The 144,179-nt window shown below is 41.4% G+C and overlaps 3 protein-coding genes across 7 annotated transcripts; 2 read left to right on the top strand and 1 right to left on the bottom strand.

Annotated features, from left to right (window-relative positions):
- Window positions 1-51,427: 51,427 nt before the first annotated feature.
- On the top strand, window positions 51,428-106,388 carry EGLN1 (egl-9 family hypoxia inducible factor 1). Of its 4 annotated transcripts, XM_027046938.2 has the most exons (5): window positions 51,450-52,890; window positions 98,133-98,252; window positions 101,378-101,514; window positions 104,169-104,236; window positions 105,812-106,388. In XM_027046938.2, the coding sequence occupies exons 1-5, from the start codon at window positions 51,961-51,963 to the stop codon at window positions 105,874-105,876; spliced, it is 1,320 nt and encodes a 439-aa protein (XP_026902739.1). In that variant the 5' UTR covers window positions 51,450-51,960; the 3' UTR covers window positions 105,877-106,388. The 4 variants fall into 4 exon arrangements, 3 of the variants coding, with proteins under 3 accessions (XP_026902741.1, XP_026902740.1, XP_026902739.1); XR_008292257.1 differs by lacking the exons at window positions 104,169-104,236; window positions 105,812-106,388 and adding an exon at window positions 98,511-99,133 and having other exon boundaries at window positions 51,428-52,890; window positions 101,378-101,516; XM_027046940.2 differs by lacking the exon at window positions 98,133-98,252 and having other exon boundaries at window positions 51,428-52,890.
- SPRTN (SprT-like N-terminal domain) lies at window positions 89,761-130,086 on the bottom strand. Of its 2 annotated transcripts, none has more exons than XM_027046935.2 (8): window positions 129,431-130,086; window positions 127,817-127,916; window positions 122,946-123,074; window positions 119,397-119,658; window positions 116,032-118,300; window positions 112,726-115,703; window positions 97,959-98,004; window positions 89,761-90,790 (listed from the first exon to the last, which is right to left on the bottom strand). In XM_027046935.2, the coding sequence occupies exons 1-5, from the start codon at window positions 129,649-129,651 to the stop codon at window positions 117,552-117,554; spliced, it is 1,461 nt and encodes a 486-aa protein (XP_026902736.1). In that variant the 5' UTR covers window positions 129,652-130,086; the 3' UTR covers window positions 89,761-90,790; window positions 97,959-98,004; window positions 112,726-115,703; window positions 116,032-117,551. The 2 variants fall into 2 exon arrangements, with proteins under 2 accessions (XP_026902736.1, XP_053063405.1); XM_053207430.1 differs by having other exon boundaries at window positions 112,726-112,818.
- Window positions 130,087-130,155: 69 nt separating this feature from the next.
- Window positions 130,156-134,964, top strand: EXOC8 (exocyst complex component 8). The gene has a single exon (XM_027046934.2). The coding sequence runs from the start codon at window positions 130,301-130,303 to the stop codon at window positions 132,482-132,484; it is 2,184 nt and encodes a 727-aa protein (XP_026902735.1). The 5' UTR covers window positions 130,156-130,300; the 3' UTR covers window positions 132,485-134,964.
- The last annotated feature ends 9,215 nt before the right edge of the window (window positions 134,965-144,179 follow it).

Here is a 144,179-nt window from a genome sequence, read left to right as displayed (position 1 = left end):
TCAGTGTAGCCTCTTATCAATGTTTAGCTTTGGAGAGTCTGTTCTGCCAGTCGTTGGGTAATTTTCTTGGTTATTTACACTTATGTGGATGTTAATCTAGGTGTCTCTGGGAGACGAGGTGAATTTACAATCCTCCTACTCTGCCATCTTCCCCAGCAGTCCTGTGTAGGACTAGTTTTAATGGAAAACCTGACATTGTAGTCATCCGCAAGCCAGTAAATTCTCATAGGGGGTTGCAGGTTTGGGGGAGAGATGTTGCTAATAGCTTTTCTTATCAAAACAATGTGGACAGTATTGACACTTTGATATCTCTTTCAGCTATCAAAGTGAATCCATCTCTTATATGATAAGGTAGCATGTGATTCACAGTCCTCATTACCACCTTCAGAAAGTTTTGAAACTAGGGGTATCTGGGTGGCTCAGTCAGTTAAGTGTCCAACTCTTGGTTTCAGCTCAGGTTATGATCTCAAGGTTTGTGAGTTCGAGCCCTGTGTCAGGCTCTGCACTGTGCAGAGCCTGCTTAAGATCCTCTCTCTCTCTCCTTCTCTCCCTCTCCTCTGATTGCTCTCTCTCTCTCTCTCAAAATAAATAAATAAACTTAGAAAAAAAATTTTTTTAAAAAGACAGTTTTGAAAATACATTCAGAATGTTAGATTTTTTTGCTACCTGACCACTTTTCTAAGTATGAAATCAACCTGCTTAGAAAACAAAGGAAAATAAGGTAAACTTTATTCTGAAGTTCTTTTCTCCTAAAATGTACTGAAAAGGTTGAATGATTTATTTTCCATAGAAACACCATAATATTTCCTGGTAGGAAAAGAATCACGGGGTGGTCAACAATATGTTCAGTTATTGTCAAATTTGTTCTGAGTAAAACATGGAAAAGAAACCAATATTCTTTTTTTTTTTTTGGTTGTTTGATTCATAATTCATAAGCCACATTGAAGTGAGATGGAATTAATCAATTATAAGAATATATGACTTCTCTATATCAAAATTTAAAAACTTCTGCATTATTTCTCAATAAAACTGGTTAGGGGGGAATGGAGAGTTCCACCTCATACAGGTTAAAAAAAACCAAAAAACTTCTGTGTATCAAATGACATAACCAACAGAGTGAAAAGGCAACCTGTGACATAGGAGGAAATATTTGCAAATCCTATAGCTAATAAGGGGTTAATATCAAAAATATATACAAACTTCTATAACTCACCAATAAAAAAACAACCAGCCAATTAAAAAGTAGGCAAAAGATTTGAATAGACATTTCTCCAAATAAGATATAAAAATGACCAATAAGTACATTAAAAGATGCTTAGTATCACTAATCATTGGGGATATGCAAATCAAAACCACAATGAGATATACTTCATAGACATTAGGATGGCTACTATCAAAAAAATGAGCCACCAACCTGGGTGGCTCAGTTGGTTAAGCGTCTGACTTTGGCTCAGGTCATGATGTCACAGTTCGTGGATTCGAGCTCCACATAGGGCTCTGTGCTGACAGCTCAGAGCCTGGAGCCTGCTTTGGATTCTGTGTCTCCCTCTCTCTCTGCCCCTCCCCCACTCATGCTCTGTCTCTCTCTCAAAAATAAATAAACATTAAAAAATTTGTATAAAAAAATGGAAAACAATAAGTATTGGCAAGGATGTGGGGAAATTTAAAACTTTGTGTACTGTTGGTAGAAATGTAAAATTGGGCAGCCACTGTAGAAAACAGTATGTCAGTTGTTCAAAAAAATAAAAAAGTAGAATATATGATCCAGCAATCCACTCCTGGGCATACACCCAAAAGAAATAAAAGCAAAGTCTCAAAGAAATATTTGTACGTTCATGTCCATGACACCCTTACTCACAAAAGGTGGAAGGAACCCCAATTCTGTTGACTGATGAATGGATTAAAAAATACATGTTTTGGGGCGCCTGGGTGGCTCAGTCGGTTGGGCATCCGACTTCGGCTCAGGTCACGATCTCGCGGTCCGTGAGTTCGAGCCCCGCGTCGGGCTCTGGGCTGACAGCTCAGAGCCTGGAGCCTGTTTCAGATTCTGTGTCTCCCTCTCTCTCTGACTCTCCTCCGTTCAGGCTCTGTCTCTCTCTGTTTCAAAAATAAATAAACGTTAAAAAAATTCAAAAATACATGTTGTACACATAAAATGGAAAATTATTCAGCCTTAAAAAAGAAAGTCAGACGTGCTGCAACAGAGATGAACCTTGAGGGCATCATGCGAAGTGAAATATGCCAGTCACAAAATGACAAATATTGTATGGCTCCACTTGTAAAAAGGTACCTAGAGTGAAGCTGGAAGTAGGGGAGAGGGAATGAGAGAGTTATTGGTTAATGGGCCAGAGTTCCAATTTGGCCAAATATAAAGAGTTCTGGAGATGGATGGTGGTAATGGTTGCACAACAATGGGAATGTACCTAATACCACTGAATTGTATACTTAAAAATGGTTAAGGTGGTAATGTTATTTTGCCACAATTTAAAAAATAAAGGAATATATGATATATATAGTATATAATATATAATGCATACCAGTTCATGAATGTTAACCGCAATGAACTCCGCATCCAATTAATCCAAACACTTTTGAAAATAAACCTATTTCTTCCTTCTGTGTATTGTGGCCTTGGGTTGAAACTCTCAGTTCTAGTAAATACACTGCACAAGAGAATTAATTAAATCCCAGACATCTTAGCAACTTTAGTCACAGTTGATCACTCTTCCGGAAAAACTCTCCACTCTCAATTTCCAAGCTATGACAGTATTTTGCTTTTCCTTCTACTTTAGTGACAATTATTTTTTATCTTTGCTGGTCTTCCTCCTCTACTTAATCTCTAACATTTCTGGTAAATTTAGACTCCACCATGGGCTTCTGTTCCTCTCTGTATGTACTCCCTCGCTAGATGATTACATCCCTTCCACGGCTTTGAGTTCCACTGAGAAGTCCTGAGAGGGAAATGGTATGGATGTGATGGGCAAATGGAAGGATATTTGTGATGTTACTGGGACAGCAAGCCAGCTCTGCTCCATAGCAAAGCTCTCAGGGGATTCTAGAGAATCCATAAACAACTGAAATTGTTTTCTCTGATACTCCGTAGGATGCTCTACAACAGAATGCTCAGACCAACTCTTTTCTAGCTGCCACATAATCATTTTACCAAAAAAAAAAAAAAAATGTGCAAACAAGTTTTACTGTATTCAGACTGTGTACATTAAAAAAAAATCATTTTCTTTTCCTTCCCTCTTATAAATCCCTCTTTTATCTTTGTTCCCTAACACCAACAGTCTAAAGACTGCGTCCCTCACATGAATTTTTTTGGAAGTCATCTATCTCCTGCTGTTTCTCAAAATTGTCTGCATTGAACCTGTCCTCTGAGCACCATACATGTATGAAGGTCCAAAGGAAGACCTGGCAACTTAGTGTCTTGGGATGCTTGAATTATCTCTAAGGAATCTGGATTCCTAAACATCCTCAAGCTTCTCCCTCTCCTAGTCATTCCCTCTCAATACATGGTGCAAGAGTCCACCCAGTTGCTCACACAGAAGCCAAGAGAGTATTCTTAAGTTTTCTTTTCACTCCCTTATTCCATCTCCCACAACAGCAAACATTTGCTGATGAAGGAATGAAATGAACTAATGAATGATTTATTGCAAAGGAACACACTTCATAGGTGGGTTTAATGGTGAAATATGATGTGAACTTTTTGATAATTTATTCATGTAAAAAATTTATTTAGGGGTGCCTGGGTGGCTCAGTCGGTTAAGTAGCCGACTCGATCTCTGCTCAGGTCTTGATCTTGGGGTTGTGAGTTCAAGCCCTGTGTTGGGCTCCATGCTGGGCATGAAGCATACTTTAAAAATATATATATATTAACAATCTACTGTGAACATAGAACTGTTAGGGGAGCCAACAGAAGAAATACGCATGGTCTACACTCTTAAAAACATGCTAGCTAAGTAAAATAAGCCAATGCACAAGGCATTCTTCAAAAATGAAAGAGCTTAAACTTCACCCAAGGCTGTGGAATGCAGAAGAAACACCTGAAAGATGAGCAAAGAAAGAGAAGATGAGAGAAGGAGATAGTGGTTGGTACAGGCACACAGAGAGAGAGTCACTTGACGGATGGCTTTACTGATTAGCTGAGGATTTTCCATCTGTCCCAGATACAACAGGGAGACATTGGCATTTATTGTGCATGCAAGTGAGTTGATATTTTAGAGTAAGTTCATTGACAATCTGATACAACTTCACTGAAAATATTCACAATGATGGTTTTAGTCTATTTTTAGATGGTCCTTACATTCTTTTCCAGCCCCAAATTCAATCATTCTGTGGCTCTCTTACATTGAAAATAATTTGTGGGCAGTGTTCATCCACACTCCCCAGCCTCCATGCCTGATGTTTTTGAAAGGTGCTCCAGAGATGGGTTTTTCCTTTTGGAATGATGGAGGTAGCAAGTATTTTTTGTGCTTAGGCTCCTAGGTGGAAACACGAAGCCAAGACAGGGTACGGGGGAGTGTGGCTCGGGTACCTTGAGAGTAGAGTAGACTTGTGGCAGGGCTGAGCAGTATTCTCAAGGGCATTGCTGAAATTAAACCTCCAAGAGGCAACTGGAGTGGAGAGGAACAATTAGGCTTGCTTCTGAACACACTCGGACATACCTGGGGACTCAGCCTCTAGAAGTAGGGACCTAATGAATCAGCATATGTGGATATTAATATCATTATCATTATCATCTCAGACAAATCCACAGGCTGATGAGAGGGTGATGTTTGAGCAAAGACCTAAAGGAGATGAAGGAGGAAGCCATGGGGATATCTAGGGAAGACCATTCTGGAAAGATCCTAAAGTAAAAATGTCCTGGGACCAAGGGGGTGGGGTGCAGTTTGGAGTTGGGAGGATATGCTTAGTGCATTCAAGGGCCAGCAAGAAGTCTGTGTGGCTCAGTGATACTAAGGAGAGTAAAGCATTAGGAAATGAGTCTAGACAAGGGAGTTGGGAGGTAAACCACAGTGAGCCTTAGAGACCACAATAAGTTGTTTAGATTTTTTTTTTGTAATGACAAGGAGTTCATGGAAAGCTTTCAAGTAAAGGAGCAGCAAGATCTAACAACATTTTAGAATGGATCTTTCTGGCTGCTCTAGGGAGAATACACATCAGGGGGTGAGGGCAGAAGCAGGAAGACCAATTAGGATGCTATTGCAATGGTCTCAGCAAGAGGTAAAGATGCTTTGCACTAATCTCTCAGCAGTGGAGAGAAGTGTTAGCTTTGAGATACAATTCCAAAGTAAAATTGACAGAATATACTTGCAGGTTGAGGGTATGGTGTGACGGCCAGGTTATTAGCCTAAGTAACTAGAAGAATGGAATAACCATTTATAGGATGGGAAAGAAGGGGAAAGGGGCAAGTCTGAGGGACGTGGAATGAAGAGTTTCACTTTGAACACATTCAAGAAGAAATGCCTACTAAATGGGTCTCTAAGTAGAGATGTAGAGTGGAGCATTGGCTACAGGAGACTGAAGTTCAAGGGAGAGACCAAGGCTAAAGATACATTTCTGGAAGACATCCATGTATGTAGATGGCATTTAAAGCCACGAGAGGAAAGAGGTCATCTAGGCAATGAGTGCAGGTACAGAAGAGATGTATGGGCTGGCTGCTTGCTGCTGGGCTAGCAGGCAACTTTGGTATAGCTACAAATTTCTCCTCCCACCAGAGCAGAAATATTCTTGGAAATATTGTGAGTTTTGTAAATATACCAAGACTTGTAAATCACTTAGCTGAATTTATTCCCAAACTTATTATGTCAGTTCCATAATTCTAACATTCAAGTGCACATTAGAAAAACTGATTAATACTCATTTAAAGTAAGACCCATTTCTTTGAAAGTTTTAGATATCTTCAACAATGACAAATGCCAAAAAAAATTAAGATTTTATTTTTTAAGTAATCTTTATGCCCAACATGGGGCTCGAACTCACAACCCCGAGATCAAGAGTTGCATGCTCTACAGGCTGAGTCAGCCAGGTGCCCCTAAAAATATTTTAATAAAAAAATTTAATTCTGTAGAACTAAGTATAAGTAGGATAACTATAAGAGATTTGGAAAAAATGAAAATCTGGATAAATTCTGTTCAAAATGCTTCACAGTGTTTGTCTCTTGCTGTAGTTTCAAGAACTAAAACTGGAAATAAAAAGTATGTAGTTTGTGCAAGAAAGGTGACAGGAACCGCCCATCAGTGGGTCTATATTCAAAGGAAGGGCCTTGACCTTACATCGCCTTAAATGGTTGTGTAACCACTGCTTTTCTGGGTGGAAAAGAAAGTTAATAGCAAACTGTTGGGAATTGTCACCCACATTTCCCACTTCCCCTTACCTATATGCCTCAGTTTGCAAGACAGTGAAGAATAAAATGCAGGACAATGTTATATTCCTTAAAAATTCAGCAATTTGGGGCACCTGGGTGGCTCAGTCTGAGTGTCCAACTTCGGCTCAGGTCATGATCCCGTGGTTCGTGAGTTCGAGCCTGGCGCTGGCTCTGTGCTGACAGCTCAGAGCCTGGAGCCTGCTTCAGATTCTGGGTCTCCTCCTCTCTCTGCCCCTCCCATGCTCATGCTCTGTCTCTCTCTGTCTCTCAATAATAAATAAACGTCAAGAAAAATTTTTTTTTTAAATTCAGCATTTTGTTACAGCAGAGGTGACTCAGGAATGCACCACTGGGGAAACAAAGCCAGATGTTCAGAACTTCCTCTCCCACTGCCTCTCCTCCAGGAAGCCAGGCTGCCTGGCAAAGTCCTATGCTTGGGCTAGAAATTTGTGAGCTCCAGGGAGGGTTAAAGGAGCATTCAGAAAAAGACAGATCGCAGCTGATGGGGGCAGCCACTGGTTCCATCATTTACAACTGGATTTCTTTCTTTTACTTTGGCTTGTCTTTGAGTACATTCTTTAGTGTAATCAGAGAAAATGGATATTTAAAATTTTAGTTAATCCTCGCATCAACATGTCTACAATGTTTAAAATTCAGAAAGTTAATGTTTAGTCATCCATCACATATAAACAGTGTCTCCTAACAACTTCACTGGAAATCCCCAGGATGTTAATTTATACTCATGATTCCATTATCACCTTCCAAGAGCTATTTCAGGAACCAGATTTGGCAAAGCCCCAAGATCACTACAAAATTTTTGCAAAATGTCCTCATGATTTTTTGGGTTATATAATTTTTAAATTGTGGCAAAATATGCATCACAAAATTCACCATTTTAACCATTTTTAAGTTTACAGTTCATTACTTTGCAACCAATCTCCAGAGTCTGTCATACCCATTAAACAACAACTCCCTCTTTTCCCCTCCCTCTAACCACTAGCAACCTCTAGTTTCCACTTTCTGTGTCTATGAGTTTGACTCCTCTAGGTGCCCCGTGTAAGTGAGATCATACAGTTTTTGTCCTTTTGTGACTGGTTTACTTCACTTAACGTGATGTTTTTAAGGTTCATCTATGTGTAGCATATAACAGAATTTCCTTCCTTTTTAAAAAAATGTTTATTTATTTAGCGAACGAGAGCAGGAGGGGCAGAGAGAGAGGGAGACACACACACACACACACACACACACACACACACACACAAAGGTGCACCCAGCATTAGTGGGGGAGGGGCAGAGAAAGATGGAGAGAATCCCAAGCAGGCTCTGCGTTGCCAGCACAGAGCCCAACTCAGGGCTCAAACCCATGACCTGTGAGATCATGACCTGAGCTGAAACCAAGAGTCAGACTGCTTAACCGACAGAGCTACCCAGCTGCCCCCAGAATTTCCTTCCTTTTTAAAGCTGAGTAATCCTCCTTGTATGTGTATAACACATTTTATGTATCCATTCATCTGTCTGTGGACACCTGTGTTGCCTCCACCTTTTGGCTATTATGAATAATGCTGCTATGAACACAGGTGCACAAATATCTCTTTGTGTGCCTGTTTTCAATTATCTTGGGTATATTATTATAATTTTCATACAATTTCTATGTGTATAATTTTTAACCTCACCTCATTATTATATTCTATATTATTTTGTGTAATGTGAATTACAGAGTTGTAAGGGACTTTATAGATCTAGCCCAACTCTCTCATTTTTCACGTGAAGAAACTAACATCCAGCAGGCTTTAGTACATAAGGTCCCACAGTTAGTTTGCAGCAGAACTGAGACTAGACCCCAAGCCTCTGAACCCCTAGTTCAGAGAGGTGGCTCTCATACAGGCCCCCCCTGTGGCCACCTGATGGGAACATCCGTCCCCTCTTTTGCTTGAATTTAAAAGTTGTTAAAGACAGTCTTATATTCTCCCACCTACTGTCTTACTAGTTATTTGAAAAACTGGGCAAAGTTGCACTGCCTGTACCTAAATTAATGCTGTTTATCTCTGGAAAAGAATTAACCAGCAACTAGCAATGCACATGCCTCCCCAAGGTTGGCTTTTAGAATCAAAAACAAGATGCCCAAAGCAGATATGCTACAAGAAATGTGTTGTGACCGGCTATTTGTGATGGCAAATGCTCAAGGAGGGAAAAGGAAATTCTAAATTCCCACTAGAGGCTGGCAGAGGTACGCTGGAGCTTGTAGGAGCTGACTGTCCACACCTCTCTCCAATTCCAAGTTCAGTGACATCGCTTTGGTAGCTTGAAGTCAGCCATGTTGGAAGTATTTATACCACAAAAACTGGGAAATGCTACGGATTGCACCCAGATTCTCACCAAGAGCTGGTTGTTAAGCATTTATCAGCACACTACTGTTGCCAGGGACTACGCTCAGAATTATGGGGGATGGGGGAGACAGTGTTACATAGTCAAGCTTATAATTGATGAACTTTAATAATTTAATCATATAAAGCAAATAATTTATTCTTATTATACTTGTTATAGTTGTTCCTCAGATGTAAAACAACAAAACTATCATCTGTCTCCAGGAATATTGTATTAAAGTAGTTTATTAAGCATGAGTCCAAGAAGGGGGGAACCTCATGTATATACTTGCCTGGAACATCACATCCAATTTGCATCAAGTATAAGACTTCAAAATGCAAGAAGCCAACAATGTAGCATATGGAGAGATGACATTTTATTCTGAGAAGAATGGAATGTACATACCTAGGGCACAGATTGATTACAGAGGCAAGGGATATGGGGGGACTTGACTTTACCATGCCACTCAGACACCTTCCTAAAACGCCCCAAAGAAATGATGAGGAATTTAAGAATGTGTAATGCTTTCTCAGAGGCTAATACGGTCATTACAATCCAGGTGCAGAGAGAGAGCTCGATGGAAGTTGTGGAAGCAGTCACAGGTGACCACAGTGGCCAGATTAAGGTAAGTCTGAAATGGAACATGGCAACAGATCTAGCATTTCTGGGAGTGAAACACCAAGAAAACCCAAATGGAGCCAATTAGAACTTACAAGTTCCTTGGGCCAAATTAGTGTCTAGACTGATCACCCTGATGACTATGGAGTCTGAATCAAGCATAATTTTCGTTACCAATGAAGTTGTTACCTACTCCCTTACTCATTCTTGCAGGGTGGATGGTTTAGAAAACCAAGGGTTATGACAATTCAAAGAAGTGATAAATGACAATCTTTCCACCAGATCTACCTCATTTGATGTCCACATATATAAGAACATGAACGTCCTTTCTCCTCATCTTCAATCTTCTTAAGTCTTGTTGACCATCTTCTATAATATCTCTTAAATATAGTGCCAAGAATATAGTTGCCCCTAACTGTTGGTTGTTTAATTAAAAAAATTAAGGGATCCCTTTCTTTCCATTGCCCCCAACACTAACCAAGATCAGGCAAAAATGAACATAATTTAGTAACAATGGTGTTTAGGCATGTAGTGAGTTAAAAAGACAGAGGTGGAGTTTCTCTCCTCAAAGAGCGTAGGGTCCATAAAAAGCTGTGAACCTACTATAGCAAAAGCTGTATCCTTGGTCTTCTTTTCTTTGGTCTCTTCCTACTTCAACCCATACTGCACGTGCTATTAGTTTCATCATCCTGAAATACCCCTTTGATCACATCACCCACCCAATTATCTCAGTGGTACTCCTGTATTGGTAACATAGAGTCCAAACTCCTCAGACCAGCCATAGAAGTCAGATTAGTCCAGGTCAATTCCACTTTGAAGCTCTCTGGTGTTGCCTATGACTGTGGTATATAAAATCCCACTCCATCCAAACTGATTTTATCGCTGCTTATTAAACATATCCTGTGCCTCTTCTACTCCTTTGAAATATACCTCTTCCCCTACAAATGCCCTCCCCATTCATTTTTCAGATCCAAATCCTTTCTGCATTTCAAAATCCTGTTCAAATTAAACCTTATCTGTAGGGTCTTGTGTTAACCTCATAGATGAGGCCCATTCATTCATTCGACAATACATATTCAGTCTTCACTGAGTACAAAGAGCTATACTCAGTGCTAGAGACACATTCCCCTCTCTGAACTTTCATTATCTTTTTTCATGTATCACCTTCTTTTAACAATAACTATCTGCTGCCTATAGCATCTATTTTATTGTTTTATTTTAAAATAGAAACTGAGTTCTTATTATTGGATCCTCTATAACACCTGGAAAGATGCCTTACATGTAATAAATTCTTAAGTAATTATTGACTTGATGTGAAATAGAAATTCTGGTCCTATTTAATCTTGCCCCTACCCAATGAATGTCTATAAACCCATTAAAAATTTAATGAACTGATTTAAACCTCCCTAATTAAAGAATATTATGATATATCTCTGTCTTGTTTTGTCATTTCAAGGAAGATTATTTATAGTGTCTATGGAAATAGCTGATATCTGTTCTTTTCTCAAAGTGAACAATACATTCTGGAGGGTGAAAATCCATCCTTGTTCTCACAATGGCCAGTTTGAAGTCCTTAAAGCTTAGGGTTTTAGCACCTACCACAACTTGTTCCAGTATTATATGTTGCCTCATGTCTGGTGAACCCTGTACTCTATAAGTTAGGTTAAAAATGAGTTTTCAGAGTTTACTTAGTTGCTTAGAAGACAACATACTGTGAAACTTTGAAAATATTACTAAATAAGTTAAAGACAGACAGGGAGGCAAACCATAAGAAACTCTCAAATACAGAGAACAATTTGAGAGTTACTGGAGGGGAGGTGGGTGGGGGGCTGGGCTAGATGGGGGATGGGCATTATGAAGGGCACTTGTTGGGATGAGCACTGGGTGTCACATGTAAGAGATGAATCACTGGCTTCTACTCCTGAAACCAATACTGCACTGCATGTTAACTAACTTGGATTTAAATAAATAATAAAAGCTAGGATTAAATTTGGGAAATAAAGAACACGTTTGGAGAAAATAATGTTATTTCGATGTATAGCTCAATACACAGGTACAGTATTTTAAATCCCATATTTAAATGGTTTATATATTTGTAATACAAAGAGTTGATTTTAGCAAGAAATGTAATACAAGTACAATTCTACAATAACCATTTGTTACGGTGTTCTTGAAAAAAAAAAAAGAAAATATTATTATATGTTTCCGGGGCGGGGGGGGGGGGTTCTGTAAATTTCATTCACACTGTAACTTGCATGAGCAGAAAAAATGTTTATTTTTCTTTATAACTAACTGATTTGGTCTTGACAAGTTAGCGTTGTTTGAGTAGTATGAAATAAAATTTAAATTTTATTTAAATGGTAATCGTTGCCTGATGCAGTACTTTGAAGAGGGCTTTTTCATAAATTTTCGTGTGTTTAAGATAAAAATCACCAGTCTCAGATTTCCTCTCTGCCCTTCCCTTGATTCTCTCGAAGAAAGGAAAAGGTGTGGCTTGCTGTGGCCTTGCGGCCAGGAGGGAAAAGCTTCCTTGGAAATGTGCTCTTTTCTCTGGCCTCTGCAGTGATAACAGCATCCTCCTGGTTACATTTGGTCTTCCCAGAACCCTGGGGCGAGGTCTGCAGTCGGTGTAATTTATAGTTGGGGCTTTTAGTTTTGTGATGCAAGTGGAGCTCTCTGTGTAATTGGGCCTCACTGATAATGAAGATCCTTCTGCATTTTTACTTTGTCTTCCTTTATGTTTTGGCCCAGGGAATCCAGCGCTCAGCTATGACTGTTTTTCACATATTAGGCTCCCATAACCCCCAGTGCAGCTACCTGCCGTAAGCTCTACTGGGGGCTTGTAGGGACTCCGAAATCCTTCTCAAATGATCCAGGAATGAAGGAGAGCTAAGGGAAGCTAAAGGGCTGCCCTTCATCTGCCTCACCAAACTCCTCCGCCAACGTTAATGTGATATGGCGTTGACCAGGTTTGTTGGCAAAAAGGGACAGAGATCAGGAGTCACCAGCACCCCCACTTCTGTCTCTCTCCTTTTCCCCACAAGGCTCCAAGACCAAAGGCAAGCTTTCCCCCACTTCCATTTTCCTCTTCCTAAAATTCTGTGGTGTCTTTCCCTCAGGACTGGATCTAGATATACTGGGGGGTGGGGGTGGGGCGCCTGGCTGTCTTATTATCTTATCTTATTATCTTATCAAGTGCATGCAACTCTTGATCTTGGGGTTGTGGGTGCAAACCCCACGTTGGGTGTAAAAAAAAAAAACAGATATGCTAAGGGGGAAATGAAGGAATTTGAAAAACTCTCTATTTTAACAAACCTCTTTTGTAACGTTATTGCCTTTGTGTGAAATCTCATCTTAAATGTCACAAGCTAAATAGTAACTCTTTACTTTCTTTTTACATTCCTCTGACACTGTCCTAACTGACAGTCCCTGATTTCCTGCAGATTGCCATCTTCAGCTAAGGAAAGGGGCATGAAGGCCAAAATATAAGAGAAGAAAATCTCAATAATGTATTACATGCTATTATCCCTATTAATGATTATATTAACTTTGAAGTTAAGCTAGTATAAATCTATAAACAATATTGTAAAATATAAAATTGTAAAATTAGATAGAGCTCTTAGTTAGGGGTGGGAGACTCGGACCGCAGAAAACATTCTACCTGCTAATCAGTGCATATTGCAGAGTCTCTGGGATAAATACCACTCTAGAGAGTTAAGAGATAAAACTATGAATTCTGGGGGCACCTGGGTGGTTCAGTCCGTTAAGCGTCCGACTTCAGCTTAGGTCATGATCTCACAGTTTGTGAGTTCGAGCCCCGCATCGGGCTCTGTGCTGACTGCTCAGAGCCTGGAGCCTGCTTCAGATTCTGTGTCTCTCTCCCTCTTTCTGCCCCTACCCTGCTCTCTCTCTCTCAGAAATAAATAAACATTAAAAAAAAACAACAACTATGAATTCTGACAGTCCCAATGGTATTATTCTAGATCAGTTCTTTTTAGTAGTCCAAATAAGGGCTATCAGTTATTTTTTAAAAACTAAAGACAAACAAAGGCAAGATAAGGAACTATAGAATTCAGTAAAATTAATTCTTAGTGCAATTAATTCTCACTTTCTTGCAAGTAGATTTTCACTGGGATGGTCTGAGTAAACCCAGAGGCACTTTTCCTTATTTCGACTTTCTCCCCATGCCATCCATGCTTGTTAGTTGGCCATGTCCTCCCAGGTCTAGGCTATAGTTTCCAATTTTGGACTATTGAGAGTTAGGGAAAGCCAAGACTGTGTTTTAATCCTACACAAAGAAAACATAGTTTGCATGGTGGAGGAAAAGGGTTGGGTGGATGTCTATGAACATTTCAAAATTAAATATCAACTATTAAATATTGGTTCACTAATTTGTCCATTCTTTATTCAAACATGTTTAAACATCTGTCTTACGGTCAGATCAGTGTTAGGTCCTAGGGAAACACTGGATGAATAAAATCCAACTCACAGTCTGGTGGGAAAGATTGATTTATAAACTGATACTTTTAGAAAGATTATTGTGATGATATGCATGATGGATGGGAAGTGACAGGGGCTAACGAGAGGAGTATTATCATAACCCAGATCAGAGTATTATGGACTTAAACGAGATCACTAGGACTAATAAAGAAGGAAAGAATTTAGGGGCACCTGGGTGACTCAGTTGGTTGAGCATCCAACTCTTGGTTTCGGCAAAGGTCGTGATCTCATGGTCCGTGAGATGGAGCCCCACATAGGGCTCTGTGCTGATGGTGTGGTGACTGCTTGGGATTCTCTCTCTCCCTCTCTCTCTACCCCTTGCCCACTTGTTCTCTCTCTCTTTCTCAAAATAGATGAACTTTAAAAAAAAAGAAGAAGAAGAAGGAAAGTATTTATTTGAGGGAACTTCCTGAAGTAAAACCAAAATTTGATTAAGATACAGACCAGCAGGGCAGCTGTCCAGGTCCCCCATCAATAAAGAGTTACTAACACACCATTTCAAAAATTAGAACTGTTATGTCACTTCCTCCAGATTTTTACAAACTATTCTGTACATAATTGACAAAATATAAACTAATAGTGCTCTTATCAAAGTAGATAGATTCTCAGAGAAAAAACTTTAAAAGATTCCTTGCCTCTGCCAGCGTAAGCCTACCACTATTTACCATCTCTGTAACAGCCACATGCCAAACTTACAGTATGACTATGGGGCAGGCTGCTATTTCTAACACCACTGACCTGATGATCACATGAACATGGCAGTCACGATAACAATCAGAAATTCTAGCTTAACATTAACAAAAGCAACAAGAGAACACATTCTTCTCAAGAGCACATGGAACATTTTCCAGGACAGGTCAATATGTTAGATTATAAAACAAGTCTTAGTAAATTTAAGAAGATTGAAATATCAAGCATTTTTTTCTGACTACAATGTTAAAAAACCAGAAATCAATCACAAGAAGAAAATTGGAAAATTACAAGTGTGTGGGGATGAAACAACATGCTACTGAAGAACCAATGAATCAAAGGTGAAATCAAAAAATACCTTAAGGGGTACCTGGCTGGCTCAGTCAATGGAGCGTGTGACTTTTTTTTTTAATGTTTATTTATTTTTGAGACAGAGAGAGACAGAGTGTGAGCAGGGGAGGGGCAGAGAGAGAAGAGGAGACACAGAATCTGAAACAGGCTCCAGGCTCTGAGCTGTCAGTACAGAGCCCGATGGGGGGGCTCGAGCCCACCAGCTGTGAGATCATGACCTGAGCTGAAGTCAGACACTTAACCAACTGAGCCACCCAGGTGCCCCTGGAGCATGCTACTCTTGATGTCAGGGTTGTAAGTTTGGGCCCCACATTGGGTGTGGAAATTACTTTTTAAAAAAAAATCTTAAGACAAATGAAATTGGAAACAACATACCAAAACTTATGGGATACAGATAAAGCAGTTCTAAAAGGGGAGTTCATAGCAATAAACACCTACATTAAGAAACAAGAAAGATTTCAAATAAACAACAATCTCAGCTGATACATCAAGAAACTACAAAAAAGAACAAACTAAGCCTAAAGTTAGTTGAAGGCAGCAAATAGCAAAGATTTGAATGGAAATAGATGAAATAGAGACTAAAAAAGAAAAAAGAAAATATCAGTGAAACTAAGAGCTGGTTTTCTGAAAAGATAACAAAACCAACAAGACTTTAGCTAGATTCACCAAGAAAAAAAGAGGACTCAAACAAATAAAACAGAAATGAACTGGGAGATGTTACAACTGATACCACAGAAATACAAAGAACTAAGAAACAACTAGAACAATTACATGCCAACAAATTGGACAACCTAGAAGAAATGGAAAAATTCCTAGAAAGATAAAACCTACCCAAACTGAAATCACAAAAAAAATAGAACATCTGAACAGAGAGAACAGTAAGGAGATTGATTCAGTAATTAAAAACCTCCCCACCAAAAAGTCCAGAACCACATGACCTCACTGGTGAATTCTACCAAAGATTTATTTATTTATTTTAGTTTATTTATTGATTTTGAGAGAGAGAGAGAGAGAGAGAGAGAAAGCATGAGCAGGGGAGGGGCAGAGAGAGAGGCAGAGGATCCCAAGCAGGCTCCACACTGTCAACACAGAGCCTGACCTGGGACTCAAACTCATGAACTGTGAGATTATGATCTGAGCTGAAACCAAGACTTGGATGCTTAACCAACTGAACCATCCAGGTGCCTCTTAATTTTTTTTTTTTTTTGAGAGAAAGAGAGATAGCACACATGAGGGGAGAGAGAGGCAAAGGGAGAGAGAGAGAGACTCTTAAGCAGGCTCCATGCTCAGCGCAGAGCCTGATGTGGGGCTCAATCCCACAACCCTAGATCATGACCTGAGCTGAAATCAAGAGTCGGACACTCAACTGACTGAGCCACCCAGGTGCCCCAAAGATTTATGACTAAAAACTCTCAACAAAGTGGGTGTACAAGGAATGTACCTCAACATAATAAAGGTCATATACAACAAGCCCACAGCTAACATCATGCTCAAGAGTGGAAAAAGCTGAAAGCATTTTTTTCTAAAATTAAGAACAAGACAAAGATGCCCACTCTTGCCACTTTTATTCAACATAGTATTGGAAGTCCCAGCCAGAGCAATTAGGCAAAACAAAGAAATAAAAGCATCAAAATCAGAAAGGAAGAAGTAAAACTATCTGTATTTGCAGATGACATGATTTTATATATAGAAAACCCTAAAGGCTACCCCCCCCCAACACACACAAATGGTTGGAAATAATAAATGAATTCAGTAAACTTGCAGGATACAATATCAATGTACAATGTACAAATATTGTATGTACAAGATCAATATACAATATACAAAAATCTGTTATTTCTATACTAATAATGAACTCTCTGAAAGACAAATTAAAGGGGGGTGCCTGCGTGGCTCAGTTGGTAAAGCATGCGACTCTTGATCTCAAAATTGTACATTCGAGTGAAGGTGTAGAGATTACCTTAAAAAATTTAAATTTTAAAATACAAATGAAGGGGTGCCTGGGTGGCTCAGTCAGTTAATCGTCCAAATATTGATTTTGGCTCAGGTCAAGATCTTTGGGTTGTAGGATCAAGCCCTGAATTGGATCCACACTGGGTGTGGATCTACTTGAGATTCTCTCTCTCTCCCTCTACCACTCATGCTTCTTCTTCCCCCTCCCCAAAATACCATTTACAATTACATCCAAAAGAATAAAATGCCTTGGATTAAATCTAAACAAGGAGGTGAAAGACCTATACACTGAGAACTACAAGACACTGATGAAAGAAATTGAAGAAGACACAAATAAATGGAAGGATGCTCATGGATTGGAAGGATTAATATTGTTAAAATGTCCATACTACCCAAAACAGTCTACAGATTCAATGCAATTGCTCAAAAACAAACAAACAAAAAAGCCAGTGGCATTTGTTTCACAGAAACAGAAAAAAATTCTAAATTTGTATGGGACCACAAAAGATCCTGAACAGCCAAAACATCTTGAGAAAAAAACAAAGTGGAGACATCATACTTCCTGGTTTCAAATTATATTACAAAGCCATAGTAATCAAAATAGTATGGTATTGGCATAAAAACAGTCACATGGATCAATGGAACAGTATCAGGAGTCCAGAAATAAACCCACACATATATGATCAATTGAATCACAAAAAAAGGAGACTTGAATATACAATGAGAAAAGGATATTCTCTTCAATAGATGGTGTTGGGGACCTGGACAGCCACAGGAGAAAGAATGAAACTGGACCAATATCTTACACCAAACACAAAAATCAACTGAAAATGGAGTAAAGACTTGAATGTGAGACCTGAAACTATAGAATTCCTAGAAGAAAACATAGGCAGTAAACTCATTGACATTAGTCTTAGCAACGATGTTTTGGATTTGACACCAAAAACAAAGTCAACAAAAGTAAAACATAACTGAGTGGGGCAACGTCAAAGTAAAAAGGTTCTGCATGGCAAAGGAACCCATCAACAAAATGAGAAGGCAATCTATGGAATGGAAGAAAATATTTGCAAATCATGTATCTGATTAGGAGTTAATATCTAAAATATGTAAGGAATTCACACAACTCAACAGCAGAAAATTGGTGGTGGTAAAAAGGTAGACCTGTCCAGTTATAAAATAAATAAATCATGGGAAGGTAATTATAGCATGGTGACTACAGTTAACAACACCATATGGCATATTTGAAAGTTGCTAAGAGAGTGGATCTTGGAAGTTCCCATTACAAGAAAAAAAGATTGTAAATATGTGTGGTAATAGACACCTATGACTTTCAGTTACAAATGCTGAGGGGAGGAGAAAAGAACTGAGAGAAACTGCTTAAGAAATATAGGTTTCTACAGAGTGGAAAGCAACTGTCATCCAAAGGCTGGTATCATTACAGAAGGACAGACAGAGATTTCCCAAGGTATAGAAAGCTGGAGAACAAAGTACTAGGGAACAAAGAACTCTTCAATAACCCCAAAAGTTGGCAACCAAGCTGTAAAGCAGAAAGAGATCACCCATGGTTTAAAGAACTAATAGCCAAGCTATAAAGTACAAAGAGATCTCTGGAAACTTGCCATTGCTCAGATCTTATGCCCTGCAGAATGGAAAGTCCTGATTCTACCATCAAAACATTTAGAAACAATGGTGAACTAAATCCAACTAAGGATGCAACAAAGCTCAGACCCAGGCTAACTACTGAACAAATTGACTCAACCGCCAAATCTAGTGGCCTGACACAAAAGGGGCATGCACTTTTCTAGAAGAAAATATTGTTTGCTTTGTTCTTTATGATTAAAAAAAATATTTTATTTTTAAAGTAACCTATACATCCAACATGGAGCTTGAATTCACAACCCCGAGATCAAGACACATGCTCTACTGACTGAGCCAGCCAGGTGCCCCTCTTTGTGATTTCTTTATACATATCACCCAGTGTGCAATCAGAAATTAAAGATGCATGAAGAAGCAAGAAAATGTGAACCATGGAAAGCAAAGAAAGAAGTCAATAGAAACAGATACAGAGATGGACCTGAAGTTGGAATGAACAGAAAAGAACTTTAAAATAACTTTGTTAAAATGCTTAAGGATCTAGGAGAAAAGGCAAACCTATGCATACAAAAGTAGAGAAATTTAGCAGAAACATACAAAGATAACCTTATGGAAAAGTGAGAAGTAGAAGGTATGGTATCAGAAAAGAAAATTTCATTAGATAGGATTAGCAGTAAACCAGACATAGCAGAAAAAAGGATCAATGAACTTGAACACAGGACAATAGAAAGTGGCCAAGCTGAGGAAAACACAGTGACAAAACCCCTCAAAACCCCTGCTCAATATATGTGGAACAATATCAAATGCTTTCATCTTTTTATTTATTTATTTATTTATTTATTTATTTAATAGGCTCCACACTGGGCATGGAGGAGCCAAGGTGGGGCTTAAACTCAACAGTGAGATCAAGACCTGAGCCGACATCAAGAGTTCGACACTTAAACGACTGAGCCACCCAGGTGCCCATCAAATGCTTTAACATATGGGTAATTGAGGCCTCAGAAGGACAGGAGAGAGAAAGCATGCAAAAGCAATATACAACGAGATAAGACTGAAAATATTCTAAAACTTGGTGAAAGGCATCAACTAACAAATCTAAGAGTTGAATAAACCCCACAGGAAAAAAAATCTAGGTACATCATAATCAAAGAGTTGAAAAACAAAGATAAAGAGCAAATATAAAAAGCAGAGAAAAAAATGGCACACTAAATATAGGAAACAATGGCTAACTTTTCATAGAAACAGTTGTGAATAGATGAAAATAGACAATAAAATACTAAAAGAAGAAACTTAATCTAGAATTCTATGTTCAGTGAAAATATCCTTCAAAAACCAGGGAGAAATAAAGGCATTTTCAAATAGACCACAATGGAGACAATTTATCTCCAGCAGACCTGTATTATGAGATTTTCCAGGATGAAGGAAAATGATGCCAGATGAAACTCATCTGGCAGGAAAGAATAGTGAACAGAAAAGGTAGATGTGGTTTAAAAAATTTTTGTTTTGGGGGGTGCCTGGGTGGCTCAGTCAGTTAAGCGTCCAACTTTGGCTCTGGTCATGATCTCACGGTTCGTGGGTTCAAGCCTCACGTTGGGTTCTCTGCTGACAGCTCAGAGCTTGGAGCCCGCTTCAGATTCTGCATCTCCCTCTCTCTCTGCTCCTCCCCCATTCATGCTCTGTCTCTCTCTGTCTCTCAAAAATAAATAAACATTAAAAAAAATTTTTTTTTAATTTTGTTTCAGCACGCCTAGGTGTCTCAGTTGGTTAAGCATCTGACCCTTGATTTGGGCTCAGATCATGATCGCATGGTTTCTGGGTTTAAGCCTTGCATCAGGTTTTGCATTGGCAGTGCAAAGTCTGCTTGGGATTCTCTTTCTGCCCCTCCCCCACTCTCTTTCTCAAAATAAACAAATTCAAAATTTGTTTCAATCTCTTAAATATATTTTAATTTTCCTTTTAAAAATTATTGATGTTTTAAAACAAATTAATTATAATTGTAGGGTTTATGATATATGTAGAAGGAAAACATAAGTTAATAAGAACACAGGTGGAAGTGGGTAAATGAAAGTGAACAATCATAAGGCTCTTATACTATAAATACAGTTAATATTATTTGAAGATGGACTGTGGTAACTGGAAAATACTTATTACAATCTCTAGAGCAACCTCTAAAAATTACACAAAATGAGATATAACACTAAAAAGTGAATAGGTAAGGTAAAATAAAATGCTAAAAAATAATACTAGTGAGGGGCGCCTGGGTGGCTCAGTCGGCTAAGCATCCGATTTCAGCTCAGGTCATGACCTCACGGTCTGTGAGTTCAAGCCCCGCATCAGGCTCTGTGCTGACAGCTCAGAGCCTGGAGCCTGTTTCAGATTCTGTGTCTCCCTCTCTCTCTGACCCTCCCCCTTCATGCTTTGTCTCTCTCTGTCTCAAAAATAAACATTAAAAAAAAATAATAATAATACTAGTGGGGCACCTGGGTGGCTCAGTTGGTTAAGTATCCCACTTCAACTCAGGTCATGATCTCACCAGTTTTGAGTTCGAGCCCGACATAAGGCTCTGTGTTGACAGCTTAGATCTTGCAGCCCGTTTCAGATTCTGTGTCTCCATCTCTCTCTGCCCCTCCCCAACTTGCGCTCTGTCTCTCTCTCTCTCTTAAAAATAAATAAACCTTAAAAAAATAAAATAAAATAAAAATAAAATACAAAATAATACTAGTTACACAAAAGAATACAATACAAGAAGAATGGAAAACCAAAGAACAAATGGGAAAATAAAACCCAAATAACAAGATAGGATACTTAAGCCCAACCATATCAATAATTAGATTAAATGTAAATGGAATAAATGCTTTATTCAAAGGCATTGATTAACCAATAGACAAAAAGCAAGACTTTATGTGTTTACAAGAAATATGTTTCAAGTATAAAGTCATAGAAATATTGAAAAGATATGCCATACAAAATATAAAAACTGGTGAAATCTAAATAAGATCTGTTGTTTAGTTAATAGTATTGTACCAATATCAATTTCTTGGTTTTCATAATTGTGCTTCTTTTTATGTAATATGTTACTACTGGGGAGAGCTAGGTGAAGGATACATGGGAATTCTCTGTACTATTTCTGCAAGTTCTATGTGAGTCATCCTTTCTTGAGTCAGTCAGTAGAACATGGGACTCTTGATCTCAGGGTCATGAGTTCAAGCCTCACATTGTGCATTGAACTTACTTTAAAAAGGAAAGGAAGGAAGGAAGGAAGGAAGGAAGGAAGGAAGGAAGGAAGGAAAAGAAAGAAAAAGAAAGAAAGAAAGAAAGAAAGAAAGAAAGAAAGAAAGAAAGAGAAAGAAAGAAAGAAAGAACGAACGAACTAGTGTTTTCAGCTGAGTGGGTTTTTTCCTGGTTTGGAGTTTTTGTTTTACACATTGCTTCCTGCTCATGGTAGTTCAGAGATCCAAAGGCCTTCTTTTATTTTGTAATGTCTCTGTCCCTCTTAAACGAAGCTGGTGATATTTCCATCAATGCAATTCTCTTAAAAACTTAGTGGACTTCTTAAGAATCTTATTGGAGTTTATTACATTCAACAAAAACCACACCCACAAATATCACAAAGATAAATTCTTTTTACCTTGGCTCCTTGTAAGATTGCTGTGGAACTACAACTTTAAGATTCTTAGAAGCCTTATTGTTTAGTACAGAGAATCCCCAAGGCATGTGTTTAAGATTTTAGAGAGACTTTTGTCTGTTTGAAAGGTCTTTGATGCACCACTTAAATCTTTCTGAGATGATGATGATGAAGATTATGATGATGATGATTTTTATTTTTTAAATTTTTTAAGTTTATTTATTTATTTTAAGAGAGAGAGAGCATGATGAGGGGAGGGGTGGAGAGAGAGAGAGAGAGAGGAGAGAGAGAGAGAGAGAGAGAGAGAGAGAGAGAGAGAGAGAGAATCCCAAGCAGGCTCCCCACTGTTAGTATGGAGTCCAATGCAGGGCTTGAACTTAGAGGTGAAATCATGATCCGAGCCAAAACCAAGAGTCAGATGCTTAACTGGCTGAGTCACCCAGGTGCTCCAATGATGATGATGATTTTTAAAGTAGGCCCTAAGAACCACATGATCCTTTCAATAGATACAGAAAAAGCATTTGAAAAAATACAGCATTATTTCTTGATTAAAACCCTCAAGAAAATAGGGATAGAAGGAACATACCTCAATATCATAAAGCCTATGTATGAAATACCCACAGCTAATATCATCTTCATTGGGGAAAAACTGAGACCTTTGCCCCCTAAGGCCAGGAACATGACAGGGATGTCCACTGTTCAACATACTCCTGGAAGTCCTAGCCTCAGCAGACAACAAAAAGTAATAAAAGGCATACAAATTGGCAAGGAAAAAGCCAAACTTTCACTCTTTGCAGACAACATCTCCACGAAGAAACTGCTAGAAATGATACATGGATTCAGCAAAGTCACAGGATATAAAATCAACATACAGAAATCAGTTTCATTTCTACATACCAATAATGAAGCATCAAAAAGAGAAATCAAGATATCAATCCCATTTACAATTGCACCAAAAAAAATCATAAGATACCTAGGAATAAACCTAACCAAGAGGTAAAAGATCTGTATGCTGAAAACTATAGAATATTTATGAAAGAAATTGGAGAAGACACAAAAAAATGGAAAAACATTCCATGCTCATGGGTTAGAAGAACAAATATTGTTAAAATGTCTATATTACCCAAAGCAATCTACACATTAAATGCAATCCCTATCAAAATAATACTAGCATTCTTCATAGAGCTAGAACAAACAGTTCTAAAATTTGTCTGGAACCAGAAAAGACCCCAAATAGCCAAAGTAATGTTGAAAATGAAAACCAAATCTGGAGGCATCACAATTCAGGACTTTAAGCTGTATTACAAAGTTGTAATCATCAAGACAGTATGGTACTGGCACAAAAACAGACATATAGATCAATGAAACAGAATAGAGAACCCAGAAATCGTCCCAAAAACGTATGACCAACTAATCTTCAACAAAGCAGGAAAGAATAGGCAATGGAAAAAGGACAGTCTCTTCAGCAAATGGTGCTGGGAAAACTTGGACAGCGACATGCAGAAGAATGAACCTGGACCACTTTCTTACGCGAAACACAAAAATAAATTCAAAATGGATGAAAGACCTAAATGTAAGGCAGGAAACCATCAAAATCCTAGAGGAGGAAACAAGAAACAACCTCTTTGACCTCGGCCACAGTAACTCCTTACTAGACATGTCTCCAGAGTCAATGGAAATAAAAGCAAAAATAAACTATTGGGACTTCATCAAGATAAAAAGCTTCTGTACAGCAAAGAAAACAATCAACAAAACTAAAAGTCACCCAATGTAATGGGAGAAGATATTTGTAAATGACATATTGGATACAGTGTTAATATCCAAAATCTATAAAGAATTTGTCAGACTCAACACCCAAAAAATAAATAATCCTGTGAAGAAATGGGCAGAACACATGAATAGACATTTTCCCAAAGAAGACATACAGATGGCCAGTAGACACATGAAAAGAAGCTCAACATCACTCATCATTAGGAAAATGCAAATCAAAACCACAATGAGATACCACTTCACGCCTGTCAGAATAGGTAAAATTATCAACTCAGGCAACAACAGATGTTGGCGAGGATGCAGAGAAAGAGGAACCTTTTGCACTGCTGGTGGGAATGCAAACTGGTGCAGCCACTCTGGAAAACAGTATGGAGGTTCCTCAAAAATTAAAAATAGAACTACCCTATGACCCAGCAATTGCACTAGTAGGTATTTATCCAAAGGACAAAAATGCTGATTCAAAGGGCACTTGCACTCACCCCAATGTTTATAGCAGCACTATCAACAACAGCCAAATTATGGAAAGAGCCTAAATGTCCATCAACAGATGAAGATGTGGTATATATACAATGGAATGTTACTTGGCGATCAAAAAGAATGAAATTTTGCCATTTGCAGCAATGTGGATGGAACCAGAGTGTATAATGCTAAGCAAAGTAAGTCAGCCAGAGAAAGACAAATATCATGATTTCACTCATATGTGGAATTTAAGAAACAAAACAAATGAACATAGGGGAAGGGAGGGAAAATAAAATAAGATAAAAACAGAGAGGGAGGCAAACCGGAAGAGACTCTTTTTTTTTTTAAATCTTTTTTACTTTAAAAAAAAAATTTGGGGGGCGCCTGGGTGGCGCAGTCGGTTAAGCATCCGACTTCAGCCAGGTCACGATCTCGCGGTCCGTGAGTTCGAGCCCCGCGTCGGGCTCTGGGCTGATGGCTCACAGCCTGGAGCCTGTTTCCGATTCTGTGTCTCCCTCTCTCTCTGCCCCTCCCCCGTTCATGCTCTGTCTCTCTCTGTCCCAAAAATAAATAAAAAACGTTGAAAAAAAAAATTAAAAAAAATCTGTTTTTTAACATTTATTTACTTTTGAGACAGAGAGAGAGAGAGAGCATGAAGAGGGGAGGGTCAGAGAAACAGGGAGACACAGAATCTGAAACAGGCTCCAGGCTGTCAGCACAGAGCCCGACGCGGGGCTCGAACTCACGGACTGTGAGATCATGACCTGAGCCGAAGTCGGGCGCTTAACCGACTGAGCCACCCAGGCGCCCCCGTAAGAGACTCTTAAATACAGAGAATGGGGGCATTGCTGGAGGGGAGGTGAGTGGGGAGATGGGCTAAATGGGTGATGGGCATTAAGGAGGGCACTTGTTGGGATGAGCACTGGGTGTTATATGAATGTGATGAATCACTGAAATCTACTCCTGAAACCAACACTACACTATATGTTAACTAACTTCAATTTAAATGAAAAAAAAAAAAAAAAAGAAATCACAAAGTTTCAACTGTTAGGATTGATTTCAAAGTATAATGGAATGCTCCGAAAAGAAATATTACATAGTACCTAAATGTTGATGCAAATTTACAATTATTGAGATAAAAAGTTTGTTTTAAGTTTTTGACTATCAAAGTAATTGGAAAAACAACATGTAAAGAATGTTTACTATTTGAAAATATAACAATATGAATATATTTACATAGGAAATTTCTGGAAGGCTCTAACCTGAGATATTAGGGTGGTTATTACATTTACATTTAATTTGTCTATTTTTGGTCTTAATTTTTGTTTATAATAAGTAGTAATTATTTAAGGTATTAATATGTTACAGAAAGAGAAAAGGGCTAACTATTCTGTCAGCAGCTATTAGCAGCTATAGATGTTATTGAATAAAAGGAAGAAATGGTTAAAAAAAAAGTAGGTGCCACACCCAATATGGGGTTCAAACTCATGACCCAGAGACCAAGAGTCACATGCTCTGCAACCAGGCACCCCAAATCTTTCTGAGACCTTTACAAAAAGTTTTATAGTCACACTCTTGGTTTCATGTCTATACCATGAAAACATGACAGTGCACTTGACTTGATCTCTGCCTTGAAACTCATTTCTTCAACATGTTTTTCACTTGGAGAGTCTGAAAATAAGAAACGTTGTAATGTTTTAACCCATAAAGTCCCGGATCCTTAATATTTTCTTACTGTGGTAAAGCATCATAAAATTCACTCTCCCCCAAATTTCTGAGTATACAGTACAATACTGTGAACCCCATGCACGTTGTTGTGCAACACATCCCAAGAACCCCCAGCTCATGTTGCGTGACTAAACCTCTGTACACTCATTAAAGAGCGACTCCCTACTTCCCTCTCCCCCCGGCTCCTGGCAACGACCATCCTATTTTCTGTTCCAATGAGTTTGACTACTTTAGCTCATATAAATGGAATCATGCAGTATCTGTCCTTTCATGACTGACCTTTTTCACTTAGTGTAATGTTCTCAAAGTTCCTCCATTTTGTAGCACATGACAAACAAAATTCCTCCATTTTGTAGCACATGACAAAATTTCCTTTCTTTTTAAGGCAATAATTTTCCGTTGTGTATAAATACCGTATTTTCTATATCCATTCGTCCATCAATGGGCATTTAGACTGCTTCCACCTTTTGGCTACCGTGAATCGTGCTACAGTGGACATGGGGGGTACAAATATCTCTTCAAGATCCTATTTTCAGTTCTTTAGGATATATACCCAGAAGTGGGGTTGCTAAATCATATGGTAGTTTTATTTTTAATTTTGCTCAATCCTTAATATTTCACAATTCTTTTTTTTTAATAGACTTTTTTTTTTTTTTAGAGAGAGAGAGAGAGCACAAGTTGGGGAGAGGGGCAGAGGGGGAGAGAGAGAGAGAAAGAGAGAGAGAGAGAGAGAGAGAGAGAATCTTAAGCAGACTCCACGCACAGAGCCCGATCCCACAACCCTGGGATCATAACCTGAGCCAAAATCAAGAGTCAGACACTCAACCAGCTGAGGCATCCAGGCACCCCTCACAATTCCTTCTTTTGCTTATCTCTGTCCATACCTTGTGATAAGCAGCTTAAAGAAACTAGGTAACGCTTTTGACATCTGACCAGAAATCTGCTTAGCTGGATCTATCAGTTCATTAGGTACTCCATCTAATTTCCACGTTACTACAGGTAGCAACACTGCTAAACTTTCCACCACTACATAACAAAAGTCTCTTTTCATCCAGCTTCCAACAATATTTTCTTCACTTTCCTTTAATCCTTCACCTGGAGGGCCATCAGGATTCAGCGACCGGTATCTTCGAGGCCCTACTATCTTCATCCCACTGCCTGCTCCCAAAGCCACTACATGTTTTGTTATAGCAGCACCCCATTTTCAGTTAGCAAAATCTGCCCCAGTTACATATCCTGCATAATGAACACCCCACTCTTTTTTTTTAATTTATTAATATTTTATTTTTTAATTTAAATCCAAGTTAGTTAACATATATTCTTAATGGCCTAAAAAAACAATTATTGTATTATCATTTCTAATGGTTGGGGACATGTTGAATGACCTCAGGGGTTCTTGCTTAAGATCTCTCGTATAGTCAGACAGGGGCTGATAGCATCTCAAAGACTTCCTCATTCACATTTCTGGTGGTTGATGTTGGCTGTCATCTGGCCAGCACCTGGGCTATTAGTTGGAACACTTACATGTGGCCTCTTTGTGTGGCTTGGGGTTCCTTACTTGTGGCACTGAAATTTAAGGGTACACTTCCTAAACAGAAAGAGCCAGATTGGAGTTGTTGGTCTTTTATGACTTAACTTTGGAGGCTTATTTCTGAGGTCATCACAAAGAATCACCACATTCAAGGATAAAAGACTTTCCACCAATTAATTGGGTGAGATGAAGTATCTGGAAGAGCATGTACATCTTTTATTGTTGTTGTTGTTGTTGGAAAAGACATAAATCTTCCTTAGGCCCCATTTTATGAGATGGTGACTTAGTTCTCAAGTTCTAAGCCATTACTAGCCACCTCTCTTCAATTACAAGTAGGCCATATGGTCACAGTTATCTCCAGGATCAGTAGAGGATAGGATTCTCTAACATTCCTGGAGGGTGGGCTAAAGGGGATATCGTGATCAGTCTTCCTAAATGAAGTTTATGAGGCAAAGTTTTTGTCAGAAAGATCAGAGCTTGGCAAACTATTACTTGAGGGCCAAATCCAGACCACCATATGTTTTTGTAAATAAAGTTTCATTGGAACACAGTCACACCCACTCACATTGTTGCCTACAATAGTAAAGTTGAGTACTTGCAATAGAGACCACAGGGCTCTCGGAGCCTATAGTATATTCTCTATGGCTCTTTACAGAAAAAGTTTGCTGACCTCTGAGGCAGATTACTCATTTGTCATCATAGGAGCAGGTGGTGGATGTCCTTTCCCTGCCTCAGGATCTCAGGATCATAAAGATTTTCCCAGTCTCTTTCAGTCTCATCCCTTTGATTAAGGTGCAGGTGGGGAGGGGCAGATGGGATTCCCTACCACTAAGAGGTGGGAGGACGGTGGACATCTTGGTCACCAACTTCATTGATGAAGCTAAACAGACCATGAATCAGAGGTAGATGTTTAAATAGATCTTTCTTAAGATCTCAGAGTAGGTGGAGTCCCATTCACAGTCTCCAAATCACTTCTTATACTCTGTTTAACTAAGAGTGGATGAGAGTCCGTGAAACAGGCTTTGATGAGGATGGTGTAGGCTGACACAGGAGTGAGTCAAAAGAATCGACTCAGAAGACTTCTCTATGAAGGGATTAGAGGATCAGGTCTTCCTGATCATTGCTTTTAGAAGCTCAGTGATTTTTTTGGTTTTCTTCCTATCTTAGGCCAATTACTTTTTTCTTCTCTCCAGAAAGGGCTCCTTCCATAGCACCAACAGGGAGTCAGTTGTCATGGGCTCTCTCTTAATGATAGCAAATTGCTATTCATGGACTCTTTGTTTTCTGAAATCACCCTCCATGTCTTGAATTCTTCTGCCTGTAAATTTTTGTCTCCTCTACATTGGCCGTTTCTATTTAGTCCTTATAGTCTTCCTGAGTCCGTTTCTTTTAAAGAATGTATATCTGCTCAGGGAGTTCCTTAAGAGATTCTATTTTCAGCTAGAGGGCTTTGTACTTATTTTCCAGTTGTGCTTTGGTTAACTGCAGAGATCAAAAGTCAAGTCACAACTCTTTGTTGTTGTTCTCCCTGCTCACACCCTATTACTCCTTTTTTTTTTTTCCTATTACTCCTTTTGGGTTATGATTTCAATTGTGATTTGAATCTATCATTTTCAACTAATATTCGTATAATTTCCGCACGCAGGACATACATCATCTTTTTTTTTCTGATCTTTTAGCACCGCATTCCAATGATTTACCAGTTGTCAATGAATTTCCATCTTTCATTTTCTCTTTCATTATATCATGTTTGCTGCCTCATTCAGGATGAAGACCTGGCTGTTTCAAGTGCACAATGCAATGATTAAAATGTTCGGTTTCATTTTGCTTGTGAACAAGAGTTCTTCTGTGTCTGAGACTTCTGAATTCATTAAGTTTGTCCTCTCAGTAAGTTCTGCATTTCAGGCTGCTACTTCCTCCTATGTGCTCCTTTTCAATCTTGCATTTTCTTCTTCCATAGGAAAGAGGACTTTAAACTTCACATTCCCTTTAATGTCTTCATTAGGGATATTTTTATATTTTTGAAAAGTTTGTGTGATTCCTTGTAACATCTATATGGATTTCTGTCTTTTCAATATTTTATCCCATTTCTTTACACAATATTCTTTCTTGGTTTGAAGATGACAAGCATATATTTCAACATGTTTTGGCCATCTTCTTCAAGCTCATGGATTATATCTTTAATCCCAGTCCCTCCATCATAGATATCTGTATTTTTGTTTATTGGTTTCTTTAAATATTTACTCATAATATTCCATCTTTTTAAAAAAATTTGTTTGCCCTCCAGAATTTTAATCAAACCCCAGATCTTGACTTTTCAATATTCTGAAGTTTCAAATTGTCTTCACCACATCCAGTATGAATTTCTTTAAAGAACTGAAGTTCTTGTCCAAGTTATTTCCCACATTATTGGGTAGACATTCCTCCTAGACCAAAGTTAACTTTGGCTTAATGGTATGTACATGACTTTAATTAGGAGAAATGTTGAGAAAGTATACTTCTTGAATTATCATATAGTCCATTTTTCAACATAGGATGTCTTTATTATAAGCAATGATTTCATGGGATTACTTTCTCTTTATGCTATAGAGGCAGATAATCAGGTTATATTTAAGTTCCTTCGAGTTGATTGATTTTCTCTCTCTGTGAATTTCTCCAAGTCCTCATGACATACTTCGCAGAATTCTATGTTAGGCTTCTTAGTAAGGCTGAAAATTTTTATTTCCATGGAGCTATTTTTTACTCTAGCAAAATTCCTATATACTTAATAAATCTATTCTCTCTCTCGCTCTCGCGCTCTCTCTCTCTGTCTCCTTCTCCTTCCCTTCCAGGCAGGGAAAAAAGTGAAGGGAATCCCAGGCAGAAGAAAGCATGTAACCAGACACGGGCATGAAGAAACTGCACTTATTTGTAGGAGAACTCCCATGAGGATAATAGGAGCGGTGACAGGAGCTGAGGTTGGAGAATCAGCGTGCAGCAAATGCGGGGAGTGTCCAATATGGTCCAGCTTTAAGGAGTCTGACTTATGTTGCGGAATGGACAGCATCTAAGTTTGTTTCCTTGTTTTTACACAGGAGCAGTATGTAATTTCCATGTTGAGAAAGATAATTCTGAACCAGTTGTTTCGGAAGGTGGATTGATGGTGTGGGAGATAGGTATTGGAAGGAGAGAGACAGTCAGGAGATAGTGACAATAATTTAGGGAGAACTGGGGAAGGTCAGTTGTGTTCCAGCCCAAGCAGCATCTTTGAAACGCTGAAGGGGAATGCTCCAGTGATCCACATGTGAGAGGCCCAACCTAGAGTGGCAATGAGTGGGTGGAAAAAGTCCCTGGAAAGAACTGGATGTAGACCCAATTCTTGGTAGCCTGACTAGGGCCTGACTGTTCTTCAAGACACTCTCCTGACAGAATTAGATCTTTCTGACTGTCCTGACCCCTGTTACCAGCTGTTGCTACTCTCGTACATTCTGGTTCATGAGCCATGGTTACATGCATGCTCCCCTTGTGGATTAACCAGAGCTGACTACAAATGTCTTCCCAATTTCTGTCTGTGCAGCCCCTACACTGTACCGGGTAAAGAAGTGGTGATGGAGACACAGGAAGACTGACTTGAGAGCCCTTTCATTAATATGATTGGTAGGGCTTACTTGACACTGAAACAGATGTAGAGATAAACCAGAAGAAGCCAATGGTGGCTCTAACATGTCCTTCTCAGACAACTGCATGATTAGCAAAGACTTGAAAGAGGAGACTGTTGGGGGGGGGGGGGGGGGATGAGCCTTTTTAAAAAAGATTTTATTTTTTAAAGATTTTTTAAAAGTAATCTCTATACCCAATGTGGGGCTCAAACTCACAACCCCAAGATCAAGAATGGCATGCTCTACCAACTGAGCCAGCCAGGCACCTCAAGATTTTAAGTAATCTCTATACCCAGCACAGGGCTTGAACCCACAACCCTGAGATTAAGAGCTGTTACACTCTGTGACTGAGCTAGCCAGGCACCCCAAAAATGAGCCTTCTTAACCTTTTGGAGTTTGACATGCCTGCTGGAAGTACTGATATTGTCTTCTCCACTGTCTCCTCTATCTGGAGCCAAATACCCAAATGTCATGTCAGACAGTATGTAAAAGCCTAGCCAGAAGCTTCCTGTCTAAAACACTGACAGAAGGTGCTGTGCCCTCTGTTTTTCTGTTATGGGCTCTTCAGCATTTCAACCTTTTAGCTTCATACTCTAGCTCTTGGTATCTCCTTTGGCCTTCTTTGGCCAACCAGTTTGTACCCCACCCCTAAGTTACAGACTGCCTTATCATCATCTGTCCCTAAAAATGCTGATAAATAATGCCTGCCCTGCTGGCTTCAAAGGAGTTGTAAGTAGACCTGAGTAGTTGAAGATTGCTTTAATTGTATGCTTTGCATCACAAATAACTTTTATTTTATTTTATTTTATTTTATTTTATTTTATTTTATTTTAGGGGGGGGTGGGTGAAAGGGGCAGAGGGACACAGAGAATCTTTTTTTTAGATGACTTTATGATTTTATTTATTATTTTGTAAATGTTTATTTTTGAGAGAGACAGAGCATGAGTCGGGGAGGGGCAGAGAGAGAGGGAGACACAGAATCAGAAGCAGGCTCTGAGCTGTCAGCACAGAACCTGATGCAGGGCTTGAACCCACAAACTGCCAGATCGTGACCTGGCATCGAAGTCTGATGCTTAACCGACTAAACTACCCAGGTGCCCCTAGATGACTTTATGATTTTATTATCCTTTTTTTCACATATGTAAAGCCATGTTAAATGGATAGCAGAAAAAAAGAAACCTATAGCAGACTATATGTATCATTATTTTCATTATAGTGTTTCTGAGAAATACTAAGAATAATTGAGAAAAGAATAAATGATAGTTGGAGTGTAAATAGGTTTTTGCTGTTTTAGAAATGTCCTTATTTATTTTAGAAAAAATCTGTTAACTGTTCAGTCAAGTTACAAACTAAGGGAATAATTTCTCTCTAACCTCTGTGGATATAATGCAACTCCATTATTCTAGTAATAAAAAAATAGAAGTCTGACATTATTGCAATTTCAAAAACAGATTGGGTTAATAATGAAATAACATAAAACGATACTTTTTTGAAAAATATTATATTGATTGATATTTTGCTACTTAATGTAACTGTTTATCAATTATTTCCACTGACAATCTGGAAGACTCTGATGTTTCAGAATGTCATTGTTGATGTGATAAGCTTCACTGGAAGTTTTTTAGAGTCATTCAGTTGTAACAAAAATATACATTTGGAGTACATAATCTTAGTTTGACACTTCTATGAATCTACTGACTCACTGTTCACTGAAACAATGTTTGATTTTCTGTACCAGTATTTAAATAAGAGGACTTCTAGGCTATGAACATTCAGCTCCTGTGTGTGCGTGTGTGTGTGTGTGTGTGTGTGTGCACGTGTGTGCATGCAATATTGGTTTTTCAATAAAGCCACGTCCTTCTCATTTTAAATTTCAACTCTTGATATTTATTTTTTATTGGATAAATGAAATTTTTTATTTTTATTTTTTCAGGAATAGAATTTAGTGATTCATCACTTACATATAACACCCAGTGCTCATCCCAGCAAGAGTCCTCCTTAATGCCCCTCACCCCTTTAGCCCATCCCTCCACCCAACATCCCACCAGCAACCCTTAGTTTTTCTCTGTATTTAAGAGACTCTTATGGTTCGTCTCCCTCTCTGTTTTTGTTATTTTTGCTTCCCTTCCCTTATGTTCATCTGTTTTGTATCTTAAATTCCACATATGGGTGAAATCATATGATATATGTCTTCCTCTGACTGACTTATTTCTAGTTCCATCCACTTTGTTGCAAATGGCAAGATTTCATTCTTTTTGATCACTGAGTAATACTCCATTGTATATATATACACACCACATCTTCTTTATCCATTCATCAGTCGATGGACATTTGGGCTTTTTCCATACTTTGGCTATTGTCAATAGTGCTGCCATAAACTTTGGGGTGCATGTGTCCCTTTGAATCAGTATTCCTGTATCTTTTGGATAAATGCCTAGTAGTGCAATTGCTGGGTCATAGGGTAGTTTTATTTTTGATTTTTGGAGGAACCTCCATACTGTTTTCCAGAGTGACTGCACCAGTTTGCATTCCTACCAGCAGTGCAAAAGGGTCCCTCTTGAGAGAAAGAGAATCTTAAGCAGGCTCCACACTCAGCTCGGAGCCCGACATGGGGCTTGATCTCATGACCCCGGAATCATGATCTGAGCCAAAATCAAGAGTCAGACATTCAACTGACTGAGCCACCCAGGTGCCCCCATTTATCACTTTAATACAGGCTATTAAATAAGTAACCTATATGTTTTATGTGGTGTGATAAGCTCAAAAACTACTAGAACTGGAAAGGAAAAAAAAAGAACTGGAAAGAAATTTTGAATTCTCAACTATTTGTATCAGACATATAGCAATGTATATTATTTAGCACCCACCACAGCAATATAGGATCCATTGCATGTGTGTGTGTGTGTGTGTGTGTGTGTGTGTGTGTGTATGTATGGTTATGGGAATCCCATTGTTATATATTTCATACATATGCATACACACATTATAATTAAAGATTATTATACATTGCTATACTGGGATATATACACATATGTCTCTATATATACATATATATAATGTGTGTCTATGTACATATAGACACACAGAGATGTATGTGTACAGATAGTTGTCTGCTTTGTACACTGCCATATGCACAATACATATAGGATATATACATGCACAGGCATGCAGTATAGCAATGTATAATGACCTCCAATGTAATTGAAACGCAAACGTCCTCACTTTGTCTTATAAACTGCAATAAGGCAATAACAAAAGATTAAGCGTTACACAGTGTGTAAGGCTCTTTAGCAAAGGGGCCATGATTAATTGTGAGGGAAATCTTAATCACCAGCCACAACCACAACCCCAGCTTCTTTGCGGTACACATGCAGCTACCCTCAGGAGCTGACTTGCACTTAAACGCTCTCCCCTGCCTCTACTGTCATCCTACAATTTCAAGGAAATTCAAAGGTCACTATTAGACATTCTTTTTATAAGGATTCCTTAGACTATTCCTATCAGAAAATACTTCCCCCCTATCTTAAAAAAAAAAAATCCCTTGCTCCATTCCACTACCCCTTTCAATTACGGTCCTATTCGTCCTTTCTAGAATAAAGGTCCTGTCCTCATTATCAGCAATTCTCTCCTTCTGTTCTCTCCCAAACCTACTACAATCAAGTGTGCACCCAATCCACTCTTAAACTGCTCATCTCGAGTCACCCATAGTCTCCACTTTTTCAGAGCCACTGGTCACTTCCCAGGGCTCATCTTACTCACCCTATTAGCAGCATTTGTCATAGTCAGTTACTTTCTCCTCTTTGAATCACTTACATTTCTTAGCTTTCAGGACACTGCTCTCTCCTGGTCCTCTTCCCATTTTTCTGCCTGCTCTTCCTTAGTCTTTTTTTTTTTCTTTTCTCATATTCCTCCTCATTTCTCTGTAATCTACAAATGTTAGTTCCTCTACCACAGCCCTTGGTCCTCTTCTCTTTCCTATCTATACCCATTCACTTGGTGACCTTTGTTGAGTCTCATGATTTTATATATCATCTATATGCAGGTGACTCCCAACTTTATATCTCCAGCCTGGGCCTCTCCCTCAAATTCTATACCTGTCTATCCAACTGTCTGGTTGAATCTCCATTTAGACCAGTAACATCCATTTCAAATTTTACAAGTCCAAAACTGAGTTCCTTCTTTCCTTTTTTTTAAAGTAATCCCTTCTCCCAATGAGGGGCTCAAACTCATGACCCTGAGATCAAGAGTCACATGCTCGACTGACTGAGTCAGCCAGGCACCCCTAAAACTCATTTCTTGATAGCTTCCCTTTCCAACAGCATCTCCATCACTTCTCTCCATCTCAGTGAATGGCTACTCTATTCTACTATTGCTTGGTAAAAAATAAAAAATAAAAATGATGATGTCATTTGACTTGGATTCATCTCCCTCCCTCTCCTACTCTGCAGCTGATCTGTTAGTAAATCCTGTCAGTCCTACCTTCAAAATAATGAGACCACTTCTCACCAATCCGACTGCTGCCACCATTGTCCAGGCCACCACAATCTCTTGTCTGGATGACTGCAAAAGCCTTGGAGATACCACAATGAAAGGAAGAGAGAAAGTTAAATTAAGGATCTTGAAAAATAGGTTGTACAAGCACTTTTGCCCTCCACACTACCACAAATTCATGAAAAAAAAACCCAAAACCCCAAAAACCTGTACTTTCATCTTGGCTGAACTCCATCTTCCAGGAATAGCAAAATATTAAACCAACTCTATACAAAGCAACTATAAAAGCACAAATACAAACAAAAAAAATACTTTTAGCTGATGAAAATTCTCCCCTCCCCCCAAAACCAACCACAAAGTAGTATACTGTTAACACAAAACTCTACACTGAATTATATAGTCTCAAACAAGCATGTAAAGACAATTTTTTTAAAAGCACTTAGAATCATAAATTCCAACACTAAGAAGAGGTAAAAACAAACAAATGAACCCAGAATGAAAGGCAACAAGAATTGATTAAACTCAGGAAAGTAATGGGAAAAAAAGGCATACGTGTCTAAAAAATGAAGGATAAACTACAACATGCCCAAGAAAGAAGGAATTCAAATAAAAATTTAAAAGAATCCATTGATGGAAGAATGGATTATCCACCATAAAAAAATCGAGAAAATTCTACCATTTGCAATACCATGGATGGACCTTGAAGGCATTATGCTAAATGAAATAAGTCAGATAGAGAAAGACAAATACTGTATAATCTTACTTACATGTGCAATCTAAAACACACACACACACACACACACACACACACACAACAACCAAACTCATAAAAAAGAGATCAAACTTGTGGCTGCCAGAGGTGGAGGGCAGAGGAAGGGGAACTAGGAAGGTGGTCAAAAGGTACAAACTTCCAGTTATAAAACAAATCAGTCCTGGGGCTGATGTACAGCAGGATGACTATAGCTAACTCTGCTTGTATGGTATAAAGGAAATTTGTTAAGAGTAAACCTAAGGGTTCTCATCACAAAGACAAAAACAGAAACATTGAAGAAAGTGACTAAAATAAGAGAATGAAACTGAGGTAAAGATATTTAAAAAGCGATCAAGAGTATGCTGTGGGGATGGAAAACAGACACACACACAAATCAACATACACATAATTGGAATTTCTGAAGGAGCAAAATGAAATAATAGAATAAAACTAGTGTTCAAAAATTTTTTAAAGTGTCCAGAAGTGAATTTAAATATATTCTAATGTTTGCTTGTTTGTTTGTTTGTTTTTAAGAAGGCTCCACGGGGCGCCTGGGTGGCGCAGTCGGTTAAGCGTCCGACTTCAACCAGGTCACGATCTCGCGGTCCGTGGGTTCGAGCCCCGCGTCAGGCTCTGGGCTGATGGCTCGGAGCCTGGAGCCTGTTTCCAGGCTCTGTGGATTTCCTGGCTTTCCTGGATTCTGTGTCTCCCTCTCTCTGACCCTCCCCTGTTCATGCTCTGTCTCTCCCTGTCTCAAAAATAAATAAAACGTTAAAAAATTTAAAAAAAAAATCATCTACTAAAGATATAGCAATAGAAATGTTTTCAAATGGAAGCAGAGAGGGGGGAAAAAGGCTAGGGGGAGAAAAGAACTTCACTTCAGGGATCTGTGGGACAATATTAAGTTATCTAATATATGTATATTTTGAATCTCCAAACAATGGGGGCAGAAAAATATTTAAAGAATAGCCAAATATTCTCTAATTTGATGATAACTATAAACCAATATATTCAAGAAGCTCAATGAGACTTAATCAGGCTTAAAATAAAACAACACCATCATGTTTTCATCAAATTGCCAAAAACTAGTGGAAAAAGAGAAACTTAAAAAACATTTAAAACAAAACACATTTGTAGTAGACCAAAGGCAAGAAACATCAAAGACTATTTTCAGAGACAGTGGAGTCAGAACACAGTGAAATGACACCTTTATTTTGCCAGAAGAAAAACTCTCAACCTACAATTCTATATCCAGCAAAAATAGTTTTCAAGGGGAGCCTGGGTGGCTCAGCCGATTAAGTGTCCAAATATGGATTTCTTTTTTTTTTTTTTTTAACATTTATTTTATTTTTTGAGACAGGGGGAGACAGCATGAATGGGGGAGGGTCAGAGAGAGAGGGAGACACAGAATCCGAAACAGGCTCCAGGCTCTGAGCTGTCAGCACAGAGCCCAACACGGGGCTCGAACTCACTAGCTGTGAGATCATGACCTGAGCTGAAGTCGGATGCTCAACTGACTGAGCCACCTAGGCGCCCCCAAATATGGATTTCAACTCAGGTCATGATCTCACAGTTGTAAGATAGAAACCCACATAGGGCTCTGTGTTGAGCATGGAGCCTGCTTGTGATTCTCTCTCCCCCTCCCTCTGCCCCTTCCCCCCCAAAATCCAATAAAATAAACATTAAAATATATTTTTCAAAATAAAGACTTCTCAGACAAACACTGAGAGAATTTCTCTCTCACACATTTTTTTTTTTTTGCCAGCCAGATTGTACTAAAGAAATATTTATGGAAGTTTATTGGGCTTAAGGAAAATTACACCAAGAAAACATCACTCTATCAAAGAAGAGCAAAGAGGAAGTGAGGCGGCAAAGGAAAAGGGAGAGGAATAGAAGAAAAGAGGAGGTAGAGGAGAAAGAGAAGGATGAGGAAGAGAAGCAGAATGAGCTTCGTAAGCAGAGAGAGCCTCCTGTTTTTGTAAATAAATGGAACATGTGAATATTTTTACATATTTCCTATAGACGGTTTGACACCACAACAGCAGAGCAGAGACCACTTTACTATCTGGCTCTCCAGAAAATGTTTGCTAAACCCTAGATTATATATCTCAATTAAAGGATAGAGATTATCAGACTGGATATAAAAGCAAAATCCAACTATATATTATCCCCAAGAGACACACTTAAAACACAGGGACATAAGTAAAAGGATGAAAATGATATCAATTTTAGGCAAACATCAATTTTGTTTGTTTTAGGCAAACATCAATAAGTTGGTTAAAGTGACTATTAATATCAAAGTAAACATTGGGATAGGTAAAATTAACATGAATAAAGAGAGGTATTTCCTAAAGAAAAAAGGATCAATGCACTAAGAAATAACAATTTCAATTGTGTATCTAATAACAGAGCATTGAAATACAAAAGCAAAAACTCTCAGAACAGACAGAACAAGAAAAACCCATAAGTATAGCTGGAGATTTCAACACTCCTTTCTCACCAACTGATAACATACAGAAAATAAGTAAGAATAGAGAAAACTTGAACCCTATTAACCAACTGACCCAACTGACTTCTACAGAACACTCAGCAACAGTAGAAGATACTTTCTTTTCAAGCACACAGGCACCATTCACCAGAGAAAGAAGGGGAGAAAGAATCCCAAGCAGGCTCCATGCTGACAACTGAAAGCCCGAGGTGGGGCTCAAACTCACAGACTGTGAGATCATGACCTGAGCCAAAGTTGGATACTTAACCGACTAAGCTACCCAGGCACACTGAGGAATTTATTATACCTTTAAATGTTCATATTGGAAAAGAAGAAACTTTAAACACGTTCCCAAGTTTCTACCTTAACAAAACCAGAAAAGGACAGTTAAATCTAGAGTGAATTGTAAAAGGAAATTATTCAGAGAACAGCAAAAATCAGTGAATAGAAAATAAACAGTAAAGAAAATCAATGAGAGGTGCCTGGGTGGCTCAGTACGTTCGTTAAACATCCGATTCTTGATTTCAGCTCAGGTCATGATCTCACAGTCATGAGATCCACCCCCGTGACAGGCTCCATGCTGGCTGTGGAGCCTGCTTGAGATTCTCTTCCTTCCTCTCTCTATGGCCCTCCCCCACTTGTGCATGCTCTCTCTTTCTCAAAAAATAAAAATAAATTTAACTTAATTTAAAAATCAATGAAACCAAAATTGTTTTTGTAAGATCAACAAATGCTTAAAAACATCAGCTAGATCAATCAGGAAAAAAAGAGAGAAAATAAAATACCAATATAAGGGGACTACCTAAAGATTTGAACACAGGAGGGTGGTTGAATACACTACAGTATATTCACATGTTGGAAACCCGTACAGTTATAGTAAAAATTAAGGAAGATCCCTGGGGAAGAAATGTGTAGTGGTTTCCAGAATATGTTAAGTACAATAAGTAAAATGCAAATCAGTACATAAAGTATGCTACCTTTTATAAGACAAAATTTAAAAAACATATGTAAATATGCTTACAGAGAAATTTATAAATTTATTATTATTATATTTATAGATTTTTTTATAAAAAGAAATACAGGAGAAATTACAACTGATACCACAAAAATACAAAGGATTATGAGAGACTACAACAAACAATTATATGCCAACAAACTGGGTAAATGAGAAAAAAAATGGATAAATTCCTAGAAACAGTCTACCAAGGATGAATCATAAGAAATAGAAAATCTAAACAGACAAACAGGGGACAGAATTGAATCCGCGATCAAAACACCTCCCAACACAAAAAAGCCTAGGACCAGATAGTTTTCCTGGCAAACTCTACCAAACTCGTCCAAAAAACCTGAAGAGGAACACTCCCAAACTCATTTTCTGAGGATAGCATCACCCTGATACCAAAGCCAAATAAAGACCCTGCAAGAAAAGAAAATTACAGACCTGACAGATGTAAACGTGAAAATTCTCAACCAAATATTAGCAAACCAAATTCAACAGCACATTGAAAGGATCATTCACCATGAGAATGTAGGATTTATTCCTGGGATGCAAGCATGTCTCTACATCTGCAAATCAATCAATGTGATTGAGACACCATTAACAAAACAAATGACAAAAATCACATGATCCTGTCAACAAACGCGGAAAAAGCGTTTGACAAAGTACAACATTTTTTCATGATAAAAACACTCAACATATTGGGTATAGAAGAAATGTCCCTCGGCATAATAAAGGCCGTATATAACAGGCCCACAGCTAACATCATACTCAATGGTGAAAGTTAAAATCTTTCTCTAAGATGAAGAACAAGACAGGGATGCCCACTTTTGACACTTTTACTCAACATTGTATTGGAAGTCCAAGCCAGAGCAATTAGGCAAGAAAAAGAAATAAAAGCCATCAACATCAGCAAGGAAGAATTAGTTATCTCTGTTCACAGCTGATGTGCTCTTATATAGAGAAACCCTAAATACCTCACTATAAACTGTTAGAACTGGGGCTTCTGGCTGGCTCAGTCAGTGGAGCATGAGACTCTTGATCTCTATGTCATGAGTTTGAGCCTGATGTTGGGCTTAGAGTTTACTTAAAAAAAAAAAAAAGAAATACAAAAAAACTGTTAGAACTAACACATGAATTCAGTAAAGTTGCCGAATACAAAACCAACATACAGAAATCATCTGCATTTCTTTTTTTAAATTATTTTTTATTAAAAAAATGTTTTTTAATGTTTATTTATTTTAGAGAGAGAGACAGACAGACAGAGTACCAGTGGGAGAGGGGCAGAGAGAGAGAGAGAGAGAGGGATACACAGAATTGGAAGCAAGCTCCAGGCTCTGAGCTGTCAGCACAGAGCCCGATGTGGGGCTCAAACCCACAGACAACGAGATTATGACCTGAGCTGAAGTTGGACGCTTTACCGACTGAGCCACCCAGGCACCCCTCAGCTGCATTTCTATACGGTAATAACAAAACTTTATGAAGTAAAAAATTAAGAAAACAATTCCATTTAAAATAGCATGAGAAACAATACTTGGGAATACATTTAACCAAAGAAGTGAAAGACCTGTACACTTAAAATTGTAACATCTTGATGAGAGATATTGAAGAAAACACAAATAAATGGAAAGGTGTCCCATGTTCTTGAATTGGAAGAATTCATATGGTGAAAATGTCCACACTACCCAAAGCAATCTACAGATTCAATCAAAATTCCAGTGGCATTTTTTTTTCATAGAAATAGAACAAACAACCCTAAAATGTGTATGTAACCACAAAAGACTCCAAATAGCCGAAGCAATCCTAAGAAAGAAAAATAAAACTGGGGGCAGCACAATACCTGATTTCAAACTATATTACAGAGCTATAGCAATCAAAACAGCATGCTACTGGCATAACGTAAGACACACTGATCAGTGGAACAGAATAGAGAATCCAGAAATAAATCCTTACATGTATGGCCAATTGATTTTTGACAGGGGGCCAACAACACACAATGGAGAAAGGACAGTCTCTTCAATAAATGATTTTGGGAAAACCAGACAGCCAAATGCTAAAGAATGAAACTGGACCCCTATCTTAATACCACTCACAAAAATTAACTCAAATGGATCAATGTAAGACCTGAAATCATAAAGCTCCTAGACGGGGTGCCTGGGTGGCTCAGTCGGTTGAGCATCCGACTTCAGCTCAGGTCATGATCTCACAGCTAGTGAGTTCGAGTCCCGCGTTGGGCTCTGTGCTGACAGCTCAGAGCCTGGAGCCTGCTTTGGATTCTGTGTCTCCCTCTCTCTCTGCCCCTAACCCACTCACATTCTATCTCTGTCTCTCTCAAAAATGAATAAACATTAAAAAAATTTTAAATAAAAGCTCCTAGAAAAAAACGTAAGGAAAAAGATCCTTGGCATTGATCTAGGTAGTGATTTCCTAGATATCACATGTTAAGCACAGGCATCAAATGCAAAAATAGACAGGGGTAGGGGGGACTGCATTAAACTAAAAAGCTCCTCCACAGCAAAAGAAACAATCAACAGAGTGAAAAGGCAACCTATGGGTGGAAGAAAATATTTGCAAACTAGGTATCTGATAAGGTGTTAATACCCATCCATAATATACAAAGAACTCCTACAACTCAATAGCAAAAAAAAACCCAAATAATCCAATTTAAAAATGGACAAAGGGCTTGAATAAAAATGTCTCCAAAGAGGATATATAAATGACCCACAGGTATGTGAAAAGATGCTCAACATCCTTAAACATCAGGGAACTGCAAACCAAAACCACAATGAGGTATCACTTAGCACCTGTCAGGATGGCTGTGATTAAAACAATGGGTGGCTCAGTGGGTTAAGTGTCCGACTTTGGCTCAGGTCATGTACGGTTTACTGTTCCAGTCCCTTATCGGGCTCCATGGTGGTAGTGCTGAGCTTGCTTGGGATTCTCACTCTATCCCCTCTCTTTCTGCATCTCCTCCACTTGTACTTTCTTTCTCTCAAAATAAATAAGTAAACTTTTTTGAAAAATGCAATTTTCTCTTCTCTGATTTCCCCATATTGATTTGCATTTTTCTCTCTCATGGAACTTATAGTTTTCCATGGGATTATAAATCAGATCCTTTAGTTTTTTTTTTAAGTTTATTTATTTATTTTGAAAGAGAGAAAGAGGGAGGGGCAGAGAGAGCAGGAGAGAGAGAATCCTAAGCAGGCTCTCCGTTGTTAGTGCAGCACTGGACGTGGGGCTCGAACACAAGAACGGTGAGATCATGACCTGAGCCAAAATCAAGACTTGGTTGCTTAACCCACTCAACCACCCAAGCACCCCCAGATCTTTCAGTTGAAATCCTTATCTTGCCCCTTGTGATCTTGGGAACTATGGAACTTTTTAGTACCTCACTCTCCCTAAATGTAAAGCAGAGTTGGCAATACCCACAGCACAGGTTTACCCTGAGGGATAAATTAGATGATGCAGGAAAAGAATTTAGAACAATGTCTAGCTATATGCCATACACTATATAATTAAAAGGCAATTCTTCTAAAAAGGAAACAAATCAAGCCCCTAAAAATTGAAAACAGAATTGAAACTAAACTAACTACATCTCAAGTTGATGGCACAGCCATACAGAGAAAACAATTAGACCTGGTGGCTTAAAAACATTTTTTAAGTTTATTTATATATTTTGAGAGAGAGAGAGAGAGAGAGTGAGTGAGCACAGGGTAGGGGAAGACAGAGAATCCCAAGCAGGCTTTGAACTGTCTGTGCAGAGCCCGATGTGGGGCTGGAACTCAGGAACCATGAGGTCATGACCTGAGCCGAAACCAAGAGTTGGACATCCAACCAACTGAGCCACTCAGGCACCCCAGATCAGATGACTTTAAAACACACTTATTACAACAGACAAAAGGAATGCAATAAATTGTTAAGTAGTATAAAATAGATAAATGGTTTCATAAATGTCATTAGGAAAAAAAGGTTTCATATAAGAAAATGAAACACAAATATAAACTCAAATACATTAAGATAAAACCCTATGTTACATTTGAACTGGAATATTGGTATGAATTCAACACTTTTTTCCCTTGAAATAATTAGATAATTCTTAGCTGTATCCATTGGAAAGATCTAGAACAATAATAACTCAGTGGCAATGAGTACTACTGCTGGTGGTTTCTACCTACCATTTCCTACCAAAAGGAACCAGTGCTTTTTGGAGAAATGACTGATTCGAGGTCAGGAGCAAGAAATGTACAAGATGAGTCTGGGCCATCTTATGCCAGAAGGCAAGAAAATGTTCAAGGATTAATGTGATCACATCTAAAATACACAGGAACCAACTTGAATAATTTCTATTGGCCAAAATATTTAAGCATCAAAAAGAGTAAAATAATTCAAATATATGAAAATCCATTCATCACAATTTTTTAAAAGGTCTTATTGTCACAACCGAAGATGCAAGGGCACCAATTCACTATTTTAAAAATAGATAAATAAAAAGAACCAAGCATTGATCCTATCCGTCATCTACAAATTGTATTTCAAGGTAACAACAGCTGATGATACAAAGTTCCCTAGGGTACCTGGTAAATTCACAAGGAACGACAGAATAACAAACTCATTATTGTACAACCTCTAATAAAATATTGAATCACAATCATCAATTGATGCAAAAACAATTAAGTGAAGGGTTGATGAATAACTTTTGAATACAGGAATCAAGCTGATACCACTTGAACCTATGATCAATATTTCACCATAAAAAAACGATACTATGACATTATATGCCTCAAGATGTGATGCGTTAGGAAGCATATAGCAAGTACTATGGAATATTCTCATCTAAAATATGGAACGGAATTTAACAAAAATTTTAGCTCTAACTACCTATCTACAAAAATAAGAGGACTATCTTAAGGAAGGACTATAATAAGGAAAGAATCGGCTAAATCCAGAATATGGAATATATCACTTCTCCAGTAAATCAATGGTATGAACAAAAGGGTAAGGTGCTAGTAAAACTGAGTAAAAGGGACTTAACCAAGTGCAATGCATTAACCTTGTTTAGATCTTGAATAGAATAAAGCAACTGTAAAGAGAATCTTTGAGACAATCAGAAAAATTTAAATACTTGCTGGGTGACAGATAGTATCGAGTTTTTCTTAATTTTGTAAGTGTGATAATGGCATTGCGAATATGGTCTTATTTAAAGTCCTTATCAGACATGGGCTAGATGGGTGACGGGTATTAAGGAGGGCACTTGTGATGAGCACTGAGTGTTGTATATAAGTGATGAATCACTGAATCCTACTCCTGAAACCAAAATCACACTGTTAACTAACTAGAATTTAAATAAAGAAAAAAAAAACCCTCCTCATTAGACCTGCATATTGAAGTTGGGATTCACTTTATGATACTTCAGCCAAAAGAAAAAAAGGACAAATTTAGAGACTACTATGAGTTATATGCCAACAAATTGGATAATCTAGAAGAAATGAATAAATTTCTAGCAACATTCCACTTACCAAGACTGAATCATGAAGTAGAAATTTCTGCTCCCTGATTTCAAAGTAGTATATCACAAAGCTATAGTAATCAAAATAGTATGGTATTAGCCTTAAAAAAAAAAAAGGATCAATAGGGGTGACTAGGTGGCTCTGTTGGTTAAAGCATCCGATTTTGGCTCAGATCATGATCTCATAGTTCATGAGATGGAGCCCCACGTTGGGTTCTGTGCTGACAGCTCAGAGCCTGGAGCCTGCTTCAGATTCTATGTCTCCTTCTCTCTCTGCTCCTCCCCCACTTGCGCTCTGTCTCTCCCTCTCTCTCAAAGATAAATAAACATTACAAAAAATCAATAGAACAGAATCAAGAGCACAGAAATAAACCCGCACATACAGAGCCAATTAATTTACAATAAAGAAGCCAAGAATATCCAGTGGGTAAACGACAGCCTCTTCAACAAATAGTGTTGGGAAAATTGGACAGCCACATGCAAAAGAAAAAACTGTTACACTACACACAAAAATTAACTTAAAATGGATTAAAGATTTAAATATAAGACCTGAAACCATAAAATACTTAGAAGAAAACATAGGCAGTCAGCAACTTGACATTGGTCTTCATGGATGACTTTATATTTGACACAAGAAGCAAAGGTGACAAAAACAAAACTAAGTGGAACTATGTCAAAATAAAAATCTTCTGCAGGTAAAGGAAATCATCAACAAAATGAAAAGGCAACCTACTGGGTGGCAGAAAATATTTTAAAATCACATATCTGATGAGGGATTAATATCCAAAATTATAAAGAACTTATACAACATAAGAGCAAGAAAGAATCTGATTTAAAAATTGGCAGGAGCTCTGAATAGGCATTGCCCCAAAGGCGGCATACAGATGGCCAACAGGTACATCCAAAGGTGTTCAACATCACTAATTCAGGGAAATGCAAATCAAAACCACAATGAGATACCACCTCACTCTTGTTAGAATGGCTAATTTAGAAAAGACAAGAAGGAACAGGTGTTGGCAGGGATGTGGAGAAAAGGGAATCCTCATACACTGTTGGTAGAAATGTCAATTGGTATAACCACTATAGAAAACAGTATGGAGTTTCCTCAAATAATTAAAAATAGAATTACCGCATGATACAGCAATTTGACTCCCGGATATTTATCCAAAGAAAATAAAAACACTAACTCAAAAAGATACATTCATTCCATGTTCGCTGCAGCATTATTTACAAAGGCCATGATATGGAAGCATAAGTGTCTGTCGCTGGATGAATGGATAGAGAAGTTGTGAGAAGGTATATAATATTCATATATATGAATATTATTCAGTCACAAAAAAGAAGGAAACCTGCCATTTGTGACAACATGGATGGACCTTGAGGGTATTATGCTAAGTGAAATAAGTCAGACAGAAAGATAAATACTGTATTATATCACTTACATATGGGATCTAAATGAAAACAACAACAACAACAACAACAACAACAACAACAACAACACTAAGCTCATAGACACAGAGAACAGATTGGTGGTTTCCAGAGGTGGGGGTTGGTGGGGTGGGCAAAATGGGTGAAGGTGGTCAGAAGGTACAAACTTCCAGTTAAAAGATAAATAAGTCTTGGGGATCTAATGGACCATGTGGTGATTATAGTTAACAATACTGTGTTGTATATGTGAAAGTTACTAAGAGAGTAGAGCTTAAATGTTCACATCACAAGAAAAAAAATTAACTATGTGAGGTGATTGATGTTAACCCGACACATTGTGGTAATCATTTCACAATATGTACATGTGTTAAATTATTATGTTGTATACCTAAAACTAATACAATATTCTACATCAATTATATCGCAATAAAAACAAATTTTTAAAAAGGCAAAATGGGGGGTGGAACTAGGTTGTAAAAATGTGGATAATTGTTGAGCTAATCAGGGTCGAGGTTGATTATACGATGACCAATATTTTTGTGTAGGTTTACATTTTTTGCACACAAAAAAATTCTACAGAAAAAATTATTTAGCTGTCTCCTGCCTAGCTTGGTATAAGCTACTTATTGGGAATACACTCAAAGTCAGTTCAACATTAAGTAATGTTTGTTGGGGGGGAACAAAAGCCCTCATTGTGTAATGATATTAACACACAACACAGTATCCCACGTTTGTTAGTAACACAAAAATTCACTATAGTGAGAAATGGTTTAAAGTTTTATGTTTCTTGAGATGAGATGATCAATTTTTAACTGGATTGGTGAATAAGTTTACAGTCATAAACTGATAAAGTCAGGTGATAGATAAATTTTCCTGAGTATATAAAAAAACCTTTTTAAATATCTTATTTTCGGAGGAAACCTTAGTAGACGGTAAAGCTGGCCCCACGTACGTGGGGAAGCACACAGCTTATGTGTGCATCTGGCAGAACCCCCAGTACAGAGAAGAGCAGGTGCTATTTCCCAACGACACCTACTTGTGCACATCCCAAAACTATAGTTAGAAAACAGCTCAGATTTTTAAGTTGCTTTCCCAGAACTCAAAGATCGTCTTCCTGTTTATCTTGGTGGGATGCCTATGTGATAACTTGTGATTTTTCTGCTCTCTGTAACATTTTAAAACAAGATTGTCACCGATGGGGAAACAAGAGGTCGCTAGTTAACAATCCGATATTTGATTTTTATTTCCTGAGCGGCGAAGATACTCTCTTGTGAATTTTAAACATGTTTTTAAAGGAGAAATGGGGGTAGTCCCTTGAAGGTTAAGTTGTTCCTTGGGCTTGCCTCGAGTCAGTCAACACAGCCATTTCTAAATTCATTTCCTCACTTAGCTCTGTCCTGTGTATTTACTCTCAGCTTCACCTTGATCTTTCAGTAAGTCTCTTGTCAGCTTGTAGTGGATACTGCTTTACAGTTTATGTAAACATTGCCAGAAGAGCAAAGGGAAGCCAGATAGGTGGTCAGTTACCTTTGACCCAATCCAGTGTGATATGGAGATGACAGAACTTTTACTTAATTCATCCTCTGGTTTCGAGATCTTGATTAGGTTCGGGGCAGGAAACAACTTGTAATAATTCCTGGCTTTGGGAGGCACAAGCCTTTGTTCTCCCCAGAGTATTCGGTAACACACCTAATGCTACTAATCATATAATCCTGAGAATTGGGAGGGACACTCATTGCCTTACTCTTGTTTCACCCTCTGTAAATGGGCATAACAATAGTACCCACCCGACAGTGTTTTTATGAGGATTAAATGAATATTTGCAAAATGATTAGAACAGAGACTGACATAGTATTAAGCACCGTACGTGTTTATAAGATAAATTCCCACATGACAATGTAATTCTTCTGTATAACATCTGAATACGCGGCGACTGCTACAATGCTGGTAGAGTTCCAGAATCTTGTCGGTGAACTTGTCATTGGCTGTTGCGTTGCCAGCAGACGGTTTGGTGAAACCCTCCCTAACTTGGAATTCATTCACAGACTATTGAGCCTGAATGAATGAAAATTCAGAACTTGTGGATCTTTGGAAATACTTGAAACAATACTTCATATTTGACTTCTGCCTATGAAGATTTTGGAAGTGTCATATTTGACTGATTAGGTATTTTCAAGGTGTACATGTTCAATTTGTGATTTAGTACACTTAATTGGAAAATGAAAGCTAATGAAGGTTTTGACATGGACGTCTATTCTTTTAACTAGGTATCAATGAAAACATAATGAAAAGAGCATATGGAGATGTAAATACACTTGTTTGCACTATGTAGGTAATTCTTATGTAACCATTGCCAGAAGAGCAAATAGTAATTCTTAACAAATAGTAATTCTAACAAATTACAAATAGTAATTCTTAACAAAATTGTGGGACTACTTTTAGTACCTACAAATAACTAAGTTTAGAAGAATCAAGTGTTTGTGGAATGAGTGTTCTCCAGTAAAGTTCCTGCCCTTGAGAATTGTTAAGAATCATTTATAATTAGGGTACCTGGGTGGCTCAGTCAGCTGAGCGTCTGACTTCGGTTCAGGCCATGATCTCATGGTTCGTGGGTTCAAGCCCCACATCAGGCTCTGTGCTGACAGCTCAGAGCCTGGAGCACACTTCAGATTCTGTGTCTCCCTCTCTCTCTGCCCCTCCCCTGCTCACACTGGTCTCTCTCAAAAATAAATAATAAGCATTTAAAAAATTGCAAGAAAAAAAGAATCACTTATAATTACCATAGCAAAAGGAGGCCTAAGAAGTATTTGGTTTTACTTGTATTGAAATTATACTTTATATAATTTATGTATATCAAAAATGTTTGAAAAGTTTGCTTTCTTAAGCCATTAAATTGTTTCTTTACATTTTAAAGAATTTCTAAACTAATTTGCTTGGACTCTGGATTAGTGCAAAGGGCGGACCCAGCAATTCCTTTTTCTTTGTTCCCTTTCCATCCTATCCATCCCACTCTTTGTGGACACTTGGTCCAAATTCTAGGTTGTCCTTTTTCATTTACAAGTCTACTCCCTGCACTGGACTACATATATACCTCCTGAGGATAACTAGTGTAACTAGTTCATTTGTATGCCAAGGACTTATGGCATGTAGCACGCTCCTAACACATTTGTTGAAAAGCCTAGTTAGTAGTATCTGAAACAATATTTTACTCTATTTAATAAAGCTCTGGGATACACAAGTGAGACTGACTCAGATCTAGATTCTTTACAGACAGTTGGGTTTTTAGTTTGGTTTAGAATTTGAAGCTGTAAGTATAACATTTACCTTGGTCTCCCAAAGTCCAAACTAATTGGAATTACTGTCCTCTTTCACCAGGCTGGATTCCCAGGAAACTGTTCATTTATACAGAGGAACTTAATTACACTTTTAAGTTCTGTATAGTTGGTGAAGAGCTTTGATGTTTTGGATTCAGGCTAATTTCTTAAAAAATATTCTACAGAGTGGTTTATAATTATTCCTTATATTCTTCTGCCTTTGACCTACACCTTTCAACTTTTATGTTGTCTGAAAGACCATCACCTCAAGGACTGACGACGTTACTTGCAATCTATTCAGACGATATGAAAGCCTAGCACAGAATTTCTACATTAGCAGGTGTTCAATAAAAATCCTGACAATCAAAATCGCAGCTCTTTTTATTCTTAAATGGCGTGGGGAAAGAAATCTTTGGCTTATTTCTGATAAGGTTTTCACTTTATATAAAACAAAGAACTGTATTCATCTGCGTACCAGCGACTGTCAATACGAGATTTTTTATCTTTTAAGACGTTAACGTAGCAGTGTTCATTGACCACCAAAGTCCAATTCTCAGTAGTTTCATCCGTTTGAATTTAAGTGCCTGAATGTGGATACCGGAATGCGCATTAACTCATTGAACCTGGTAGCCAAAAATTTCTTCACAAGGTTTGACACTCGCCAAGATTTCACAGGGCTTAGAAATGGTTTTTAAAAAATTTGAACAAAACTTCAGCACCTTTAAATGTAGCTCGAACGGGGCATAGGGGCTTGGATGAACACCGCAGCAATAATTAGTACTTTTAACCATTTCAGGCCTCGAAATGGGGGCTGTGTTGGTGTGATGGGAAAAGCAGCCTTGGAATCTGACAGAGTCTAATTCCTGGATTCCGTCCAGTCCTGCGTGACCTTGGGCGAGTTACTTTACTTCTCTGAATTTCCGTTTCCTCCTAGGCAAAAAACCAGGCGAGAGCCACCTTGCAGCGTAGGCTGGAGCGCGCCTAGCGCACACCGGGTGGGCCCTAAACAAATAGCAGCCATCTTCTGATCCCCCGCTCGGCGCCGCAACCCCCAGCAGGTGTAGGCACCGTCCGCGGCGTAGGGCCCGGCGGCGGCCGAGCGGCCCCGCCCTTCCGCCCTCCCGGGCCTGCCCCTCGGCGTCCCCGCGCCGGCCTCCGCGTCCCGAGCCCGCCCCGGGCGGAGCCCGCAGAGGGGCGGGGGCAGGGCGCCGGGACCGACTCCGAGGCCCAGCCCCGCCGAGCCGCGTGCGGGGGAGCGGAGGCGGCCCCGGCGCCGCCCGCGCCCGAGCGTGTGTGCTCGGCCGCCGCCCCCTCGGCCCTCCCCTCGGCCCTCCCCTCGGCCCCCTCCGCCCTCGCGCGCCGCCCGCCCGGGTCGCGGCGGGGCCGTGGTGTACGTGCAGAGCGCGCAGAGCGAGTGGCGCCCGCAAGCCCTGCGCTCTTCCACAGGCCGGGCCGGGCAGCCCCGGACGGTGAGGCGGCGGCGGCGGCCGGGGCGGCCGATCTCGCGCGTCCGGGCCCGAGTGCCCGAGCGGAGGTCGCCGTCCGCCGCGCAGGCCGCGGTCCCTCAGCTCGCGGCAGCGATGAGGCGCTGAGGCGGCCGCCGGCGCTGCGCGGCAGGACCCGAGGACGAGGCAGCGGCCGGGCCGAGAGCGCGGGGCGCCGGCCTCCCTCAGGCGAGGAGTGGCGGGTGCGTGGCGCAGTGACGGCCTCTGCCGCTCCGCCCGTTCCCCGGCCCCGGGCGAGGCCCTCCGGCCGCCACCCGTCCTGCTCGGCCGCGGTCGCCAACGCCGCCGCCATGGCTAATGACAGCGGCGGGCCCGGCGGGCCGAGCCCGAGCGAGCGAGACCGGCAGTACTGCGAGCTGTGCGGGAAGATGGAGAACCTGCTGCGCTGCAGCCGCTGCCGCAGCTCCTTCTACTGCAGCAAGGAGCACCAGCGCCAGGACTGGAAGAAGCACAAGCTAGTGTGCCAGGGCGGCGAGGGCGCCCCGGGCCCCGGAGCGGGCCAGCACCGGCACCCCGGCTCCGCGCCGCCCGCCTCCGCGCCGCCGCCCAGGGCCGGCGGGGCCGGGGCCAGGGAGGCCAGGAAGGCAGTGCCGCGCCGGGACAGCGCCGCCGCCGTCGAGAATGCGGGCGCGCGGGCCGCCGGGGACGCGGCCAAGGCAAAGGCCAAGCCCGCGGCCGACCCCGCGGCGGCCGCTACCCCGCTTCGCGCGGCTGCGGGCGGCCAGGGCCAGGCGGCGGCGGCGGCGGCCGAGGTGGAGCCCGCGAAGGAGGAGGCGCTGGCTCGCGCGTCGCAGTACCAGGAGAAGGCGAACCTGTACCCGCCGAGCAACACGCCGGGCGAGGGGCTGAGCCACGGCGGCGGCCTGCGGCCCAACGGGCAGACGAAGCCCCTGCCGGCGCTGAAGCTGGCGCTGGAGTACATCGTGCCGTGCATGAACAAGCACGGCATCTGTGTGGTGGACGACTTCCTGGGCAAGGAGACCGGGCAGCAGATCGGCGACGAGGTGCGCGCCCTGCACGACACCGGCAAGTTCACGGACGGGCAGCTGGTCAGCCAGAAGAGTGACTCGTCCAAGGACATCCGAGGCGATAAGATCACCTGGATCGAGGGCAAGGAGCCCGGCTGCGAAACCATCGGGCGGCTCATGAGCAGCATGGACGACCTGATCCGCCACTGTAACGGGAAGCTGGGCAACTACAAAATCAATGGCCGGACGAAAGTAAGTGACTGCTAGAGGGTGGCGCTGGACATCTCACTGGGCGGGCAGCCCCCCTGCCGGGCGACGGGAGCCGCTCAGGGCAGAGGAGCATGGCTTCTCTGTATAAAAGTAATTTCCTTCTTGTGTAGCACCCCCATAAGAAAAAGGGATATAATCCGTGCAGTAGGTGCTTATCTAGGTAGCTGCTTTCTCTGTGTCCACTGTTTTCCACTTAACTGCCCGTTGACAAGCCTCTCTAAGTGCATGGTTTTGTGGCTAAACTTAGGCCCTCCCTTTCACTTGGCTTTTTTTCTTCCCCCTCCTTTTCCCTTGCACTGTTAGTCCATTCAAACCTGACTGGAGTTTTAGCCTCCCGGTTTGGGGATATTAGGGTAGGACCCAAAGCAAGAGCTGGTTCTGGATATGCCTTGTGTCTGCATATGCCCCTCAATTCTCTGTGGTGTTGGAGCCAGGGGTCAGATTGTGGTTTACAGAGTGGAATGCTGTGTTTAGTTTAAGAATCTGCCAACTTGCCCACGAAAAGATAAACTTAAAATAGGCATGTAGTCCAAAGACTCCTCATATTCGGGAGCTTGGCTGCCCTTTCACTATTGCTCTTTCCCCCCTTCCTGTCCCTTCTGTTTTGAAACCCACTACAAAAAACGGGGAAAGAAGTATTTCCGTCTTTAGACCTTTCAGTGTAGGTAGGTTACATTTTTAGCAGAGGTTTCCTTTATTTGCTTTGTTAGTGTAATCCTGTTGAAAAAGCTGTGTTGTAGCTTCCTGGAAGAAAAAAACAACAACAACACGGAATTGGAGCAGGAGGGAGGGCTGGTTCTGAAGTCTCAATTTGGTGGAATCTCTGTTTTCTCTTGTTTTTCCCCAACAGATTCTTTAGTTCGTACCTACTCTAATCCTTCTTCTCTCCTCTAGATGGTAAATGGGAGACTCTTCTCTCCTTAATACTCTCTCCCAGTTCTTTTTCATTTTACTTCCCAGGTCTTAATCTTTTCTTTGTATCCAGCTCCTCCTCAGGCCACCCTGCTCCACCCTCCTCCACCATCAATCTCTGTCTGATTTTTTGAGTTTTGAGAGCTTGTCTTAGGAGATCATCACATGTGTGTGTTTGTGCACGCATGCTGACTCTTGCCTCTGGTTCTTTTGTGTGTTGTCAGGGCATCTTTTTTAGCTGTCGTTGTGGGTGACTCTCAGGCTGCCTGAAAGGCTGAGCATAAGGCAATGAGGAAAGTTCTAAACATGAAAATCTTGTGGGGGAAAATACAACGCCAAGTCTGATTTATATATTGCCGCTTTATTAGTGGATGAAGGCACATGTCTGAAGGTCATGTAGTTTGAAAAACTGAGCAGTTTCTTAATGTTAAGCTGGAAGAGAAAAAGGGGTCTGATTAGACCTCAGTCTTGGTCTTCAATGAGAATTTCATTTATATTTAAAAAAAACAAAAAACTTTGTCATAGATCAGATCTGAATATAGTCACGGCCTCTAGAGCAGGACAGGAACTAGCTTGAAGGGATATTAATATAGCTCTGTGCGGACTGACCAGAGTAGTTAGTTGAGGCATAAGCTTAAGGTGAAGTCCTGAAGAAGTTAATGTCCTAAATCTTCCTTGATCTGCTTTCCTTAGTTAATTTAGCTTTCCAAGTTAAGCTAAGTCCTCTCCTATTCTCCCTGTTTTCACCTGTCCTCAGGGAAGGGACAGGTGTTAGAGCTGTTAGTCAGCCCAGCTGTTAGAGAAGTTGCTTGTCATGGGGAGCTCCTTCCTCAGGTGTCCCAGTGGCTGAAGGGAGCAGTAGTTGAGGTTTTAAATCACTTGACTGCACATACTGTCATATGATAAAGGACTTGCTGAAGGACGGTCAGACTGTTAAACTCTTTGGATTGATCTTTCCTTACATTAATTTTCAGGGCACAGTTTGAAAATCTGTGAGTTATTGTTGGGAATCCCCTTCATTGTATTTGGTTGAGAGAGTTTTTGTAAGCGTGTTTAATCATGTAATTTTAGTATTGCTTAAAAAAACACCAAAAACAAATATCTTGCTATGAGGGAATGGGAAGGCAATCAGATTATTAGCCACCGTGCATTGAGCTAGCACAGTGGACTAGGTACCAGATTAAGCCCAGGAGAGACATGATCACGATAATCTTCATCCTATGAAGTAGGTAGTAGTATTCCTAATTTCCATTTGAGAAGGTTTCAGGTCTGACTCGCCTAAGGCCTACCGCTTAATGATAACCTCACTGGGATTCAAATTTAGGTCCTTCAGATATCAAGCCCCAGGCTTTTCTACTACTGTGCATATAGGTAGGATATAGATAAGATGTAGATTACCTAGCATACCGGAACTAAAATTTGGTAGATTTTATTGACAGTGGTAGTCTTGTATATGAATAACTGTACTTTATGGTTGGGCTCTATAAACTTTTTATTAGGTGACTACACAATGCTTATTTCAAATGTTTATTTCAGTGTCTGCAAAGCCATTTTAAAACTAGCCATTTCAGTGTTGGTCATTTCGGGATAACTTGTAAGAGGGGCAGAATATGGGTACACAGTGGGATTAGAGAGAGGGTCTTCAATGAAGAATTCTATTGTCCTTTACAACACTAGAGTGATTTAAAAAGTTACTTGCGTCAAACGTGTAGTGTATTTCTCACTTAGCTCTTCACAGCAACTCTGTAAAATAGATTGTTGACATGTTATTCCTGTGTGTAGGTTAGAAAAGTGAGTCTCAGGGAATCGTGCACTTGTTGGAAATCATGCAGCATACCAGGACTTAAACTGAAGTTTTCTGACCAAGATTCCGATGTCCTTTTTTATTTTTATTATCTACTGTGTGGTCTTTGTGTGTCTGAGGGCCTGATAATCAGATGAGGTATAATTGGTTGTGGCTCATTGAGCGTTAGACTCTGATTTCCCCCAAGTTTCTACTTCAGGCATGCTTCTCTGGCTCACTGTTTGTCCAACTGCTTTAAAAGAGGAATTGCAAGGGAAGGATGAAGTAATACACAAGGACACTGATGTAACCCGCGTCAAGTTTCCACTTTCTCTGATCCTTTTATTGGGATTTTCCCCTCTTTTGCCCTTAGACTGACCTTTGATCCTTTTTCCTTTCTCATACCCTTTCTTTAGCTGGTAGTGGTGTTCAGGAGGGAGAAATCATGGTCTGCTGATTTGTGGACTTAAGAAATCATAAGGGCCTTGACTTGGGTGGAGATAAGAAGCGCAGACCAGCGGGGATCACGGGGAAATGCCGAACCTTAAGGGAGTGATAAAATAGGTTGAGGCTACGAAGAAGGCCATATATATCTAAGATTTTTTTGTTAAAGTCGTAGTTGGTCTGCCGTGGCTGATTATGGCTTTTAGAGCAAAGAATAGGATGAGGATTATCATCACTGCTGTAGACATGTGACAGTCCTAGATGTTACAAACCAAACCAAACTTCCTTATCAATCCACTTCTGCCACTTTCCTCTGTACTCTTGACATCCACCATGTATAAAAGGGAGCAGCCTGTTCAATGTTTTAATAGCTAAATCAGTCTTAAAGATCAAAGTCCGTTATTCTGTATGCAAAAAGGTTGAAAACATGGCAGCTGCAGTAATAACAGTTTCACTGTAGTGCTTTACAGTTAAAAGAGATTCGTTTGGACTGAAAGAGTGGTCTTCATAGGTTGTTAGGGAATCAAGGTCAACTTTGTAGGAAAATGTATAATGAGTTAGTTTGCATGTAGTTCACATATAACGTAACTCCTTTAACTGTAAAGGAATTTCATTAAAAATCTTTTTTAATGTTTATTCATTTTTGAGAGAGAGAGAGAGAGAGGCAGAGAGAAAGGGAGACACAGAAACCAAAGCAGGCTCCAGGTTCTAAGCCATCAGCACAGAGCCCAATGCGGGGCTTGAACTCAGGAACCGTGAGATCATGACCTGAGCCGAAGTTGGACGCTTAACCAACTAAGCCACCCCTGCGCCCTAAGGAATTTTATTTTAAATCAAAAGCAGTTTGGGGGCACCTGGATGGCTCAATCAGTCAAGCGTCTGACTCTTGATTTCGGCTCAGGTTGTGATCTCATGGTTCATGGGATCGAGCCCCGTGTTGGGCTCTGCACTGACAGCATGGAGCCTGCTTAGGATTCTCTGTCTCTGTCTCTCTTTCCCTCCCTCCCTCCCTCCCTCCCTCTCTCTGTCTCTCTCCCTCCCGCTCCCTCTCTCCCCCACTCGCGCATGCGCTCTCTCTCTCAAAATTAGAAATTGAACAAAAAAACAACTTTAAATCAAAAGGGGCTTTTTGTTTGCACGTTGATAATTCTTCACTCATCTATTACCTAGTAAGCTGCAAAAATATCCCATGAGACCTTAGTCACACAAGAGGACAGCATCTGAACATGGAAGGAGGCTGGACTTTGTGCTGCTGTTCAGTCTGGCTGGGCTCCTGGATCAGCCACTGTTTCTGTGTCCTTGAGCCACTTGCTTAATATTTCTGAGCTTCGGTGAATGACTCCATTTGCACAGTGGCGTTAAATCCATACCTGCCTTTTCTGCCTTGCGGGCTTGCTGTGAGGAGTACACATAATTATACATATAAAGGCACTTTTTAAAATTTAAAGCAAGGTTGTGAAACCTTTGTTAACTATTACTTTTCTCATCATAAAAGTTTTCAGTTTTTCTGATTCTTTCTGGAAGAGTTCTATGCTTTTCCTGTGTTTTCCCCACTTAAAACCCAGAGGGGAAGAGACCGAGAATGATCACCCATGTTTGACATGACCACTACCACTACCCCCCACCAACACATTCGTTTCTTTTTTAAACAGAGGAAATAAGTCCCAGAGAGGTTAAGTGACTTGTTCAAGGTCATAGAGCTCCTTACTGACAAATCAGACTGACGTTTAATTCACTTCTTTCTTACACCTGCAACTTTTTGCTGCATCTCTTGGAAAAATGGACATACTCCTACTTAACTAATTTTGGTGTATTTTATACCATTTTTGAGAATTGCTTGAACATTTATAACTTCCCTTTTCTTCTCCCTCTTATTCCTCTCATTGTACACTTTGGCTTATCTGACCTATTTAAAATTTTCCTCCTTTGGTTAATTCCTCCCTAATTTCCCCAGATGTTCTTTATTCACCTTCTTTTCTCTCCTCCAACATTCAAGCCATCTTCCTGAAGGAGGCCTACCCTCTCATGTTTCCTTAGTAGGAACTGTCTTTCCATACTCTGCATTTCTGATTTACACTTTCATTCTGTTTTCCTCCCCCTTCCTTTTTTCACTATCAGACTGCAAATCTATGTTTGTTCATCTTCTCCAATGTTTTCTGAAGCCTGTGCCTTGCTGGTATGCCTTTGGATAGTGTTATCAGCTTAGTCTTTTTTTTTTTTTTTTTGAGAGAAAACATAAGGGAGAGGGGCAGAGAGAGAATCTTTTTTTTTTTTTTAATGTTTATTATTTTGTGTGTGTGTGAGAGAGAGAGAGCATGTGAGCAGGTGAAGGGCAGAGAGGGAGGGAGGGAGAGAGAATCCCAAGCAGGCTCCTTGTTTTCAGCACAGAGCCTGACGTAGGCTTGATCCCACAACCCTGGGATCATGACCTTAGCGGAAATCAAGAGTTGGATGCGCAACTGACTGAGCCACCGGGTGCTCCTATTTAATGTTTTGCTTTGCTCCTCTTTCATTTTTTTTGCTTTAGACTTTAAAGTGAAACCAAATGTTTCAGTCCCTTTCATTTGAATCCATGCTTGGAGGGTTTTCATAGATGCAGTTTACTACTGTGTTTGCATTTTGCTACCATGCTTGTGTGCTATCTCCTTTTCCACTGTGCCCTTGTTTCTGTACTTGAAACCCTGTAACTATGGGATGGCATTCCTGTCATTTATTGAACCATATTCCTAGCTTTTCTTGGACTCTTATTCCAGCTGAAAGCCTTCCGTTCTGAAAAACAAAACAAAACAAAAACAAATGAGTCTTCCCTTAAACTATTTTTTTTTTTTTGCACTTGTATTTCCTGGTCCAAACTCTGAACTGTTCTGCCACCTTTATGGGAATGTCTTCTACTTTGTTATCACATTTTCCCAGAACCAACTCACATTTCTGTTTCCAAAGAGCTTAGATAGTATCTGTAGTCTCTATATGCTCATTAACACTGCTAGAACCTTTTCATGTGTTTGGAGTCCTCATTTTCCTTACTCAGTGTCCCAAATCCCATTTCTTTACAAAAGTGAAATGTATGTATTCTTGGTTCCCCCTTATTCCTGTCCTCTGAGTCCTGTTTTGATAATCTCTTCCGTCCTTCGTTCATTCACCAAATATGAAGTGAGTACTTTGCGGTTCTAGGAGTTAGGATTACCTTAACAACAACAAAAAAGCCCTCGTTCTCACGGGGCTTAAATTCTACTTGAGGTGGGTGAAAGGTGGGGAGAGACTGTCAATAAACAAGTGTGTAAGTAAATATACAACATGTTAGGTGGCAAATATTAAGGCAGAAGGTAAACAAGGCCAACATTAAGGCAAAAAGTAAACAGGCGGTACTCTCTTAGGATCCATAAAGTAGTAAGATGATATTTAAGGAGACGCTTGAACAAAACGAGGACCTGGCTTATGTGGATACATGCAAGAAGAACATTGCAAGTAAAGATACTACAGAGCAGATACAACAGTGCTCGGTGTGTTGGGAATACTGTGGTTAAAGCAGAGCGAGGGAGGGGGTGTGGTAAGGATGCAATCAGCGAAGCAGTGGGAGAAGAAGGAAGAGCAGTTCAGGTAGGATTTTGCCTCGTAGGCAGGAACGGTGGGTTTTATCCTAGGTGATGGGGAGGCCATTGGGGAGTTTGTTTTAAAAGCTCTCTGTGGCTGCCGGGTTGGAGTAGACTGGAGGGGAGCAAGAACACCAGTGAGGAAATCCTTGTAGTCGTCTAGGCTCTAGAAGACGGTGGCTTGAATCAGAGTAGCAACTGCAGACATGGTGAAAACAGGTTGGGTTCTGGGTATATTTTCAAAGTAGAGTCAGTGAGATTCGCTGATGGATTTGACGTGAGGTGTGAAAGAAAGGAAGGCGTCAGAGTGACTCCAAGGGTTTTGGCTTGAGCATTGGGAGGAAATAATTATTATTTTGTTTTGCCCTAACTCTCTGCCTTTCTTCTCTTGCCCCACTTTTTCAGTTTCTATTTATAGCAGCTTGTTGACACTTATTTTGCAGCCAGAGCTGCAGAAAAAAGTTCTGCGCTCTTCTTTTGCACATTCCTTCAAGTTGGCTGTGCTTGCTGCTACCGTTGTTGACCTTACAGCCCATCGTTTCTTCTCCAGAGGCTTTATGGCTTCCTTGCACAGTGTGCGCTCCCGTCAGCCCTACTGCGGGGGCTGCCTGCAGGGATTGCTGCGGGAAACCTTGCCGCATTTCTGGTGCTGTCCGCAAGCCTGGCTGTGCCTTCTCGCATGAACTGCTCACTTAAGATGGCTTACAGATACAAATCATGTAAAAAGAATTGCACGGATTGGGAAAGTCTAGGGAAACACTGGGGAAAATTGAGTGGTTCAATGTGAGAGACAAGCAAAGATGTAGATTAAATGTCCAGATAAAGTCAGAAATAAAACACCTTCATGTAAATATGCTGTGGAAACTCAAACGATAATAGAAAATTGAGAAGAGCTAGAAGGAATATAAAATATCAAAAGTAATCCCATTGACATATAGAGATAACACAGGATGATGTGATAGCTTCCTGTAGTAAGGAAGGAGGGGATAAATTTATGATTGCTTGGGGACCATATTCAGTGGTCTGAAAAGAGGCCAGAGAAATAGTTCTCATAGCCTTATTGATAAGTTCCCATTAGAATATTGTATCCAGGACTTTGAAGGATAAGAAGCCTTGGTTTTGACTCCAGGGTGAGGGGAGGGCCCAGAAGTATGGTTGAACATTAGGTTATTGTGTATGAAATGGTTTTTAAACCTGAAGAGTCGAACATGAGCTTATAGAATCCAGGAATCTGTACTCTCAATTTAATTCAAACAACTTCAGTTTAGGACTAAATAATAAAACCTAGGTGGGAAATAGCAGATCTAGCCAATTAATTGGAAAGGTCTAATGAGGATTTTGGAGTAATCAGAGATTGACCATGCATCTGAATTTTTTCTCAGCATAGGTACTCAGTTCTCATCTATAAATGGTAACTAGAAGTTCAGAGTCTATAGTTTTGTCTTATAATTATCCTTCATTCTAGCTCTAGAAAGTTTTTACCTTCTGTTGTGCCTTCCTCTGACTTCTTCGCACTATTCCTCTGAAATAGGTGTCTTAAAAGTTACTTTTTTTTTTAATGTTTATTTATTTTTGAGAAAGAGAGAGAGAGAGAGTGTGAGTGAAGGAGCAGAGAGAGAGGGAGACACAGAATCTGAAGCAGGCTCTAGGCTCCCAGCTGTCAGCACAGAACCTGACGCAGGGCTCAGACTCAGGAACCGTGAGATCATGACCTGAGCCGAAGTCAGACACTTAACCGACTGAGCCACCCAGGCAGTGCTGACTATAGTTTTTTCTTGAAGTTCAGTTCTTAATTTTCTCCTCATCGCTGTCAGAAGACACAGGTAGGAAGAACTTGAAACATCTCTGTTTCTATACTTTTCTTTTGCCTATTGCTACATAACAAACTACGCCAAAACGTAGTGACTTAAAACAGTACGGATTTATTATCTCACAATTCCTGTAAATCAGGAATCTGGGCACAGCCTAGCTTCATCCTTGCCTTCACTGTTCCTCAAGATGTCGGCAAGGGTCTGCACTCTCCTACCAAGGCTTGAATGGGGTGTGTCTGCTTTCAAGCTCGCTCTCTGGATGTTGGGGGCATTCATTTTCTCATGGGTTTTTGGACTGAGGGCCTCAGTTCCTTGCCATGTGGGTCTCTCCAACACAGGAACTCGCTTCATCAAAGCGTGCAAGCCCAGAATGCCCCAGCAAGACTGAAGTCGCAGGCTTTTGCAGCCTAACCACGGAGACATCCATCACCTGTACAGGATTCTTTTGTTAGCAGCAAGTCACAAGATTGATTCCACACTCAAGGGGAAGGAATTACACAGGGTGTGAATGCCATTTCTTAAGTTGTCTCTTCCTTTGCCACGTGTGCCCCTTAAATGTTACTGTTCTTCATGGTCTGTGGTTTGTCTTCTCTCTTTGCTCTAGTCAACACATTTTTCTCCCTGGCTGATTATCACTTTGCGCTTGGGAAGCTCACAGGTTCTTAGGGTAGTTTGCCTGTGTTCAAAGCCTGGTTTAGCTACTTAATTGTGCTCTGATTTTAGGCACATTTTCTAACAATTAAAGCATCAGCTTCCTCATTGGTATAATAGGAGTTAATAGCGCCTAATTCAATAATGTTTGTTTGAAGATAGATGAGATGATGCATGAGAAATGCTCAGCAGGTGATCAGTTAGTGCTCATTTAATATTAGTTGTAACTGTAATAATAATGGAAGGAGGAGGACGAGGAGAGGAACAACCATGACTTCAGCTAGTAGGATTTGTCAGAGTCCTTGATCTGGCCTTACCCTGGCATCTGCAGAGGACTAATGGAAACCTTCACCTGAATGTTCTGGAAGTACTGCAAACTCAGCATGGTTAAGACTGAAGTGCCCTCCCAAGTTTCCTCTTGGAGGGGATGAAGGTTGGTGGGGCTATGTGGTGGGGAGAGCGGGGGAGCAGGTTTAAAACTGGTCCTGTCTTTGAACTGCATTTATGTTTTCAACAACTATTTACAGAGTGCCCAGTATATGCCAGGGTCAGTGCTAGGCAAGTCAAGGTCATTCTCTCTGCCATTGTGGAGTTTTATTGTCCGAGGGGAGACAACCTTGAGCCAGCAATACCATGTGTGGTGGATGTTGATCAGATGTACCAGATCCTGTGGGAGCTTGTTCGAGGGGCCCTAATAGCCTGCATGCCAGAGAAGGTCTCCCGGAAGAAGCAGTTCTTTAGACTGATGCTGCCAGCAGTTCAGTCAATTTCAGTGGAGGAAGTCCATTGGAAGTCTCCAGGTCTGAAAAGAGCATGATGTTTCAGAAGAACATACCTTTTTTTATGACTATGGGAATTTTACCTGTTTAAAAATTATTTCCTACCTGTGTCTTGTCCCTGTTTCCTTTTACACTGCCCTGCGGAGACCCATCTTCTTTTCTGTCTAGATTATTACAAAAGTCTATTTTTTTTTTCTCTTTTCGTGTGTTTCCTTTCCCGTCCATTCTCTCTTGGTGTTACGTTCCGAAAACACAGATCATGTTGTTGTCCTGCTTGAAAATATTTGTTTCCTCCAGAGTCTTGATATGCCATACAAATTTTTTTTAAAAAAACATCATTTCTCATCATATATTTTCTACTCCTGCCACCGGAGGCTTCTGGCAGGTTCCTTGAACCTGCATTTGCTTTCTGCCTCTGTCCATTTCCCTGGCTCTTTCTATGTGGAAAGGTGGTAGGGGGGTTTCTGTGAGTGGAGTTTTGCCCCAGTCGCTAAGCAGAGTTACAATTCTATCCTACGTGTTGCTGTTGCTGTGACACTTCTTATCAATGATAGCGTGCTTTCTACAGTGGTGGGACTCCTGTCCTAAACGTGAGCCACTTGAGGATGGGACCCCTGTCTTATCTGTGCTGCACAATGCTCATCAGGTGAGGCATCCAGTAAGTATCATATTTAAATTTCCACTGCCCTATTTTGATTGAGGTTTTGATTACTTTGCACCTGGATTGTTACACAGTATTATTGTTTCTTAATTCACTCTTTTCCACGTACTACTTGTATCCATCTTTTAGAAATTCAACATTTGTCAAAAGCTTACTCAGGAATCTCCTGAGTTTCATTAAAAAAAACCTTTTTTTAAATATTTTTATTTATTTTTGAGAGAGAGAGAGAGAGTACAAGCGAGGGCGGGGCAGAGAGAGAGGGAGACACAGAATCCGAAGCAGGCTCCAGGCTCCGAGCTGTGAGCACAGAGCCCGACGCGGGGCTTGAACTCATGAACTGTGAGATCATGCCCCGAGCTGAAGTTGGACGCTTCGGTTCGACTGAGCCACCCAGGCGCCCCGTCTCCTGAGTTTTACTTACAGGAGACAGTTTGATTCTTATGCACATAATGCTCACCGATGGCCTACAACCACACCATCTGTCCGTTGGTCTTTGCTTCTCCTCTTTGACAAATGCACTACTTCTGCCAGCCTGTTTTCTTCCTGTTGCCCTTCTCACTCCGCCCAGCACATCTGTGAATTCTTTCACTGGTTTATGACTTGCACACCCTGCTCCAGCAATTTAAATCATTTGCGTTCTTTAAGACCTGCCTTAAATCCCATTCCCAAATATCTCCTGGAACACCGTGCCGCCACCGATCTCTCTGCTCAAACACTTTGTACACCATTTATTCCTGACGTATCTTCTCCAGAAAGAAGGGCAGAGGGGCTGTTTATATAGCGTTCTGACTTATGCAAAGCACCTTTTGTTGTTGTTCATGGTTTTTATTATTCACATATGAACACTTAGTCGTTCCCGACTGCCCTGCACCACAGCACACCTCACCCTGCTCCCCCTTATTTCCGTCTCATTTCTAAATCTACAGTAAGGGGTTTAGAAAGTCCATGAGGGTTTCTGTCCTATCGTGGTCAGCTTTCCTTTCTGTGCTTACTGTGCTGCTTCTAGTCCCTATTTTTCCAGATAAAAATAACCCAGGCCAATATGGCCTAAACTATTTTTAACTCCTAAGTCTGGGTGCTGTGAAGATAAAATGAAGTTTCATGCCATTGCCTGGGCCCAAAGTCAGTTGATCGGGTTACAGATGGCTGTAGAATCCTGCCCGTCCGTGAATCTCAAGGGGGACGGGCCTGCGTGCGTATCTTCCCTCCCTCTCCCCCACCAGTGGCATGAGAATCCCCAGGGAACATGCGTCACTTCAAAACAAAGCAACATAATAAACATGATGTTGAAAGTGACCCCTTGTGTATTCTTCTGCATGACCTGGAAGAGAGAAGCTTATGGCTAGCAAGCTGACACGAAGTTCAAGTTGACATTGATACCACGTGATTAATATACAAAGTGAAAATTTTCAAGAGCGAACTTTGAAACTTCTAAAATTATCCTACTTTTGGTTTGGTTTTAGAACTATATTCAGAATTTCAGATAACATTAAAGATGGTTTAAGAGTGATATTTAACACCAGAGGACATGGGTTAAACAAGGTGAGACATACTTCTTTATGATCAGAAAACCTGTGACTTTAGCCACATTCAAGCATTCTATCAGTTTGGGGGAAACCGTCGACTTAACTGTTCCAAGAGGGCACCAGTAGTGCCGATGATGGAAACCTGTCAGTGTCATGGTCATTTGAATTTGGCCTTGAAACGTATTCGGACATTCGTATGCTTAAAAAGAGTTGCATTTCCTAATTTTGCTGAGTTTTGGTACTTAAAATGTGTTTTCCTTCTCTGAGTACAGTCTTGGGGTTGGTAAGGAAGGGAACCTGAGATTTCATATTTACTGCAGATAATTCATGTGTGAAAGAATGGTTGTAGTTTTGGTGCATACAGCCTGGAGTATTGTGTATTTTTTGAATAAAGAAAACTTAGACTAAAAATCATGTATAATAAAATAGCATCCTTCCCCAATAGCTTAGGAGTTTTTTTTTTTTTTTTCAAAGTAATTATGCATGTTAGTGGTTTATAACTTTGTATTGCTTCTGGACCCCTTTGGGAATCTAATGGAAGCTGTGCAGTTTTTTACCCTAATGAACATGCATGTAAAGTTTTGCTTATGATAACGCGCATCATAGACCCAACATTAAGAACACTTGTTACAAGAAGGGTTCTAAAAGAGTAAAACAAACATTTTTAAGCATTTAAAAATTAAATGTTTATGGTAGAGTGAATTTCTTTTTTATTTAAAATTTTTTTTAATGTTTATTTTTGAGAGAGAAAGAGAGACAGTGCAAGCAGGGGAGAGGCAGAGAGAAAGGGAGACACAGAATCCAAAGCAGGCTTCAGGCTCCCAGCTGTCAGCACAGAGTCTGACACGGGGCTTGAACTCAGGAACCATGAGGTCATGACCTGAGCTGAAGTCAGACGCTTAACCAGCTGAGCCACTCAGGCGCCCCCAGGTTTCTTTATTTATTCAGTTGCTGTTCCTCCCCTGTGTCTGTAGAACTGTGCCTTGGATTTTTCCCCCCATGGTAGTACTCAAGTTGTAGAGACCCAGATAATGGGATATAATTTAAAACTAGTGGTGTATATGTATGGACTTCTGAAAGATGTTTGCCTCATACAATCTGAATATAATAAAACAAAACAAAGTTAACTGGCATGTACCAAGGTGGAAACCATAACCTTAGTACTTCTCTAAGCAGGTGCTGGGTTAAGCCTTGCTTTAGTATTCTAGATGTACAGTTCCATAAGACTGAGAACCTTTACCAGAAATGATTAACACTGCATTGTGTTTCTCTCTTTTTTCTTCCCTTTATACTGTCTCATTCCCTGCTCCCATTGCGTGTGTTCATGTGTCTTTTGCTTTTATTTTGGTTTCTTACTTGTAACTAGCATTTCAGTAAGATTAATTTGAATTTTTAAAAAATAAAAACCTCAGTAACAGTGTACCAGGGGCCCAGGAGTAGGGGTACTCTCTTACTAACAAAAATGAAACTAGGATTTATTGGTTGGTTTTATTTATATTAAAAATAGTTCCTAGAATTGTTAAGATCTAAAGCATCTCTTGATAGTTTTGGTAGAAAGTATCTTTAAAATATGTAAGAACAATTTGTTCATATTGCTGGTTTCCAGGAACTGTGTTTTGATGTTGCATGACAACAGTGAGGTATTTCTCTAATGTATACTTACTGTAAAGGTTCCTGCAGGTGTTTCTTTGTCTTAGAATTGTCTCGAGAAAGGGAGGACAGTAGGGAAAAGAGGTGATTGTTGACAGGAGCCAGGAATGGGAATAGACTGGCCACCCTGCTCTGGGTTCTTGTCCTCTGTCTCTCAGTGCTGAGCAAATCACTCAGCACCTCTCCCAGTTACTTTATCGATGCAGTGGGAATCATATTGACCTAGTTAAAGGAGATATGTTGAATAATAGATTATTGTAAGAAGTTTTTTTAATATTTTTTAATTATTATTATTTTTTTTAAGATTTTATTAAGTAATCTCCACACCCAGTGTAGGGGCTTGAACCCACAAGACCGAGATCAAGAGTCGCACGCTCTTACCAACTGAGCCAGCCAGGAACCACCGTAAGAAACTCTTAAAAAAGTGATTATATTTTTAGCTTTCTGCAGCACCTTTTCAAATTGTTAGGACTTGGCCTTGACTCCTGCCTCATGTTGATTAACATTAGCATCACAAGTTAAAGTTCAGTTGTAGATTCTGAATTCTTGACTTGTCTTTAATGGGATACCAGAACCGTATTTTTATTTTGGGGTTCTTTTTTGTTTGTTTTATTTTATTCCCAGTTAGTTAACATACATTGTTACATCAGCTTAAGGTGTATGATATAGTGATTCAACAATCGTATACATTATTCAGAGCTCATCATGGTAAGTATATTCTTAACCCCTTCACCTAGTTCATCAGTCCCCGCCACCCACCTCCCCTCTGGTGGCCATGAGCTTGTTTTCTATAGTTACAGTTTTTTGGTTTGTCTCTGTTTTTCTTTGTTCATTTGTTTTGTTTCTTCAATTCCAAATAGGAGTGAAATCATATGGTATTTGTCTTTCTCTGACTGACTTACATTGCTTAGTATTATATTATACTCTCTAGCTCCATCCATGTCGTTGCAAATGGCAAGATTTCATTCTTTTTATGGCTGAGTAATATTCCATTATATATATATACACGTATACACACACACACACACCACATCTTTGTCCATTCATGTATCAGCTGAATGGATACTTGGGCTGCTTCCATATTTTGGCTATTGTAAATAATGCTGCAGTAAACATAGGGGTGCATATATCTTTCCGAATTAGTATTGTTGTATTCTATGGGAAAATACCCAGTAGTGGAATTACAGGATGTTAGCGTAATTCTATTTTTAATTTTTTGAGGAACCTTCATACTGTTTCCTCAAGTGGCTGCACCAGTTTGCGTTCCTTGCAGCAGTGCACAAGGATTCCATTTTCTCTACATTCTCACCAACACTTGTTTCTCGTGTTTTTGATTTTAGCCATTCTGACAGATATGAAGTGATGCCTCATTGTAGTTTTGATTTCTAATTCCCTGATGATTAGTGATGTTGAACATCTTTTCATGCATCTGTATGTCTTCTTTGGAGAAATGTCCGTTAATATCTTTGGCCAAGTTTTTAATTGGATTATTTGGGTTTTTTGGTGTTGGATTATATTTTGGGGATACTAACCCTGTATCACATACGTCATTTGCAGATACCTTCTCCTCTTCAGTAGGTTGTCTTTTAGTTTTGTTGATTGTTTCCTTTGCTGTGCAGAACCTTTTTATTTTGATGTAGTGCCAAGAGTTTATTTTGTTGTTTTTTTTTTTCCCCTCGCCTCCGGAGACTTATGTAAGAAAATGTTGCTACGGCCAATATCAGAGAAATTACTGCCTGTGTTCTCTTCTAGGATTTTTATGGTTTCAGGTCTCACATTTAATCCATTTTGGTTCTTAATCCATTTTGAATTTATTTTTATACATGGTTTAAGAAAGTGGTCCAGTTTCATTCTTCTGCATGTAGCTGACCAGTTTTCCCAACACCATTTGCAGAATCTTATTTTTAATTAAAATGTATTTAATGTTGATTAGGCAGTTGGCACATAGCCTTGCCACTAAAAAAAGAAATGGTCCGTTGATAAGGGCATCTTGCACTGAATTTCAGGTAGTTGTGTTACATCATGGATAATGAAATAACAGACAGGGACACTTTGATCAAAGCACTTCTCTCTCTCTTGGCCCTCTTTCCCCCCCACTCTCTTCACTCTGCTACTCTATGTCCTCTTAGCAGAATGAAGTCAGATGGTAGTGAATATTTTATTTATTATTAATTTAATTACTTAAGGTGCATCTAAAAAATTGAATCTTTTAGGTGTTAATTTTAGAAGCTAGTCATGCATACAAATTAGCTAGTGCCTATAAAATGATTGGATCAGATCTCACACAAGTGAGTTTATGCTTATTTTATAGTTTTTATTGGTGATGTACACATAGATCCGGTTGTTTTGTAATTTGTTGGTATTAGTATTTCTTTTATTTGCCATAGTGTCTGTGGCTTAATAAGCTTTTATTTCATTATTTTTTTATGTTCATTTACTCTTGAGAGAGGGAGAGAGTGCCCGCACATGAGCAGGGGAGGGGCAGAGAGACCGGGACACAGAATCCGAAGCAGGCTCCAGGTTATCAGCTGTCAGCACAGAACCTGACGTCGGGCTCAAACTCATGCAGGATGAGAGATCATGACCTGAGCGGAAGTCTGCCGCTCAACCAACTGAGCCACCTAGGCACCCCAACAAAAAGCTTTTAAAACAAAATCCTAGAAGTTAATTCTTAATTCCCTAAAATGATGGAAAGTGTTTGGCGTTAACTAGTTATTTTTCAGCCATGCTTTATAGCTTCTTTTTGCCCTTAATGTATCATATCATCTTGTGGCTGTCATCAATTCCTAGAGTTACTTTGGTGTCTGCTCTGTTGAATTTGACTCATGATATTTGTGCTCATAGTGAAAGATGCATTTTAAGAATCCTGTGTTCCCCTTGATTTAAGAAATTGCTTGGGGATGCCTGGGTGGCTCAGTCAGTTGACTCTTGATCAGCACCTCGGGTTGTGATCCACCGTCGTGAGATTGGAGCCCCTTGTTGGGCTGTGCACCGAGCGTGGAGCCTGTTTGGGATTCTCTCTCTCTCAATCTCCCTCTCTCTGAATAAACAAATAAATAAACATTAAGAAATTGCTTGTAGATTCCACACTTTTTTTTTTTCTAAAATTGATCGTTCTTGACAGTTGAAACATGAAACCATTGAAACCATTGAAACTTTGCATATTATAGGAAGCAGCTTTACTATGTTTTGACTCTGGTTAAGATTATTTTAGTTGTTTACAAAGGAAATAAAACTTATTTGAAAATAAGGAATGGAAGGGCGAGTGAAGTTAAACGGCACGTGTCCATAACTGAATTTTTCTTATAGAAATATATCTATCCAGATATTATAGAAGAGTAATTGCTTTGAATTTTACAAATACTTTGGATAATTTAATAATTTAATATAGCTTGAATATGTGGTAATTTTAAGACTTTTTTAATGTTCATTTATTTTTTTGAGAGAGCGTGTGCAAGCGGGGGAGGGGCAGAGAGAGAGGGGGAGACAGGATCTGAAGCAGGCTCTGTGCTGTCATGGCAGAGCCTGACATGGGGTTCAAATTCAGGAACCGTGAGATCAGGACCTGAGCTGAAGTTGGACGCTTAAATGACTGAGCCACCCAAGCGCCCCGGCTTTATGTGTTTCTGATGAAAAATAATACAGCGCTTCAAAATACATGAAGCAGAAACTGATGGAATAGAAAAAAGCAATAGACAAATTAAAAATTAAAGGTGAAGATTTCAGTGCTTAGTTCTAGTCATTGTTATAGCTATAACAGTTATGTATAAAGTAGAGGAAAATCAATAAGGGTGAGAAGACTTCATTACTATCAACCAACTTGACCTAATTGACATCTGTTGAAAACAAAATCTTTGTGACCTTGAGATAGGCGGAGATTTTTCAGGACAAAACAAAAAGATGAACCATAAAAGAAAAAAACTGACAAATTGGACACTAAACATGAAAGCCTTTTGCTTATAGAAAAATACCACTTAAAAAAAAAAGATGATATTTTCTCTCTTTTGAGAGAAAATGTTTATAAAACATAATATCTAATAAATCTGGAATATATGCTTTTTAAAAAATATAAGCGTATATTGTAATCTACATATACAGACATAAAACAGGAAAGAAATAACCACTGTTAATGTCTTAATATTTACTTTTTTCTCTCTCTGGGTTTTGCTATTATGGCTAACTTGTTCTTCTTCATAATTTTCTCTTAAGTTTTTGTTACTTAGTTTTTGTGTTCTTTTATGAAAAATTTCTTTAAATGGGGATTGCCTGGTTGGCTCAGTCAGTTGAGCCTCTGACTTTGGCTCAGGTTATGATCTCGCGGTTCATGGGTTCAAGCCCTGTGTCGGGCTTTGCTGACAGCTCAGAACCTGGAGCCTGCTTTGGATTCTGTGTCTCCCTCTCTCTCTGCCCCTCCCCCACTCATGCTCACTCACTCTCTCAAAAAATGAGTAAACATTAAAAAAAATTTTTTAAGGCAAACAGCAGTCAAGGTGATTCATTAAGATATTGGAGTCATGGAGATAGATGAGTCTGCTCGCTTAGGTAACAACAGAGAGCTGGTAGAGAAAAATCCTGTCGTGTTTTCCATTCTCCCGTAAATGTCTCTCTGTTTTTTCTCCTTGGTTGTAGGTAGGATCCAGTTCATTGCAGACTGTTCGACTGAAAGCCTTAGTTTCTCACTGGCTGTTGGCTGGAGGACTTTCTCCTTCCCTTGATCTTTTATAGAGTAGGAAATATGGACAGTTTCACAGTGTGGCAGCTGCTTCCCTCAGAGTGGGCAAGTGAGAGAGGGTGAGAGGTTTAAATATTTCTTATAACTCAGTAATAAGTGAAACAACTTAGGAGAAAATAGGCAAAATATTTGAGCAGGTATTTCACAAGAGAAGATATATAAATGACCAAATATGTGAAAAGATTCTCAGTATATCATTGGTTGTTAGGGATATGAAAATTAAAAGTGCAACGAGATACAATTGTACATACACTAAAATGGCTAGAACTTAAAATCCTGCGAGTACCAAATTTTGGTAAGGATGTAGCAAATACAACTGGAATCCTTCTACACTGATAGATTCATTACTTGCGAGAATGCAAAAGGGAATGCCACTTTGGAAAACAGGTCGGCCATTTTTCTAAAGAGTCTAAATATAGACTCTTCTTATGGCCCCACGTATCTAAGTATTTGCTAAGTACCCACCTAGAGAAATAAAAACATGTCCACACAAAGACTTGAGTATTATTATTCATCATAGTCAAAAACAGGAAGCAACCCGAGGGGCCATCATCTGGTGACTGGATAAATAGATGTAGTGCATGATGCAGTGGGATCCTGTTCAGCCATAGAATGAAACGAACTGTACTCTTGGGCAACAACTTGGATAAATCTCAGAAACACTGTGCCAAGGGAGAGATTGTACTATCAGCTATTTCGCTACTTGTAATGGAAGTTTGTGTTCTGATTTTTTGCTATGGCCTTAGATACCCTTGAAGATACCCACAGTTTTTGTAAGAAAAATTACCAGAAGTAGAATTGCTGGGTTAGAGAAGGTTTTTATATGTTTATATGGCCAGCATTACTGAATGCTTATGTACCAAGCATGTTTGTAAGTACTCTTTCCACCCAGATTATCTTGTTCAGTTCTCTAACAACCATAGAAAGTAGAGGTACTATTATTTCCCGCATTTCTCACTAGAGGAAACTAAGGCACAGAAAGATTTTTTTTTAAAAACTTGTTTCAAATCGCACAACTAGGAAGTTAGAGAGCCGGGGCACAAATCAGGATAGTGTGCTTACAGAGCTATTTATGCATGTTTTGAGGGTATTGCATTTGTTTTCAGGTCCCCTACTTGATCTTGCTCTGTGCATTACAGAAATTTCTTAATTTTAGGAAGTTGAGGATAAGCCAAGTGTTTATCAAATGAGTCTTTCTCTTTCCTTACTGAAGTAATTTCAGAAATGTACCATTGGAATGTTGTTTAATTTCAACAAAGACAAGCTCATACTCAATGAAAACACCAACCATTCACTTAAAGGAACATTCTTTTGAGAGTATACAAATATACTATGCAATTCTTTGAGCTGGTTTTTTCATGCAAACTGTATAAAGGTATCAGATAGTAAATCCATGTTAACCTCAAACACTTATCAAGATACTGTTTTTTTGTTTTTTGTTTTATTTGAGAGAGCATGCACGCACATGAGCAGGGGAGAGGGACAGAGGGAGAGAAAGAGAGAGAATGCCAAGCAGGCTCCACACTCAGTACGGAGCCTGATGTGGGGCTCGATCCCAAGACCCAGGGATAATGACCTGAGCCAAAATCAAGAGTGGGACACTCAATCCAGTGAGCCACCCAGGCGCCCCAAGATAAGGTTTTCAAATAGGCAGTGTGTGCAGAGGGTGTTGTAGTCCTTTTGGCGTGTAAGTTTTGCACCAGAATCACGTTAATGTCAGGGGCCTGCTGTACAGCTCCTGAATCAGAGATTTTGAATCCAGAGTGAAGGCCAGACAACTTCGTAGAACTTCACAGAAATTGATTCACATTTGGGTCTGAGGAAAATAGTATAGGACATACTGTTAATCAGTAAGGGATCTTAAAAATGTAATGTCCGATATATCAAATACCCAAAGGATGTTTATTAACGATTCTGAACACTTCTTAACCCAACGATTTGCAAAGAAAAAAGATCTTTTCATTAACTAAAATAATGGGTTTACATATTCTTGATTGCATTAATCCCATAAACTGCTATTTTCTCACCTCCCCCTGCCCCCCTCCCCATGTCTTTTACAAGTAGATGATACTATCTGCCTTTACTTGTTCGTCACTTACTTATTCTTAACCTCTCTCATAACGTGACATGTGCCTTCAGGCACTGTTCTGAAATTCATCTTTTGAAAGTTGTTATTCCCCTCTTACAAGAGGACCTGTCCTTTTCTGTCTCCCACCTTTTCTCTTTCCCACCTTTTCTCTCCTTAGCTACCCTGTAGCGCTTGACCCCAGTATTAGTGTGGTGTATTGGTTGGGGAGTGTAGGATTCAGAATCAGAATGGTTGGATTCACAACCTCGCTCTACCATTGGCTAGTTGTGTGATGCTAGCAAGTTATCTGCCTATTTTTCACATTTGTTTATGGGAAACAATAGTACTTATGCCATGATCATGGAGAGCATTAAATGAGCTGATGTATGTAGCGCATTGTACCTGACACGTCATAAGCTATCAGAATCCCCGACTGTTAGGCACCCTCTTCCTTTTCCTTTTCTCCCCCTTTGGCTGACATGCTGCACTGCCCTGGCTTTCTGTAATCTCTTGAAGCAGTCTTCTGCTGGCTTCCTTTCTTCTCACTAAATGTGGGTATTTCCCTCTGATTTGGTGTCAACATTTTTCTCTTCACCTGTAATAGGGAGATTGGCCACTGCCTTTGGTATCAAGTAGACCTGGGTTTCAATTCTTCCCCTGTCACATACTAGCTGTGTGACCTCAGAATTTAACCTGAATCCTTTCCAAGCTCAGGTTTCTGATCTGTAAAACTGGGGTGATCTCTGCATTGCAAGACAGTTGAGAGGATGAGAGAACCCAGTGCCCAGTGTAGGGTCTGACACATGCAGCTGCTGAGTCCATAGGCTCTGCTCCTCCTGCTGTCATTTCTAGCATGTCTCATCCACTCAGTCTCACTCGGTTTTGTATCTTCAGGTATCATCGCTGAACTGAGGCTCCTTAATGCTGTTTCTCTAGTTGGATTTCCTTTATACACTGCAAAGGTGTGCTTTCTGTATGTCTTTTGATATCCTGAAGTTTTCAAATCTGAGATCAACTAATCCCTTAGAAACTTTCATCTTCCCTCTGAAACGTTGTCCTGTGTTCTGTTTTAAAATTCACGTTCTGGGGCGTCTGGCTGGCTCAGTTAGTTAAGCGTCTGATTCTTGGTTTTGGCTTAGGTCATGATCTTGTGGCTTCATGGGTTCGAGCCCCACATCGGGCTCTGCACTGACAGCGTGGAGCCTGCTTGGGATTCTCTCTCCCTCCTTTTCTCTCTGCCCTTCTCCCTCTTGTGCTGTCTCTCTCAAAATAAATAAACTTAAAAAAAATTTTTTTTAGATAAAACCCCATTAAAAAAAATAAAATAAAATTCATGTTCTTGACGTCCTCCTGGTCACGGTACTACTTAGCCTTGAATTGATTTGTGCTCCTGTTCAGTCTGTCTCTGGCTCCTCGCTGTGCAGGCTCCATTCTTACCCACACTGAGACTCAACCTGTATTTGGCTTGTAGTTCTCACTACTATAGTTTAGACACTCATTACCTTGTTTGTGAGTTTTTTCTCAGTAGCCATGAATGTCGTCATCCCACCTCCATTATTCCTTGTCCTTCCTAATCTGTTTTTTACATTCATTTTCCTTTATCAGAGTCATCGTCTCAAAGTGGGAAATCAGCAGATTTTCCCCAAAAGGCTAAATAAATAGCAGATATTTTAGGCTTTGTGGTCCATACAGTCTTTGTTGCAACTACTCCACTCTGCTGTCGTGTTGGGAAAGCAGCCTTAGACAATATGTAAATGAATGAATGTGGCTATATTCCAGTAAAACTTTATTTTAGAAAACAGGTGATGGGCTAGAGTTGACCCACAGGCCAGAGTATAGCTCAGATTGTTATCTGTGCTTGTTTACATGACTTCAGGCATTCACTAGCTTGAAAAATGGTGTCTGAATTCCTCAGCACAGTATGTAAGATCTGCTATTATGGGGCCTCCGTTTCACTTTATTTTCCTCTTCTCCGCATCACGCATTCCTCATCCACTGGAACTATCTCCTGTTCCTAGGACGTGCGGTGCTTCAGTCCGGTATCTCATGGCTCTTTTGTTGGTTAAGGTCCTAGAGTAAGCACTCTACTTTTCTTCCCTGCCTCCCTAATTACCACTCCATACAGTATTTCTTCAAATGATTCTCTTTTTTCATACTGATTGCAATGTAGGACAGTCTTCCTGGTGCCCTGCTTTCTTACTCTTAACTAAAATATTTTGGCTTTAAGTATAGTTTTGCTGCTCATCATTTGGAGAAGAAAAATACGATGCGGTTGCCAAAGTTCCAGAAACACTGGCTCTTACAGCATTTGCCCTGAATGATAGTTTCTAACTCTTTCTTAGATGCTACCAGACACAGGTTAGTGATACAGCGCTGTATGGATGGAGGTTCTTTGGGAAGGCAGCTTGAGGTTTGATGGGCCTGTTTCTTCAGAACCTGTTTTAACCTGTGTAGTAGTCTTCTATTTTCCCTACCTCATCTCATCCTTTCAGATTACACTGGATGATGAAGGAATATCTCTTCCTTAGGGCTTGGGGGCATTCCGTATCAACTTTGTGGGCACATCCCTTATGAGCCCTTGGAAATCTTCCTGGCAGTATTCTAATTTCTTAAGTTAAGTGTGGGACACAAAGACATGTAAAATGGGCCTAGCCTTAACAGTCCTCGTGGTCGAATGCAGGGGTCAGTAGGCTTTCCCAAAGGGCCAGATGGTAAAAGTTTTAGGCTTTGTGGGCTACATGATCTCTTTTGCACCCCTCAACTCTGCTGTTGTAATTTGAAAAGAGCTATAAGCAATACATAAATGATAGAATTTGGCTGTGTTCCAGTAAAATTTTACTTGCAAAACATGCGATGGGCCAGATTTGGCTTGTAGACTGTAGTTTGCCAGCCTGTCAGGCATAGTGGCGTTGTGCCAAAGGATATTTGAAACTACAGGTAACCAGTGTATCTTCCTTGAGTGTCACTTTTACTCTATCACGTGGAAAAATTTAAGTAGTTTAATTGGTAAGTAATTTAAAAGATTCTTTTTTTTTTTTTAAGTAGGCCTCACACCCATCACAGAGCCTAGCGTGGGGCTTTAATCATGACCCTGAGATCAAGACCTGAGCTGAGATCAAGACTCAGACAGTAAATCGACTGAGCCAACCAGGCACCCCTAAAAGATTCTTTTAATAACAAGTAGCTATTCATGGACTAGAATGTAAAATTGAAATGACTGTTTAAGGTGAAACTGAGTCTTGCAAGGAGTGTCTTGTTTATAATGCGCTTCTTAGATCTGGATCTCAAACTTCTGCAATTTGTTGGAAAAGTTTGAAAAGTGCTGCTGAGCATTGGAGCCATCGAAGGATTTAGAGGAAAGCAGTGACACCCAGATTTTAATTTTGGAAAGCTAACTTGGGTGGGGCATGGAGAAGGGTTTGGAGCAGGATGTGGCCATCCTGGAGGCAGGGAGACGAGTTTAGGGGGATGTTATAGGAATCCGAGCAAAAGACAAGGACCCCTTTTAAGATAGAGCTAATGAAGATGGAGAGATTCAGACAGATTGGAGACAAAACAAGGATGTTTGGTTGGATTGATTGTGTAGGAGAAGGAACAGGGAGAAGGATGAGTCAAGGATGATTTCTCAGATTTTCTAGGGAAATTGGTTGAACAAGGGTGCCATTTGGTAAAGGAAAGGGTATTGAAGAAGAGCCACTTGAAGGCCAGGGAAGATAGGCAAGTGAAGTGTTTAGGCATTGTGGAGCCTCCTGTGCCTGTGGAAATGCTCCTATGCTCGGAGAAATTGGTTTTAGAGGCCTAAGACTCCAGAGAGCCTTCTGGACTGTGGTGGTTGGCATATAGACAGTAGCTAAAACCACAAAATTGAGTGCAGTCCCCTGAGGGAAGAGTTTTACATAGCAAGAGTAATGCTAATTACAGAAGCCTTAGGGAAAACAAAACTCTCCTTTGGTGGGGGGGGCGGTACTGTTGGAAGAAAAAGAAAACCAGAAGACTATTTTAGAAACAAGAAAGAATAGAGGTGCAAGACGTTCAATAGTATCAAACACAGCAGAGAAGCTTCATTAGGATTGGAACTGAAAGATGTGTATTGCTTTTATTAAAAAAGGAGGAGGGCCGGGGCGCCTGGGTAGCTCGGTTAAGCATCCGACTTACAAGGCTCAGGTCATGATCTCGCAGTTTTGTGGGTTTGAGCCCCCCCCTCAGGTTCTGTGCACTAACCACATGGAGCCTGCTTGGGATTTTCCCTCGTTCTCAGCACCTCCCCTGCTCAAGTTCTCTCTGTGTCTCTCTCAAAATAAATAAATTAAAAAGGGGGTGGGTGTAATCTGGGACTTTGCCCACGGCACTTTCACTGGAGTTGAGACAAGTCAGAAAGCAGTGAGCTGAGCAGGAGTGATCAGAGGAGATGAGGCAAGGGGCACCTGGGTGACTCAGTTGGTTGGGCTTCTAACTCTTGACACTGGCTCAGTTGGGCTCAGGTCGTGATCCCCAGGGTGGTGAAATCAAGTTGCACTTCTGGTTCCCCACTGAGTATGGAGCCTCCTTAAGATTTTCTCTCTCCCTCTCCCCCTCCCCTGCTTGCACCCCTGCTCAGATTCCCTCCCTGCCCCCCCCCATAGGCATTCTCTCTCTCTCTTAAAAAACAAACAAAAAACCCCCCAAAAAACAAAAAAGGAAGATGTAGCCAAGCACTCTAGATCAGCCTTCTCACACTTTAGTGGTGTCTCAGTCACTTGGAGATCTTGTTAAAGTAGTCTGAATCAGTGAGCCTGGGGTAAATCTCCAGGTTCCCTCCCAAGCAAGGAGAATGCTGCTATCCCAAGGACCACTAATTGCACACCAAGGCACCCCAGGGCAGACTGCGGGGTGCCATGGAATGTTTTTAAGTCTCAAGAGAAATACAGCAATGTCTCTTAGATGCTACAGTGTGAAATCACTATATTCCTTTTGTTGATGTCATACCTTTGGAAGGTGGATGTTCGGTGCTTGCTCTGATAAAAAAGTAAGTCCCACCTAAAAATAAATGTGAAACAGGAAATGAAGCTGTCTGTCCAATCTGATTCCAAGGTTGGGAAAGTTGTGCAGCGCCCCAAAGGTGCAAAATTGTTAGGACTTAAATGCTTGCCAGGTGGTTTGGCCCATACTACTTAACGAAGAGAATAGATATTTCTTTTGGCTTAGACGTGCCGTGAAAAAATTACTGAGACATTAATTACTCTGTGAACCAAGATAGTTTGAGAACCATTGAATGTTTCTATGTTCTTCATAGAAACTTAGCTGTGGAGCCAAACAGTTAAAAACATTGGATGGTAGCTAATGGAAGAGCAAAGGAAGGTTTGTTTTGAAGTCCAGGAGACAGATATGTTAAATGCTGGGGAAAGGAGTAGTTGATAGAGAAGCAGATGTGAAGATACAGGGAGTAAACAAGTACTTGGAGTAAAAGGTCTCTGAGGAGATGAAATACGATGGATCTAGACATTGCTTTTTCTTTCTTTCTTTTTTAAAAATTTTTTTAATGTTGTTTTTGAGAGAGAGATTGTAGAGAGGGGTTGGGGGGAGGGGCAGAGAGAGAGGGAGACACAGAATCATCAGAAGCAGGCTCCAGGCTCTGAGCTGTCAGCACAGAGCCCGATGCAAGGCTCGAACTCACAGACTGCAAGATCATGACCTGAACCAATGTCAGACGCTTAACTGACTGAGCCACCCAGGCACCCCTAGACCTTGCTTTTTAACGTTTATTTATTTTTTGAGAGAGACAGACAGACTGTGACTGGGGGAGGGGTAGAGAGAGAGGGAGACCCAGAATCCGAAGCAGGCTCCAGGCTCTGAGCTGTCAGCATAGAGCCCAATGCAGGGCTCGAATTCATGAGCCATGAGATCATGTCCTGAGCTGAAGTCAGATGCTTAACTAACCGATGCTGACTGAGCCACCCAGGCACCCCACCGTGCTTTTCTAAATGTTGCTCCAAACCAGCAGCACTGTTTTGTTGGGAGAAATGCAGAATCTCAGGCCCCAGCTTCAGACCTCTTGGATCAGAATATGGATTTTAATAAGATCCCCAGGTGATGTGTATGCATGTGAAAATTTCAGAAGCAGCTTGGGAGGCAGCACGAGCCCTATTAGGAGAAAGAACACCTCTTTTACTTATCCCGTCACCATACATGTATCTTGTACATGCCAGCCATTCTGATTAAGGCAAATGAGGTGGTGGGCTTTTAGATTTCGATTCGGATGCCTTAAGAAATGTGGAAGTAAGAAGCTGAGGAAGTTTCTACCTGGTTGCCTTAATTACCTCAGGTAAAGAGGAAACATCTCTATTTAGTGAATTAAAAAGTTGGGGCTGAAATAATGGCAGAGACAGCCTGCAGTGGGCGTAAGAGCTGCAAAGATTGGAGTCATTTAAATTTTCCCATTTGCAAGGTGAGGTTAAGGAAAAAATAAAGAGGGATAGCAAGAAATCTATCCTGGATATGGAAAGGCATGAGGCCACAAGGAAAAGATGAGGAACAGGAGGGGTAAGAGGATTAGAGGCTTCCTTGAAAAGTCAATGAGAAGGTTGCACCTCCTGGAGTCTGAGGGGTCCTGCCCTGTCCTCATCCACCGGGAAGAAGAGCATTCTTTCCTGTCAGGGCTACAGAGACTTGGCGGGACTCCGTGATTGATTGGGTAACCGGGGAGAAGGATGAGTCTGGAATAACTCCTAGGATTCTGGAATCAGAGACCACTTAGATAGAACACATTAATCGGTGAAGCACTGATCCCCAGTGAGGGTTGTTTGGGAGGGGCAGAGGGAGTGATGGGCAGTGTGGAGATAGGATGAGATTTGACAATGTTAAATTTGAGGCCAGAGGGCTAACCCATTAGAAATAAAGACCTGGGACTCAGGTCAGATATGAAGATGGATTTGAGGATCAATGATATAATAATAGCTTCTACTAATTGAGTATTTACTGCCTGTAGGTGGAAGGCTGAGCAGTTTATAGGCATTGTCATATTTGTCCCCTCATCAGCCCTTTTTTTCTTTTGACACTTTATTTACTCATTTTTAAGTAATCCCTGCACCCAACGTGTAGCTCCAATGCACGATCTTGAGATCAGGAGTCGCATGCTCTTCTGACTGAGCCAGCCAGGCACCCTTCTTATCAGCCCTTTGAGGCAGGTATCAAACTGCTTCATAGATGAAGACGTAGGCTTAAACAAATTACCCATGGTTCACGCAGCTCTTGAGTGCTACAACCAGGATTCGAAACCAGATGTCGCTGATTTCAAATCTGTGCCCTTCGCCGGAAAGCTCGACTACACCCTGGGTCACCAGCTTCTGGAAAGTGATTGGGACCACATGTGTCAGATCTCAGATGCAGATATCAAAAACAAAATGAAATATCCCTTAAATGGGCTTGAGCAAACCAAAAAAGAAATTTATTGGTCCCCATAACTATAGATCCAGTGATCAACATTCTGGCATAGTTGGAACCAAGGGCGCAAATTATACACATCAAAACTTGCTCTCTCAGCTCTTCTGTTACTCTCCTGAGTAAGCTTTCTTCACGTGACATCAAGTTGGCCCCAAAAGTTTTAGCTTTACAACCTAGAGATATACATAGGAAGAGAGCTTCTCTTTACCAGAAGTTTCCAAATAAAATCCTGGGGTTTAGTCCCACTGGCTACAAATGGCTTGGGCCATGTGCCCATTTCTGAACCAATCTCTGACCAGGCTTAAGCCTCGTGCTCACCCTGGAGGGTAGAGAGTGAACCTCACCCAAACATAGGATTGAGGACAGCGGATCGGGGTTGCCCAAGGAAGCCGGGGGTGGGGGTGGGGAATGGGAACTGGGAAAACAAAAGCAGGTGTCAGCACATGGGCAGGGATGAAATCCTCCTGTGTCAGTGTTTGAGGAGCATATCGGCAGTGCTGCTAATAGCTCACATTTATCAGATGTTTACTGAGTACCAGGTGCAGTGCCAGTCCTTTATGTGCATTCTGTTTTCAGTCCTCATAGTACCCCTTTGGGGTGTATGTGGTTGTTAATCCCCCATGGAGGTAGTAGTTGTGGAGCTGAGATTTGAATCCAGGCTGCTAGCTCCGAACCTTACTAGACCATTTTACTGCATGTTGCTTTACCCTCTGTCTGCCACCGTAACATTTTTTTGTAGGTTTCCCATTGTCCACTTTTTGTGTATTACAGTTAAGGATTTATGGTGGGTGAAAGCATGCTGAATCAGATGGGTCTAGGACATTTGTTCTATATAATATGCTTAAGAAATAACTTATAGTGTGACTTAAATAACATTTACCTTAAGTGTTAGAGTAGAAATTGCTTTTTTTTAAAGAATCTTACTTATTTCTCTTTGAAATATTTTGTGATATTTTATAGTTTCATCTCAAAGGTTTTTTTTTTTTTTAATATATTTAGCCCCAGTACTCTTTTTAAAGACTGTATACCATCCTTGAATATATAAAATTCGAGTTGAAGTTTTGCATTTAACATGTCTCCAGAGACTGTGACAACTTTTTGTTGTTGTGTTTAGCCTTTATGACGATAGTTTCGGAATCTTATCCAGGATTTCTATAAATGCTTTAAAAAATAAAAAAGCTAGTGCTACTGCAAGGCTGTTATTATAAAAAATTTATTCTGAGGTTACCTTGTTCATTTATTAGAATTGGGTATTCACAAAATTAAAAGATAATATTATCTTATTTGAAACGCTTATTTTAAGCAGTAAAACTTGGTGTTTTGTAGTGACTAATAAAGTGAGTTTTTAGAAAATAGAAGTTATTAAGTGCTGTTTACTTTTGGCACCCATGTTTTTTGGACTTTGTGATCCCAGTAATATTTCTTTTAATCCTGTTTGAAATGTCTGCTCTGTGTCATTATAAAAGAAGCAATGTAGGTTTGGAAATCGATTGGGAAACCCAGATTTTTGTCCTTTGGGACTCCCATGTTTAAAGAGTTTGGGTCAGGCCTGTGTGGTCTCTTCCAGTTTTGAAATTCCAGAGTTTTTGTTTTAAACTTCTGCTATATCAGAAGTGTTGCCACATGGAACCATATAGTCTTCGGATGAGATTGGAAGATTGTGCAGTCCAGGTTCCATACCTTAGAAATAAACCTGGCCCAGATTATGTGACCCACGATCTCTCCCCACTTAGTGGCACATGGAGCAGAGACAGAAGCTTTTCTACAGCTTTGCTTTCCTTACAGCTGTACTGAGTTGAAGACAGCTAGCATTCGTTTATTTGATGAAGGAAACACTTACTGAACATCTTATCCATTTAAGGCATTTTACTAGGCATGTTATTAGTTGCCGAGATATACAAATGAAGGAACGTGTATGAAAAGCCATATATAATGGAGGCTCAAAACTGGGCGACAACAAACCTGGGTTCCCAATCTTCGTGATGACTTAGCTCTGCGGCCTCATGTAAACTAGCCATTCCAAGCCTGTTTCCTTGTCTGTAAAGCGAGGGTACTAGAAGCAGGCCTTTTATAAAGTTGTGGCAAGGATTACATGAGATAATAAAGGTTATGCTTAGCATAGTGCCTGGCGCATAGTAGGCTCTCTCAGAGATTATGACAAAGATGTTTATGAAAGAAGGAAGGAGTTAAGATTTACCAAATACCCGTTGTCTTGTTTCATTCCTAGCCCTATGAGTAAATAGTGATAATCCTGATTTTTCAAGTGAGGACACAGCTCTGGGGGCTTGGGACTTCTCCAGTGCCCCATAGCTAATGGTCTTAGCTAATGTTAATGCTGCTTGCACACTGGGCAGTGTTTGTAAGCAATTTTCTATGTACTAATGTATCAGCCGTGCAGATACGCCACTGTTATTTTCATTTTACAGACAAGGGAAATCCGGCCCAGAAATGTTAAATAACTTGTGCAGAGTGACCCACCTGGGAAGGGGCAAAATTGGAGTGTGAGTAACGGGCAGTCTGGCTTCATAGCCTGGTCTTGTTAATCTCAGTGTGCTTCCTTTATTTCATGTGGCCTTTTGGGAAGGTAAAAGACATTTTGCAAAGTGGAAAGCACCATGTAAAATGTGGTGCTATTTTTATCTGACTCGGGCCCTGTATTCTGGAGATTGCAGCCCACTGAGAACATCTTCTCTAGGTTGAACCTCTTCACTTCCTGCGCCTTTTCCTTACTGGACGTTGCCCTCAGCATTTTGGCTGTTTTTTAAAAAATACTTACACCAGGGGCACCTGGGTGGCTCAGTCGGTTAAGCATCTGACTCTCCATTTCGGCTCAGGTCGTGATCTCACTTGTCACTCACATGTTTGAGCCCCATATCGGGCTCTGTGCTGACAGCGTGGAGCCTGCTTGGGATTCTCTCTCCCTCTCTCTGTCCATCCCACGCCCCCCCCCATCTCAAAATAAATAAATAAACTTAAAAAAAAATACTCTAGCTTATCAGTATCCTTCCTGTAATGTATCCCCAGAAATGAGTAGGGCCTGAGTCATACAGAATCTAGTTAACTATTTAATGTGGCTTAAGGTAGCCAGAGCTTCTTAGCAACACTTGAAATTTATGGTCAACCAGCCCTACTAGGTTTGGTTTGTTTTGTTTTGTTTTGTTTTGTTTAAGGTGTCTATTCTGCCAACCGGTCTTATCCGCATTGTGTAGTTCACTCCATATGAGGAGCATGATACCTGCCTCACAGGGACTCTGAGGATCCAGTAAAAAAGTGTAAAGTTCCTGGTGCAGTGACTGGCATGTGGTAATTCCGCAGTGATTGCTGGCGGTTTTCCTGTCCAGTGTGCTTACCTACACTTTTCCTGTTCGCAAAAGTCACACTGATAAATCACACATGTCTTTGATTCAAAATCATTGATAAAAATGTAGATTAGTTAAAGGCTAATGGCAGCAGACTCCCCTTCCAGGCTGACAAAGGCTGAGATGTGGATTCATAGAGAAGTGAGCTATTAGTTTGTGCAGCACAGCATATTAGCCAGATATGTGAGGATTTTTTTCAAGACTCTTTTAGATGTATCTGGTTGGTTCTCCATAATTAATTTACTGAAAATTCTCTCAGATTACACACACAAGTAGAGCCTTTAAAACTTCAGCTTAAGACTTCTTTCAACATGGAACATCCTCTTCAAATTCCTATCCTTATAGCAATGGTCCTCAGATTTTATCTTATGGCCCATAGGTCAGTTTTGTTAGAGCCACTGGGCCCCATCTGGAACCAAAATAAAACTTCCTCTTTTACCAACAGCACGTTTACACATAATATTGAATAAGAATTTGCCTACAGTCGATTGACATGTCATGTTGATCGGATGAGCAGGGTAGATCAGTTATTAATAGGATTCAGTAAACATTGTGACATAAAGACAGCCTGGGCCAGCAGAAAACTGTGGATCAGAGAAGCAGGTGGCTCTGAAGAACAGGGGAGAAGCAGCAGAGTGGCATAGATGCTTGTCTGGTGGGCAGTGGGAACAAGGGTTGGAGAGAAATCCTGGAGGTTGCTAGTTACTGGCAATATGCCTGAAAGTCTCTAGGTATAAAGGCTTACAGAACTTAACTTCTTAATACTTGTTGTAGAAATCTTGTGTTTTATTTAGATTCTTTTTCTAAACCGTTCACTAGGTATACTTGAACATTCTTTTTTTTTTTTTTTTTTTTTAAGTAGGCTCCAAGCCCAACGTGGGGCTTGAGCTCACAACCCTGAGATCAAGAGTCGCATGCTCTACTGACTGAGCCAGCCAGGTGCCCCTACTTGGATGTCCTCCCCACCTTTTTTTCCCTTAAAATAGTTTTAAATCTAAGTAATCTCTACACCTCATGTAGGGCTCGAACTCACAACCTTGAGATCAAGAGTTGCATGCTCCTCAGACTGAGCCAGCCAGGCATCCCCCGTATTTGAACATTCTTAAAAATAAGCTGTGCATGGGCCCAAAATAAAGGCATATGGTACTGAATGAAAACCAGTCTGTATAGTAATTTAGTAACTTTCTTTGTGTATATGCATACATCTCTTTTGCCTGGCTAATTCGTATTCTTCTTCCAAGACCCATTTTTCAAGAAGCTTTCTCTGACCCCAGCTTCCCCTTCAGTGGACTAATACTCAGTGCCTGGCCTGGTCGTTTCGTTGGTTGTGTTGAAATGATTAGTTTTCCTTTCTGTTCCACTGGAATATAAGTTCTTTAAGACCAGGGACTGTCTTCCTAAAACTGTGCGTTATGCATGCCCCAACTGAACATGTTCGGAATGAAACCCCTGATCTCCCACATCCCCCCATACCCAGAGTCATCCTCTCATACCACATGTCAGTCTTTCTGGAAATCCTTTTGACTCATCCAATCATTTGTTAACCACCGTGGCCCAGATAGTCATTATACCTCACCTGATTTAGTTCAGTGGCCTTCTTAACCAGTCTTCGGCCTTTCACTCTGCCAGCCTTCAATCCATTCTGTACATCAGGGGTCAGTAAACATTTTCTACAAAGGGCCGGCCAGATGGTGAACATATTAGGCTTTCTGGACCACACAGTCTCTGGCATAGCCTCCCAGATCTGCTGTTGTAACATGAAAACGGCCATTCAAAATGTAAATGAATGAGTGTTCCAATAAAACTTTACTTACAAGAACAGGCAGTTAGCTGTAGTTTGCCAGTCCCTGCTCTACATGGCGGCCAGGCTACTCAGAACCCTCCAGTGGCTTAGTCTTTACAGTGGCCTCTATAAAGCTCGACGTGATTTGTGCTTCCAACCCTGTTTCTCTGATGTCATCTTCCATATTCCCTGCTTTGCTCTCCTCTCCAGCCACACTGACCCTCCTTTTCCTTAGACATGCTGGACACAGTGTGCATGGGACGCTCACTTCCTCATCTCTTAAAATTTTGTCAGATGTCAGCTTCTCAGAGAGGTTGACCTGACAACCCTATTGATAATGAGACCCCAGCATTGTGTTCCCCAGTCCCTACAGTGCTTCCCCAGTGTTGATCTTCTGACATGTATTACCCAAAGGTGGTCATTTCTTTGTTCTGTTCATTATTGTGTCCCCAGGATCTAGAGCAATGCCTGGCATGGAATAGGTGCTTCGAAAATATTTGCTGAATGAACACATAGTGGATATATTTTAAGTTGTGGGTTTTTTGTTTTTTGTTTTGTTTTTTGTTTTTTTTTAAGTAAATTCTTCTCCCAACATGGGGCTCAAACATACAACCCTGAGATCAAGAGTCACATGCCCCTCTGACTGAGCCAGCCACATGCCTTGGTTGTTGTTTGGTTTTTTTTAGTGAGTTCTTGTTTCTCTCTCACCACCACCAAATCCTGTTTCACATTTTTTATTTGATCTTTAGTTTTATTATTTATTTGTTTATTTATTTATTTAGAGAGTGCACACGAGTGGGGGAAGAGCAGAGAGGGAATCCCAAGCAGACTCTGTGCTGTCAGCACAGAGCCCAGCACGAGGCTCAAACCCACAAACTGCAAGATCATGACCTGAACCAAAATCAAGAGTTTAGACACTTAACTGACTGAAGCACCTAAGCGCCTCTATTTTATTTTTTTTTAAGCAGGCTTCACGCCTAGTGCAGGGCCTAACACGGGGCCTGAACTCACAACCCTGAGGTCAAGACCTTGATTTGGTTGTTCTGCTTCTGTTATTCAAAACTTGGCCACTTGCTAATCAGAATCCTGTGGAGTGCATGTTTAAAATTCCAGGTTCCCAGGTCTCATTCTGTGCCTGCTAACTCATGATTTCAAGTGGAGGGTTGGGCAGCGTATGTTAAGAAGTACATCCAGTGATTCTTACTGAACATATTTGGCCACACTGGCTTACAAAACAAAGCTCCTGAGCAAGTCAGGAAGAACTTTCCTGACCCCTGCTCATCTTTTCTGCCCCATCATCTGCTCTGCACCACACAGTTCATCTCCCAAAGTGTTTACCCAGGTGCATTTCTCTTGGGATGCCCTGGTAGTTCTTTTTGTAGATACTGTTTCCTCTCCTCTGCTGGGAATTTCCCCTGACTCTAGAAACCGTGTACTTTTATCCTTCAAATTCTGCTCATTTGTCACTTTCTCCACAAAGTCTTTTCTGAGTCCCCATTCCCACGAGAGCATTCATGATCTTTGCTGCGTGGGTACCTTGTATAAGACTGTTGTGTTTATCACACTGGCCTGGATGCTTTTGCATGATGTTTCCCTGTTGTGATTCATCTTGAATCGATTCAGTTATTTGGGTATTCGGTTCTTTTTTTGTTAAATTTTGTTTAGTGTAAATATATATAAATATATAAGTATATTTATACCTCTTTTTTCTAGTACTGTAGTCATTTCTGATATCTGCACTAATAATTGCCTACCTTCTGGATTTGAGGTGAGGAAACTGGACTTAATCTCACTGGAGTAAGATTTTTTTTTTTTTTTAAGTTTATTTATTTTGAGAGAGAGGGAGCCCATGCATCAGCGGGGGAAGGGCAGAGAGAAAAATCCAAAGCTGACTCCAAGCTAGTCAGTGCAGAGCCCCATAGGGGGCTCCATCTCAGGAAATGCAAGATCACAACCTGAGCCAAAATCAAGAGTCAGATGATTAACCAACCCAGTCACCCAGGCGCCCCTAGAGGTTTTTTATTAGAAGCTTTCAGCATTGACCAATGATTGTGTATATCCAGTAGTGGTTAACCCCTTGCTCCAGGACAAATATCAGGAACCTTCAGTCCATGCCCTCCAGTCCACTAAAATAAACACGCATTACACTCTGTGCTGAAATCATTTAAATAATGTTTTAAAATCACAACTCTCTTGTAGACTCTGGAATTGAAGTTTTTCATTGGTGTCCCCATGCGGACTGCAGTGCCTGCTCAGGAGGCCTCGGGAAGTGCTGAGGCAGGTGTTTGTAATGTTAAACAGCTGAGTGTTTTGTTCTGTTTTTATTTTTCTTTTAATGCTAAATTGCATACTCTGCCAGGGAGTTCTATTAATAACATAACAAGTTTACCATAGCTGTCTGAGTATGTATGTTACCACTGACCCCTCCTTGCATGGGCTCGAATGAAATCACATAACTCCCTCCCTGGGTGGGGATCAAGCTGAGGCTTGCCTGGGATCCCCAGCCTTCTTGCGGAGAGAGGTTGCTCTGTCCTCCTCCTCAAGTTTGCGGTTGGTTGGGGGACAGGGGCGTTGTGGTTGAGTGGCATAAATACAGAGCCCTGCTTAGGAGCCTGGGGGAAGAGTTGTGCAGAGTTGGTGAGATTGTAGCCAAGGTTAGCAAATTATAGGTCTCTGTTCTGATGGCAGGGTTAGGCAGCTCAAATAGAAACTGCTTCACCAGATAGATTCCTAATTTATAAAGTATAACTTCACAATTCCTAAAAGGGAAATGGAGAGTTAGTAAGGCAGCATCATTGTACAGCTCCAGATTGCTGGAGTAATCCAGTAATGCTGCCTACTGGGAGCATTGCCCTTCAGCAAGCCGATTTTTAAAAGTTATTGAAGTTTTTTTCTCTTAGGATAGAATTAGGGCCCAGGAAGGAAAGTAGTGTGTGTGGTGTTAAACAGTCCGTCATTCCTGAGCCACGTGGGGAGTAATTTGGAACAATGCTATTTATTATCTTTGCTTTTGTTCCCTGCATTTTTCACATTCCTATGAATATAGTCAGAAAGTCTCTTGGACTTTTTAAAACTTCAGTTTATGTTAATAATTAATACGGCCATACTCTGCCTTCGTGCACAAATAATAACTACTTTGTATTAAAATATTCTGTAGGAGCACAGTAAAAATGTTGAAATTGTCCTGTCATGTGGCAGAAGGCTAGTAGTAGCTAATGAACTCCTAAAGTTCAGTAGAGAAAGGATAACCGCCTGGTAGGAAAGCGAGTAAACGATATGAGTGAGCAGTGAACAAAAGAATTTAATGGCCAATAAAAATATGGAAAATGTTTGCTTTCACAAATTGAGATGTAATTAAAATATTAATATACATGTTTACCTATCAAATTGAGCAGTTTTTAAAAGAATAAAATTCAATAGCCAGGATTGGCAAATGAGTAGGAGGATGTGTATACTCCCAGCAGAGCGGGTGGGGGTGGAAGCTAATATAACCATCCTGGAGAACATTCTGGCAATAACAAATTTTTAAAGGCTTATAATTTCACTCTTAGGAGTTTAATTTTAGGAAAGTATTGAGGATGTTTACAATGACAAGCTCCGAGAACTGTTGTTGATCCCAATATTGTTTATAACAGCAAGAAACTTTTTAAAAATTTTTTTTAATGTTTATTTTTGAGAGAGAGAGAGAGAGAGACATGGAGCATCAGCGGAGGAGGGGCAGAGAGAGAGGGGAAACACAGAATCCGAAGCAGGCTCCAGGCTCTAAGCTGTCAGCACAGAGCCTGATGTGGGGCTTGAACTCGTGAATCACGAGATCATGACCCGAGCCGAAGTCGGATGCTTCACCGATTGAGCCAGCCACCCGGGCAACCCAATAATAGTAAAAACCTCTTAAAACATTTTAAAGAAACAACCTAAATGCCCCTATTAATCCCATTTTGTAGTATGTGTTTATCATGTACAATTAGTCAATGAATAATTAGTCAAAAAAAAATCAGTCATAAATCATTTACAGTTATCAACCTTTGCCTGGTTATTTAACTGTTTTTGCTGTGATCAGGAAAGCAGTTTAATGAGCTTTTATTCCAGATGAGTTTATGCCATACGAATCTGTGCTTTGTTTTCTTCTCTCCCTACACTCTCTTCCTTGGCAATGTCTGTAGCCACACGGCTTCAGCCCCTGTGAAGAGGCTGCCTAAGTCTGCATCTCCAGCCCTGACTCTTTTTGGAGTTCCAGACTTGCATTTCCAACTGCCTTTTGAACATCTCCGCCTGGATGGCCCATCAGCATGGCAAACTCAGTACGTCCAAAAAAGGAACCGGCCTCTCCCAAGCCCATGCTCCCTGCTTCTGTTCATGGTCTGTTAATCTCAACCAGACACAGACCCTCGTAAGCCAGCTTTGGTTCAGCCGTGTCTCCCCCGCCCACCGTCTGTGAAAACCTTACCAAGTCCTTTCCCTTTTTCCTGGCCAGGATTCCTCCCCATTGCACCCAGCCCTGGCTCCCTCTTTTCCACCCTCCCCAGAGACCCTCCTCCACATCACACTGTTTTTCCTTTCTTGATGTGTTGCAGTTCTGCGTGTTTCAGTGTGTTCTGACCGGTCTTCTCAGTGTTCTGTTTATTCCTGCTCCCTTGAATGAATCCGTCTTACATTCAACTTGCCGTGTTCTGATTATGTTGCTCCCTTGCCCAGGATGCTGGCTCTCCTCTACCTGTGGAGTAAGAAGGTGCTCAAGTTTGTCTGCAGTCTGGCCCCTCTTACCTCTTTGGGGTTCTTCCCCCTTCTCAAGAACTCGGTGCGCTAGCAAATCTGAACGTTCCCTGTCACCAAACGTGTTCTGTTATTTTCCCGTGATTAAAACTGCCCTTGTGAAATTCATTCTGTTGGAAGCACCCACTTTCCACCTTACAGATTTCCTTTTTAAGCTTAGTTCATATACGACTTCTCCCATAAACTCTGCCATGATCTGCCATAACACTTTCCCAGGACCTCCTTTACCATTCCTCTCTTCCTCTTTAGAATTAGTTGAGTTTCAGCGAATGTTGATCTTCTGAAAGGTCTTTATTGCCCCATGTGGACTGGAGGCTTGTGTACCAAGAGAAAAACTGGCCTTGTTCTTACTGCCCAACCCTGTTTTTCAGTGCTAGTTTCGTTTTTGCCAAGACATGGATTTGCAAAATTTGCCTCCCAAAACGTAAAGTCTGGGTTTACTTATGGTGAGATATTTATTTATAACATTAAGCTTAGCAAATAAGAGATTATTTGCTAATCTCTTATTAGCAAATAATGCATGTAGATTGCCCTCTTTCATTACCCCCTCCCTCCATAGTAGTTAAAGCAGTGAACAAAATTCATGACTTTCTATAAAGTTTTTAGTGGTATTTTTTTGGAAATGAGATTTACCTAAACCGGTGTAATTGAAGTCTGCAGTTTTAAAATTAGGTTATTCTTACAGTACGTGCTCTTACTTCAGTTCTTTTGATGACCAATTATTTTTCCCCATATTTGAATTAGATGTATATAACCGCAGAGATAGCGATGATGGGGCCGGGGGTGTGCTTTCAGAATGGATGGGGAAGAGACTTAAACGGTAAGGTGTCCTGTAGAGCTGGAAAACATCTGTACGTCTGAGAGTTGAGCATTATGCGAGAGTCTGTGGCATATAGCAGGCGGGGGAATCACGTAGGAGCCTGTATTACCGATCCCGTCTGAACCCCTCAGACTGAACACAAGCCTCACTGGGGCCAAGAATTGAAGAACACAATAGGCGGAGTGATTTTTCCCTCCAGATTGCCTCAATTTATGTCCCACCTCCACCGCTGAGAGCCTTTGGCAAGATTTTTATTCTCCTTGTAGTTCAATTTTCTAACCTCTAAAATGGAGAGATTAATTGTACCTTCCTCATAAATTTGCTGTGAAGTCTAAAGGAGATCGTCCACACCTGGCTTGCAGGCAGGGACCGCTAGTGTTAGCTGTCAGCATGGACAAAGGGCAGAGGGCTGTGTACCCTTAGGCGGTACATTGTAATAGGATAGATTTTCAGAGCATGAACAGTTTCCCTTCATCCAGGGAAAATAGTACTTTGATAGCCCGTAAAATTTTAGTTCTCTTAGCTTCGTTTTTTTTCTTTTGTTTTTTGAAGATTTTGTTTTTAAGTGCTCTCTACGCCCAACTCAGGACTCGAACTTACAACCCCGATATCAAGAGTTGTGTGCTCTACCGACTGAGCCAGTCAGGCGCCCCTAGTTCTCTTAGCTTTGAATCCATGTTTTAAAATAATTCTGTTCAAAAAGGAAAAATTTTTTTAAAGTTTCCTGGTTCAACTTCATATTGAATACAAGTCTTCCAATGCCAGAAATAAATGTCTTCAGATTCCAAAGAGGTATCACAAACCTCTTCCTTCCTTTTATTCTCAGAGTGAAAAACAAATTTATGGTGTTTCTTATCTTAAGAACATCCTCAATCATGTATATTTTCATATCAAAAAGGAAAAAATAGTATTTAATTGTTTTGCTTATGTTTAAATAGGCTTTTCCCAGTGGGAAATTGAAATATTTAAAGCTGGCATCTCAAAGACATGGCAGATTAGGATCATACCTCAGAATTGTAAATGAGCATTTGCATTGTTTTGTTTTGTTTTTCCGGGCAAATGCCTAGATTCTTCTGCTATCCTCAACCCCAGACCTTAGAGGAGTGCAGGGTCAAGTCTAGTCCTGCTTCTCCTGGGAAAGGACAGAGGACAACCAGGGAGTGTCACTTCAATCCCTGATAAGCCTCATTTTGAGTTTTCTTGATAGACTTTAATGCATTTCCTTATCCTTAGAACTAGTACATCTAATATAAATCTGTTGGAACAGTTTTATCTTTTACAGACGTGACTTGGTCCATTCAGACTGCTATAACAACAGCAACAACAAGAGCAAAACCAGATGGGGTAGTTTTTAAACCACAGAAATGTATTTCACAGTTCTGGAGGCTGGAAAGTCCCAGATCGAGGTGACCAGCAGGGCCTAGTGAGGGCCTTCTTCCTGGTTCATGGCCAGCTACTTTGCACTGTGTCTTCACATTGGTCAGAAGGGGCAGGGATCCCCCCAGAGTCACTGTTGTAAGGCACTAATCCTATTCCTGAGGGCTCCACCCTCATTACCTCTAAGCACCTCCCAAAGGCCCCTCCTGTTACCATCATCTTTGGGGGTGAGGATTTCAACATGAATCTGGGGTGAACACAGACATTCAGACCAAAGCAGTGTGCTTTATCTTAGAATAATCTTTCATATAAATCCTAGAATAAAGAAGCTGCCTTCTTAAAAGCTTTCACAGTGGTCATACCCACCCAAGGACCACAGTGGCCCACCGCTGCTTCCCTTTCATGTCCTACTTCCTCTGCGTAACTTTCAAGATTTCATCCTGTTTCCACCAAATGAACTTCACCATTTAAGTAGTTAAGTAGTGGAGCAGATCAATAAAATACCCCACAGTCACTTAACTGCTGTATTTGTTACGCTCTTACACTCTGCTTTTCTTCCTGTCACCTTTTCATATCACATCTGCCCTTCAAAGATAAGCTTCAGTCTTATGTGTAGCTCAAAGCCTCATCCCCTCATTTTACTTTATCCTACACAAATACTTCCTTTTTTCAGGATTCTTTTTCTGTTTATTATTTATACGACTCAGTTTATTTGTTTTGTGTGCCTGTTTTTTTTTTCTTTGCAGTTAAGTCCTTTGAGACAGCTACCATAGCAGCCCTTTTTGTAGTTGCAATATGGTAGGTGTGCCATATATAACATTTTTTTAAATTCCTTTTTTAAAGTTTTTGTTTAAATTCCAATCAGTGCCATAAATATTTTTTAAGGCTGCTGATGACATGTAGATTAGAATGAGTGGCTATTAGTTGCTTTACCAACTGATTCATAGAAAAAAAAGTGAGTTTACTAAAAGTATTATGAATAAGAGCATGTTAAGTGCATATCGAAAGCAAACAAAACAAGAACAGCAACACCAGAGTCTTTTTTACACAAATATATATAAAACGCACTAGGAAAACAAAAGTACCAATTAAGAAATAGAGCATGAATATTATTTCAAAACTGGAAGAACTGGAAAAGCTATGTTACTTTTGAGGAACTTTATTCATTCATTTATTTATTGAGAGAGAGTGAGCAGGGAAGGGGCAGAGAGAGGAAGAGAGAGAGAATCCCAAGCAGGTTCCAGTGCAGAGCCCACCTTTGGGACTTGATGCCACAACCCTGGGATCATGCCTTTGCCGCAATCAAGAGTCAGACGCTCAACTGACCGAGCCACCCAGGTGCTCCATATTTAAGGAACTTTAAATTTTGATAATTCAGATCTTTTAGGATAACTGTGTTTAAATATGAATACTGGCTGAAGACAGTTGTAGCTGCCAGATTTCATGAGATTGGAGAAATACCTTTTTTTACTGTTTTTAAGTTTTTATTTTGATTCCAGTTAAAATACGGGGTTATGTTAGTTTCATGTGTACAATGTAGCAATTCACCAGTTCTACAGGTCTCCCGGTGCTCATCAAGACAAGTGCCCTTCTTAATCCCAAGCCCTAGAGAAATACCTTTTTGTGTTTTCTACAGTCCAAATGAGAGAAGTCTTGGTACGTGCGTCAGTTACTAAATGCACTGTCCCCATATCAGTATTTGAATGAATTCATCCAGACCTTTGCAGGTTTCCTACAGGATTTCTCTTTCCCCAGAACCTCTAGGAGTGCCCCCCCGCCTGGCTCACAGGTTTCCTGTGACAATCTGGTTTTTCTGGGTATGCTTAGACACCCTCCTAGTGTCTGCCTGCAGGGATGTGCTCTGGGGACTCACTCTTGGCCTTGCTTCCTCAGTTGCAAACCGGCATGCGGGGAAATGCTGCCCCTAGTTGAAGGTTGGGGCAGAACCGCCTACTTTGGTCTCTTCTCATTTCTTTTTTTAAAAAAAAAATTTTTTTTAACGTTTATTTATTTTTGAGACAGAGAGAGACAGAGCATGAACGGGGGAGGGTCACAGAGAGAGGGAGACACAGAATCTGAAACAGGCTCCAGGCTCTGAGCTGTCGGCACAGAACCCGACAGGGGGCTCGAACCCACGGACCGTGAGATCATGACCTGAGCCAAAGTCGGACGCTTAACCGACCGAGCCACCCAGGCGCCCAGGTCTCTTCTCATTTCAATGCCTTCCCCCATCCTCCCCCACTCACTTCCCCTCCTCCACCCCCCCTTCCCTTACCTCCACATAACCCCAGGATTCCAAGGAAAGCAGTTTAGAAGTGACCAGTACAAACAGATCCCACGTCGAGCCATAATCCCGCTGTGCAGTTTTGTTCTGCTCTGGGGTGTCTGGCTCTCATCCTGACCATTGCTGAGAAACTTCTTTCCCCTTTTTAATAAAAACCGCTCTTTCACCTAGTATTTCTATTTTGGGGAAGACTTAACTCCATTCATCCCATGATATAGGTAGAGAACCTTGAAGTCATCCTTGGCTCTTCCCGATTTCCACTTCTGCTTTGTTAGCAAATCACCTTGCTTTTCTGCCTTCAGAGTATGCCCCACTCTGCCCGCCTGGGCAGCCTCCTTTTCTGTTTCTCTGCTAGAAACTACAGCGGCCTTTGTTTTCTCACTGTTTCTTCCCCGCAGCCTCATGTAGCGGTTCGGTATGCCTGCAGTATACCTGGCTCTACTGTCACATGACCCTGAGTGTGTTAATTAGCCTTTCTGGGACTCCGTTTCCCTCACAGTTAAATGAAGACCAGGATAATGATACTTTTTACCTCGTGTGGTTGTATCAGAGGAGGTCTTACACGCACATCTCTTAGAACAGTGTGGGCAGATGGTCAGCATCTGGCAAACGTCAGCTGGTAGGTGATACTGAGGTTATTGCAGTTGCCATGTTTTATGCATCCGGAACTGAAACCGACCTTCTTGAAACATTGATCAGATACGTTTCCATTGGCTTTGTGTCCCTTTTAGAACAGTATCCGAAGTCCTTACCATGGCTTGCTGAACCCTTCCTAATTTCCCTTGCTCACTCTAGTCCAGCTGGCCTGCGATGGTTTTCCACTTGGCCCAGCCATTTCGGCCTTTGCTCATTTTCCGTCAGCCACAGTGCTCACCCACAGATATTTGCACAACCTGCCACTCCCTTCATGTTAGTGTCTGCTCAGATGTGAGCTCCTCAGAGAGGTCTTCCTTGATTTCTGTTCTAGAAGTCATCCTGTTTTCTGTGTCCTTCAACTTTATGAAAAGATAACTGCCTAACATTATATCTGTTTGTTTATTGGTTATTTATTCACTACACTAAGTTCCATAATAAATGAAAACAAGGGACTCTGTTTTGTTCATCATTGTAGCCCCTGCCTACCAAGGCCTTTCAGGTACATAGTTGATGCTCAGGGGGTGTTTGCTATGGGATGGATGGGGTGGGGTGGTGGGTGGATGAACAAAGAAAGATTTTCCCCTTTGTTCTTTGCTCAAGATATGCTCAGGTTACCAGATAGCTGGAGAGTCCTCAGTGGACTTTTTTTAAGATGAGATCACTTCAGAGAAGGCTTCAGGTTGGGTGTTTTGGTTTTGTTTTAAGTTTCTTTTATTTATTTTGTGAGAGAGAGTGTGTGCACGCACTCGCAGGGGGGGCAGAGAGAGAGAATCACAAGCAGTCTTCCCGCTGTCAGCATGGAGCCTGCCTGACATGGGGCTTGATCTCACAAACCATGAGATCGTGACCTGAACCGAAACCAAGAGTCGGATGCTTAACTGACCGAGTCCCGCAGGTACCCTGAATTGGTACCTTCTTATACTGCTGTTCAAGGTCTGCTACACATGCCTTTCCTAGCTGCTAGTGACAAGGAAATTATTTGGGTTTATTCAATCCACTGAGCTCATGCTGTTCTGCCTGTTACTACCAACCTCAAGTCCCAAGAGAAAGCATGTAAGCGTATCTGGAATCAGAAAAAATAGAGACGTATGGAATGCTTACCAACAATTCTGCTTCTGAAAGAGCTGTAGGTCCAGGCTGTTTATGAAAATGTGATTTTTTTTTTTTTTTTTAAGCCTTCAGGTTTAAAATGCTTCCTGGTCTCTCAGAGATGGAACACTGAGTTACTTATTCACTAATCAGTTGAATATGAATTTTAAAAATTAGCATTTGCCATTTATCCTCTAAATAATGATGTAACTTAGTGTGTAATAACTTTATACTAATTCATTGACATTAATACTGACCCTATTAAAAAAAAATACTGACCCCATTGACTTCAATCCATGAAGAGATTGGAGAAGTGAAAGATTTCGGGAATAAGTGTGACCATCTTTATTTTTGTTTTTTGCATAATTCCTGAGGTTTTTTGTTTTTAATCACTCTTTCTAATTTCAGTTGGTTACTATGTACTACGGTCGTAGAACCTATGAGTTCTTTTAGTGCTTTCTATTTTAGACCTCTCTTCACCTTCGTGTTTATTAACCCAACGGTCTTCTGAACTACATCTTGTTATAATCTGAGTGAAAAAACGACTTTCTTTCTGGTTTGAGGAGGAGTGAGTCACGTGCTAATTTTACACTTAGCCTTTTTTTTTTTTTTTTTTTTAAGTCACTGACAAATGAGTTAATGTTTGGGGTTGAACTAAATTCAGAGACAGTGTCAGATTGGGTGTCTGGCCGTCAGACAGTAATAATGTAAGTGTTCTTTGGTTGAGCTCATGGATGATAGAAGTCTCCCCTGGAGCAGAACAAAGACTCATTTGATCTTGATTATCAGTACGAATGAAGGTGAAAGTAGTTCCTGAATCCTTCTCACCTTTGGGGTTTTAAGCAAGGGCACCCTTCACCGTGAAGCAGATTTCCCCAGGCTTTGGATTACTCACCAACCTACCTTTGTAGTCTTTGTGTCAACGTAGAATATCTTCGCCTTTTCTTACCTACAAAATACGGTTTTTGTTTAGGAGAACGTAAGTGTAAAAGTAGTCCCAAATCAGAGGTTTCTTTTATAAAATGTTTTTATTCATGTACGTATAGACTTTTAAAACCATCATCGTTATTATTACAGGCTATGGTTGCTTGTTATCCAGGCAACGGAACGGGTTATGTACGTCACGTTGATAATCCAAATGGAGATGGAAGATGTGTGACGTGTATATATTATCTTAATAAAGACTGGGATGCCAAGGTATGCAGCTTGCTTGACCGTTCTTTTTTTTTTCTTTTCTCATAGGTATTAAGACTCAGATTCCTCTTAGGTGAGACTGTCTTTCACACATGGAATAGTTTAAAATTTCTTAGATTTGTTCTAGTCTTGGGTATTAGGAGTGGATCTTTGTAAGTGAAATCTAATAATATGTCTCAAAAAGTGGATTCCCTTGTTTTCAGATATTAGAGCATTCATCCAAATGTAACATTTTGTTGTTGTTGTTTTTTCTCTTTTAAGTAAGCTCTACTCCCAACGGGGGGCTCGAACTCACAACCCCGGGATCAAGAGTCACATGCTCTACTGATGGAGCCAGCCAGGTGCCCCCCCAAATTTAACCCATACCAAAATGTATTTAATTAAAATATATACGTTTTAGTGGCTTTTATAAAAAACACTTCTGAGAACACTTGTTTTATAACGGCTTTTGAGGGAGATTATATATAAATAATTATTATGGGTTATTTCCTACTTCTTCTTGTTGCAGAGATACTGTCTGGCATTGGGTTATTGAATTGAATATTGGAGGCAGGATTCCTTCTCTCCTGATTATGGAAAAACTAGAAGTTTATCAGTGCTGACAAATCCTGTAAAACCTACTAGAGTTTACAGTACATTTTCTCTTGTTTTAAATATTTATTTCCTTATATTAGCCTGAGTTTCACTTGAGTTTAAATGATTGAAACCTCAGAAGTATGTCATGCTTTGTTACTGCTTTGTAGGTTGTTTAAACTAATTTTGGGTTGATTTTTTTAAAAATCTGTATTTACTTTTATTGAAGCAAAATATTCAAATAGAAAAATGAACACACTGTATATAATAGCCCTGTGGATTTTCAGAGGGAACACACCTGTATAGCCAGGGTAATTTTTTTTTTAATGTTTCTTCATTTTTGAGAGAGAGAGAGAGAGAGAGAGAGAGAGAGAGAGAGAGTGAGTGTGTGTGTGTGTGTGTGTGTGTGTGTGTGTGTGTGTGTGTGTGTGAGCGTGAGCGGGGGAAGGGCAGAGAGAGAGGGAGACAGAATCTGAAGCAAGCTCCAGGCTCTGAGCTGTCAGCACTGAGTCTGACATGGGCCTCGAACTCATGACCCATGAGATCATGACCTGATTTGAAGTCGGATGCTTAACTGACTGAGCCACCCAAGTGCCCCAGTAATTTTTAAAAATCAAATAACCTTTAAACACTTCCCTCCCACAAACAAACATATACACAGAAGTGGAAAGCACCAAGTCTTAATTATGTAAAAACCTAGTCCTATCCTAAATCATACCCTAAAACCTAAGGCATGCTCACAGTGTTGTTCTAGTAATCTTTCTGTGTTACACTGATTTAAAGATTTTCCTCTGGTTTTGCCCAAGTTCAAAATGAAGGTAAGTTTTACTACTAAGTAGATGTTGAGGCATTACAACGTGCATGGTTTTTCTATTACAGCTTTCAAAGTTTAAAAGAAAGAAATTTGGTCATTCACCTTGAGCCCAACATACAAAACAGATTGATGTAACTTCGGTTAAAACTTAAAAAATATTTCTCCCCAATTCTGTGAATATCTTGACAGCTAGAAATATGTTTGAACAACTCCTAACTTCTGTATTTTGTTAGGGTCTTTCTAGGCTGATCTCCTTTTAATTTTGATATGACCTAGCCAAGGTCATTAATACGTAGTTTCTAAATTAGTACATAAGAAGAAAAAAGTCATTAGGATTTTTGTATATAGATCTAAAAGCTTCCATTGCAAGATTACACTGAGTATGTACAGCATGCCAGACATCATTCTGGATGCTGGAAATAGACCAGAAATAGAAATAACCCTCATGGAGCTTGGAATCTAGTGGAGGGAACAGATGAGTACATTAACAATTGCTTATGCCCAGTGCAGGATAGATTGCTGTGGGACCACGTAGGGGGCCACCGAATTCAGGGTTCAGGGAAGGTTTCCCACAGGGGGATTGGAAGCTTTAATTACCTGTTTTCAAATATTTTCAGCAGATCACCTGTGATATTCCCAGTGACTCCAGTCAAAGGGCAAGGGGAAGAAAGGATATGTTCTTGGTCACAGTCTAGAGATTCTTTAGATGTTTGCATGAGTGCCACGGGAATCCATCTGAAGAGAGCCTGAGGAAGGCAGGCCAGGGTACACAGTAGCTCAAATTTAACTTAAGGATGAGCCTGATAAACAGCTTGTCTACAGATTCTGGGCATAGGCTCAACCTCCTTGATGTCTTGATTAAGTATGAGTTCCTTTCAGTTTTAGAATCTACCTGCCTAGGAGTTCAGTTCTTCAAGGGTAAAGAGCTACTCAGTTGGGTGGGTTTTGCCTCACTTTAATTCCCCCCAGATTGTAAGTACCACAAGGACAGCATCTGTGTGCACTGTTCCCTCCTCTGTCCTGAGGGCCCGGCACAGGTCCCAGAACAGTAGACACTCGGTTGGTATGGGAATAAATAGGTGAGTCCATCTGATCCCAGATAGAGAAGGATGTGTATTTGGGTGAATAGTAATTATCCTTTCTGGATGGAATCCAGTGCTGTAAGCAGCTAGCCATCAATGTGTGAGGCCCAGTCTTGCAAGGGAGAGCCCCCATTTCTAATCAAATGACCGCAGTGATGATCATAAATGAGGACACTTTCTGCTGATAGGTTGAATTCCTTAAGTAAGAGCCATTAAATTTGTGACTGTCCTGTTAATTACTGTTGAACGTTAAAACACAGTAAGCCCTTTATTTGACATACTTAACCATTTATAGTAATTGAAACGGGCACATTTTTAAAGAATAGGCTAATTAAGCATATCATTAGCATACCTAAATCAGAAAGGTGTAATGACTAGTTCTTAAAACTTCCAAGTGTCATGTTTAAGCCTTTTGAATTCAGAATATTCATCTGTTTCACCAAATAGTTACCAAAAAGTCCCTAAAAAAAATGAATTTTTCCTCATATCATTGCATGTACTTGGAATCTCAGCTCCTTTTCATACCTTGTTAATTGGAATGTATTTGTGAATAATCCAGTTAAGAATTTTGATTCTGAAATGATCTCCCCCCGCCCCCCATCAATTTAATTTTATAGTATTCTTACTCTCATACTCAAATATTTGGCTCTTTTCCTTAGGTAAGTGGAGGTATACTTCGAATTTTTCCAGAAGGCAAAGCCCAGTTTGCTGACATTGAACCCAAATTTGATAGACTGCTGTTTTTCTGGTCTGACCGTCGCAACCCTCATGAAGTACAACCAGCATATGCTACAAGGTAGTATTCCTTTTAAGAAAAATTTGGGAAAGACTGTGGTAGAAGAGGAGGGGATAGATAGGATATACTTGAAAGTTTTCTGCTGTCTTCCTGTTCTCGAGTAATCTTTATCATAATGCTTCAGTCATAACTTTTAATTTGGATAATTTTATATGATTTATTCCCAGTTCAGTGCCAAGCGTTTGTGACTTTCTTTGCACAGCCACTTACGTTTAGGCTAAGAAATGGAAATACAGGCCATCTGTCTCCAGCCCTGTCTCCTTGTCTTATGCATCTCTAACTACTATCCATTCTGCAATTCTGTGATAGTCATTTGGGGGATAGAAGGATTCTACAGAGAAGGAAAAGGGCAGTTTTTTAAAAGAGAGTGAGGGAGGAAAAAGAGGGATAATGTAGAAAAATTTTACAAAACAGAAAAATCAGAAGCACTCAGAGAGTAGAAGTGAGGAGGGAAAAGTTGCCATGTGTGGGAGTTCACGTTAGCCAAGTAACTCTTCAGCTTTAATAATAAGCATCTGTGAGCCTTATTATATATTCTTTCTGCCATTTTCCTACATTGAAATGTTAAGAGTATTAAAATGGAAGATGTTGCGGACCTCATTATAAATATTTATAGAAAAATAGCACTGTTTTTCAGATACCCACTTTTCATTACGGAAGGGACCTTGAGCATCATGGTAGTGAATTACCGGCATTCATTGGGTAGGTGGGGGCAGAGGAGGCCTAGCCTCAGATACAACAGGAGAAGAGCGGGCTTTACCCGGTGATGCTGGCGTGGGCCAGCCCCAGTGTGGCTCCAATTCCAAAGACTTTGTTGTCCTCTCTCCTTTTCCTTCTTTGCATTTTTTTTGTTTGAAGTAATCCCTATACCCAGCGACCTCCGAGGTCAACAGTTGCATGTTCTACCGACTAAGCCAGCCAGGTGCCCCTCTTTTCTTCCTTCTGAGCTGTGTTGCCTTTAACCCTGATTCACACAGCTGGTAGCAAGCCTAGTAGTTTGTGGTAAGAGATCCTAAGAAGCCACAGATGGAAACCAGGGGGGATCCTGTCCCATCAGATGATGTGCCCGTCCTGACTCCCATCACTCCTGCTGGCACCCGGTGCCCGTCTCTGCTCCTGCTGCTTCCTTAAAACCCCTTTGACCTAGAAACGGCTTCATAGACCTTCCTTTTTATGGAATCTTGAGTATGGTCTGCTTGTATCATTTCTAGATAAAGAGAGAGTGGACATTTTTAGGTAGTAAATGCCAAACAGCTGTGGAGAGTAGATGCTACAGGACGTTGGAAGAGGGAGAGAGTGGCATTAGTTGGAAAAGATGGACTAGATGAGCCAGGTGTCACAGTGAAGAGAGGCGCTCAGCTGGGCCCAGAATGACCAGAAGCGCAGAGTTAATGTGAGGAGGACTCTTGAGTAGGTTGATGGGAGATCAGGGCAGAAGAATAGAATGGCGTGTGAGTTTCCAGCTGTGTTCTGGTGAGGACTACTGGCTAGAGAAGGGGTTGATCCAGATGGGAGGACTCCGATTACTAAGTAACTGAAAATTTGGGGCAATATCTGTGCACCTTTCCCATTGCCAAGGCCACTGGGAAAAATAGAAGAGGCTACATGGTTAGAAGGGTGCTGGAGCTCTGGAAGGAGCAGAATCTGGAAGGCAGGAGGCCTCATTTTGACCTCCTTGTTGTCACTCAGCAGCTGAGTGATCTGTGAACCTCACTTTGCCCAGTTGTCCAGACTCCCAGACTCTGACTCTCCTCTGCCTTTGACTCCTTCCTTGAGATGCCTACACGATTCAGTTCTCATTCAGTTCACATTCACGGGCTCTTCATTCGATCCGTGTTGCTCCCCCACCAGGGAGCCCTGGCCAGAATCTGCATGATGGTTTCACTGTTGTGTTCTAAGGAATTACCATTTATAGGGTGTTTTTACTTCCTGTGTGTGTGTGTGTGTGTGTGTGCACTTTGCCCATTATTGGTACCAGAAGCTGTAACTGTGCTCTGTAGTATTTGATAAACCAGAGATTCTTCCTTTATTTGTGGAATGAGCTCTTCCAATTAAGTGAAGTTTTCAGAGGAATGGAGTTTAGCTAAATAAACTTGAAATGTTAAAACAGAGTGTAATTGTTTTGGTAAAAATCCTGAGAACTCTTAGCATAATTTGAAGTCTTTCTTGATGGCTCCAGGTTATAAACTTGTAAACGTCCCTCAGTCTTTGCGGTAATTCAGCGACGTCCTCAGAAGCGGTTCAAACTGTTAGCCCTCCTCCTCTCCACAGGACCCCAGGCCTGGGGTTCTGTTCTGTGGAACTTAATGCTATTGATAGTGTGCTTTTTCTGTAATGGCCAGTTCTTTTACCTTCTTATTGTCTGTTTCCGATCTACTGTGGGCTTGCAAAACAGATAATCAAGCAGGTTAAGTAGGTGGTAAGAACATCATAAAAACTCATCAACTTGGCAACATCACTGTTAGGTGCTCTTGCCCTCTGCTATACTCTTGAGCATTGAGCTTCCTGGAGAGGTGGGTTGTTATCCTCTGAGATCATTCAGTTTAGGCATTACTTTGGCATTACACGTTTTAATAGGCTGTTGGAAGAGCTTACCACTTTTTTTCTTCCCCCCGGTGTGATCATTCTTAACCCTATTCTAAATTTTCTTGTAGGTACGCAATAACTGTTTGGTATTTTGATGCAGATGAGAGAGCGCGAGCTAAAGTAAAATATCTAACAGGTAAACATTATTTGGGGCCAGGGTCTACCGCAGGGAAAGCGCCCGCAGTCAGGTGGTGCTGTCCGTGAGTGTGAGCGCAGACACAGCCTTTATTAATACCACAAAGACTTGCTCCTTATTTCTGTCAGATTCCTTAATTCCCTTAGGTAAAAGAGGACTTCTCTGGAGCTCTCTTCATTGTTATCATTAACCAACAAAATTATTCAAAGATTAGGAAAGTTTGAGGCAAGAAACCTTCAGAAAATTATTCAGACACAAGCTGAGTTTTTCTGTGATTATATCCCTTTCAATCGCAGGCTGCCAAACACTTTTGATAACTGCCATCTGGCTTCCTCTCATGCTCCTTTTAGCAGGAAGTTCATAAGTATGCTTTCCTTTTTATTTTTTACTTTTTTTTTAAAAGTTTATTTATTTATTTTGAGAGAGAGAGAGAGAGAGAGAGAGAATCCCAAGTAGGTTCCGCACTGTTAGCGCAGAGCCCAACACGGGGCTCCAACCCACAATGAGATCATGACCTGAGCTGAAACCAAGAGCTGGATGCTTAACCAACTGAGCCATCCAGGCGCCCCAGTACCCTTTCCTTTTTAAAAGTACGTGCTCTAATGAATACGTAAAGAATCCAGGTTTTCCACATTGAATGTGAATTTGTGAAGAACATTAATACAAAGGAGATGAATTGAAATGCTGAAACCATTAAGTGAGGCGTGCTGAGTCTGTACCTGCCAGTGGTGTCCATGGACCAAACACACTTGCACCAGATCTGAAGATCCTTCGGTGTGCTGCCGTCCCTACCTGCCGTCCCTACCACGGACTCTCTCCCAGGAGAAGTGGGTCTTACTTTTCTAACAGATGGACCACTTCCTTCTTTAACCCTACCCTATATCTCCAAAGGCTGCTCAGTGCTCACATTACTGATTAGCTGTATTTTCATGAGCCGTCGATAATCCCACATCAACCTTTTATAAAACTATAAAATTGGGGGCGCCTGGGTGGCTCAGTTGGTTAAGTGTCTGAGTTTGGCTCAGCTCGTGATCTCATAACTTCTGAGTTCAAGCCCCGTATCAGGCTCTGTGCTGACACCTCAGAGCCGGGAATCTGCTTCGGATTCTGTGTCTCCTCCTCTCTCTCTGCCCCTCCCCTGCTCACACTCTGTCTCTCTCTCAAAGGTAAATAAAACATTAAAAAAAAATTTTTTTAACCCTATAATTGGATGTTTGTGCTTTTAAGTTCTTATTTGTGGCAGAACCCTAGAGGTGAGCTTTCAGTGACAACACACTGCTATTTTGTAGCAATTCACATTGCTTTTGAAGTGAAAAGGAGATAAAATCATGATCACTGTAGAGAATGGCTTTTCCTTTTGAAGGTTTACTAGTTCAGAGTAATGCATCAGTTACAACAGTGCTGCCGGTAGATTTTAAGAGTGAGAGTGTGATCGTTTTCAGGGGATGTATGTTTGCAAAGCTGAGGCATGGTGCACACTGTTAGCTCAGTGGGAAGCAGTAACAGAAGCTATCTGGTGCTTAATGAATGAGTAATAATTGTTGTGTTTTTGTTTTTTTTTTTTTTGCCTTGCAGGCGAAAAAGGTGTGAGGGTTGAACTCAATAAGCCTTCTGATTCAATCAGTAAAGACGTCTTATAGAGCCTTTGATCCAGCAATACCCCCCTTCACCTACAGTAATTGTTGACACGATTTGTTAACTTGTGAATACAAATAAGTGGGATAAAGACAAATAGACAACCAGTTGGCATTTTAATAAGGAAACAGAAACAACTTCTTTGTGTTGCATCAGAAGGAAGATCTGGACTGCGTGACTTTGTACTGCATGATCGACTCCAAACCTGTGATTGCTAATGGGAAGAGTATAAGCCACCAGCTGACAATGGTATTGACATCTGGACATGAAATAAGTGCCCTCGGTAGAATTTTTTCATTCTTAATATTTTGCCAGATCTGTCATCTAGATGAGTTCATTTCATCGCTCCCTTTTTTATATAGTCAAGTTTGAATTTGAAGTAATTTTTGTATGATCAGGTACAATATATCAAAACTGAATTGAGAAAAAATTACAGTATTATTCCCCAAAATAGCATCGATCTATTTTTGTAAACTTCTTCGTACTATTAAATTTTGCCCTAAAAGACCTCTCATAATGATTGTTGCCAGTGACTGATGATTCCTTTCATTTTCTTTTTACCTAACGTAAGAAAAGGAGCACTTTACTCACCAACTAAAAAATCAGATTGTTTTGTAGTCCCGTCTTGTACACTAATTTGAACTCTTAAAAATTGCTGCTGTCGTTTTTTTTACATTGTTAATGGAACATAACAGTACAAACCATCACCATTTACTACTACAAATAACTTTCAGTTCACATTTTATAAGAAAAAATACCCAGAAGGCTTTATTTTTTAAGTTAGAATTTTTACAAGACTAAAGTGACTGGCACTAAATGAACTTGATCTGCCCTCCGCATCAAGTTCCCGAGATAAAGGGCTTTCTCACGCTTTCAGGTATATTCTGTAGATGTAGAAGGTAACGTCCCCTTCCTAAGAGCTCTCCTTCCCAGCCAGTCAGTCGTACTTCCAATTTTGCTGTTATGTTTTCCTCCTCCTGTGACCCACGTGATGTGCAGATCAGAACCGTGCTTCTGTTGGATGGCGTCGGGGCGGGGGCGGGCGGACCGAGCGCCAGGGCTGAGCCGAGGTAGCGCAGACCACTGCTGAGGCAGGTATTCCCTAGGCGTGATACTCGCCTCCTTGTCAGTACTGGAAGGTGTGTGTTTAGCTTAAAAAAACAAAAGAAGTGGAAAACCAGATGATTTTTTCTGTTTTATGATTTTTCTTTTACTTTTCAGAAGAAGAGGGAATATTACAGTATCACACAAGGCCTCCCAGATTTCTGTTTTTTGATATATGAACTGGGATGGATACATAAGACTTCATTTTCCTGGGCGAGTCTTTAGCAGAGCCCAGAGGGTGGTATCCGTATTTAACGTGAATTAGGGTCTAGACCTTGCCCACTTCAGTTTTCTATCTCTGTCCTTAATCTTTGCCAAAATGTGTGTACAGAAATATTTCTGTATATTTCAACTTATGACAGTTTTAGTATCTGTATAGTTTGTATTCAATTAGAGACCTTTTCTATGGAAAGCTCAGTAATTTTTATTAAAAGATTGCTATTCATGTAAAACATGAAAAAAAAATCTAGTGAGACCAACAGTGTGGACTTAGGGTGGGGTTAAATATTCAGTATCGTGATCTCACTTAGAACTTGCAGGAGAAAATTAGAGCTTATGGTTGTTTTTCCTTGCCCGTGTTCAGTTTTGTTCCACTTCCTCTCTCTGTTCCAGATAATGCAATGTAACATCTTTCTAGTAAGTGCCTCTGCCAGCCGGACCTGGGAGAGCAAGCTGTCTTTGCCATCTGGTCTGCGTGCGGCACGCTGCACTCGGCCTTGACTCAGAAACGCTGTCATGTTTAGGTCTAGTGGAGACTGTTCTGTTGATGGGGGGAGGGGGGGTTGTGTGATTGTCAGGGTGGGAGCCCCTGTGTCATTCACATGTGTGTCTCTGCAGTTGTGCAAAGTGTCAGATTCTACTCTATGTGGGTTGTGCTTTCCAGGCAGGTCTTAACATTTGTACTTTTCGGAAAATTTTATCTAATTCCTTGGAGATCATTGTGAAAGGATCAAGGAATCCAGGAGAGCCATTTCTTTAATATCCATTTAAAACCTGTTCGTTTCATGTTAGCGGGACCGTTAACTTGTCACCAAACAGGACTCTGTTTAAAACAAAATTTAAAACTACTTGTGGCCTATATATGTTTAATCCTAGTTAAAGACAAAGCTTCTAATGCTGTTTTTCATTGAATACATTAACCGGCTGTAAAACACAGACCTTTATCAACAGCAGGCAAAGAATTTCAGGATTCATATACAGATAGACGGGAAAGTCATGTAATTTGAAAAGCAGTGTTCCGTTACGAAAGAGCTCTCAAGTTGCTTGTAAAGCTAATCTAATTAAAAAGATGTATAAATGTTCTTGAAAAATTATGGTTGTTATTTCCAGCTGTCTTTTTTTTTTTTCTTTCGGTTTTTAAATCTTTTATCCTACACGGACAGTCTTAATGGGCCCTTCTATCAGATAATGTGCTTTTCTGTCACACATCTCTGGCTCAGTCCAGAATGTCTGGGGTGATTTTTTATAAATGATAACGAGGGAAAGAGAGACAACAGTAAACACAGGAGTCTAACAATCCTAGAGACGTCCTGGGGGTGATTGGCCTGTCCATGGGATCCATGAGCTCTCTGTTTGGATTCTCAACAATTGGATTCTTGCCCTTTCGACAGAATTTTTAAAACTACCCTAACACCAGGGCTGCTGAGCATATCTGTATCACCCACTCTGCAACAAACAAGAAGGGGCATCAGGCATAGATCTATAATTGTCACAGGTGTCCTATCTATGTGTGCACAAAAGTTTACTTTGTGTGGTCATGGACTAAAATGTAAGAGCTCTTGTCGTGTGAGATCAATAGACACGTTCCATTATCTCTTCTCTAAGAAACTTTTAGTGTGGTGTTCTCATTATTTTCCAGCCTCTCTCTCGGGGCATTTGGATAACTGTACTGAAATAAAGCTGGGTGGATGAAAGGAGAGGGCAGATGAGTCTGAGACGAAGACTAATTAAATTAGGTAGTGTTGTGAAAAGAGCACAGGACTGACAAATCTCTCTTCAGTTCTGGCCCAGGAACTTAATTATGTGACCGCTGGGGACTTCTTCATCTGAAAATAAACACAGTAGCTCCGGACCTGCAGAGCTGTGTGAGACCTAATGAAGTACAGATTATTTCCCAAGGTGCACACGGCCCAAGGACGGAGAGCTCCGCTGTGGCTGTAGACTCCGATGGTCAGTATTTGTACCGTACATTTAATAATGGACTTGTAGACTGGAGTTTCTCTGTTAGTTTATAACCACGCAGGAGTAAATGCCCAGTCTCCACTACCACATCTGAAGTCAGGAGTATGTTCCCCAAATTCTGCTGTTGGTTTTAATGCATATTCTTTTCCTGATCCACCAGCAAGTAAATTTCACTTGAAATAGGGCAAGTGCCCAAGGATAAACCATTGGACCAGTGATGTTCGTGAAGGGCCTGGCCTCACGAGCTGGAAAAAGTTTTGTAAGGAGAAAACAAGAAGAAACCACTTCCCAAGACAGGTGGAGCCCTAACAGCTGCCAGCAGCCAAAGCGCCTTCTATCGAACGGGTGATCTTTTAACTCTGAACAAGGTGTAAAGTTTATTAGATAGGGTGTTACTGGATCAGGTCTTTTCATTGGGATTAGGACCTGTCCTGCCAAAGTTAATTACTGTTATTATCGAGTTCCATAAAATCCCTCTACATTTTTTTCCCTCAGAACCAGCAGAGTAGGCCGAGCAAACCTCATCTCCGTTTAGAATTGCAACAGGATAGTGCAGTGATTGGCTCACAGTCACGGAGCTAGTAAGCGGTAGTGAGCATCGGCTTTCCTTTCCTTGTGTAACTTTTTAAAAATTATTTTTTAAGTAATCTCTGCACCCAGCGTGGGGCTCAAACTCCCAACCCCAAGATCAAAAGTGACATGCTGTACTGACTGAGCTGTCCAGGCGCCCCTGTTTTCATAGTCAAAGCTATACACGTACATGTAGCCAAGTCAACTTGTTCTGTAAGGGTTTTTAAGGAAAACAGCCCCTCCTGTTCTTCATCTGAGAATTTAACTCTTACGTGACTCTTTGGGTTTAATTAGTGGCCAGAAGAGGTCTAAGTAACATAATCCCATTGCTCCATGTTGGATCTTCAGTGTGAGACCTTATGTACTGACCGGTTCCCCACATGAAAGATAAAAATGTAGGTTCCTGTCCGGCCTCCCTCACCATCCCCGCCAAACATGTACAGCACGCCTCCATATCCCCCCATCTTCCTTTTGTAATTCTGTCGTAACCTAGATCAGGTTGATAGTCAAGACTACTGGTGATATTCAGAGCATGGTTTACACGGAGGAAATTGTGACTTTTCTTCCACAGTTTTTGCTTTTATCCTGATGTCCTGATTTTTCATACTTTTCCTGTGGCTTCTAGCCTGCAGCAGTCCAGAGCGGCTGTCCTCTCTGCCTGGTAGACAGCCGTCTTCCTGAGGTCTCCTTTGCCCATTGTTCTGGAGACCCCCTCCACCACTCTCTGTTGGGTCTCCTGTTTCCTGGATCCCTTATCTTCCCCTTTCTCGGCTGATTTCCTCGGTCTGGTGGAGCATGTCCTTCACATGTCTTCCTGGGAAGAAGAGTATGTGGGTGGTAAATTTCCCAAGACCAGTGTCTTTATTTTGCCCTCACGCTTCATTGGTAACTAGAATGGAGCTTACCATTCAAGTTGGGAAATCATTTTCCTTCAGCGTTTTGAGGGCATTGCCTCACTGGTTTTAGGTTCCAGTGTGGTTGCAGAGAAATCCGAGGCCGTTCCTACTCCTCACTCTTTATATGTAGCCTGCTTGTCCTCTGTGGAAGCTCCTGGAATGATTCTTCGCCCCCGGGTCTCTGTAGTGTTACAGCATGCTTTAGCACGATCCTCTTTCTCAGCCAGTGTAGCAGGCACGCAGACTGTACCTTCACGCCCCACATTTGAGGATGTTTTCTTAAACTATGAGATTATTTCTCCTCTCCGTTGTCTTGCTCTTTCTGGAACTTCTGTTGTCCAGACAGGGCATCGACTGGTTTGTGCATATTGCTCTTAGTTACCGTGTGTCTTTGTCCTTTACTTGTTTTACGTCTCTTTTCCAGTTACGCCAAGTGAGGGTTTGGTGTTAATTTCCAAGAGCTCTCTTTTCTTCTCTTAATGTGTGTGTGTGTAGGATACAATAACCTGTTCTATTTAATAGATACAGTATTTAACCTTACTTTGTGTTTAATTTTTCACTTTCACGTTGTAAGTTTTGCTCAGATGTCATAATTCTTGTGCGTTCATATTTAAGGGGAGGTAGCTGGGCTTCTGGTTTTCCAAGAAATATTGGCAGCTACCTAAATCTGAATCTCTTTCATAATCTTCCCAAGACCATACAGACAAGGAGAACCAAGTAAGTTCCCTGTAACGCATACCTGCAGTGTAAGTGGGAGACACAGACAGAAGTTCAGCTTTCAGGAAAGCAGAGAAATAAGCATCCGAGGCCAGCATCAGGACCCATGTGAAGGCAGAGTCAGGTGGAAACTGTATGATAAGGGGCCGAGGGCAAGAGGAGCCGAGTGGTGGCAGTACATGGGGGGAAAAGGCAGGGACACCACCACTAGTGATGGAAATACAGTCCCGGCTGATGATGGTTCAACTTAAATGATTTTTTGACTTTACAGGGGTGCAAAAACAATGCACATTCAGTAGAAACTGTACTTCGAATTTTGAATTTGGATCTTTTCCCAGGCCAGCAATACGAGGTACATACTCTCTCATGATGCCGGATGACGGCAGCGGCTTCAGCTCCCGGGCAGCCATGCAATCACAAGGGTCGACGACACACTTCATACCATTCTGCGCCCACACAGCCATCTGTTCAGCACAGCATTCAGCTGATTACATGAAACAGTCAACACTTTATTATAAAATAGGCTATGGGGTGCTTGGGTGGCTCAGTCAGCTAAGCATCTGACTTTGGCTCAGGCTGTGATCTCATGGTTTATGAGTTCGAGCCCCAAATTGGGCTCTGCGCTGATGGTACACAGCCTGCTTGGGATTCTCTCTGTCCCTCTCTGTCTGCCCCGTCTCTGCTCTCTGCCTCAAAAATAAATAAATTTAAAAATTAAATTAAATAGGCTGTGTGTTAGAGGACTCTGCCCAACCACAGGCTAACATAATTGTCCTGAGCCCGTCTAAGGAAGGCTGGGCTGAGCTAGGATGTGGGGTAGGTTAGGTGTATTAAATGCATCTTCAGCTTATGATGGGTTTGTTCCACTGTAAGTTGGGGAGGATCTCTGTACTGCTAAATCTGACACCAGTTCACCAGAGCACTGGTCATCAAGAAGTTTGAAAGTTCATGAGATTGCAGGTGGCTGTTTGGGGAAAGTATTGTTTGTTGGAGGAGGGGCTGGATGGTAAAGTGCAAGAAGGAAGCGGGGGTGGGGGGGGGGCTATGGGCAGGGGGAAATCACAGAATCAGAAGAGAACCACCCTCCCAGCTCAAATAGCAAAGTGTTCCCTCTGAGGAATACTGCATGTCATGGTACCAACAGAACACTCTGGAATCATACCCAGTAAGCCGCACAAACCCCTCATGTCTGCCTATATAGAGCCAATTTTCTGCAAGTCAAGAGAAAGAATGCCTTTCAAAATGAGCAGAAAAAGGAAGGCAACATTTATAAACACTGCCATAGGAAGAAGACAAAATGAGAGTCAATTCCAGCTGATGAAAAGCCTCTCCTCAACCAGAAGGCAGAGAAAACCACAAGAGCCAGGCTGAGTCAAATATTCTTACCCAGGACTTTGCAGAAATTAAACTTCACGCCGGAACTTGAACATTCAAAATGTCAGCACAGAAATGAAACAAAAAAAGAAAACCTTCAACGACCTGTAAAAAAATGAAAAAGACAAAATCATCTCATGATTAAAAGGTGAACAAGGAAGAACAGATTCAGGGAAGGGCAGTGAAGAAAAGTAGGAGAGCAGGCAGGGGTACACAGCAGAAGTTACACAGAGGAAGCAGAACAGGTGCACACAAGTGTGTGCATCGTGGTGCGCTCACACAGTGACGAGAACGGACGGGCTACAGATACACAGCCTCCCCTTGTAGATCGAATGGAGGTAATTGGATATCTGGCATTAGGATGCAACTGAACAAGTGTGGGTGGGCCTATCTTCATAAATGAGTTCCCGGAAACCATTTATACCTGTGTAGGTACACACATTTATATACTGAATTTTTTTTTTTTTTTTGAAGATTTTAAGTAATGTCTCCACCCAACATGGGACTCATCCCTGAGATCAAGAGCTCTACAGACTGAGCCAGCCAGGCACTCCTCTATTGTTATTTTAAATGTATACCAATACATAAAAAGAATCCTGTGAGGAATCTTGTAAGAACAACAATAAAACAAATACCCTCCCCATTTCTTTCGTATAAATGCAGATTTTCATACGTTTCGTTTGTAAGGAATATTTAGTTTGTAAACAGTGCTGCTAACCTGGAATGATTTGCATCTCAAGAGTATTCTTGAAAATGCACAAACTTTGGTTCTTCGGAAAGAGTCCGTGTTCATGAAGGGATTATTGAAAAAGCACATAAAAACGAACTTGAGAAATGTCTAACTTAACACCACTTAACACCAAGAATCTGAGAGGCTCCTCTTTGTTCTTTTGGACCGCTGATGTAGGATCAAGCGACATTATTTGTGTCCCAGGAAGCTTCCAGACTAATCTATGATACGGAGCAAAGTGCTAGATGTCAGACAGACTCAAAGGAACAGCACTGTAATTTCAGAAATAGTAGGAAAATATAGGTCTTGCCTTGTCTGGAAGGCTTCCTGTTCTGAATTATTACCATTAGGCCCTATATGTGGGTTCCGGGTGTCTTTCTGGCAGAAGACTGTTCTGTTAGTGTATCCAGTGAAAGGCAAACTGAAAACAAGGTTGGGGAGGTGAGGGTGCCTTGTGCATCAGCCCTTGTTTGTTTGAACAAGCACACATTCTTGGCCTGCCGTTCCCTTCTCACAGGACTTGAGATCATAACCTGTCCTTTCCTTTCTATGAATCAGAACTGGCAGCTATCATGCCAGTTGCTGGCAAGTTTCCTCCATTTCCTTTGGCTTCACCTTCAGTTTTTCAGATACTGAACTTCCCAGGAGCGCCCCCTGGTGTTCAATAAACGAGAGGGTAAATTTGGCCAAGGGTTAATTCCAGCACAGAAACAAGCCAACGGCAGCTGGTTTCTGTACTACAGTATACAACACTGTGAGCCTTAATGATGATGTGGTTCCAGAGTCATTTAAGAGGAGCAAGTCTTTTGCTCTTCATTTCAAAAGACAGGTGATGATGAAGTATGATACGTAACAACATTCTGGGGGAATGTCAGAAAAGCGCTAATTACGTGACGTCCTTTTCTGTTAATTTTAACTCCCTGGGCAATTTAACCCGTAATGATAATTGTCACATTAGAGTTTCACTTCACTAGTCAACAACAACTACAACAAATTGCTAAAAAACCAAGACAAAGAATAACAGGAAACCCTTGCTCTTCAGTAGGAATTAAACTACAGAGAGCTCAGCTTTTTTCTCCAAACAATCCAATGAGAGGAGGTCCTGCACGTGCCCCGGGTGCAGGATCCCAGGGAGGTAGCAAGTCTGTAAGAAGATACAGCAGCTATTCCACTTTGACATTGAAATTGACTTAACAATCCTACGAAGTCCGAAAACATACAAGCTCAGTGCTTTAGGACAAGGGGACAGCATGAGACGCTCGCTCTTGTGTCTTCCACTTAGATACACATTTATAGTCTAAAAAGCAAGACAGGACTTTTCCAGATTTGAAGTCAGGTTTGCTAGATAATGAATAGCCCTGGCTCTAAGAAAACACAGAGTTTTTATAAAGTCTACTCCCCTACCCCCCAACCCCCCCGCAACCCATGTCCCCAGAATGAAGGGTGATAGTATTTAAAGGTGGACCCAGGATTTCCAGCTGGTATTAGGGTAGGAAGTTTGCTTTTTTTAAGGAATAAAAAAACGAAACCAACAGAACAGAAAATTGTTATAAATGACTGAGTTGGGGGTAACAGAATTCTTAAGGTAACATTTTTTCTCAAAAGTTTTAATGCGAATTGAAGGCTAAGTTCCAAATTTAAAATTAACTTCCCTTTTCTTGCCAGCCAACAGTCTTCCATCATCCCTTAAACCTGACCACCTCTTGATTTTACCAGCTGGCTTTCTCGGCCCACCCCTCTCTCATCCTGGCCAGTGCCCTTCCTCTGTCCATTGATGTTGCCCCCGGAGAATCCATCTGAACGCTTCTCAAACGTCCTTGACTCTCTGGCTTACGAATCTTTCCAACCCCCCCTCCCCACCCCCACCTGAATCAAAAGATGTGCACTCTCAGGGGCCACACAAAGTGGAGAAAGTGACAGACAGGGTCTCCCCCTCTGAAACTCTATTCAGCTAGGTCTGTCTGCCGTCCTTCTGCCGTTTTACCCCTCACATCTTACTCTGTTCATTCGGAACAGCTTATTTCTGCCAGAACAGTGTGGTGGTCTGTCTCCACCGCCTTTCTGGTGCCCCTTCGCTCTGCTCGGCCCTTTCCACCCTTCCTTACCCGGCTAGCTTGACTCACCCTAGAAGACCCAGCTTGGATGTGGTCTCATCCAGGAAACATCCCCCCAAGTCCTGACGTCCCCACAGCACCCAGCAGAGCACTTTCTGTGTTCAAATTAATCCGCTCTCGTCTCACTCCCCAACCAAGCTGTAAAACTTACGGACATGGGGCATTTTACTTCGTTGCCCCAGAACCTTGTACAGTTTTGAGTCAAAAAAAAAAGCTTATCTGCACATAATTTGCCAAATGAAGAGAAAATGATCCTCTACACAAGCATATAACGGCATATACGCAACATAATACACATATTTGAAGTCCTTTATCTGTAAATATTAAGTACTATTTTTTAACTTCATACTTAAGAAATATCAAAACTTGTCAACACTTCACCAGACAAGCTAAAATGAAAAGGAATAATAGATAATAGTTAAGGTATTAGCTATTAATAGATGGTAACAGATAACAGTTAAGACGGATGGATACCTGAAACGCTTCCATACTGCTGGCCCGAGGGTCCCCTGGCAGCATTTTGTAAAGCGAGACGTACATCTACCCTGCAGTTCCAATCCTGGGTATACGCCCAACAGAAATGAGGAAGCACGTTCTCAGCAGCATTATTCCTGATAGGCAGCCCCAGATCGGAAAGAACTCCCACGCCCAGCAGCAGCGGAATGGATGAATGAACGCTGGCATATTCATACAAACACCGCAGAGCAATGAAACAATGAACTTAGACATCTACACCGGCAGCAGCAGCGAGGAGAGTACCTTTATGAAGTTCAAAAACAAGCTCACCCACCCATCTGCGGTGACGGAGATGAAAACCGTGTTACCTTTGGAGGTTGTGGGTTCGGACTTCAGGAGTGGGCACCCTTGAGGACACCTCCTGCGGGAACCGCAGCGTTCTCTAACTTGATCTGGGCAGCAGGCGCCCAGGGGCCCCCCCGGGGAAGCTCACCCCGCTGTACACTGGGGATCTGGCCCCTTAGGAACACACAGGTCGTGTTGCAACAAAGTCGAGAAAAGGGAGAACCCGTGAACTAAACTCTCAGGAATATGCCAACCAACGTGCTAGAGGCGTCGCCAGAGACAGAAAGTCGGCAGACGAAAGTACCTTCGTCTCTTTGCCAGAGGTGGAAAGGGGTATTTCCGAAAAGAATTCTACTTTTCAAAATGCACAAATGGGATTCCTTTTTATTAGAACGATTACAACTTTGGCTTACGGCTCATAATACTGTTTCCAGAGAACGCGCTACCGTGAACACCACCGAGGCAGCTCTGTGACGTTGTACGTTCCAGGTGGGTAGCACGGGATCCACTCACTCGGCGACGCGTTGAGAAAACCGCTCAACCCTGGCCTACGAAACTGCAGTAGCTATTTGTTACTGGCAACATTCTAAAAGAGGTTTATTTTACTGTACTCCTTATGTACTTGAACCTAAAATCTGCTGCCACCTTTCAGTGATGACACAAGTAAAATTCTTTAAAACAGAGAAAATTTACTTCCTGCGAAGATTGAAAAAAAACAAAAACAAACAAAACAAGCCTCTGAGTACCCTGAAACAACTAATATGCTGTGTACCCCAGACTGTGTTTTTTGGTCAGTATGTCTGACATCATGAAATTAACATCAGTTCTAGGACTGAGTTTTAATGTAACTGAAGAAATGCTCAGTGAACCAAACACCGGACAGGATTCCTCACGGAGTATTCTGAGGAAGGTGTATAAATAAAAAGATTAACTGCAAGAACACGAATATCTAAAAATTCTACGTGTATACATGCAGAGTAAACTCTGGGCTACAGTATACACAAGGCAGGAGTGAACGGTAGTGCCTTAAAACATAAAATATTTTTCATTATAATCTCATGTGTATATATAAAATAGAACTAGATTCTAACCGACAAATCGGAGTATGTACCAGAACTTCCTGAGGGCCTGATACTAGACTAGTGAGGTAATACAGGTGGCGTGTGACACCCGTCTGTTTTCCGAAGACCTTTTCAACTTTTGCCATCGGTGCTAGCACCTTCAAGGCACCGGTCCAAGTGCTCGTTAATTTGCGACTCTAGGACTTCGTTCCAACAAACAGGACAAGTGACCGCTCTGCTCTGACTGGCTGAAGGGCTGGAGCTCTGAGCCGCAGCTGGAGGACGTGAACTCCACTTAGAATCACTTCCACCACGTTGCACTTGCTCTTTCTTGATAAAAAGCTCGTCAGAAACAGACTGGTCTTCTAGCCTGGCTCGTTTACTTGGCAATCTCTCTTCGGGCCCGCTCCCGTCCAGGGCCGCGGTCACAGGTGTCGATTCCGGGGCTTTTAAAGAATTTCTCGGGGCTATCTTAGAGGAGGGGACCCTTCTGTGAGACGTGGAAGAGACGGAGTTTTTAGGGAGGTCGCTGACTGCCCCGCTTTTTGGTGGAGATCCACTCACACTTCTGCAGGCCTTCTGGTTGGCAGCTGACACTCTAGGAAAGTAGTTGCTTACGACATTTTGGCGACTGGCAGCAAGAACAGGGGCGACGAGAGAGGTTTTTTTGCTTGGACCATTCTGTTCAGAGTTCACCTCCATTTTAGAATTAGGTCTCAGAGCTGTTGCTGAGCGGTCTTGACTTAAAAGATCTTGGGTTTTATTGACGGCGTGTGAAGCGACAAATCTCCCGGACGAAGGCGAATTGCTCGCGTCTCCCAGGACGTATCCTTTCCCACTGAAAGGGATCAACAGCTGGGTCTCACCTCTGTTGGGCTGATCTGCAAAAGAAAGCAGAGGTTTTCCTGACTCGAGATCAACACGGTAACAAATGTCGAGCTAATGGACAGGTTTTTTTTTTTTCAAAATGAAGAAATACGGTTTTATTCTGTAACTTTGGTCCCCGCACCAACTACCTATTCGTCGGGATGGGGGCGATCTGCAGCGGTCAGGGGGCGCTGGTGGGGCAAAGGCCAGAAAACAACATCCTCTCCTATTTAGATCAGGGGTTCTACCATCCGAGGGCCACTAGCGAAGGCACTTGGACCTTGAAAATCGCATAGCGGTCTTGCGGTTCCGCCCCAGGGGGAAAAGTCGGCTCCCACATGCTTCGCTTTCCTCCGGCTCGCACAAAATGAGGATGCGTCATCTCCTCACGGACGTTCTCTAGCGCCTCCGCTCACTTAATGTTTCGGATTCGGGAAGGGCAGCTTATTACGCTCCTGCATCCAATCAGCAACTCGCCAAGGGAAGAAGCATTAACTCAGCGACCTGGTTCCCTCTTCAAGAGGCAGTGATTCTGAACTTCATAGGAAACGGATAAATCTTGCAGATGAAGGACCAGCACATACATGTCATATCCTTTTCCCATTCTCCCAATGAAAACACGTCCATCCACAGAAGTCACTCGGACAGAATCCAACTGATAGGAAGGGGTGGAGTCAGGACTGATTCCGGGCATTGTTATTTGAATCCCTGTTTTTATTTTGACAATCTTTTTGCCTTCTGTTTCCCAGTGACTCAGTGAGCCCAGACCGGGAAAGGGACTTTAGCCTCTAATATGGCCAGTGCAAACCATTTCTCCCTTAGCTCCCCTCCATACAGAGCAGCGTGAGTCACACTGGCAAAGGGACTTTTCAGTTTCTGATATGGCCAGTGCAAACTATTTCTACCTTAACTCCCCTCCATACAGAGCAGCGTGCGTTTTTCTACCACCATTTCAGAAAAAAACGTGATCTTCTGAGGTCCACACTTGCAAACATCTACACCAGCAACAATCCTTAAGCTCGTCTAAACACCGCTCCTCCCCAGGCCGGGGCTGGCTTTTTGGGCCATCAGCCGCGGTCTCGGCAGAGGCGGAAGGACAGACAGAAGTACCTTTCTTTTCGGCCGCCGGCTGCCTTCCTAGTTTTGTCTTCCCCTTGCCTTTCCGGGCGTAGTTCTCCGGCTCCTTGATCTTCACGTAGGTGCCACCACACTTCTGCTGGTGCTCTGCCCACCAGTAGTCGTGAGCGGACGGCGCCCTGTTGGTGGCGCGTTTGACGTAGCCGTAGTAGGGCTTCCTGTGCCGACACGGCCCGTCACAGCGCCACCAGTGTCGCCGGTACTCATCCACCTCGTCGTGGAACGTGTGGTACACCTGCGCGGACAGAACGTAGTAGGCATTAGGGGGGCAGGTTAACGATTTCCAGAAAATACACGGGCAGCCTTTTCTCGGTTTCAACCTTGCAGCTTCCGAGGGCTCTCTGCAGGGATACCCGGGGGAAGGTGGCAACTAGATTTAGCTTCTGTTCGAAATTTCATGTTAATGGAAGGGCAGCAGTTCATACTCCAGGAACTGTGTGAAGAGAGAAGACCGCGAGATCGGAAGACAAAAGAAAATATTTTCTGACTCGCCAAAAGCTCTATCACACGCTAGAAGTTCGAGAGACCAAATCGTAAAACGATCAAATATTTGGATAAAGACAAAACTGTGCATAGTGCCATGATAAGGAAGAACTGTTGCCACTGCTCAGGGGCAACTTTGCCCTCAGAGGTGACAGAACCACAGGGTCCTGGACCACCTGCTGCAAATTCTCGGCCCCCGCCACCCAGCACCCTGCACTGTCCCGGCCTCTGCCACACCCGCTATCCACAGCCCTGCAGCTCTTTGCTCCGGTCTCTGTAACGAGCCTCATGGGGCAGCATTTTATCTGGTTAAGGCAAAGGCTCCCCAGGATCGTTTTCATCTTTGTTCCCCTAGTGGCTAACTTAGGCTCTGGCACAGTGAGTACCTGCTTGCTGCCTGGGTGAGTGGAAAGCTTCACTCCGTGACTCAAATAAAATTCTCTGCGAATGTGCTTTTTGATCCTTACATGGGATCCTTTCGTTTCACCTTCTAGGTGGGACCTTACTCAGAACCCAAGCAGAGGACAGATCAAAGAGGTCTGAAAGGAAAGTTATCCCTACCACCCTGGGGGCCTGGAGGATAGCAGGGCACCATTTAAAAACCGATAATCTGGGGCGCCTGGGTGGCTCAGTCAGTTAAGTGTCTGAATTCGGCTCAGGTTGTGATCTCAGAGTTCGTGAGCTCGAGCCCCGCGTCGGGCTCTGTGCTGACAGCTCAGAGCCTGGAGCCTGCTTCGGATTCTGTGTCTCCCTCTCTCTCTGCCCTCCCCGACTTGTACTCTGTCTCTCTCAAAAATAAATAAACATTAAAAAAATTTTTTTAAAAACAACAACAAAACCCCAGAAAGTGTCTTTTAAAAAAATAAATAAAAAATAAAAGCGGGTAATCCTAAATAACCCTGAGTACCTTTTTCTTCTCTCTTCTCAGTGGAATGTTACTATTGTACAAGATAAGGAGCATCTGTAGATGAGACTTTTTTAATTTTTAAGTTATCTCCACACCCAACGTGGGGCTTGAACTCACAACTTCAGGATCAAGAGTGGCATACTCTACCGACTGAGCCAGCCAGGCGCCCCAATGAGACTTTTCTTAACCAGAGACTGAATTTTCTAATAAATTCCCCTAAGGGAATGTGAAGCCTTCCATAACTCTACACCTAGTTTTATAGCACCTCTCCATCCTAAGCAAAAATCTCTTATCACTTGGCAAGCATATCAGCAACGCACAGTATATGAGGCACAGAAGGAACTGGAGGGCAGAGGTTTAGGGGCAAAGAGATCTGGAACGCCCGGCCGCTTCTTCGCTTCATTTCTTGGCCAAAAAGATCAGGGAGTGGGATCTGTTTTGCTTCCAAGTCCTGTAACTCCTCCTCCAGCATGGGGATGTGACTTCTTTAACGACGTAGTCACTAAAATAAAATTGCGAAACTGGATGCCCTGTGGAGTTTGTTATAACAGGATGTAACCTGTAAAAGCAAGGGGTGTCCACTCGATAAAACCTCCTAAATGAAAACACACAGACAGCCGAGATAAAAGAATAGATGCTCTTTTTCCAAGTGAACAAGAGGAAGTATACCAGGACTTTGCTTAAAGTGAAAACACCAGTGAGGAAACTAAAAGCCTTTTGTACTGTACTAGCAGCTCCATACTTCTTCTGCTAATCTGGATTTGATGGGACTGATTTTTAATGCAAGCTACTTTCTTGACGTTGAAGGAACTCTATGTGATAATGAAAAGAGCTCTGGAGAAAATGAAAACCAATAGCTAGAAAAAAAAAAACACACAGAAGGTGAACATTTCCATTTTCCACCACACCGGTCTTTACCGCCCTTTAAAGGCAGGAAATAACCAAAACACCAAAGAATTTAATCTTTGTAGGAACTAAGATTCTATTTGGTTCAGTCCAATTCGGTATTTGTTAAGGCCCCGTCGGGGCACTGCATTACACACCCTATACAGAGGTCTACGGAGAAACAAGAGCTACCCGGTGTTCAGAGGTTTGAGAGCAGAATAAAATATTATAAAAGGTACAAGAGCTGCTGAGGACATTCAAAGGAGGGAGAAGGTCTAGCCCACTGCAAAGATGAAGTGCATTTGACAGAAAACAGAGGAAATGGCCTATTTTAGGAAGAGGATGTAGGAGGAGAGGCACAGGGGGTGGAAAGTTCACTTCGAAACAAGACAGTACGGGGGCGTCTGGGTGGCTCAGTCGGCTAAGTGTCTGACTTCGGCTCAAGTCACGATCTCACGGTTCGTGGGTTCGAGCCCCATGTCGGGTTCTGTGCTGACAGCTCAGAGCCCGGAGCCTGCTTTGAATTCTGTGTCTCCCTCTCTCTCTCTCTCTCTAAAATAAATAAACATTCAAAATAATTTAAAAAAAAAAACTAAAAAGACATTACGGTCACTTGATAAAATGCATCAGTAATAAAAACAACTGGTATTTAACTTGTGCTCAAACCAGGCTACGACGTTTTGTATTTTCTCCTCTGATCCCCCCCAAGGACCCGCAGATGAGTTCGTGCTGCCCGGGAGTACGCGGGGGTGCAGAGAAGTTAGGGAGGAGGCCCCCCAGTTAACCATCCACAGAGCCAGAATCTCAATCCAAGCAGTCAGGACTCCTCACACTTTTTTGACCCCAGGCTCCACTTCCTACAATATTATGCAGAAAGAGGAATCAAGGAAGACTTTCAGTGAGTGTAACAACACATGAAACGACAGAGCACAGGAACGATCAGAGGAGGAGGCCGTAATCCGGAAAACTAAGTTAACAAAGAGACAAATGTCATAACCCAGAGGTATCGCGGGCCTGCGGTAACCATGCACAACATGTCACACCAGATGTGCCACGAGGCGACAGCAAGGGCGCTACTGTGAGGCCCAAACAAGCCAGTCAGCTTTTCTCGGCCTGTCTTACCACCCACCGTGGAAAATCCTCAAAGTCGGTATTCGTTTCCACCCTGTTGTCTATTTTTAGTGAAGCCCCAGGAAGTACAGAGTAACTAACGACTAAAAATCATAAACGCGCGCGGCTTTACACACCGTTATGTTGGCTCCGGTCAGGCGATTGATGCGATGCATATGTTTGCAGAACTCTGGGCCGTGCCCTTCCCGGTCTTTATCGTTATTAGTGACAAATAGATAGGCGTGGATCATTTCATGCAAGAGGGTCTGAAACAGAAACATACAAATGCATTTGTTAGGGCGCTTTTGAAGAGAGAAATGCATTTTCCTTCTCTACCTGGGGACCTAACTTCCCTTGGATCACAGGCTCCTTTCAGAAACTGTTAAGTCATGAACCATTTTGCTAGAAAAATTATGTACACATACATTCACAAAACTCAGCGCATGATATCTGAAGTTCTGCAGATCCCGGGTCAAGGACTCCTGTCGCAGGAAAGCCCTTTTAATTCTTACTCAGAATCCAAAAGGAAAGATCAATGAGCTCAACTACATAAGAACTTTAAAATTCCGCATGGGGGAGAAAGCGGCATTGAGTGAAAAGACAAATTCAGAACAACGTGCAATGCCTCTCATGGGCTACTAATTCTTCAAACATAAGACCGACTGAAGTCAACAGGAAAATGACCTAAAATCCAATTTTTAAGTGGGCAAAGGTTATAGATGGCTCACAGAAAAACGTAAATGACCCATAAACATGAAAAGAAATGTTCGACTTCATTTATAAAAATAATTACAAATTCATGCTACCTCTCGCTTATCTAGAGGAGTAAATTCCCCAAGTTTGACCCCATTAGTAAAGCTAAGGGAAGCAAACGTTCCCAGCTGTCTCTGGCAGGAGGTGCAAAATGTTTTATAAACCCCCACGGAAGAGAATTTGGTAACATCTCACAAAATGACAAAAGCATTTATCCCTTGACCCAGCAATACCTAGGCTAATAGGAAAGGTCATAGGTGCAAGGTATTTTCATTGTGGCATTGTTTATGGTAGCAAAACAATGCAAGTAAGTGTCTAGCAATAGAGACCTGGTTGAATGAACTATGGAAAATCCTTACAAAATTCTATACAGAGTTAAAAAAAAAAATGAAAAAGATCTCTGAAATCATTTGGAGGAACCTACAGAGTACATGGTTTTATTTTTTTTATTTTTTTAATGTTTATTTATTTTTGAAACAGACACAGACAGAGCATGAACAGGGGAGGGTCAGAGAGAGAAGGAGGCACAGAATCTGAAACAGGCTTCAGGCTCTGAACTGTCAGCACAGAGCCCGACGCGGGGCTCGAACTCACGGAGTGTGAGATCATGACCTGAGCCGAAGTTGGCCGCTTAACCGACTGAGCCACCCAGGCGCCCCCATTCATGGTTTTAATGAAAAAGGTGAAAGGCAGAAGACAGTACACAATATATCGTGTAAGAGGTATGTTATGTGATCAGGAGAGGGAATAAGAATGGACATAAATATTTGCAAAACAACAATAAAAGAAAAAAGAAACTAATGGCAAGAGTATCATACAGTAATTGGGGAGTTCTGGATGCAGGGATGGGGTGGGACATTTCTCTGTGTACAGCTTTCCATAGTTTGGGGATTTCTGAGTATGTAAAATTTTAAAACACACAAACACTAAAACCTACTGCTCTGGTGAATAGCATCTGAAGGTAAATCCTGTGACTGGCCCAGATTTCGTCTGAGTTTGTACTTAGAGAAATTCCAAAAATCTCTCACTTAAAACAACACCATCACCACGCTCCTGCTCATTCCCACACCACGAATGCAGACGTATAGGTGCAGAATTAAACGTATTTAAAGCTGCTGTTTCATAATTGGTCCTAACAAATAGGAAGACGTTTTTTAAAAAGTGAAAGTCATACAGGTCTTCAAGAACAAACCTTGTTCCTAATTTTTATAAAAAGAATTCCTGCCAGAAGAACCAGATTGCCATTAATGAATTGTAGGCTTATCAAATTATGCCGAACAGAAAAACGGGTGTGTCAAGCACTGTAACTTGGTCATTGTGAAAACACCCCTTTTACAATGATCGACTCTGTACCTCTGAAAATGAACTTAATCTTTTCAAGTAAATGCCACTCTACTAGGACTCAAATTCAAAGGGCATTCTACATTTCAATTTTGTCCAACATTCTAAAGTCATGATCAGTAACTATTCTTACAAAGGAGGAATAAATTTAGATCCCTAAGTTGGGGTTCAACGGAAACATCCTGAAAGCGGCACACGGCACCACACTGAACGTTTCTATTTTTATGTATTTTCTATTTTCCACATTTAGGCTAGATTCAAGGTTCTACTCAACACGGTCCCAAAACACCTCTATTTCCCACCACTGGGTTCTCTACCTGGCCAAAAGCAACTACTTCTAGTCCTCCATATGCCCTGAGATTCACGCCTCAATTTTGCTCACAGCATCCTATTCCTTCTGCCAAGAGTAGTTTTCCTGTACCATCTCTACTTGTCAGAATCCGATCTGTCCTGTGAGGCTCAGCTCCATGTTTTCATTTGCAGCAGTAGCAATTACACAGCGGTAGTGATGAGGGGACAGGACAAGAGCTTTAGGGCCAGGGAAACTAGAGCCTACCACAAGGGTTTGTCACTTATTATGCACAAGACCTTGGACAAGTTACAACTTGCGGCTCGTCGCTAAAATGGGGATATCCTAATCTTGCAGGGCTACGGGAAAGGGACACACTGGATTAGCTATTAACTAGATGAACACTAGTCCAAAATCTGGCATATAATACGTGCTCAATAAAGAGTGAGAGGCAGGAGTGGTGATGTTAGGTAGTAATAAAATACACGCATATGAAGCTTTTCTTCTCTGTCCTCAACCAGACTCAGTCCTTTCCTTTCCTGAATCCTATTCATTATAATATGGGTCGCTACTTTATGTACAGGCCAGAGTCACACTGTTCCTCCGTCACACTGTTCCTCCGTGGGCCTTCTTACACTGATCTGATATTGTAACTTTCTAACAATAGCAAATGCTCACTTGACAGCATTACCACACATTTTCCGTTCTCTTCTTGCCCGTTACTTTAAAAAAATTTTTTTTGTAATGTTTATTTGCTTTTGAGAGAGAGAGACAGAGAGACAGAGAGACAGAAGAGTGAGTGGGGGAGGGGCAGAAAGAGGGAGACACAGAATCCGAAGCAGGCTCTAGGCTTTGAGCTGTCAGCACAGAGCCCAAAGTGGGGCTTGAACTCACAGACTGAGATCATGACCCGAGCTGCAATCAGACACTTAACTGACTGAGCCACCCAGGCGCCCCCATCGCCCATTACCTTTAAAAAGAACACTGTTCGTGTGTTTCCTTAATCATTTACACAATAAATATTCATTATGCAACTACTACTCTAATTAGGGCTCCTCAGAAGGTTGATTTGGTTAATTATGTTCAACTTTTTTGTTTTATGTCTACAGTTTTTTTTCTGCTTATTCACTGAGTTACCAAGAGTGTTGTGTTTAACATCTGCAACTATGATTATGGGTCGATTATTTCTCTTTTTGCTTCTACTAATTTATGCTTCATGTAGTTTAAAGCTACATTATTACTGTTAGAATCATTATGTGTTTTTATTTAATAGATTATTTTACCATTATAAGACGGGAACTTTTTTTTCTAGTAAAACTTCTTCCCTTAAGACCTTTAGTTTGCTGCAACAGCTTTCTGTTAGGGTTTTGGATGATATACTTTTTCTGAACCTTTCACATTTAACGTGTGTGTGACTTTAAGCACACCTCTTTTAATCCAGTATGTCACTCCATGTCTTAAACCAGTGCTTAGTCCATTTACATTTAATATAATTACTGATATCGTCTTCACACCTACCCTTCTTTTTGGAGGGCTTTGTTCCTTTATTCCTCCTTTCTTTTTTATTAATCAAGTATTCCTGTTGTACCATTTTACATTTAGTAGCCATTTACTTTTTTTTTTTTAATTGTAAAAAAAAACACAACACAAAATTTAACATCTTAACTATTTTTAAGTGTACAGCTCAAGAGTGTTAAATATATTCAGTGTTCTGCAACCCATTACCTTTTTTATCCTTAAAAACAGCATCTTTTGTATTTCCAAGCATATTTTAATGTACGTCCCATCCAGCCTCTACCACTCTATCTTCTTTGGTGCCTACGTTTCAAGTTATACAATTGGGGCAAGACAAGTCATACTGGGTATATCTTGAGGAATTTCAGACATCTTCTAAACTCAAACTAACCATAATCCGGGAGCTCCTATGGCTCCATTTTGCTAGTCAAGTGCCCTCACTCACGCGGGCTGGTTCTACCAGCTCAGCGAGATGTTCTGGGGAGGACAGCGTCATTGTGGCTGAACAGAGGACAATCAAAATTTGTGTGCCTCAATAGGAAGATATGGGTCCTGATTTTTCTCTGCTTCTTAGTATGTAACTTAAACTAGCTTACTTATGCTCTCTGAACCTTAAATTTCTTCATTTATAAAAATGAGGACAACACACACTGCACATAAACAAGGTGGTTGTAAAGCTCAAATCCGGTATTATACCTGAAAAACTTTAACTGTGAAGAACCATAAAAATATAAGGTAATCATTATTATTGGCCCTGCAATTAAAGTTGTGAGGAGGGGCACCTGGGTGGCGCAGTCGGTTAAGCATCCGACTTCAGCCAGGTCACGATCTCGCGGTCCGTGAGTTCTAGCCCCGTGTCAGGCTGTGCTGACAGCTCAGAGCCTGGAGCCTGTTTCAGATTCTGTGTCTCCCTCTCTCTGCCCCTCCCCCGTTCATGCTCTGTCTCTCTCTGTCCCAAAAATAAATAAACGTTGAAAAAAAAAAATTTATAAAAAAGTTGTGAGGAAATAATTTTTTTTTTTACATGTATAGGTGAATTCACATCAGTCTAAATCAATAATAAGCATTTTTAAATAACTGAGGTAAGAACCAAGTTTATGCAAAGGATACCTCTACAAGATCCTTTCTCGGTCTCAACTTTAAAAGAGGTTCACTGAGCCGGATGGAACACATTCCGCCCCTCCCTTCATAGCTGCATATCCCAGCACACCTGGAAAACAACCACCACAAAAGCATTATTTACCAAATATACACAAAAGGGAAACCGAAATGAAAGAGTAAATCACTTCACACTAGTTCCCACCAGGACACCCTCTTTGTCAGGAGATATTTGCATCTCACCCTAGGGAGAAAGATGTGTGAATGGTAGTGCCATCCCTTGCCCCAGCCAGGCAGTGACTGTCCCTTGGCCTTGCCAGGCTGCAAGAGCCCAAAGAAGATCATCCTCTTCTGCTGCGCCCAGTCTCCTCCCTACAAACTGTAATCGGTTTGCGGTGATTACAGCCAGGTCGCCATGAGCACGTCTCCAAAGCGGTAACAGAAGCCTCTATGAAGGAGATTTGTTCTTTACAGAGTTTTGTATCATTATCCTAACCTGGCTTACTTAAGGCTGTCGTGTAGCACTTCAAAGACAAGCACATAGAACACAATCCCATCTTAAACTTGTTAGCTCAGTTCATGTGCAGGAATAGATGATTTCAAATTGGGACTTCTCTCCTTGGTGGGAAAGGGATCCTTTTAGAGGCATCCCCTAAGATCCCTTGGGTCCAGCAATACGGAAACGGTCAACCCTGTCCCCCTTCTAACACCTGAGCTCACTACTAAGTGGTGGTATCTTAACGAGCATGGAAAAGGACAACACCCACCCTTGGGAGGCTTCCCTGTGTCCTCAGCATTCTTTTTTTGGGGCAGACTCGCTTCTCCCTCCTGGGTCCCAAAGCACTACCATAAGACAAATCTGGAATGTGTTAATTGATTTTCAAGCGACGGGAGATTCAGAGAAATATCCTTTCGGGACCCCTGGGTGGCTCCCGCTTTCAGCTCCGCTCATGATCTCAGGTCCTTGAGTTCGAGCCCCACCTGGGGCTCCACACTCAGTGTGGAGATTCCCTGCTTGGGATTCTCTCTCCCTCTCCCCCTGCCCCCCCCTCCCGCTCGTGCTCACTCTCTCTCAAAAACAACAAAAAACAAAGGAATATCCTTTTCTCTGTGTCCTTTATTTGCTTTTTAAGTTTATTTATTTCGGTAGAGAGAGCGCGTGCGCGCGAACAGAGAGAGGGAAAGAGAGAGAATCCCAAGCAGGCTCCACACTGTCAGCTCAATGGGGGAGGGGGATGCAACTCACCAACCGTGGGATCATGACCTGAGCCAAAACCAAGAGTCAGACACTTAGCTGACTCAGCCACCCAGGCGCCCCTCACTGTGTCCTTTATAAATCAAACTCTTGGCGAGATGGCCCACACAGCTTTCCTCAAGTTGTTTGAGCACGAGAGAGAGAGAGAGAGAGAGAGAGAGAGAGAGAGAGAGAGAGAAGAGAAGGGAAGGGAAGGGAGAGATACACCAGGAGATGCTGGCCCAAAACAACACCGACACCGACACTCCCCTCCACCCCCCGCATTTCACAGACCCTGGGACCACTGGGGACGGAGAAAGAGAAGTTCGCGGCCGGCGGCTGCAGAAGAGCTGCCAGCCGGTCTCTTTTCCCCAGCGGGGTTCGAGACTCACAGGGTCATTCGCATGCTCCACTTCACCTCGACAGCCTCCAGCTGGCCCCAAAAGAACCGATCGTTGAACTGCACAAACAGGGCCTGCAAATCCGGGGTTGGGTCCACCAACTCCCAGGACGCGTCCACCAGCGACAGGGGCGCCTGGGCCCGGTCGCGCTCCGACGCCTGCAAGTTCCACTCCTCCTGAAGCCGTAGTGCCAACACCAGATCCTCATCCATCTCTGCCGGGATCCCAGGCGGCGTTCGCCGGCGTTAAGCGGGCCCCCGGGGGAGGCCGCGACCCCACCTCTCTGAAGCGGCGGCGTCGGCCTGACCCGGCTCCTAGGAGATACCGGCTCTCGAGCTACCCTCGGGGCAGCGCGCCGATCTCGCGAGAATTCAAGAATAACCGGCCCGAGAACGAGAACTGAATTTGCCCCAAACGCCGAAGCCAAGATCTGCGGCTTAAAGTAGAAAACTCAGCATGACACCTCTTAGTGGGCTCAAAACGTGGGTTCCCAGGCCTTGGTCTAGAGGAAGATTTCAAGAAACCGGTTACCGCCTTTACGCTTCGCCACTAACTTCAAATACCAACGTCACGCTCAGAACATGCGCAGTACCCACGTCTCGCTGCCTCGCCCTCCACTCTCTTCCGCAACAGAGCCTCCGGCGCATGAGCCCTAGCCGCTGGCGTTCCCGCGCAGGCGCGCTGTCTGCGCTCGGCCCCTGCGCAGGCGCAGTCTGAAACCCAGACCCGGGCGCAGGCGTACTCGTCTCCCTTCCGTCCTGCTTCCTCAGCCCTGGAGCTCCGCGGGACTTGGGTGGGTCTCGACCGCGGCGGCACCCGCGGAGGCGGTAGTGACAGCGACTGCGTGAGACTCGGAGGGAAATGGCGATGGCGATGTCGGACAGTGGGGCGAGCCGTCTGCGGCGGCAGCTGGAATCGGGGGGTTTTGAGGCCCGGCTGTACGTGAAGCAGCTCTCGCAGCAGTCGGACGGGGACCGGGACCTGCAGGAGCACCGGCAGCGCATCCAGGCGCTGGCGGAGGAGACGGCGCAGAACCTGAAGCGCAACGTGTACCAGAACTACCGGCAGTTCATAGAGACTGCCCGCGAGATCTCCTACCTGGAGAGCGAGATGTATCAGCTCAGCCATCTGCTGACGGAGCAGAAGAGCAGCCTGGAGAGCATCCCGCTTACCCTGCTCCCGGCTGCCGCCGCCGCCGCCGCCGGGGCCGCCGCGGCCTCTGGAGGAGAGGAAGGAGGAGGTGGCGCGGGGGGCCGAGACCACCTGCGGGGCCAGGCTGGCTTTTTTCCCACACCCGGGGGCGCCTCCCGCGACGGTGCGGGTCCGGGCGAGGAAGGGAAGCAGCGCACTCTTACCACTCTGCTTGAGAAGGTGGAAGGTTGCAGGCACCTGCTGGAGACGCCGGGGCAGTACCTGGTGTACAACGGGGATTTGGTGGAATACGAGGCGGACCACATGGCCCAACTGCAGCGGGTGCACGGCTTTCTCATGAACGACTGTTTGCTGGTGGCCACCTGGCTGCCTCAGAGGCGTGGGATGTATCGCTACAACGCCCTCTATCCCCTGGATGGTTTGGCCGTGGTCAATGTCAAGGACAACCCGCCCATGAAAGACATGTTCAAGCTGCTAATGTTTCCCGAGAGCCGTATTTTTCAGGCGGAAAATGCTAAAATCAAACGAGAGTGGCTGGAAGTGCTGGAGGAAACCAAGAGGGCCCTCAGTGAAAAAAGACGCAGGGAACAGGAGGAGGCAGCGGCCCCACGAGGACCACCGCAGGTGCCTTCCAAGGCCAGTAACCCATTTGAGGACGAAGAAGACGACGAACCAGCTGTTCCTGAGGTAGAAGAAGAGAAGGTGGACCTCTCAATGGAGTGGATCCAGGAGTTGCCTGAAGACCTGGATGTCTGTATCGCCCAGAGAGACTTTGAAGGGGCCGTTGACCTGCTGGACAAATTGAACCATTACCTGGAAGATAAGCCCAGCCCACCGCCTGTTAAAGAACTAAGGGCCAAAGTGGATGAGCGCGTCCGACAGCTCACGGAAGTGCTAGTTTTTGAACTCTCCCCAGATCGTTCCCTGAGAGGTGGTCCCAAGGCTACTCGAAGGGCAGTTTCTCAACTAATCCGGCTTGGCCAGTGCACAAAGGCTTGTGAGCTGTTTTTGAGAAACAGGGCAGCAGCTGTGCATACCGCAATCCGCCAGCTTCGCATCGAGGGTGCCACTTTACTCTACATCCATAAGCTATGCCACGTCTTCTTTACGAGCCTCCTTGAGACTGCAAGGGAATTCGAGACGGATTTTGCAGGCACTGACAGTGGCTGCTACTCTGCCTTTGTGGTCTGGGCGAGATCAGCCATGGGCATGTTCGTGGATGCTTTTAGCAAGCAGGTGTTTGACAGTAAGGAGAGCCTCTCTACAGCGGCTGAGTGTGTCAAAGTGGCCAAGGAGCACTGTCAGCAACTGGGTGACATCGGACTGGACCTCACCTTCATCATCCATGCCCTTCTGGTGAAAGACATCCAAGGGGCCTTGCACAGTTACAAAGAAATTATCATCGAAGCCACTAAACATCGCAACTCTGAGGAGATGTGGAGGAGGATGAACTTGATGACTCCAGAGGCCCTGGGCAAGCTCAAAGAGGAGATGAAGAGTTGTGGGGTGAGGAACTTTGAGCAGTACACCGGGGATGACTGCTGGGTGAACCTGAGCTACACGGTGGTTGCTTTTACCAAACAGACCATGGGCTTCTTGGAAGAGGCACTGAAGCTGTATTTCCCCGAGCTGCACATGGTACTTTTGGAGAGCCTGGTGGAGATCATTTTGGTCGCTGTGCAGCATGTGGATTATAGCCTTCGGTGTGAGCAGGATCCAGAGAAAAAGGCCTTTATCAGACAGAATGCATCCTTTCTATATGAGACCGTCCTCCCCGTGGTGGAGAAAAGGTTTGAGGAAGGTGTGGGGAAACCTGCCAAGCAACTCCAGGACCTGAGGAACGCATCTAGACTCATTCGTGTGAATCCCGAAAGTACAACATCAGTGGTCTGATGCTCGCGTCGTGGGTATATGTATACGTATATGTTGCTCATATATTATTTATATTTATATATTAAGTTGCATTAGCATATTCTTTATAGTCTCAAACACAGCTTAAAAATAAAAGATGCCCTCTCAAACAGAAATGCAGAATCAAAAGGAAAAAGAAAAGAAAGTTCCAATTAAGCCCCAATGACAAAACATTGGAATTGTTAAAATACATGCTTTCCTTTTAAGTTATGCTAAGAATATGTTGTCATACTGCAGCATTTCAGTGTATCCTTTGAGTCAAAACACACTTCCTTACAGTATATTTTATGCAGCACAGAGAAATCATATCTAAAATACATACGGTTTAAGTATGTTGTGAAGTTTCCCCGTTGACTAAAATGTTAGGTTTCTTAAAGAGTACAGTTCCATACAAAACACCCTGGGTCATATACTTCCCCACCTTAAAATGTGATTGAACAACTTTGGGAAAAGAAAGGAATTGAGAAGATTGGTTTTAGGGTACATTTTGGTCAAAAGAATTCCTTCTTAAAAGTGGCTAGTTTGTGGACTAGTACTTGGAACCTTCTAGAATACAAGGGGGAGCTTTCATAAAAACAGTTCAGCAAACATTTCCAGCGTCATTTGAATGGCTGATTATTTTGAGCTGCTAATTAGCAGCTTTATGATACTTGATTTGGGAGCATTTACTTGAATCTTAAGGACTATGGTAAAAAACATTTTCAACATGCTCCTGAACTGTGTGAATTTCCAGCTGGAGCTTTTGTCTTTATCATATTAAAAAAATAAAAATGATTAAAGAAGCAGGACAGACTGAGGAACCTGGCAACCGCCAGTGATTTTTAGCTGCCTCCCCCGATTTTTTCCGTGTAAATTATATAGTGGCTCAGACTTCATGCAAATGGGAGAAAAGTATACATGGAAATATTTATGTAGATTTCAGGTCTGGGTGGATGGGAAAAGAGAAAAAATCATATGCACACCCTATAGTGTTCTCAAGTATGACTGCTTTGAGCAGAGATCTGCTTTTGGGTTTTTTTGTAACAAAGTAGAGAACAAAAAAGTGAGACAGTGTGCCCAAAGCAAAGGGAGGAAACGAACTTTTGGTGACTCCTACTGCATGTTTCATGTTTTATATTTTCCTTTATTCTTAAAAGTGAATATAATGCTTACTTCAGATTGTTTAGTGAAACAAAAATAGCTCAAGATATTTGAGCTTCTCAAGGTTTCTGAACTACTGTTTCTACTGTACCTTGAGCATATCTCTCATCCGTGGAGAGAAATTGTGCTCAGGTTCATTTTTCCACTAGCTTTCAGTTGTGATTCTTGTCCAAAAGTGCCATTTCTGATGCCATGGACTTCAAAAGGTCATATCTTTTTCCTGAATTAAAATATACTAAGAGTGGAAATTAGGTAAAACTTAAAATTGCTTTCAAGAGTGGTTTAGGGTTGCGAAGCTCCTTGATGTCATTACTCACTGGCAGAGGAGCCCTTTTATTTATTTTTAGCGATGCCTTTTAAGGGTGGAAAATTATCAGAGTTACAGATTTTCTTTGATTAATTTTTCACGTACAGTTAGGATTTTCTAGATAACAAAAAAACAACTATAAATTGTCTTTTTTAAGATCACTGGAAACATGAATTTGATAAAAACTTTTACGATTACTTTGTGCAACTTACGGTTTCTAAAATTATATTGTGTGAAACACATAGAGTGTAAATATTTGATGTTGGGTCCAGGAAATGATACTTTGGAAGTCAAAACTTAAGGCATGAAGTTGTAAAAACTTAAATGTATATACTCAGATAATTCAAATGGTTGCGTCTTCATAGAACTGTTTGCTTTTTAAAACTGGAAGTACAGAATTTTCTTCTGGTAAAATCTGTGTGTTCCTTGATCAGAGTTATAGTTGTTGGTGATTCAATTACCGTGGGAAGTTGATCAAAGACCACCACCAGTGTTACAGTTTACCTTTGTGCCAAGACAGAGCCATTACATTGCATTCCCCAAAGTGGAATCAGAGCTCTTCTCTAATTCTTGTTTCCTTAGATTCCCAAGTGCTAAAAATGGAATGAAATTGTCCAAAAATATATAGTACATACTGTAATATACCACCGAAGAGTTGATTGCCTTTGCTTGTTTGCCTCAAACAGAACACTGTCGCTCGAGCTTGGAATCACAGACTTGATTGAATTCATTACTGTTGCAAAAAAGACACCCTGTGGTATTGTCTCTCTTTGATTAAAGCCTCATTTAACTTAAAGTGCTGAACACTCACTTTTCTTTAAAATACTACCTATAGTTAAATTATCGGCACTTGTATTTTGCAACTTGCTTACCTGGGATTGGGAATTTGGGGCTTGACATGTAGGATAAAATCAGTACATGTACATCTTGCTTATTGATATGCTGTGATATGAGGGAATCTGAAATGTTTTATCAAAATAAAGCTTAAAATTTTTCTTACGCTGGATAAAATTGGTATTACAATGTTATATCTCTCTTCTTTAATTAGGATTCAGTATTCTTACATCCTTGTTACTGAAATACTGTTTTATGAGCCCAGGTTTTGTTTTTTTGGTTTTTGGGGGGTTTTTTTGGTTTATTTTTGTATATGGGGATGATAGGTAGGAAGCTGTTAGCTAATTTAAATAAGTGTTCTGCTTACTATCCAAATTGTGATCAAATCAGATCTGTTTTTGGGGGACTCTCTTGAATGGGAAATTTCAGACACACAAAGTGTGAATTGGCTCTAAAAAGTGGATTTGATGCCATTTGCACATCCCTAAATGAAGGAAATGTAATGTCGGCCATGTGACCCAGGACCTAGGAACATAAATGACAAGGGTCTGTTTTTTTGATACATATAGATCCTGAGGGAGCTTTCACATATGATTGATTTAAAAAGTAAAAGTATTTGTTGAATGCCGTGCCTCACATGGACTATAACGTGGGGTGGGGAGGACAAAATAAATTTGAGCATGCTTTCTCTGAAATGCTTGACTTGGAAAAAATAGAGAATAAAAAATTGGAAAATAGGTTGGAAAGTAAATGAAATACACAACAGTGTGATGCAAATTACATCAATTAAATAATTGAGTGCAGACAGCATTGCAAAAAACCCCAAAACCCTGTGTGTTGTCATTTTCGTGCTCAGTAATTTCGTGGGAATACTGAGAAGGAAGAGGGCAGCATTATTTTGAGAAGTTTGGAGAGTCCTCATGGATTTGTTGGCCTTTGAGCTGGCCCTTGAAGGATGGACAAGATTTAAATGCACAAAGGAAAAGGAAGAGCAAAGGTGAGCAGGGACACAAACGGGAGTACCTGAGGCACAGGCTAGGATGGGCTGCAGGGACACACGGAAGATGTTTCAAATATTGGAGGCAAGAAAGGTGGGGTCATTAATTCGTGCTTATTAAGAAAGCTTGAGCCCACGCAGAAAGGTGTGAGGTAAAAAGGGTCATTGCACCCAAGCCCGGTGACCCAGTGACCCACTCACCAGAGGTTGCCACTCAAGAGTTTCTCGTACATTTTTTTCCCTCAGAAATTGGACTGGGGACACCTGGATGGCTCAGTCCATTGAGCATCCGACTTTGGCTCAGGTCATGATCTCACAGTTCATTGAGTTTGAGCCCCACATAGGGCTCCTAGAAATAAATACTAAAAAAAAAAAAAAGAAAGAAAAAAGAAATTAGATTGTACTATACATAACTGTTCCGTATCTTGCTTTTACTCACCAATTCAGTATTTTTAAGACTCTTACGTGAATACCTGTAGCTACACCGACTGGGTTTTGGGGTTTTTTTTTTCCCGTGATTTAAACAGTATTCAGTCACATTGGATGGATTTATCATGATTTTGCATTTTCCAATTACAATACTTTGTTGGCTTCAGGTTTTTATGTTACAAAAACTCCTGAAAAAAGTTCCCTGTACGTATATCTTTGCTTACATGCGTGAATATGTCTATAGGATGCATTTCTAGAAATTGCTCTACCAAACTCTACCTTAAATTTAGGCAAACATTGCCAAATTGCTCATTAGGCAAGTTGAACCATTTTACCTCGTCCCAACTATGTACAGTACCTGTCCACATTTATTCATCCAGTTTTAAATAATCAGATTATTCTTATTAGTAATAAAATTTATTTTTACTAATCCTATCTGTGAAAAACTAGTACCTAGTTTCGTTTGTAATTTTTGAGTGAGGTGAGCAATTTCGTATTTTTGTAATCTACCCGTTTATGTTCTTTGCCATTCTTAGATTATCTTTGTGTTACCATTTTGCCGGATTCTATTGAATACTTGGGAAATTCATGAGTACGAAATGCTGTCGGTTTTTCCTACTGTCATTTATTTATCTACTTACGTAGAATAGTAAATTAAAAAAATTTTTTTTAATGTTTATTTATTTTTGAGAAGGAGCACAGGTGGAGAGGGGCAGAGAGAGAGAAACCAAAGCAGGCTCTGTGCTGTCAGCGCAAAGCCTGATGTGGGACTCGAACCCTCCAACCATGAGATCGCGACCCGAGCCAAAGCCAGATGCTCAACCAACTGAGCTGCCCAGGCACCTTTGTAGTATAGTAAATTTTAATTGAACCCAGGTATACCTGGGGTTTTTTTCTTCTCTGTTTTCCATCAGGCTTAGAAAGGCCTTATCACTCAGACTCTTACCCTACCCAGATTCTAAAAATGTCATGTTTTTGTTCATTTTAATATTTGATTTTTTCCCACTTATAGTTCATTTTAAAGAATGATGTAAGAATCCCATTTTCCCACAATAAACACGTTGTTTTCACAGTTTTGAATTGTCCTTTTTCCTCACTGACTAGAAGTGCCATTTTAATAATACATTACATTTTGGGGTGCCTGGGTGGCTCAGTCTGTTGGGCACCTGATTTCGGCTCAGGTCATGATCTTGTGGCTCGTGGGTTCCAGCCCACATCAGGCTCCGTGCAGACAGCAATGGGCCTGCTTCAGATCCTCTGTCTTCCTCCCTCTCTGTTCTCCCCTGATCGCTCTGTCTCCCTCTCAAAAATAAATAAATGTTAAAAATGTTAAAAACAAACATTAAAAAAATGATATATTTTTAATTACAGATATTGCAACCAGTGCCTTAATTAGGTTATGAGTTTTAATAGTTTCCCAGTTGTTTCTTTGGAGTTTTCAAGTATATAATCACATCACCTGCAAATAAAGATCATTTTGCCTCGTTTCAATTTTTACACATCTTACGTAGTTTTCTTAGTATTTGTATTAAGTTGAACATCCAGAACTATGTTACATCACTCTTTTTGCTTGATATTCCTACCTAAGAATTAGGAATTATACTGGATGTGTATCTGGTAGGAGCGTTTTTCCTATTTGTCCATTGAAGCCTGACATTGGCTTTTGGTCATTATGTTAAGGAAGTGATTCCCTATTCGTGTTAACAGTTAACAGTTGTTTTAATTTTTTTTAGGTCCGGAATGGATTCTGAAATACCAAATGAATCTTAGCGTCCGCTGAGCGCATCGTGATTTTTCTTCTACGTCATATTAATTGGATAAGTTTTTAAAATCGATTTCCTAACACTGAACCACACTTACACCCTGTGAATTAATTCTATTTGGTTGCAATATATAATTGTTTTAATATACTGCCTGATTCTAATGAAGACTTCATTCACATTTTTGTATCGGTATCCATTAGCAATATCGGTCTATGATGGTGTGTGTGTGCTTTGTCATGCTTATGTCATTCATGAGGTGCGCGGGACCTGATAATAATGATGAAATGATAAGACACATTCTCATTTCTTTCAGTCCCCAAACAGAATGAAAAATCAGACAGTGTGACACAGCTGGCTTGTAGCCCCTCAAATCAGAATTAGCCACTCTAAGCTTATAGGACAGTTAGAGCTCTTACAAAAAGAGATAAGGAGGCGTTCCATTGACCCTCCTCTCCATTCCATTTTACTCTTTAACAGAGTTGTACGGGGCATGCAAGATATATGTATGTTAAATATATTCCCATTATGTTGAGAAACACATGTATGTTTTAATCTCACACCACACATACAGAATATTTGCATTTCATTTTTTCTCATTGGCTTCCCTAGAGCCGTGTTGGGCATAACATAGACACTTGATAAATGCTGATTAATGAATATTATTGACTGGATGATTCGAATAACTAATGACAGTTCTCGGTTATGAAGGTCCTAGTTTGCACTGGGCCCTTTCCAGGCGTTATCTCATTTGACCCTCACAGTAACTCTGGAAGATAGCAATTGTTCTAGTCCTTGTCCAGCTAAGGAAAGAGACAGAGAGGTTGCTGTTTGGCCAAAGCATCTCCCCACTGAACATGAGAGGCAGTGCTCAAGGCCAGGTCTGTTCAACGCCAAAGCAACATTCTCTACACTCCACCTTTAACCCTACCACTACTAATACACAGAATTCTTTCAAATTGGTGTTTCTTTGTACATTTTCTGAAGATGAAATTTTCTTGACATGTGGCTCCATCAATAAGAATCAGAATATTTAGGGCACCTGGGTGGCTCAGTTAGTAGTTAAGCGTCTGATCCTTGATTTTGGCTCAAGTCATGATCTCACAGTTCGTGAGATCAAGTCCCACGTCGGGCTCTGCACTGACAGCACAGAGCCTGCCTGGGATTCTCCCCCGCTCACACGTGCTCTCTCTCTGTCTCTCTATATATATCAAAATAAATAAACAAACATTTTAAAAAAGAATCAAAATATTTGACATGTAAAAAATTCAAGTATGATAAACAACATGCAAACCTTCCTTTGGAGAACCATTTATCGATGATTACAGCACCTTTAACAGGTTATTTTATCTAATCTTCACATCAGTCTCTGAAGGCATTAAGGTTTTGTGAAGTTAAGTAATTTGCAAGTAATTCAGCCTGTAAAGAGTTCCCATAAGTAGCCTAGATGGGATTTGAACTCAGACAGACTTTCTTCTAGGGCTGGCTTCTGAGCCAGTAGGCTAGATTATTGGATTATGTCTGATGGTTGACATCTCACTAGTATAGATCAGTCTTTATTTCAAAGCTTTATCCATTTACAGTTGTAAGTATTCTGTTAAAGTTAATGGTGTTTTGACAGAGGATATCATAATTTATAATTTCCTTAAAGTGGCAGATTTGAGTTAATGAGATAGATAAAACCAGATTATTTGCATCAGCACCAATTTGGGTTTTTTTAAAGATATTTTATTTCTTTGCTTATTAAGTAATCTCTACGCCCAATGTGGGACTCAAACTCATGACCCCAAGATCGAGTCACATGCTCCACCAACTGAGCCAGCCAGGTGCCCCATTAACACTGACGTGTACGTTACTGAATTCTTTGTAATTGGCAAAATTAAACAGTCTCAAACTTGAAGAAATTTCACTGTATGCATGAAGATACATATCACTTAGCTGTTTAGATGAACCTTCTAAACAGGTGAGTAGGTGTCATTTAAGTAGGAAAGTTTCAGGGCAAGAGCTTATGTCTTAAATGTCACATTTGATTCCTTTTACCTAATATGTTGACTTACCCTCTCTAGCTAAACATGTCCCTCAAAGTTACAGGATCCACGCCAATGTTGAAGTGTCTCTAAAATATTTGTGCATGTAGCCTCAGCCATTGCTAGGGGGAATTACAGTAAACTGGGTCACTGGCACTTTGGCGATATTTACAGATTGGAAATAATTACAGAGCTATGGGGCACCTGGGTGGCTCAGTCAGATGAGCATCCAACTTCAGCTCAGGTCATGATCTCATGGTTCATGAGTTCGAGCCCCATGTCAGGCTCTCTGCTGTCAGCACAGAGCCTGCTTCAGATCCTCTGTCCCCTTCTCTCTGACCCACCCCCCGCCTCAAAAATAAATAAAACATTTTAAAAAATACGGAACTATACAAACCATTTGACCCTACGATCCATTTCTGGAGATTTATTCTACAAAAATATTAGCATACTTCCTAAATTAAATTTACTCCGTAAACTTATGTGATTTACGAATCAGATTTTTTAAAGTTTATTTATTTTGAGAGGGAGCCAGCAGGGGAGGGGCAGAGAGAGAAGGAGAGAGAGAGAATCTCAAGCAGGCTCCACACAGTTGGCACAGAGCCCAAGTCAGGGCTCAATGCCACGAACTGTGAGATCATGACCTGAGCCAAAACCACGAGTCAGAGGCTAAACCAACTGAGCCACCCAGGCCCCTGTAAATAAGTTTGTAAGAACACTTCTAGTTTCCGGTTTTGCATGTAAGCCCAGAAGTCTCCCTCTGTCCTGATAAGTAAAAGCTGAAGAGACTGAAAAAGCAGCCAGTCTTCTTGGATCCACAAGTGGGGGTGGGGGTGGGGCACAGGTGGGGTCCGCCCCCAGACTGAAGAGACCAGTTGGCAGATATAGGATGTCTTATCTTACTAGAGCAGAAAGAAGTTTAGGGTAGAAACCAGTGCTGGGGCAGAGAAATCTGAACGCTCACTGGAGGCTCAGTGCCCAAAACTCTGAGAGTTAACTCCAGGGGGACCCCCACTGATGAGGGAAACAAAGGCAAGAAAAATGTCATTTAAATTAAATGCCCTTACAGCCTGCAGCCCATTGATAGATGTCAGTGTAATACTCCCCAAGACGTTCATGGCTGCCTTAATGCTTAATGTTGACACTTCCTTAAAAACTAAAAGCAACCTTACCTTGACAATAGCTAAATCTTCAGGGTCCTGGGAGACCCTGCTTTCAGCATCCAAAAACTCCTTGGAGACCTCTGTTATCTATACGTCCCTCCCCTCCCTCCACAAACTTAAAAGTATATAATCAGTCATTCCTCACAACCCCAGTGCAACTCTTTCTGCCTACGGTCCTGTCCCCGTGCTTTAATAAAATCACCTTTTTGCACTAAAGTAGTCTCAAGAATTCTTTCTTAGCTCATGAACCCCACTTCAAATTTCATCACCCACCATATTGTGAAATATACCTCCTTCTAGGTTCTCCTAGTATCAGAGGAAAATATCCAGAGGCTTCCAGCAGGGGGCGGGGCAAGGTACTTCCTGAAATAGGGTTGAGCACTCTGTTTTTCTTAAGGCCCGCCCTCAGGGGAGACTAGTTAACCAGAGCCTAACCTACTGGGGCATTAGCAGAGCCTAGCTGACTGGGGAAGGGAATACCCAACCCCAGCCCACTCTAGCCAACCTGTCCCACCCGAGGGGGGCGAAAACAGCTGAGAAACACTCTTGAAATTCACTAAAGACAGACCTCATCATTGGATAGTACAGCCCTGCTCCCCCCCCACTCACCATATCACTAAAGGCCTATTTACAGCAGTTCCTTTCTTCCCCAGGAACCCCATGTCCAGCCACCAAGAAAAAAATGACAAGGCGTCCCAAAAGGCAAAAACAGAATTTGAAGAGACAGCGCAAGCATCAGAACCAGACAGGACAGGGTCCGTTGAATTGAAAACAGACTGGGAATTGAAAACAACCATGATTAAAATGCTAAGGCCTCTAACGGATAAAGAAAACAGCCCGCAAGAACAGATGGGCAGCAGTAATACAGAGATGGAAATCTTAAGAAAGAACCCCTCCCCCCAAAAAATGCTAGAGATAAAAGCAACTCACAAAAGCCCACATCGCAGTGGAAATGAAGAGCGCCTTTGATGGGCCTCTCAGTAGACTGGACCTGGTTGAGGAAAGCTGCAGGATGTATCAACAGAATCCTTGAAAACCGAAAAGCAAGGAAAACAGAGACTGAAAACCAACTAAACAAACACAGAACAGAATATCCAAGGACTGAGGAACAACTGCAAAAAGTGTAACAGGGGCCCCTGGGTGGCTCAGTCGATTAAGCATCTGACTCTTGATTTTGGCTCATGGGTCCTGGGATCGAGCTGACAGCACGGAGCCTGCCTGGGATTCTCTCTCTCCCCTCCCCTACTCTTGCTTTCTTTCTCTTTCAAAACAAATAAACATTAAAAACAAAGTGTAACATATCATAATGAGAATACCAGAAGGAAAAGAAGGAAGAAACACAGAATATTTGAACGGGTTTCGCTGAAGCAGTGTTTGTACCAGCAAAGGAATGGAAACTACCCAGAACCATATCAAACTTCAGTGCGCATGCACAGTGTAATACCATGCAGCTTAAAAAGGAATGCCCTCTCCAGGTACCGAGGTGGAAACATGTCTTAAGTAAGTTGTTAAGAGGGGTGGCTGGCTGGCTCAGTGGGCAGAGCGTATGACTCTTCATCTTGGGGTCATGAGTTCAAGCCCCATGTTGGGTATAGAGATTACTTTAAAAAGATTTCTTAAAACAGGGGTGCCTGGGTGGCTCAGTCAGTTGAGCGTCCTACTCTTGGTTTCGGCTCAGGTCATGATCGCAGGGTCGTGGAATCGAGGCCCGCATCAGGCTTTGCCCTGAGTATGAAACCTACTTGGGATTCTGTCTCTCTTTCTCTGCCTCTGCCCCTCTCCCCCACTTATGCTCTCTCTCTCTCTAAAATAAATAATAATAATAAATTAATTACTTAATTAAATAAAAATATGTTGTTAAGTATAAGACAACATACAGAATAATCCTACGGTGTGCTGCTTTAGGAGTAAAAAAAGAGAAAATACAGGTGTATATTTGCAGAGAAATTCTGAAGGGGTCTGGGCAGCTAGAACTGGGAGACAGGGATAGAGATGCACTGTAGATTGGTTTTGTTTCGTTTTGTTTTAGTACTTGAATGTATCACCTTTTCAAACCATTAAATAAGAAAAAGAAAATTAAGTACGTGATGTTAAAAATTAGATCCACTCTCTGTTCTGTGCTACATCTTTCCAGCACTTTTGTTCTATACATTATGTGTGAGGTCTAAGGATACTTATTATTTTTTTTAATGTTTATTTATATTTAGAGAGAGAGAGAGAGAGAGAGAGAGACAAAGCACAAGCGGGGGAGGGGCAGAGGGAGAAGGAGACACGGAATCTGAAGCAGGCTCCAGGCTCCGAGCTGTCAGCACAGATCCCGACGCGGGGCTTGAACCCACAAACTGTGAGATCATGACCTGAGCCGAAGTCGGATGCTCAACCGACTGAGCCCCTGCTAAGGATACTTATTTTTAAAGACTTTTTATTTTGAATTTTTCAACACACAGAGAGTAACAGAGCAATATAAAGAATCCCTGTGTCCTCATTACCAAGCTTCAAAAATTGTCAACATTTGGCCAGTGTTGTTTCACCTGTACCCAACAGCTCCCCCCACCCCACCCCATCTCCACTGGTTGTTGTTAATTATTATTATTACTTACAGTTTTGCTGGAGATAAGCTTTGAACGCACTGGAATGCATAAATCTTGGCTCGAAAATTTGGAAAAATGGTTCTGCGGATGTAACAACTCCCCAGTAAAGATGTAAAACATATGTGTTTTCCCACGTGGTGATGGTGTTACCTTTCTTGCGTGGAGCACTGTGCTTGTTCTTGCCCTTACCTCAGGCTCTTTTTCTGGAAAAGAAAATCATGTTTTCAAACATACTTGAGAGTAGTAACACTTAGACCCCGTTGCTTGGAGCTCGAAGGTCTCAGTCAGGTACGCTGGGGAGGATGTTAGGGGAATCTGGGGTGGGTGATTCTAGTCTTTCTCTAAGAGATGAAACATCTAAGGTTGGACTGTCCAATATGTAGTCACTTAGCCACATGTGGCTGTTTAAATATAAATTATCAAAGGACG

This window comes from Acinonyx jubatus, chromosome D2 (assembly GCF_027475565.1).
Source record: "Acinonyx jubatus isolate Ajub_Pintada_27869175 chromosome D2, VMU_Ajub_asm_v1.0, whole genome shotgun sequence".
In the NCBI taxonomy this organism is placed as follows: domain Eukaryota; kingdom Metazoa; phylum Chordata; class Mammalia; order Carnivora; family Felidae; genus Acinonyx; species Acinonyx jubatus.
The sequence above is the reverse complement of the archived record's forward strand: the minus strand, read 5'-3'. Positions and strand labels throughout refer to the sequence as shown.

What these genes read in the sequence shown, in the direction of transcription:
- EGLN1 (XM_027046938.2), top strand. Translation starts at nt 51,961, where the DNA reads ATGGCTAATGACAGCGGCGGGCCCGGCGGGCCGAGCCCGAGCGAGCGA. An exon ending in ATAAAGACTGGGATGCCAAG is followed by an intron (nt 98,253 to 101,377) that starts GTATGCAGCTTG and finishes TCTTTTCCTTAG; the next exon opens with GTAAGTGGAGGTATACTTCG. An exon ending in CAACCAGCATATGCTACAAG is followed by an intron (nt 101,515 to 104,168) that starts GTAGTATTCCTT and finishes ATTTTCTTGTAG; the next exon opens with GTACGCAATAACTGTTTGGT.
- SPRTN (XM_027046935.2), bottom strand. Translation starts at nt 129,651, where the DNA reads ATGGATGAGGATCTGGTGTTGGCACTACGGCTTCAGGAGGAGTGGAAC. An exon ending in CGAGAAAGGATCTTGTAGAG is followed by an intron (nt 123,075 to 127,816) that starts GTATCCTTTGCA and finishes TTTCTGTTTCAG; the next exon opens with ACCCTCTTGCATGAAATGAT. An exon ending in TGACCGGAGCCAACATAACG is followed by an intron (nt 119,659 to 122,945) that starts GTGTGTAAAGCC and finishes CTGTCCGCGCAG; the next exon opens with GTGTACCACACGTTCCACGA.
- EXOC8 (XM_027046934.2), top strand. Translation starts at nt 130,301, where the DNA reads ATGGCGATGGCGATGTCGGACAGTGGGGCGAGCCGTCTGCGGCGGCAG.